Here is a 116,836-nt window from a genome sequence, read left to right as displayed (position 1 = left end):
GCCATTATGCTATCTAACCCTGCCTGGCTTAGCTGATTTCTAAAGTTATTTTCTTCCAAAAGACTGCAGTGCATACATCAACCATATTGAAGGTAGCCACTGGTCTGACTTAATAATTGTAGGAAATATTCACTAGTCCTATATACTAATTCCTTGATTTTATGGAAATTAAAAAAGGTGTAACTCTTCATGCCAGCCATGAGATCTTTGCACAGATTCCTAGTTTTTTTTTTTTTTTTTAGTTATCTTTATTTATTGGATAGAGACAGTCAGAAATTGAGAGGGAAGGGGGTGGGAGAGAGAGGGAGAGAGAGATACCTGCAACCCAGCTTCAGCACTCTCATAGCTTTCCCCCATCTTTGAGCATTGTAACATGTATGCTCAACCAGGTGCACAACCACCCAGCCCTACCAGATGCCTAGTTGTTAAGTGAATATTATTTATACAAATCCAAAGTAAGAAAATAGTTATTGACTCTAATCTTAAAAGTTAATCAGTTCTTCTAGAGAGCAGTCTGGAGAACCTTCACAAGGCTAGAAGTAATTCCTCATCTGTGGATATATCCTAAGGAACCAAACACACCTTTCCCAAAAGATCTTAGTATACCTATGTTCATAATTTGTAATAGCCAAACCTGGATGCAACCTGGGTGTTCAACAACAGATAAATGGCTAAGAAAGTTGTGATATACATACACAATGGGCTACTACTCAGCTATTAGAAATGGTGAATTCATTTTTTTTTACCTCATTTTGGATGGAGCTTAAAGAAATAATGTCCAGTGAGATAAGCTCAAAAGAGAAGGATGAATATGGGATGATTTCACTCATGGACAGAACAAAAGATACAAGAACAGAAAGGGGAAACACAAAGTAAAAGTTAGACTGGTTTGGTTATTGTACTGAAGCAAAGGACTCTGGAGAAGAAGAGCAGGGTAAATAGGCTTTCAGATCCTGGCACAGGATGGTGGAAAAGGTCCAAAGCTGAGGGTGATAGTGTTTTGAAGTCCCCTATCATGGTGTGATATGAAATTATACCTATGAGCCAACAACTGTAGTGCAAACTGTTAAGACCCCTCCCCAAAGGAATAAATAATTAAATAAAAAAATAAGTGGAGCAGTCCAGAAAATGGTTCAGTGGTATAATCTGAAATTAACATGCATGTAATAGTAAGTTCAGGCATCCTGATTGGATGTGCCTGAGTGTCACTCTGTTGTGTTCTCCCTCTCCCCTCCCCCCTCCCCTCCCCCTCCCTCTTCTCTCTTCCCTCTCCCTCTTCCCTCTCCCTCTCTCTCTCTCTCTCTCTCTCTCTCTCTCTCTATTTCTTATGAAATAAAAATGACTTTTTTTTTTGCCTCCAGGGTTATTGCTGGGGCTCAGTGCCTGCACTATGAATCCACTGCTCCTGGAGGTTATTTTTTCCCTTTTGTTGTCCTTGCTGTCATTATTGCTGTCATTGACTTTGGATAGGATAGACAGAAATCAAGAGAGAGGAGGGGAAGGGAGAGAGGGGGAGAGAAAGATAGACACCTACAGACCTACTTCACCACTTGTGAAGCGACCCTCTTGGAGGTGGGGAGCCAGGGCTTGAACTGGGATTCTTACGCTGGCCCTTGCATTTCTCGTCATGTGTACTTATCCTGTGGTGCTACCCCGGTCCCCGCTCCCCAAATAAAATTACTTCTAAAAGGTGCATCAGTGAAGCTGGCAAAGTAGCTCACCTGGAAAGGAGCCTGACTTGGTATGCCTAGGACCCAGTTAGAGCCCCACCTTCCACCCCTAAACTGGAGGTTTTGATGCTGTGGTATCTTTTCCTTTCTGTCTTTGTCTCTATCTACAAAAGTCAGCCTGTAGTCATGACGTCATGATGATCGCAAAAAAAAAAAAATTAAAAGTATCAGTGATCTAAAGAATGATTTTTTTAACTTGTAGGAAAATTAAACATAACCCAGCTACGCAGACAAAACAATTGGCAAAGAATACTGTTTTATTTAAATGGTGCTACAATTCACAAGTAGATTTTAAAATCATAAAAACATACCAGAACATACACATGCACTTGTATAGATGGTAGATGGACACACACACACACACACACACACACACACACACACACACATTTCTGCCACACAGTTCTGGGCATTCTCTGTATACCACTGATTTGGGTCATTGTCACATTGCTACAGGGCCAGTGCAATTTTCTTCTTAATTTTACAGATGTAAAGACTGGCCAACAGGGAATCTAAGTAATTTTCTCACACAATATATTGCATTTGAACCTATACCTACTCAGATTGATATGCGTGCTTTAAAAAAAATTTTAATATATTATTTATTTTCCCTTTTGTTGCCCTTTTTATTGTTGTTGTAGTTATTATTGTTGTTGTTATTGATGTCATCATTGGTAGATAGGACAGAGAGAAATGGGGAGAGGAAGGGGAGACAAAAAGGGGGAGAGAAAGATAGACACTTGCAGACCCGCTTCACTGCCTGTGAAGAAACTCCCCTGCAGGTGGGGAGCCAGGGGCTCCAAACGGGATCCTTAAGCCAGTCCTTGTGCTTTGCGCCACCTGCCCTTAACCAGCTGCACTACCACCCAACTCCCAATATATGTTCTTTTATGTATGTGAAAGATCATCAATGATTTGTGTGTAGGGTAATAGAAGTTTCAGTTCTCAAAGTACTGACTCCCGCCTGGGCGAAGAGGTTTCACTTGCTACTTAAAGAAATCACACATAATTCTAGTATGATGATTGAAATTTTTTTTCTACATTAGTCTATAAACAGACAATACACCATAAGAGTGGAGGGCTATAAACTAAGTCCTGGCTCAAGTGATTGTTTCATTTTTTTGTTTCTGGTTCTTGATTTTAAATCCTGATAGAAAGGAAAAAAAAAGGTAGACATAGCAGCATTAGAGCTTCCTGTAATACTGTGTCACCATCTCCATGGCACTTGAGCAACATAAATGACAAGGTACACACCTAACAGTCCTAGATTAGGGAGTTTACTGGGTAGAGTTGCAGCAATTGGATCTGAAATCACTGGTAATGTCTATTGGCAAGAAAGGGAGGAGTCACTTCTTTGAGAGACTTTCTGGACAATTTACACTGAAACCAGGAGATGATTCTAGGAACACAAGTGTGGAGTGCAGAAAGCATCTCAAACTGGCTCAATTCAGTGTCCTAATATATATACTAAAGTCCAGAGATACAAGTATAATTGTTAATTTGAACTGAGTAGGATGCATTCAGTACAGCCTGATTTCGTTTGATCATACCAATTTCTTGGATTTTTTATTAGTGTCTTTGTAAACAAATGCTGTAATTCACTGTACATTGATTTTTTAAAATATTTATTTATTGGATAGAGACAGACAGAAATAGAGATGGAAGGGGGATATAGAGAGGGATAGAGACAAAGAAACACCTGCAGCACTACTTCACCACTCATGAAGTTTTCCCCCTGCAGGTGGGGATTTTTTTTTTTTTAATCTTTGTATCTGTCAAGGTGAGTGGAGTGTCAGTACAAATAACACCTTGATCTGTCAGGGTAATTGCAATAGACTTTCAGTAAAAAATGTGAGAAGTGAAAATTCCAAGAACCAACATAGAACACTATATGATGACTACTACTTTCTGTAAGTCCCTTGCAATATGCTGTCAAAGACACTTTCCTTGTTTCAGTACAAAAATAAGTTCCTGATTATGACAGTCATTTGAATGAGTCAACTTCCCAGTCTACTTTTGTTTCTTGTCTAACTAAAGTTTAGTTTTCTCACATGACTTTTACTCACATTGCATCAGATTCTGTTTCAGTTGCATATCATTTCATTCTACTTTTATTAGAGAAGTTTGCTCAGTGACTTTTGTTGAGTAAAATCTCTATGTTTGTAAATAATGGTCTAGTAGTTTTTAAGCGACCTGGATCAATTTCAGAATTTGCCAGTGACTCCAGAGCAACTCCATGATAACAGGCATACCACCTGGAGACAGAGGATACTTTCTTCACTGGGTATCAAGGGGAAAGAAATAAAAACAAAATATGGCACAGTCCATGAATACTCATTTCTTTAATTAAGGTGGAAAAGAACTGAGTTAAGGGAAGGCACATCTGTAAAAGTAGTGAAATATTTGGAAGAACGTGTACTTTTGTGTGCCAATATGCCAGTCCCACATTTGGGATTCATGTTATAATATGTGAACTCTACATCCTTCCTGTGATTTTTTTCTTTGTCATTAGGGTGCCTGCACCATGAATCTACAACTTCTGGTGGCCATTTTGCCTCTCCCCTTATTTTCTTTGATAGAGAGACATAAACTGAGAGAGGAGGGGGGGAATAGAGAAAGATAAACACCTGCAAACTTGCTTCTCTGCTCATGAAGCTTTCCCTTGTAGATGAGGATAGGGGCTTGAACCCAGGTCCTGAAGCACAACAGTGTATGTGCTCAACTGGTAGTGCCACCACCACCCAGCCCTCTAAATTATATTTCAATAAAATATTTTGTTAGTGTTTTTTTAAAGAAATTATTTATAAAGAGTAAACACTGACAAAAACCATAGGATAAGTCACAAGGACCAGAAATTGCTTCAATTGATGCCCAGAAGGAGATGGTAAGAAAAAAAGAGCCATTGATGAATTCAACGCTCAATTCTAGGGGGTCAGGCGGTAGTGTAGTGGGTGAAGCCCATGTGTAGCGAAGCCCAAGGACCAGAGTAAGGATCCGGGTTCGAGCTCTGGTTCCCCACCTGCAGGGGAGTTGCTTCACAGGCAGTGAAGTAGGTCTGCAGGTGTCTATCTTTCTCTCCTCCTCTCTGTCTTCCCCTCCTCTCTCCATTTTTCTCTGTCCTATAGAACAGTGGCAACATCAATAACAATTACAATAATAAAAACACAAGGTCAACAAAAGGAAAAATAAATAATAACAAAAATTAAAAAAATTTCACTCCAAAGCTCAATCTACACAAAGAGGATAAAAATGAAAAAAGGTAATACTCTACCAGTATATGTCATAAATTTAAAAGTATAATTATACAAAGAAGTGTTATCTTTCACTAGTGTCTACTAAACATTTAAATTTTTTATATTTAAATGTTTTAAGGTTGAGAAAAAATGTGGTCTGGGAGTTGGTGCAGTTGATAAGGCATTGGACTCTCAAGCATGAGGTTATGAAATTCAATCCCTAGAAGCACGTGTACCAAAGTAATATCTGGTTCTTTCTCTCCTACGAATTTCTCATTAATATATAAATAAATAATTTACAGAAAAAATATGATAAAACTAGTTATAAGGAGACCAGGTAGTGGTGAATTTATCTAGTTAATTTAAGCGCATTTAAGCACATGTTATAGTGTGCAAGGTCCTAGGTTCAAGCCCCTGGTCCTCTTTGCAGGGGGAAAGCCTCACAAGTGGTGAAGCAGGACTGCAGGTGTCTTTCTGTCTCTTTCCTTTTCTATTTCTCCCTCCTCTCAATTTCTCTCTGTCACTATCTAATTATAAATAAATAAAATATTAAAATTAAATAATATATTATTATAGAAATATATATGAGATACTGTATATCTTTTTTTTCTGTTTTCTTCTTTTTTTTTTATTTAAGAAAGTATTAATTAACAAAACCATAGGGTAGGAGGGGTACAATTCCACACAATTCCCACCACCCAATCTCCATATCCCACCCCCTCCCCTGATAGCTTTCCCATTCTCTATCCCTCTGGAAGCATGGACCCAGGGTCATTGTGGGTTGCAGAAGGTAGAAGGTCTGGCCTCTGTAATTGCTTCCCTGCTGATATCTTAACTAGCTTAACTGTTGTTTTCGATGGGTTATGTTGTTTTCGCCGGGCTGGCTTCACGGGCGGGTAACAGACGACCAGGGACTCATGGTTGAGCTGTAGGCAGTATCTTTTTATTCATGCAGGATGCAGCACAATCTAAGACGAGCTAAGCTAAACTCAAGGACCCTAAAATTCACAATGCTGTCTTTATATATACTTGCCAAGTAGGGTGGAAACAGGATGTGACATAGAGAGGGTGGAGAGAAAAGTGACTGGTGAAAATCAGAGTGTGACAAGGAGGGGGCAGAGCAGGCCAGAATCCTATCACTGAACCACCAATGCCCTGGAGTGCTTTATGTAAATGTAAAAGTGATTTATGTAAATAGACCAAAGCTTTGAATGGGATTAAATCTATCCCTATATAGGCATATGGTTAAGCAGAAGCCAGGGGGAGCTGGCATACTATCCAACACCTAACTACTATTACACAATCACAAATGACTGATCTAGAATTTAGACCTAGGTCAACTACTTAGTTAGTTATGCCATGATTTTCCCCCTACTTTTTCAGTCTCTTTTTAAAATTTTTATTCATTCATTATAGGATAGAAACAGAGAGAAATTGAGAAGAGAGGGGAAAGTAGAGAGGAAGAGATAAAGAGAAACACCTGCAGCCCTGCTTTAGTACTAATAAAGCTTTCCCCCTGCAGGTGGAGACCAGGGACTTGAACCTGTGTCCTTGGGTACTGTAATGTGCATGCTTAACCAGGTGCACCACCACCTGGCCCTATAGTTGTTTTTTTTTTTCCTTCAGGGTCATTGCTGGGGCTCAGTGCCTACACTACAAATCCACTGCTCCTGGAGGCCATTTTTCCCCTTTTGTTGCCCTTGTTGTTTAATGTTGTTGTGGTTATTATTGTTGTAGTTATTGATGTTGTTGTTAGATAGGACAGTGAGAATCGAGAAAGGAGGGGAAGACAGAGGGGGAGAGAAAGACACCTGTAGACCTGCTTCACTGCTTGTGAAGTGACTCCCCCCCCAACCCGTCTACCCCCCCAACTATATTCATCAAACATAAAAGTAAATTCCAAGTGGATCAAGGAATTGAATGTCAGATTTGAAACTATTACATATTTAGAGGAAAATATTGGCTTAATTCTTTTCTGTATGATTTAAAAAAATTTTATTTATAAAAAGGAAACACTGACAAATACAGTAGTAACTGTATTACAGATAATGAATTTTCAAAAGCAGCTACTATCACTAACACACACACACAGACACAGACACACAGACACAGACACACAGACACAGACACACAGACACACACACACACCTTAGAACTGTATGTGTTTATTTTTCTTGGGCACTTTCATTCTGTTTTGTTTTTTTTTTTAATCCCTTACCAGCTCTATCAGCTTCCTACCACCACCTAATGTGCTTGTGTTTTTATACAATCATGTAGACTCTCATTCAAACTTTTAGAAGAAGTTGAAAATCTGTAACATTTCAGGTCATTCGATTGCCATTCATTTGGACAGAGAAGACTTTTCTGAAGGAAATGTTGAGAAAAAAATGTTTCTAACATCTGAAGTGAAAAGTATAAATCATAGCAAATATCATTGGCTAGAAGGTAGATTTTTACCAGTTCAATTTTTTGTGATTTAAAGGTCACATAGGCTCCTGAGCTGAATATGGGACATGTTTGCTTTTTGCCTGAGCCTGAAATCTGATATGCAGGTGGATCCAAGTTATTGTCTGGGTAGATGATGTCATGGCTGGAAAAAGGGCTAGAGACCTGGATCAGGGAAGAGAGTAGCTCCCAAATATGGGAAAGGTGTTTAAATATTGTTGACAATAACCCCCATCGATTTGATGTGATCTGGCTCCCATATTCAGCTCAGGAGCCTTTGTGACCTCTGCATCCCTGTAGATCTGAGCTCACATTCTGTGGTCATGAGTGGAAAGGTTCCAAGCTGCCCCAATATCAGGACTCATCTTCCTCAGGTGTAGCATAGAGTATATTTTCCATCCTTCCTTTGGAGGATGGAATATTCTTTATCATTGCTGACCCAAGTTGAGGGTAAGGTCCTATGGGGGCTCACAAAGGGGTGAATTGTGTTGTTCCTAACAGAGATGACCGGAGAGAGGGATTTATTTGAGGTCTAGGCCCATCATATCTGTTTGGGAATCTCAGGACTCCCTGACTAGGGCCCCAGCTGATGGGGTGGCCTGGTAATGACTAAAGAGTCATCATTAGAGTATGCCAGCCTCTTGCCCTTATTCAGCTTTTGCAATCGTTGCTAAGTCCTTGATAAGGTTAGCTTTGGAGTGAGTGAGGGAATTGTAATAGGAAGTAGGCGAGGAGTGTATCTAAGTCTAAGTATGTAGGGAAACTGTGAGGATATGGTTGAGCTTGGTGGAACTTTTCGTTGAAAGATGGGTGCCTGCGGAACATGATCTTCCTGTCAGCGTCTCTCTATCAGAGATGGAGCACGGGAGAGAATGGCCTTCAGGTTCAGCTTCACCTGTCAGACTCTGCCTCACAGGTACTTTGCATTCCCAATACAATAGCTTACTTCCTTGTCTTTAAACCAAATGGTCTGCTTATTTAAAAGCTATCAGAAGTTATCATATTTGACCCATCTTCTCTCTGCCTTCAGGACATCTCTCTGTCTGCTAGCCATTGATAACCCTACTTCCTCATTCCCAAAACGGCTCTCCTGTTTACACAGATGCTATCAGAGGCCCCTTTTCTCACTTCTTCGTTCTTGCCCCTCTGAATAAGACTATAACCAAACCTCATCCTCCTGACATGCAAAGACCCCTACACCCATGCACATCAAAGCCTAGCTTCCTCATTCCTTAGATCACTCACCTGATAGTTTTCCTAACCCCTTACCTCTCTCTGCCCCTTTTTTTTCTTTAACCGTATATGGTATAAACAAGCTACTTCCTTCTGCAACCCCTTAAAAGCCTTGTCTCTCTGATCAATAAAAGGATCATTGCTATCAGCTTGGTCTCAGGGTCATCTCTTGTCACAGACACATAGCGAGTCCCGTAAGACTCAGCCCCTGTTGCCTCGGGTGACATTCTCCTAAACCCCTGCATCTGGTGCGCAACAGGGTGGGCACGCCAGGAATCTGTGCCCAAGAAGAAGCCTCCCAACAAGAAGAATGGCATAAGTAGACACTATTTCATTATGAACTTCATACTGACTCACTGCAGACTATTGAGTACTTTTGATTTCAGGTATATATTTTGCCCTAGTTCATGGATACATGTGAACATATGCCCTATCTCACGGGACCTGATCTATATCTAGGTTTGGGACTTGTTAGGAAGTGAACCACCTGGAATGGAATTAGAGAATCCTATGAAAGGAAAGGTCTCACCCAAGTAATGAGGCTGAAGGGTTGACATTCCATGCCTGACATCTCTGGACAGACACAGTCTGAAGTGGAGCATGCTGAGGTGGTACTAGTTGCGTTGATTAAGCTGGGTTTGGCGGACGCAATATCATTTGGTATGAATTAAGAGTAGCATGCGGGAAAGTGAGCCCCATTCTAGAGGCTCCAGGACTGGGGGAAATATAGGCTCTCTAGAGGAAGTGGGAGGTTCCTGCAGTCTTAGGGTTTAAGAAGGCAATAGATAGCTATTGCTCTAATCATATTGTTTGGAAACTGGGTTAACTTTGAAAAATCCCTTTGTTAGGATTTGCTGTATCATACACAACATCACCATAATTTATGTCCTTTGACATTTTTTATATATAGCTGTGCCACCAGTTGCTTCTGTTCTCCCTGGTCTAAGCTTTTAAGAAAGCCAACATATTGAAGACTCAGCCTATAGTCTGTGCATTAAAAAGTTTGAGATGTATTGCACCAAAGTAAAAGACTTTGGGGTGGGTAGGGGGGAGAATACAGGACCAAAAAGGATGATAGAGGACCTGTTGGGCTTGAATTGATATATGGAAAACTGAGAAATGTTATGCATGTACAAACTATTGTATTTATTGTCAAATATAAAACATTAACTCCCCAATAAATAAATTTTTTAAAAAAGAAAGAGAAAAAAAAAGAAATAATAGTCAACCCATATATGCAATCTTGGCTGAACTACTATGGCTCCCAATGGAGGGAATGGGTATACAGAACTCTGGTGGTGGAAACAGTGAAGTATTATATCTGTTACCTTATAATTTTGTAAATCAATATTAAATCACTAATAAAATTAAAAATTTGAGACATTCAATCCATTTTCTCTCTCATATTAATTAAATAAAGATTTATGTGATACTAATTAATAGGAGTGTACATAAACACCATTGCCACCACCAAAAGACTGTGTCTTATTCCCCCCCCCCTCCCCCCCCGCCCCATGAAGCCGAACATCCACCCTCACCCTCAACCCAGGGTCTTTACTTTGGTGCCCTACTCCAAAGTCCTGCTTTGAGTTTCCCTTTATGTTCTTCTTTCTCAAATTCTGTTTATGAGAGGCATCATTCCATATTTTTCTTTATATTTTTGACTTATGTCACTTAACATAATTTCTTCTAGCTCCATCCAATATGGGTAAGAGAAGGTGAGTTCAGTGTTCTTAATTGTTGTGTATGTGTAACATCTCTAAGTTTTCCATATAACACTCTAACCCCTACCTCTGTTCTCCTCCACCATTATGTCAGGATGTGAACCCCCTTCACACACACACACACACATACCCCAGAGTCCTTTACTTTGGTACAGTACACCAAATCTAATCCAAGTTCTGCTTTGAATTTGCTCTTATTTTCCCTTATGCTCTTATTTTTCAACTTCTGTCTGTGAGTGTGGCTATCGCATTGCATAATCTTTATCATCCTACGTAAGGTATGGCGACTTTTTAAGAACAGCAGGACATTTTAGTATTTTAGAGATATTCAGGGAATCTAGTAATTTAAAGAAATTTAAAGAAAATTATTTTCTTAAGCTATTAATGTAATTTTAGGCTACACAATCAATGGGAAAAAACGAATGTCTCTACCTTTAGAGCAACTTGAGATTTTTTTTTTTTTGCAGTTTAGTCTTATATATCCATCTCCATTCTTTATTTTAGGTATCTATACCTAGATACAATGTACCAAAACCTCAAAGGAAATCCAAAAATGGCGAAAACTGACATGCACTGCTGTCTGAAATCACACAGGATGTGTTGCTGAATAAAAATGGATAGACCTGTTAACTTCTGACTGTATGTTGCAATGTAAACTATTCTATTCTTTTTACCAGATACTTATTTTCCTTACTATATACAAGTCACTTGTTTATAATATATTAGAAGCATAATGGTGAATAAAATAGACATAATTTATATCCTCATGGCTATTACAATCTAGTAATAAAAAACAAAATATAAATAAACATAGTGTTTGACTACATAAGAACACACACATATCTCTATCTATCTATATGTATATTTATATTTTTTCACCATGGTTACATCTGGGGCTCTGTTTTCACAACTCAATTCATGGCAACCACCACCACCTATTTTTGTAGAGAGAGAGAAAGAGGACAATCTATCAGACTCCAGATAAAAAATATGGAAAATAGAAAAAAAATTATTCAGATTTCTTCTTTTATATTTTATTTATTTTTTATTTAATTGGTTAGAGACAGAAAAATTGAAAGAGGAGACCTGCAAAACAGTTTCATTGCTCAGGAAGCTTCCTCCCTTCAGGTGAGAATCAGGGCCCTTCAAATTGGGTCCTTGAGCATGATAATATGTCACTAAACCAAGGGAGCCTCTGCCAGGCCCCCTTCAAATTTCTTTCTTTTCTTTTCTATTTATTTATTTATTTATTTATTTATTAATGAGGGAGAGAAAGAACCAGACATCACTCTGGTATATGTGCTGCTGGGGATTGATCTCAGGACCTCATGCTTGAGAGTCCAGTGCCTTAGCCACTGCACCACTTCCCGGACCACTCAGATTTCTTTCAATTAAAAAAAAAGTTTCATCTTTTTCCCCACATGCAAGGGAGAGGAGTTTCATGAGCATTGGAACAGCGCTGCAGGTGTCTCTCCTCTTTCACTTTCCAGCTCTCTCTCTCCCTCTGAAAAAAAGGGGGGGGGATGGTGGTTGCCAAGAGCAGTAGAGTTGTATGCCTACAAATAAAATGTTTTAATTAATAGTGACAAAAGTAGTGGTATTGAAATTATGATTATTAGTAGTATTTATCTGAGCGCTGCTCAGCTCTGGCTTATGGTGTTGTAGGGGATTGAACCTGGAACCTCTGCAAAAGCCTTTTGCTATTTCCCTTGACCATGGTCAATATTTCAATTTTCTTGTTGAAGATCAGTTTATCTGCTATTTTATCATCCTGTTTTACAATATCAACATGACATATAACTTCACTTTGTCTCCTGATCCCACATTGTAGTGTAAGAAAAGTTTTTTTCTGGGAGGCTGGGCCCTGGTGCAGTGGGGTAAGGGTGAAGTAGGTCTGCAGGTATCTTTCTCTCCTCTTCTCTGCCTTCCCCCTCTCTCTCGATTTCTCTCTGTCCAATCCAACAGCAATGGCAACAATAACAACAACAAATAATAATAATAACAACAAGCACAACAAAAGGGAAACAATAGCCTCCAGGAGCTGTGGATTCATAATGTAGGCACTGAGTCCCAGTGATAACACTGGAGGGAAAAAAAAAGTTTATTCTGCTCTATCCTTACCCAAAGAAATCTGCTGGTGTTAAGGGAAAAAAATGGATCATTGAAATCATCTACTGCTTCCAGATCATAATTGCTGTGTGACCATTTCATCTTACAGGAAACACAGAGGTCTTTTTTTTTTTTTTCTCTTAGATAACTCTTCTTTTTGTAATCTTCAATTTTGTGACACCATCTTTCTCTAAAGTTACCCCATTCTTTCTGAATGCTTAATTTTTTACCATCCTCCCTTCAATATGTAATTAATGTTAAATTTCCTATAACCCTGATTTCTTCTTCTCACTCCTCTTTGTTTTCTAGACACTCCCATACATAGCCACAGCTGAAATTAGTACTTACTTTCAACAATTCCTAAAAATAACGGCTAAAACTCCTTTTGTATTAACATACTTACCTGATTTATTGGTATCTCAGTGGTTCATTCTGAACATTTCTAAAAACCCAAGGTATGACTGTCTCCCGCAGTTTCTAGGGGAAGTGACCTCCCCACCCATGGTGGCACTAGTCACTTTACCAACAGATGTAAAGCCCAACATGGGCCTGCTATTTGTTGTCATATAAATTCAAACACTGTCACACCAGCTTCTGCAAGGACAGAAAGACTCTGCAGTTTGGAGAAAAATGGAGGTAGGACTATTGCTCATTTGCCTCCTTGCTCTTTCATTATAGGAGTTTTTTTTTTTTTTTTTTTTTTTTTGGCCTCCAGGGTTATTGCTGGGACTGGTGCCTGTAGAACTCCTGGAGGTTATTTTTTTCCTTTTTGTTGCCCTTGTTGTTTATCATTGTTGTTGCTGGATAGGACAGAAAGAAATTGAGAGAGAATGGGAAGATAGAGAGGAAGAGAGAAAGATAGATACCTGCAGACCTGCTTCACCACCTGTGAAGCAACAATCCTGCAGGTGGGGAGCGGTGGGCTTGAACTGGGATCATTACTGCAGTCCTTGTGCTTTGCGCCACCTGCACTTAACTTGCTGAGCTACCAACTGGCCCCCTATTTTAGGAGATTTTTATACAGGTACAGAGAGAAGGTACAAAATCAAGATATGGGTTCTAAGACACAAAGGTTGGTGAAGTGAGTTATAGGTCCATGTCCTTTTATAAATAGATCATAGTCTCCTAATGATGGTGATTTATTTTCTATGCATTTCCCCCTCAAATGCATGAAAATACATCTTCTAACAGGCTTGAAGCTCTGCTATTCAACCTGAAAGAGCATACGGGACAGGACTGATGAGTAGGAGCTATGGTTCCTTGTCCTGCTCTTTGCATATTTAGTTTTAATAATTTAACTGTGCTTTGCAAAAACAGTTTCCCTGAACAGGGTTCTGAGAACTAATAATCTTTGGTTTAACCCAATTTACCAATTTCAGGTGACTTCCTCCCCTTAAAAGCCTGACCAAAAAGACCTATTAGTCATGGTGTCAAAAGTAAGGACCTTTTAACCTTTCTCTGATGTGTTTCACTCTGCATTGTCTGAGGAAGTGGTAAAGACTTGCCGTGAAGCAGATGTCACGTAACCAACAATACGAGCTCCCATCATTTGCTAAATTTGAGGCCTTGAAGGCCATTGAAGGTGAGGTACAAAGTATAACCTAGGAGGATATGTATTATACTTAAAAAGAACTACTTGGGTTTTCTAATCCATCTGAACAGAAATCCAGGATATATATTTGGGAATCAATTCTAGGGCATTGGATAATGGTGGTAAGTAAAATACAGGTAACATGGGCCAAAATTATTGATAAGAATGTATCAAGCAGAGATTCTGTGTTTAATTTTGTAATGTGGGGACATAGAAAATGATATTACAGGGCAAGCAAGACACAGCTCATTTGGCAGAGTAGGTACTCTTCCATGTGTGAGGCTCTGGCTTTGAGTCCAGGAACCACATGGGAGCTCCATGGACAACAACTGGAGAACATCCATGGTTGGTGGAGTGGTGTTGTGCTTATCCTCTTTGCCTGAATCTCCTTATCTTTGTCTCCTCTGTCAAAGAAGTAGAAGCCTAGAAAAAAATTGGTTTGGGGATGAGTAACTGGCTATCTCTAGGCTCTTCTCACAAAACTGGAATAAGAACTTCCATACATGAGAACTGGAAAATTAGCTAATTTGGGTAGTGCACCTGTTTTGCCAAGTGTGCAACCTAGGTTCAAGCCTGGGCCCTGTTGCCCTGAAGGAAGTTTCAATGTTGTGGTATCTTTTCCTCTCTCTGTTTCTCTCTCTTTCTATCTGAAAAAATCAACTACGAGTGGTGAATTCCTGTTAGGAGAAGAAATATGAATAAATGAATACAATGGATACATAAATAAACACACACACCCACAAATATATATGAAGGATAGGACAAAACAGTGAATAAACTATCCACTTAGCATGAATGGGCTCATTGAACAGGTAAGCTTGAATAGGAGATTAAAACAACTGACTCTCGTTAAGCTTTCTTCTTTCATTATTATTTTTTATTATTTATAAAAAGGAAACACTGACAAAAACCATTGGATAAGAGGGATACAACTCCACACAATTGCCACCACCAGAACTCCATATACCATACCCTCCCTTGATAGCGTTCCTATTCTTTAACCATCTGGGAGTATGGACCCAAGGAATGGGGCACAGAAGGTAGAAGGTCTGGCTTCTGTAATTGCTTCCCCGCTGAATATGGGCATTGACAGGTCAATCCATATTCCCAGCCTGCCTCTCTCTTTCCTTAGTGGAGAAGGGTTCTGGGGAAGCAGAGCTCCAGGACACATTGGTTGTCTGTCCAGGGAAGTCTGGTTGGCATCATGCTAGCATCGGTTGTAACCTGGTGGTTGAAAAGAGAGTTAACATACAAAGCCAAACAAATTGTTGACCAATCATGGACACAAAGGCTGCAATAGTGCAGATGAAGAGTTGGGGGGGGGGGTCTCTGTATTGTTTTTTATTTTGGTTCTCTACTCTCCTTTCATTATTATTGTTATGTAAAAGGTTTACTTGGGTCTGGAGGATACCTAGTTTTTCTTGCTCCATGGGCTTTTTGTGGTTGTAATTGTTGTTTTAATGTTTAGAGTGAAACAAGATGTGTAGCAAATTTATCTTCATGAGCAATTCCTTTGCCTGGATTTTTTTCTCTTTTTTACCAGAGAGCTGCTCAGCTCCTATTTAATGGTGACATTTCAGGCATGAAAGTGACTTGGTATTACCATTACATTATTTCTCCTACTCGTGCATGGATTTTTCTATCAGAGCTGTAGCTCCTCTGCTACCATTGACTGTGTCCTTCTGCTGTAATGGACATCAGATGATTCCATTGCTATAAGTGAAGTGGCTCTTCTCTTGAAGCTGAGTGAGTGAGGGATGAGAGGCAGCAGGTGAGATTCCCTTTATATGTGCTTTCTTTACTGTGTCCTTAAATAGACACGTTTGAATTACACAACCCTCTTATATGCCCCGTCTTCCTAGATAGCCTGATGCAGGGGCACCTCAGTGTATGTATGAAGTCCTAGATTCATTCCCTGATGCTGCATTTAAAAAATAATAATAATGCAAAGGTTATAACAATTTGAATGTTTGCCTTGCATGACTGAAGCCTGGGCCAAAAGCATATTTTGTGAACTTTTCAAATGATGATCTACTTTTGGTTTTAATGTTGAGGAAGGAATTCAAAGACTTAGGGAGGTGGGAGTTTTAACCTAGTTATTCATACTTGAAAGGTCTAGAAGATATCAATTTTACCCTATTTTCTAAAACTTTCTTCAGGAAAATAAATCAATGAAGTGAATACCAGAATCCTTGAAAAGTTCTGTGATTGCTCTTCTCTATAATTAAGGCCATGCAGTAGAAGGCCAAGTCACTGAATTGAGAGACTTTGATGTAATGGGAAGGATTAAATTTCTGGGTAGCCAGGGCAAAATCCAACAAAGGCAAGGCAGGCAGGACCAAAATAGACAGCAATGCAAATGTACAACTCAAAAGGACCTACGGTATGCAATAGTTGATTATGGCATACCTAGAAGTGGACTCGGTAGGAAGTTTATTAATTTTTTTATGTTGAAGTAGCAGAAAAGTTTGTGGTCAAGTTAATGAAAGTTTAAGTTGGATCATAATGGTAAATTGAAACCGCTCAATTAATTCCCAGACTTGAGGCAGTGTACAGGCTCCAAACTTCCTGGATGAAGGGAAGATTGAACCCTCTTGAAGAAGGAGCCCAGTATGCCACCAAACCGTGAATTATTCTCTCAGTCTTTCCCCAAAGTAACTTATGGCTTCTAACCTGCAGAACTGTGCAAAAGGAAAAGGGAAAAAAAAAACTCATCTTTGGGGAAAACTAGACACTAGCTCTGAACAGATACTAATTTCAAGAATTACAAAAATGTAACTGCAATCAGTTACAGTCCCTGCATCTTACCTGGGCTCTTTTCTTTTGTTTCAGAAAGCACAGTTGAAATAGCAGCTGGCAGAATCTGCAGACTGGTTCCATGACTTGTGAAGTTGTAGTTTTAAAATGATGACAGAAGTGCCAAATAGAAGTCACAAGAAATACTTCTCTCTTAGAAAATAGTAAAATGAAAGCAAAGGGAACTAAAAATCAGAGGTGGTCATCTCACCACACTCTTATTCAAATCTCCTATTTATTCTGTGCAGAAGATAGATGGATCTTGAACATGATGTTAAATTATGATGAGTTTGATCAGTGGTTCTTGAAATGGCCATTATAGGATGTGGTTTTACTGCTTGAACAAGTTAATATATGCTCTGATACTGCAGCCATTGATTTGACAATTGATTTATTGCCTTCATTCCCTTCAGTGTCCTTATCAGAACAAATGTGGAGCTATTTGTAAGAAGTCAACTACTTCTATTTAGTTTTCTTCTGGTGTGTGTGTTTGTGTGTGTGTGTGTGTGTGTGTGTGTGTATGTGTGTGTGTGTGTGAGAGAGAGAGAGACAGAGAGAGAGAGGGATAGGAGAGAGAGACAGATGTCATGTGTATGATTTATGGATGATAGGTAGAGAGATGATAGAATAGATGATAGAAAGATGACAGACAGAGAAGCTAGAATGAGAGAGGAAATAACAATTCTGACAGATACTGGTAGGAAAATTACATCCTGATATCAGAAGCATAATAGCATTATCATCTTACATATTAATGATAACTTTCAAGACATTCTAAATCTCTGTGTGTGTGTGTGTGTGTGTGTGTGTGTGCGCGCGCACGCGCGAAGGCATATTTATAAAAAGTTAGTGTTTGAGAAAACATTTTTTGCTCTTGTTTTGTAACCAGTTGATAGAAGTCTAATTGCATCACTTTCTTAGCACAAGATAATTTAGCCTTAAAAGTCCTGTTCTGACCAAGTTTCCAATGTATCCTGCAGAAAACTAGTAAACTAGTTATTTATTTCTCTTGGGGAGGTGAGAATAAGATTAGCCACTTCCTCAGATGTCTAGTATGTGGTTATTGTCTCAGGGTGCTAACAGGAGCAAAGAGGTTTCGCATATGACTCAAGACAATTACAAAGAGTTATAATGATTTAAAGGGGCCTAGGGATGGTTCATTTTACAATAATATAAGTAAATAATTCAAGTAACAGCTGGGGTAAGGGGGATTTAGGAACAAGGAAAAGAGTGGTGGCATCATGGTCCCAAATTGCAACATGTGGCTTCATTTGTGGGGAGGGGAACATTTTTTTCCAGGAAGAAACTCAGGAAGCAGATATCAAAATCCTGAGGTGGCTTCAGAGACCTTATGTGACTCCATTTGGCTTAATCAGAGCAACCTATGAAATTCGGAGTTCGGCTTCTCAGTACAGTGGGCTTTTAGCTGTCCTAGTCATTCCTGTCTGTCAATATCCTCATAAAGAAGTGGTTGCTTTCATTTTATATCATCGTGGTAGGGTCATTTCAAGTCTGCCCATCAATCAGGATCATTGTAATATCCCCATGTATTCATCTAGACAAAGATCTTCTGCTGAAAGAGTATGCATCTAGAATTTCATTTATTCCTTTTAAGATTTTTTTTTTTTTAGGATTTTTCTTGTAAATGTATAAAACATCCTCCCTCCCCATCTCTCTGAAAATTTGTTGCTCACACAGGAAAAAAAAGGGTGGGGTGGGGTGGGTGAATAATTGCATGAGTCAATCATAATCTAATAGCTACTTCCTTTTTTGAGTAATCCTCTTTTAAGTGTTTGCTTGTAGGAATAGAGACACTCTAGCAAGACCTGTGTTGTTAAAAACATCAATAGCAGTTTCACACTGAATTTAAATTCAGAAAAGTAAGATTTCAAAACTATGACAACACCTGAACACAGGCAGTTAACTTACTAGTCTGATTAAAAAAAAAAACAAAAACAAAACTCTGATAACAGCATCCTGAACAGAATTCCTGAAAAGAATCCAGAACAGATTCTCGGACAGATTCCTGAACAGAACCCTGAACAGATTCCGAAACAGATTCTTGAAAAGTATCCTGAACAGAATCCTGAGCAAATACTTGAACCACTTCTTGAACAGAATCCTCAACAGAATCAAGGTAAGGGCATCTTTAATTATTTGGTAGGGTGGGGGAGTTATTTGTTGAAATTCTGAATCATAAACTATTCAAGATTGTGACTATCTATGCTAAGTGATTTTATTAAATCAGCACTGAATATAATCCACATAATTATTCAGTGCCTGGATGTATACTTGATAAGATTGTGTGGTATCAATAAAGTGATCTTTATCACAGATGCATTACATCTCATGTAAACAACTGTGTTTCTTGATTTCCTTGGAGATGGGTAAGGAGGGAAAACTACTAAAAAGCAACTAGACACCCTCTCCCCCTTCAATAAAATGTTGAAAATAAAGAAAAAAATGGTTGCATTGATAGCAAAGAAAGTTTTTTTTAACTCTTTCTAGACAAAATAGAGAAATGAAAGGAGAAAATGAAGCTAAAATACATCATATGCACTAATCTGTGATTTAGGAATTATACTGCATTTTTAAATTATCATTTCATTTCAACCTATTATTGTATGTAACAGTGAAAAATTATCATACTACATTTAGAATGCATAGATACTTTACCCTTTTGTTTTGAACTATTCTGTAATACCATCTAAAGCATTTTAGACATTTGAGGACAATGACATCAAAAACATGAAAATGGGGGCAGCTTGGAAATGGCATATCCAGTTGCGTGTACACAGTACCAGACACAACCAGTTTCCATATTGTAGTGGTTATCACCTTTGCCTCACACTAGCATTCAATAGGCCCCAGTTCAAGCCTCCTGTCGCCACCTGCAGGAGAAAAGTTTCACACTCTGAAGCAGTGCTGCAGGTGCCTCTCTTTCTCTCTCTCTTCTCTATCTTCCCCTTTCCCTCAGTTTCTGTCAGCCTGTCTCCAATAAATAAAATAAAATAAAACATTTGTCTTTATTTTTAAACTTTTATTTTTTTAGTATGCAACAGGGTCTTACATTTTTGCAATGTCATTGTACTCAGGTAATTTTTTTTTAAATTTTAAATTGAGAGAAGAGAAATAGGCACCACTAAACCATCTATAGACTCTCCTCAGGTTCCATAGTTCCTGTGGTGTTGGCATCTGAACTCAGGGTCCCATATTTAGTAGAATGCACACTTTACCGGGTGAGCTATATTTGGCCCTTAAACTAAGGGGTCAATTCAAAAATATTTCTCACTATACACAAAACCAGATTAAAGGTCCAGTAAGATATTTCATCTGGGACTGTTTCACCTATTTTCCTGTGTGAATGTTGTGAATTTGAGTTCTGGTGCCTTAATATGTCTTTCTCTATGTCTCTTTCTATCTGGAAAAGTCAACCTAGAATGGTATATGTAACTCAGGCAGGGAAACAAAACAAACAAAAAGACAGTGGTAATTTCTACTTCAGACATCCATCAACTGTATGAATATATGTTTTATGTGTAAATAAATTTAACATATTATATATAAAATATTACTTAATGTTAATAATACGTGTAATGTTATGGATAGCATATATACATATGAAACTCAAATTATAAATACCGTATAATAGTAGTAACTCAGAGTGTGATATGATCCATTTTTATATTTTGCATTAAAATGTCATTATTTTTGCTTTTTGGCATTTTTAAGGCTGCTAGGTAGGAAAATTATTATTTTATGTGTGTTTAAATTAGTTGGAACTTTCCTATTAACTCTTCTTGGAGAAGATCAGACTAAGAAACTGAGAAAAAAAAGTTGAATTAGTGGAACTTTTCTACAGGAAAAGTAATATGAGTTCTTTGTTGTTTAGCTTCTAACAAGAATGAATGCAGAATTATCTTAATGACTAAATGACCTTATTTAAATTTATTTTTGTGACTAAAAAGGTGTTAAAATTTAAGTTGCTTAAGTTGACAATTATTAAAGTTAATGTAATTTGTGTCAATAGTTTACATTAACTCATATTGCTTAAGTGTACTTTGTCAAGCTTTCCTGGGATAGCCTTTTATTTCTTTCTGTTTTTAAATATTTCTCTTTAAAACACATCATAAAGTCTAAGAAACTTCTTATCAGATGGATAATGGGAGAACAGCATTTACTACTGTGCTTTTTATTTTATAGTGTGTACAGTATTCAAGCAAAGATGACTAAATAAAAATAAGTAGAAATAAGAAAGGGATATAGAACAGGAATTATTGATCCTGAGTGTACAAAATTAGGTTTTAGGTTTTAGAAAATTGAATAGCTTAAGTAAAAAAATGTGGCTGGTTTAAATATGTATCTTCAGATCCAGAACTGCTATAAATGTCTAGTGAAATTAATTGTTACATCAAGGCACCATCCCACTGTCCTGAAATATGGTATTTGTCATCTCTTATTTGATGTTATTGAAAGTGGGTTTCACTTGGGAGTCACATGAAGTTTCCTATACTTTTATAAGACACTGGTGCATCAGAAGGGCTTCAGGTATCACTTTTACTTAGAAGATATATATTCTAACTCTAGTGACCCCATTTGTTCTAGTGCTCCTATTTCTATGCCAAAAATATAGCCAAAAAAGTCACCGTCTGCCACACTCCCGTTGCATGCATCTTTATTGAAGCTGGTTCCACCTGCATGCAGGTCTACATATACATAAACCCCCAAGCCAGGTGATATATTATCTTGCCAGCCTGCTTATTATCACGTGTAAATTACCCTTTCTTTCCAATTGTCAATATATGTGTTCTTTCTTCTTCCTGTTACTTAGAGGAGTTTTTCTCTTCTTTTTTTAAAAATTTCTTTATTGGGGAATTAATGTTTTACATTTTACAGTAAATACAGTAGTTTATACATGCATAACATTTCCCAGTTTTCCATATAACAGTACAATCCCACTAGGTCCTTTATCATCCTTCTTGGATCTGTATTTTCCCCATCCACCCACCCCAGAGTCTTTTACTTTGGTGCAATACGCCAATTCCATTTCAGGTTCTATTTGTGTTTTCTTTTCTGATCTTGTTTTTCAACTTCTGCCTGAGAGTGAGATCATCCCATATTCATCCTTCTGTTTCTGACTTATTACACTTACCATCAATGTTTCAAGGTCCATCCAAGATCAGCTGACAACACTGAAGTCACCATTTTTTATAGCTGAGTAGTATTCCATTGTGTATATATACCACCACTTGCTCAGCCACTCATCTGTTGTGGGACACCTGGGTTGCTTCCAGGTTTTAGCTATTACAAATTGTGCTGCCAAGAACATATGTGTACACAGATCTTTTTCAATGGGTGTGTTGGGTTCCTTAGGATATATCCCCAGGAGAGGAATTGCAGGATCATAGGGTAGGTCCATTTTTAGCCTTCTGAGAGTTCTCCAGACTGTTCTCCACAGAGGCTGGAACAACTGACATTCCCACCAGCAGTGCAGAAGGGCTCCTTTGACCCCACAACCTCTCCAGCATTTGCTGCTGTTACCTTTTCTGATGTATGACACTCTCACAGGAGTGAAGTGATATCTCATTGTTGTCTTTATTTGCATTTCTCTGACAATCAGAGACTTGGAGCATTTTTTCATGTGTTTCTCTGCCCTTTGGATCTCTTCTGTGGTGAATATTCTGTCCATGTCCTCTCCCCATTTTTGGATGGGGTTATTTGTTTTCTTGTTGGTGAGTTTGGCAAGCTCTTTATTTATTCTGGTTATTAGCCTCTTGTCTGGCAAACGCTAGAAGAAGAAGAAGCCTCTTGTCCGATGTATTGCATGTAAAGATCTTCTCCCATTCTCAGAGGGCCATCTTGGTTTGGATAGTGGTTTCTTTAGCTGTGCAGAAGCATTTTAATTTGATGTAGTCCCATAGGTTTATGCTTGCCTTAGTCTTCTTTGTAATTGGATTTGTTTCATTGAAAATGTATAGCTCATCTTCAAGATGCATAGCTCATCTATGAATAGCTCAATTATTTCAGCTTTCAGCTCTCTAATAACCTTGAGATAATTAGTGTTTTCTTCCAGGGTCTCATTTGTTGTTTATGCATTTCTGATAACAATTCTTTCAAACTCTTTACTCACTCCTGTGATTATTTCCTTAGCTAGTGTTTGGATGTTGACCTCATTATTTTGTGCTTCACCCTTTGGGAGGCTTTTAGCTGGACTCTTGTCCTGGTTCATTTCTCCAATATTTTTTCTTGTTGGTTTAACCATTTTATATATTACGTTATGAGGTCCCTCTCCCAGTACTTTTCAAATTACTGATCACTCTTGCCTGGTTTGACTTGTGTCTAAGTAAGGTAAGTAAAGGGTTCACAGTTGTTGAAATTGACAGTTTTTTCAATAGTATTTCAATCCCTGGGTTGGAGCACAGTAGCATAAAAGCCTCTTTTGTTCTATTTCTTCCCTCTAGGTTATGGGAGCCTGAGGGATTTTAAACTACCAATAGGCTTCTTAACTTCATCACTGACTCCTGACCAAGAGATAAAGCATGGTAGGGCAGGGATAATGCAGTGGTTATGCAAAGAGACTTTCACAGCCCCACCAATATATTGGCCACCTAGGTGTAGATATTCTCTTGAGTTTCCTGGTTAGTTTTCTTTCCCCTGGTGTCAGCACAAGGCCTCCCTGCGGCTGCTCCAGATTCTGAGGACAGTAGTAATAGGGTCTCACAATTGCATTTGGTGAGTCTCAGGGGAGTTCTCTCCTCCCTTCAGCTGTCCTTTTGTTGGTGGAACAGACTGGAGGTGGTGTCTCAACTGGTAAACTCTGGACTGTTTCTGGCCACTTAATCTCTCCCTAGACTCTTCTCTGTCCAAGAGCCACACGTGTTTGCACTCACCAGTAATTTGGTGGGTTCCTGTAGGCATTCTAGTCCTGTCTTGTTTTGGTCCCAGGTGGTCTCTTTGGTATTCGTAGTTAATCGGGAGAGGAGAGGAGAGAAACACACCTGCTCCTGCTCTGTAGCCTTGGCGCCAGAAGTCCAGCTTGAGGATTTTTAAACTATAAGTAGGCTTTATAGCTTACTCCCTCACTCCTGACCAAGAGATAAAGCAGGGTTGGGCAGAGATAATCCAGTGGTTATGCAAAGGGAGTCTCACAGGCCCACTGGTAGACCACTTAGGTATAGATCTTTTCCTGAGTTTCCTTGTTAGTTCTCTTTCCCCTTTTGTCAGCACAGGGCCTTTCCCTTGCCACTGTTCCAGTTTCTGAGATCAGCAGCAATGGAGACTTACAGTTGCATTTGGTGAGTCTTTTTTTTTTAATATTTTATTTATTTTATTAATGAGAAAGATAGGAGGAGAGAAAAAAAGGGCCAGACATCACTCTGGTACATGTGCTGCCAGGGATTGAATTTAGGACCTCATGCTTGAGAGTCTAGTTCCTTAACTACTGCACCACTTCCCGGACCACTGGTGAGTCTTAGGGGGGGGGGTCCTCTCCTCTCTTCAGCCTGTCTTTTTATTGGTGATACAGACTGGAGGTGGTGTCTCAACTGGAAAGCTGCCAGACTGTTACCAGCCACTTAATCTTTCCCTAGGCTCCTTTCTGTCCATGAGCCACACATGTTTGCACTCACTGGTGATTTGTTGGGTTCCTGAAGTCATTCTAGTCCTGTTTTGTTGCAGTCCCAGGTGATTTCCTTTGGTATTCCTAGTTTACCTGGGAGAGGAGAGGAGAGAAACACAGCTGCTGCTCCCACAGTTTTTTTCTTTTTAAATGACTTCATGATTCTTAGTGTCATCTCTTTCATAGTATTTATTTATTTATTTTGCATAGGAACAGAGTGAAATTGAGTGGAAAGGGAATTAATGTAGAGGAGAGAGAGAGAAAGAGAGAGAGAGAGAGAGAGAGAGAAACAGAGAGACCTGCAGCATTCCCCCTGCTGGTGTCAGGGGCCTAATACAAGGGCCTTGTGCACAGTATTGTGTGTGCTCAACAAAGTGCACCAATCACTCAGCCCCCAGATTAATATCTTTTTTTTCTTTTAATTTTTTTTATTTAAGAAAGGATTAATTAACAAAACCATAGGGTAGGAGGGGTACAACTCCACACAATTCCCACCACCCAATCTCCATATCCCACCCTCTCCCCTGATAGCTTTCCCATTCTCTATCCCTCTGGGAGCATGGACCCAGGGTCATTGAGGGTTGCAGAAGGTAGAAGGTCTGGCTTCTATAATTGCTTCCCCGCTGAACATGGGTGTTGACTGGTCGGTCCATACTCCCAGTCTGCCTCTCTCTTTCCCTAGTAGGGTGTGTCTCTGGGGAAACTGAGCTCCAGGACACATTGGTGGGGTCTTCAATCCAAGGAAGCCTGGCTAGCATCCTGATGGCATCTGGAACCTGGTGATTGAAAAGAGAGTTAACATACAAAGCCAAACAAATTGTTGAGCAATCATGGACTCAAAGCTTGGAATAGTGGAGAGGAAGTGTTAGGGAAACTGCAAACTGTAGTGTACTTCTGCTTTCAGGTATATATTTTGTTTATGGATATGTGTGAACATAAGCTCTCTCTCACAGAAACTGGTCTATATCTAGGTTTTGGGACTTTGTTAGAAAGTGAACCACCTGAGATGAAATTAGAGTGTACTATAAAAGGAAAGGTCTCACCCGAGTAATGAAGCTGAAGGGTTGTCATTCCACACGTGAAGTCTCTGGACACAGTCTGAGGTGAAGCATGTTGAGGTGGCAATCGTTGCATTGGTTAGTTGTGATCGGCGGATGCAATATTATTTGATATGAATTGGGAGAGGCATACGGGAAAGTGGGCCCTATCCAAGGGTTCCAGGACTGGAGGAAGTAGAGGCTCTATAGTGGAGATGTGAGGTTCCTGCTGTCTTAGGGTTCAAAAAGACAATCGATAGTTAATGTTATCATCACATTATTTGGTAATTGGGTTAACTTTGAAAAGTCCTTTTGTTAGGGTTTGCTGTACAGTACCCAGTATCTTGTATATAGCTGTGCTATTGGATGCTTCTAATCTACTTGGTCTAGGCTTTTGAGAGAGTCTGCATATCAAATACACAGCCTATATATTTAAAAAATTCAGTTTGTGTTTTGAAAAACTTTGAGACATACAATTGATTTTCCCCCTCATATTAATTAACTAGTGATTTATATGTCTACATTTTGCTAGGAGTGTACATAAACACCATTCCCACCACCAAAAGACTGTGACCTATCCCTCCCACCCACTCCCACCCCCCACTGGCCCAGGAAGCTGCATGTCTACCCCTCACCACAGGGTTTTTACTTTGGTGCCCTACTTACAATTTGGTCAGGTCCTGCTTTTAGTTTCCCTTTCAGATCTTCTAAGTCAGCTTCTGTTGATGAGTGGGATCATCCCATACTCATCTTTATCTTTCTGACTTAGTTCACTTAACATAATTCATTCTAGCTCTGTCCAAGAGGGGTCAGAGAAGGTGGGTTCATTGTTCTTGATAGCTGCATAGTATTCCATTGTGTATATATACCACAGCTTTCTCAGCCACTCATCTGGTGTTGGGCACCTGGGTTGCTTCCAGGTTTTAGCTATTATGAATTGTGCTGCTATGAACATAGAAGTACACACCTCTTTTTGGTTGAGTGTTATGGAGTCCTTGGGGTATAACCCCAGGAGAGGAATTACTGGATCATATGGAAGGTCCATGTCTAGCCTTGTGAGAGTTTTCCAGACTGCTCTCCACATAGGCTGGACCAATTTACATTCCCACCAGCAATGTAAAAGGGTTCCTCTGTCCCCACATCCTCTCCAGCATTTGTTGCTGCTGTCCTTTTTGATGTTTGCCATTCTCACAGGATTGAGGTGGTATCTTAGTGTTGTCTTAATTTGCATTTCTCTGACAATCAGTGACCTAGAGCAGTTTTTCATATGTTTGTTAGCCTTTTGGATCTCCTCTGTAGTGAATGTTTTGTTCATATCCTCTGCCCATTTTTGGATGGGGTCATTTGCTTTTTTGGTGCTAAGTTTGCTGAGCTCTTTATACATTTTGGTGATTAGTTTCTTGTCTGATGTCTGGCATGTGAAGACCTTCTCCCATTCTGTGAGGCATCTCTCTGTTTGTTTAATAGTTTCTTTGGCTGTGCAGAAGCTTTTAAATTTTATGTAGTCCCATTGGTTTGTTTCTGCTTTAGTCTTCCTTGCAATTGTGTTTGATTCATCAAAGATGTCCTTGAGGTGTAGGTGGGAAAGTGTTTTACCAATGTTTTCCTCTAAGTATTTGATTGTTTCTGGTCTGACATCTAGGTCTTTGATCCATTTGGAGTTGATTTTTGCTTCTGGTGAGATAAAGTGGTTCAATTTCATTATTCTGCATGTTTCAACCCAGTTTTCCCAGCACCATTTATTGAAGAGAGCCTCCTTCTTCCATTTAATCCTTTGGGCCCCCTTATCAAAGATTAGATGTCCTTAGGTGTGGAGATTTATTTCTGGGCTTTGAATTCTGTTCCACTAGTCTGTGTGCCTATTTTTTATTCCAGTACCATGCTGTTTTGAAGATGATGGCTTTATAATATGGCTTTATAAGTGTGATGCCTCCATTTCTGTTTCTTTTTTCAAGATGGTTTTGGCAATTCTAGGTGTTTTCAGGTTCCAGATAAATGACTGTAGTGTTTTTTCTATTCTCTTAAAGAAGCTTGGTGGAACTTTGATGGGTATTGCATTAAATTTGTATATGGCTCTGGGGAGAATGTTCATTTTGATGATATTTATTCTAGAATAATATCTTTTATAAGCTAGATGTTTTTTGTTTGTGTGGTTTCAGAATGTTTCACCTATATCAAGTAACTTTGGGTTTTCTTCCTTTATTACTCTCTCTTTTTTTGACTTTTTGACATAAAATTTGGCAAAAATGGTCAACTTATTAACGAATCTAAAAAGTAATGATAATTAAATGTTCTATTCTGGAAATTATTTAAATTTACCTTTCCCTCCATCTTCTCTCTCTTTTGTATTATTTTGTAGATTTATAGTGGGTTACAAGGTCATAGGATTACAGGATATAGTTCCATACCAAACCAGGATCATATTCTGTGCCTTCAGCCTCTCAAGGATAACCATGATAGTTCCATTCTTGTTCTTGAAATTCTTCTTGTTGTTGTTCTTATCCTTCTCCTCCTCATACTCCTTCTCCTTCTCCTTCTCTTCCTCCAACTTCTTCTTCACCTTATTTTTATCCTTCTTTTTTTTGCACATTTATGAGTTTTAATTCTGTAGTTCCACATATAGGTTTTCTTTCTGGAAGAGAAAGTACTCAAATAGCTAGACTGTCTTTAGAGAATAAAGAATAAGAAATCTATAAAATACAATTCCACCTGTATATTAGTAAATAATCTTCTGCTCCACCCCACAGCAATAAAATATGCAAAGAAGATAAAGATGATTGAAAAGATAAAACAAGACTGAAAACAGAAAGTTCATCCTATTTCATCCACGCTGTAAACTAGATCTTAAAACAGCACAATGTGTATAACCTTTAAATTTTTCAAGAAAGTGCTATTTAGTAAGTAAAGATACATTAACTCACATTGCATGAAATGATCTCTGTGCTGTAAAATTTAAATCCATAGTAATTTAGCAATAATTCCACTTTATGCACTATGGATTTGATAGGAAATAGAAGAGTTTTACGACACATTGACTTGACTAAGAACATAGAAAAAAGAGAACAAGTATCTGCTTTCTTTTTTAAAATTATCTGTATTTATTTATTGGACAAAGACAGCCATAAATCAAGAGGGGAGAGGATGATTGAAGGAGAGACAGAGAGGCACCTGCAGCCCTGCTTCACCACTCATATAGCTTTCCCCCTGCAGGTGGGGACAGGGAGCTTGAACCTGGGTCCTTGTGCATTGTAACTTGTGTACTCAACCAGTTGCCCCACAACCTGGCCCCAATTATTTGCTTTCTTAACTCTTAGTTTTTAAATAAAATTATAGGGTAAATAATTTGACAATATGACTGAAAACCTCAATAGGAAAACAAAAGTTCTGGGTTGAATCATATATACATCACCAAAAATGATGACAAGACAGATTGTTTTGTTTTTCTTCTTTTTTCCCTGTGCTACACTGGAGGTAGAATCATTGTTCTTACTGATGAACAATTCCTTGTTGTGAAAATATCTACAGAAATAGATGTATAAGAAAGAGTGAGCTTATTTGCTTGAAAAACAACTCTGCATGAGAAGCTTTAACAAGAGGAAGTAGAGTTGTTTTTATGCATTTCAGTTAGGGTGAAACAACAGTCTGTACAAATTTAAGAGTGTTCTAGGAAAACTTATGCATAATTTTGAAGAGAAGAGACCAGAATACTTAATAGGGGGACATACAGGGATGACATAAAACATAGAAAATGTCTTACAGGTCTAGAAGGGCTTAATGGCTCAGTTTTCTTTGATCAACCCTGTCTGGAGTAAGGTCTATGGTCCTTATCAGCAATGGTCTGCCAGTCAAAGTCAAATGAGTACAATAGTAAGACTACATTTATTTATTTTTAAGGTTATTGTTATTATTATTACTTTTATTTTGGATAGAGACAGAGTGAAGTTGAGAGGGGAAAGAGAAATAGAAGGGGGAAATGCAGAGAGAGAGAGAGAGAGAGAGAGAGAGAGAAAGAGAGAGATAGCTGTAGCATTGCTTCATCACTTGTGAAGCTTCCATCCTGCAGATAGGTACCAGGGGCTTGAATCAAGGTCATTGATAGTGTAGTGGGTGCTCAACAGGTGCTCCACCCTAGTATGGCCCCAATATTATTACTTCTATGGAGGAGTCTATATACTTTTCATACCATAAATCTACTTTGATATCTCCCTAGCCTCAGAGATTCCATTTCAGTTTTATTGGCAAAAAGAAGTAGTGCAACACTGGAACATTTTGACTATTTGATTACATTTTCCATATATACTTCAGACCACAATTCTTCTTTTTTTTTGTTTTTTTTTTTAAAGATTTTACTTATTTATTAGGAAGATTGGAGGAGAGAGAGGAAGAACTAAACATCGCTCTGGAACATGTCCAGCTGGGGATTGAACTCAAGACCTCACGCTTGAGAGTCCAATGCTTTATACATTGCACCGCCTCCCTGACCACTAGACCACAATTCTTCTAATTATCTGAGTAATCTGTTTATCTACCAGTTACAGAGAACTTATAAAAAAATGCAGATCTGAGAAAACCAAATATCTACCAAAAACACTCAGTGGCTACCCATTAGACTAAGAAGAAAATCAGGGTCTTTCCTAGGATCTTTAAATATTGTATCATTTTCCTGCTAGCATAATATTTTTCTTTAATTTTATTTTTTAATATTTTTATATTACAGAATTACATGTCAACAAGGATTTGAATCTAAACCACTAGAGTTCTGAATCTTCACTCTCCCCACTGTAACCCACCACAGTTCCCCTAAAGTTTTAGACATGGTCCAACCATCTTCTCTACAACTATCTGTCCACATTTATATATAGTTGGCCCTTCTTTTTCTAATTCAGTCCTCTCTTTCCCTCTAAGCCACTCATAACTACCTCCAGATGTCCCTTTCCTTTTCCTTCTCTCTCTCTGGGTGCTGATGGAGCTGGAGTGCAGTCCTTTTATCTTCAGCCTATCACTTCTCCCCTGCTGGAAGTATGGATCAAGGTTGTTTATGAGGAGTAGAAAGTAGGAATTCTGGCTTCTGTAGCTGCTTCTCTGCTGAGTATGGGCATTGACAGGCCAGTCATACCCCAGTCTTTTTCTATATTTCCCTAGTGGTCCAGAGATGTGGAGATTTGAGGGTCTAGGACACACTGATGAGGTCATCTGCCCAGAGAAGTCAGGGTGGAGTCATGGTAGCATCTGTAGCTTGGTGTCTGGAAGGTGGCATGGCCTAAGCTGAGACAAAGTGGTTAATGAACAGGAACCAGAAAGTAGGATCAGAGAAGATGAGATTAGGGATTTGGTGGTAGAAGAAAGCTAAGAGAACCATTTTAGGCATATTCCTGGGGGCATACAACTATAATAGTTTTTCTTGAGTTTGGTAGCTAGCCTGAGGTTGGATGAGAATATTATCTGAGAGAATAATGTCAGAGTGGAGAAAAGGGCTAGAAAGTTGGATTAGGGAAGGAAGTAGATCTTATTCCTATAAAAAACAATTCTGTGGCTAAAAGTAACTATTTTCCTCCATCCACCTGCTCCAGGGCCCATATGTAAAAGCACATTTATATTTAGCACCAGAGCCTGTGTAATCTCTAAGTCCCAATTGGTCTGAGCTTATAGCTCATGGTCACATCTGGGGAACGTTGGAGGCTACACTCATTTCAGGACCAGTCTTTTTCAAGTAGCAGGGTAGGATATCCCCAGCCTCCCATCGGAGACTAGGGGTATCCCTACCGTCATTATAGCCACATTTTTTAAAAATCTTTTAAAATTTTATTTCTTTTATTATTTTTATTCTTTCCCTTTTGTTGCCCTTGTTGTTTTATTGTTGTTGTTACTCATGTCGTCGTTGTTGGACAGGACAGAGAGAAATGGAGAGAGGGGGGGAAGACAGAGAGAGGGAGAGAAAGACAGACACCTGCAGACCTGCTTCACCGCCTGGGAAGCGACTCCCCTGCAGGTGGGGAGCCGGGGGCTCGAACCGGGATCCTCACGCCTGTCCTTGTGCTTTGCGCAGCGTGCGCTTAACCTGCTGCGCTACCGCCCGACTCCCTATAGCCACATTTTTTTCCCCTTTACCTTGCCACATTCTTTCTTTTTTTTTATTTATTTTTATTTATTTATTTTTTTAATTTAAGAAAGGATTAGTGAACAAAAGCATAAGGTAGGAGGGGTACAACTCCACACAATTCCCACCACCCAATCCCCATAACCCACCCCCTCCCATGGTAGCTTTCCCATTCTCTATCCCTCTGGGAGCATGGACCCAGGGTCGTTGAGGGTTGCAGAAGGTAGAAGGTCTGGCTTCTGTAATTGCTTCCCCGCTGAACATGGGCGTTGACTGGTCGGTCCATACCCCCAGTCTGCCTCTCTCTTTCCCTAGTAGGGTGTGTCTCTGGGGAAGCTGAGCTCCAGGACACATTGGTGGGGTCTTCAATCCAGGGAAGCCTGGCCAGCATCCTGGTGGCATCTGGAACCTGGTGATTGAAAAGAGAGTTAACATATGAAGCCAAACAATTTGTTGAGCAATCATGGATCCCAAGCTTGGAATAGTGGAGAGGAAGTGTTAGGGAGGTACTCACTGGAAACTCTAGTGTAATCCTGTTTTCAGGTATATATTTTGCAGTAGTTTATGGATACGTGTGCACATAAGCTCTCTCTCACAGAAACTGGTGTATATCTAGGTTATGGGACTTTGTTAGAAAGTGAACTACCTGAGATGAAATTAGAGTGTACTATTAAAGGAAAGGTCTCACCCCAGTAATGAAGCTGAAGGGTTGTCATTCCACACGTGAAGTCTCTGGATACAGTCTGAGGTGAAGCATGTTGAGGTGGCAATCGTTGCTTTGGTTAGGTTGTGATCAGCAGATGCAATATTATTTGGTTTGTATTGGGAGATGCATACGGGAAAGTGGGCCCTATCCAAGGGTTCCAGGACTGGGGGATGTAGGGGGTCTATAGCGGAGATGTGAGGTTCCTGCTGTCTTAGGGTTCAAAAAGACAATCAATATTTAATATTATCATCACATTATTTGTTAATTGGGTTAACTTTGAAAAGTCCCTTTGTTATGGTTTGCTGTACAGTACCCAGTATCTTGTATATAGCTGTGCTATTGGAAGCTTCTAATCTACTTGGTCTAGGCTTTTGAGAGAGTCCGCATATCAAATACATAGCCTATATATTAAAAAGATTCAGTTTGTCTTTAGAGAAACTTTGAGACATACAATTGATTTCCCCCTCTCATATTAATTAACTTGTGATTTATATGTCTATATTTTGCTAGGAGTGTACATAAACACCATTCCCACCACCAAAAGACTGTGACCCATCCCTCCCACCCACTCCCACCCCCCACTGGCCCAGGAAGCTGCATGTCTACCCCTCACCACAGGGTTTTTACTTTGGTGCCCTACTTACAATTTGGTCAGGTCCTGCTTTTAGTTTCCCTTTCAGATCTTCTAAGTCAGCTTCTGTTGATGAGTGGGATCATCCCATACTCATCTTTATCTTTCTGACTTAGTTCACTTAACATAATTCCTTCTAGCTCTGTCCAAGATGGGTCAGAGAAGGTGGGTTGATTGATCTTGATAGCTGCATAGTATTCCATTGTGTATATATACCACAGCTTTCTCAGCCACTCATCTGGTGTTGGGCACCTGGGTTGCTTCCAGGTTTTAGCTATTATGAATTGTGCTGCTATGAACATAGGAGTACACACCTCTTTTTGGTTGGGTGTTATGGAGTCCTTGGGGTATAACCCCAGGAGAGGAATTACTGGATCATATGGAAGGTCCATGTCTAGCCTTGTGAGAGTTTTCCAGACTGCTCTCCACATAGGCTGGACCAATTTACATTCCCACCAGCAATGTAAAAGGGTTCCTCTGTCCCCACATCCTCTCCAGCATTTGTTGCTGCTGTCCTTTTTGATGTTTGCCATTCTCACAGGATTGAGGTGGTATCTTAGTGTTGTCTTAATTTGCATTTCTCTGACAATCAGTGACCTAGAGCAGTTTTTCATATGTTTGTTAGCCTTTTGGATCTCCTCTGTAGTGAATGTTTTGTTCATATCCTCTGCCCATTTTTGGATGGGGTCATTTGCTTTTTTGGTGCTAAGTTTGCTGAGCTCTTTATATATTTTGGTGATTAGTTTCTTGTCTGATGTCTGGCATGTGAAGATCTTCTCCCATTCTGTGAGGGGTCTCTCTGTTTGTTTAATAGTTTCTTTGGTTGTGCAGAAGCTTTTAAATTTTATGTAGTCCCATTGGTTTGTTTCTGCTTTAGTCTTCCTTGCAATTGGGTTTGATTCATCAAAGATGTCCTTGAGGTGTATGTGGGAAAGTGTTTTACCAATGTTTTCCTCTAAGTATTTGATTGTTTCTGGTCTGACATCTAGATCTTTGATCCATTTGGAGTTGATTTTTGTTTCTGGTGAGATAAAGTGGTTCAATTTCATTCTTCTGCATGTTTCAACCCAGTTTTCCCAGCACCATTTATTGAAGAGAGCCTCCTTTTTCCATTTAATCCTTTGGGCCCCCATATCAAAGATTAGATGCCCATAGGTGTTGGGATTTACTTCTGGGCTTTCAATTCTGTTCCACTGGTCTGTGTGCCTATTTTTGTTCCAGTACCATGCTGTTTTGATGATGATGGCTTTATAATATAGTTTAAGGTCTGGGAGTGTGATGCCTCCATTTCTGTTTCTTTTCCTTAAGATGGTTTTGGCAATTCTAGGTGTTTTCAGGTTCCAGATAAATGATTGTAGTGTTTGTTCTTTCTCTTAAAGAAGCCTGGTGGAACTTTGATGGGTATTGCATTAAATTTGTATATGGCTCTGGGGAGAATATTCATTTTGATGATATTTATTCTTCCAATCCATGAGCATGGGATATCTTTCCATTTCTTGGTATCAGTTTCTATCTCCTTGAGTAGCGACTCATAGTTTTCAGTATACAAGTCTTTCACTTCTTTGGTCAACTTTATTCCTAGGTATTTGATTGATTTTGCTGAAACAGTAAATGGGAGTGATTTCTGGATGTCTTCTTCTTCAGATTTAGTGTTTGCATAAAGAAATGCCACTGATTTTTGTTCATTGATTTTGTAGCCTGATACCTTGCTATATTGCCTAACAACTTCCAGTAATTTTCTACTGGATTCTTTAGGTCTTTCTATGTATACTATCATATCATCTGCAAATAGTGAGAGCTTGACTTCTTCCCTTCCAATCTGTATCCCTTTGATTTCTTTCTCTTGCCTGATTGCTATGGCAAGAACTTCCAATACTATGTTGAAGAGTAACGGTGACAGTGTACAGCCCTGTCTAGTCCCCGATCTGAGGGGGAATGCTTTCAGCTTCTGTCCATTGAGTATGATGTTGGCTGTAGGTTTGCTATATATAGACTCCACTATCTTGAGGAATTTCCCATCTATTCCCATTTTTTGTAGAGTTTTGAGCATGAATGGGTGTTGGATTTTGTCAAAGGCTTTCTCTGCATCTATTGAGATAATCATGTGGTTTTTGGCTTTGCTTTTATTGATGTGATGAATGACATTGATTGATTTACAGATGTTGAACCAGCCTTGAATTCCTGGGATGAATCCCACTTGGTCATGATGAACAATCTTTTTGATGTGTTGCTGTATCCGGTTGGCCAAGATCTTGTTTAATATTTTGACATCTATGTTCATCAGAGATATTGGTCTGTAGTTTTCCTTTTTTGTTCTGTCCCTATCAGCTTTTGGTATCAGGGTGATGTTGGCTTCATAAAAGGTGGAAAGGAGTATTCCTGTTTCTTCAATCTTATGGAATAGCTTAAGAAGTATGGGTATTAACTGTTTCCTGAAAGTTTTGTAGAATTCGTTTGTGAAGCCATCTGGTCCAGGACTTTTGTTGTTGGGGAGATTCTTAATAACGGTTTCAATTTCTTAGTCTGTTATTGGTGCATTTAGATTTTGTAGTTCTTCTTGGTTCAGTTTTGAAAGTGCATAGGTTTCTAGGAATTGTTCCATTTCTTCCAGATTCTCTAGCTTAGTGGCATATAGTTCTTTATAGAAGTTTTGCAGAATTCTCTGGATTTCTGTGGTGTCAGTTGTGATATCTCCTGCATCGTTTACAATTAATTTACGTTATTAATTTGAGTCTTCTCTCTTTTTTGTTTGGTGAGTCTGGCTAGGGGTTTGTCAATTTTGTTTAATCTTTCAAAGAACCAACATTTGGCTTCATTGATCTTTTGTATGGTTCTTTTATTTTCGATGTTGTTTATTTCTGCTCTAACTTTAGTGATTTCTGTCCTTCTGGTTGCTTTAGGGTTCCTTTGTTCCTCTTCCTCTAAGTCCTTGAGGTGTGTATTAAGGTTGTTCATTTGGGCTTCTTCTTGGTGTTTAATATGTGATTGTATGGCTATAAGTTTCCCTCTCAGTACTGCTTTCGCTGTGTCCCAAATATTTTGATAGGTTGTGTCTTCATTTTCATTAGTTTCCAGGAACATTTGAATTTCCTGTTTGAGTGAGTCTCTGACCCAGTGGTTCTTAAGGAGCATATTGTTTAGTTTCCAAATTCTATGTCTTTTAATAATTTTCCGTTTGTTGTTAAAAGTTAGTTTTACTCCACTGTGGTCTGAGAAAATACTTGGGATGATTTCAATGCTCTTGAATTTATTGATGCTGTCTTTGTGGCCTAACATGTGGTCTATCCTTGAGTATGTGTTATGTGGATTTGAAAAGAAGGTGTATTCCAGTTTTTTGGGGTGGAGGACTCTGAAAATGTCCAAGAGGTCTAGTCTGTCAATCTCTTCATTCAATTCTTTTGTATCTTTATTGGTTCTCTGCTTTGTTGATATGTCTAAGTGTGAGAGTGGGGTATTGACGTCTCCCACTATTATTGTATTACTATTGATGTATTTTTGAAATTCTTTCAGTAGATGCTTAATGTATTTAGATGGTCCCTCGTTGGGTGCATAGATGTTAATAATTGTTAAGTCTTCTTGGCTGATTGATCCTCTAATCATTATGTAATGTCCTTGCCTATCTTTTATTACTTTATTTAATTTAAAATCTATCGTGTCTGAGATGAGAATGGCTGTTCCTGCCCTTTTTTGTGGACCGTTAGCCTGTATGATAGTTTTCCATCCTTTCACTTTAAGTCTGTGTTTATCTTGTTGTGACAGATGGGATTCTTGCAAGCAGCATATGATTGGGTTATGTTTTCTGATCCATCCCCCCACCCTGTGCCTTTTGATGGGTGAGTTTAAGCCATTGACATTTATTGATATTATGGATTTAATGTATTGTAGTGCCATTGTTCTAAAAAACAATTTGTTTACTCTGATATATTTCAAGTATTATAGTGATGTTCTTGTTTATAAGAGGTCTTTTAGTACCTCTTTCAGGGCCAGCTTGGTGATAGTTGCCTCCTTTAACTGTTGTTTGTCTAAGATGGTTTTGATCCCTCCATTTAGCTTGAAGGAAAGTCTAGCAGCATATATTATCCTTGGTTGAAACCCTTTTTCATTCAGGGCTCGATAGATATCTTGCCACTCCCTTCTGGCTTTTAGAGTTTGAGTTGAGAAATCTGCAGATAGTCTTATGGGTTTTCCCCTGTATGTGACTTTTTGTTTCTCTCTTGCAGCCTTTAGGATCCTTTCTTTATCCTTACTTCTTCTCATTGTGACTATGATGTGTCTTGGTGTCTTCAGGTCTGGGTTGATTCTGTTTGGTACTCTCTGGGCCTCTTGAACCTTGGTATCCTTTCTGTTATTCAGGTCTGGCAAGTTTTCTTGTATTATTTCCTCTAGAATGTTTTCTTCCCCTTCCTCTCTTTCTTCCTCTGGCAGGTCAATTATACGAATGTTACTTCTTTTGAGATCATCCCATATGTCTCTGTTTTTGTTTTCAGTGTCTCTCAATCTCTTTTTAAGCTCTTTCACCTCTTTCTTAGTTTTCTCTAACTCATCCTCTGTCTGACTAATTCTGTTTTCTGCTTCTGTTAGTCTGCTTTCCCTTGCCTCAGCTTCTTTCTTCATTACAGCTATTTCAGCTTTCAGTTCTCTAATTGTCTCAAGATAATCAGTATTTTCCTAATGTTGTTTTCATTTCTGTGATTAATAAGTTTATTATTGCTTGCATACTTTTCTTATCTATGGTTACTTCTGACTGATTTGTGGTTTCTTCTGGGCTCTTGTCTTCATTCATTGGGGTAGCAGTTTTATTTGTTTTTAATCTACCAATTTTTTTTAAATTTATGTGTTTCTCTCTTTTTCTTTTTGCTCTGTTGTTCCTCAGTTGTTGTGTTTTGAGCACAAGTAACACTTTACTAAATACCTTTATGACAATTGTACTCACCAACCTCCGGAATTACAGTAGCAACTGAAGTAAGTATTGAAGGAGTTTAATCGTTACCAGTTAGCCAAAGAATTTCTCCAGTCCGTGAAAAAATAGTAACCAAATCCCAGTGAAGAAAGAGAAAAGAAAGAGAGGATAGCAAGAATAGACAATTATGCAAATCTACTATCCACTGTATATTCTAGGGGTAACAAGAGTGTAAAGGGAACTAGAGCAGAGATACACACATAGAGAGTCCACTCTGGGTCAGATTTCTTCCCCAAAGTAATTCACAAATTCAGAAAGGCAAAGAAGAAAGAAGTGTATGACAAGATTAAAAAAAAAAAGAGATAGAGAGAGATAAGAGAGAGAAAAGGGAGAAGATAAGAAGAAGAGTTGTGATTAAAGAGCAGTGCGAGGAACTTCCCAAATGTGTATCAGTGAATTAAAACAAAACAAAACAAAACAAAAACACCCTGTTTGGTGGTATGGGGTATCCTGCTAGTAGCTGGTCCCAGGCACTGCTTATGGGGGGGGTGGTGGCGGGAAGGATGTATGCTTGAAAATTAAAAGGAAGAAAAAAGAATTTTTTTCCCCTACTCTAATTCTTAACCCAAATTAAGTTATAGACACCTCCTTGGTGTCACCGCTATGGCCCCTTATCGGCTGGCCTGCTAAAGGCAGAAAATCCTATTGTTTACACGAGATGTGTCCGGAGCTCAAAGGCTAGCCGCTTCTCAGTCTGCCATCTTCCGGGAAACCCCCCCCTCCAGACTTTTTTAAAGGATTTCTCAAAAATGAAAACTAGCTCCAAGTCCTTTGATCCAATGAGAGCTATACTCAAGAAGTCTTTGGATCCGCCCTCAGGGTCGCGGTGGACCTTGGAGACTCCCAAGAGGAAGCCCCCGAGCTAAAGTGCTCTCTCCGGGTCCTCTGCCCCCAGCGCTCTGCAACCGGCGGAGGAGCCGCCTTCCTGGGCGAGCGGAGGACAATGCCCGGCGCACTCGCCTTGCCCGGCGCCGCCTGGGAATTCTGGAGCCCCGCTAGTCCGTGTCACCTTTACTCTAATTCTTAACCCAAATTAAATTGTAATCACTTCTTTGGTGTCTCCCCTTATTGACTGGCCTGCTAAAGGCAGAAAATCCTACCGTTGCCGATGATGCGATCAGAGCACTCACTGTTAGCGACTTCTCAGTCCGCCATCTTCCTAACTCCGCCACATTCTTTCTTAAAGATTTTTTTCCAGAGCACTTCTCAGTTTTGGCTTATGGTGGTGTGGGGAATTGAACCTGGGTCAATAGAACCTCAGATTAGGAGTCTCTTTCTATAACCATTATGCTGTCTATCCCAGGTTATATTATTTTCTGCTATGAGACAATATAACTATTGACTATATAACTATATTGACAATATAACTATTATTTTCTGCTATGAGACAATATAACTAACTTGCTATTGGTTCTGCCTTCGTGTGTGTGTGTGTGTGTGTGTGTGTGTGTATTTAAATAGGTGGCTACAATTAGTATTTTACTGTTTTTGTTTGAATGTCTTTCTCACAATGTGACATTCATAACTGTCCTTTTTGGTCTCTTCTCTTTCTTCAGCCAGAACCTCTGCTATTTGGGAAATTTGCAGTCACAAATAATTTAAAATTATATTATATTCATTTGTCATTACTCTTTATTTATAAAATGTAAATTCTAGGAGAATGTAAATTATGTCCCTCTCCTTATCATTTCTCCTCCTTTTGCCTCATTCTTCTTCATTTATTACTATATATACAGACACTAGTATAGTAAGCGATTAGTTAATATTTTCTAAGTGAAAAAATTGCTAAGTGAAGGAATAAGTAAACACCACTTTAAATGTAAATTATTGCAGACAGCACAATTCATATTGCTGTATAGATGTAAAAGAGCCAGATGAAATGTACAATGGTAAGACTTTTCAGAAATTTGTTAGAAATAAATGATGTTAGCAAGAACTCCATAATATTTCTCAGATAGTTGAAATAATGGTTTGGTGGCTCAAGAACAATGCTGATATTCTCTTTGCTGTATTCTCCCTCCCTTACTATGGCAGTCTACAAAAAATTCTTTAAGAAGTTTTACAGATACCATATTACAAAAGATAATATAGTGTAATACATTTATACAAATATTTCACTAACAGGCCAAATGAATTTATTTTAAAATATTTTTCTTTTTAAATTTTATTTATAAAATGGAAATATTGACAAGACTACAGAATAAGAGGGATATAATTCCACACAGTTCCCACTACCAGAACTACATATCCAATCCCCTCCCTTGATAGCTTTCCTATTATTTATCCCTCTGTATGGACCCAAGATGATTATGGAGTGCAGAAGGTGGGAAGTCTGGCTTCTGTAATTGCTTCCCAGCCGAACATGAGCATTTACAGGTAGATCCATATTGCTAGCCTATCTCTCTCTTTCCCTAGTGGGTAGGGGTCTGGGGAGGTGGGGCTCCAGGGCACACATAGGTGGGGTTGTCTGCCCAGTGAAGTCAGGTTGGCATCATGATAGCATCTGGAACCTGGTGGCTGAAAAAGAGTTAAGATATAAAGCAGAACAAATAGTTGACTCATCATGAACCAAAAAACAAGAATATTGAAGATTAAGATTTTGGGTCTCCGCTTTGGAAAAAGCTAGTAGGTCTATTTTAGGGGCTTACTAGTTTTTGTCTGAGCTTGACATCTAACATGCAGGTGACCTAAGTTATTGTCTGGGGAGATGATCTTGTAGCTGGAAAAAGGACTAGAAATACATTCTAAAAATGACTTATTTTTGAAATATTATATCTTCTAAAAGCTTAGGCCAGGAAGAACAGAATCAACTGGTGGTGTTTTTATAAGATATAGCTATATGTAAATAGCATAAAAGGACATAAATTATGGTGATGTCTTATATGCTACAGCAAATACTAACAGTAGAATTCTCAAAGTTAACCCAATTGCCAAATGATTTGGTTATAGCAATAACTATCTATTGCCTTCTTAAACCCTAGGATAGCAGGAACCTTCCATTTTTCTCTATAAAGCCCATATTTCTCCAATTTCTAAAACCTCTAGGGTGTGCTTCACTTTCCTGCATGCTTCTCCTAGTTCATACTAACTGATAGTGCATCTGTTGATACCAACCCACCCAATGCAACCAGTACCACCGCGGACTGCATCCAGAGACGGCAGGCTTGGTATGTCAGCTCTACAGTTTCATTACTCTGGTGAGACCTTTTCTAGCTCATAGGACTCCTTAATTCCATTTCAGGTGGTACACTTCTTAACAAACCTCAAAACCTAAATACAGACCAGGGCCCATGAGATAGCACATGTGTACATGTATCCATAAGTTAGGGGAAAACATATACCTTAATGCAAAAGTGCACATTAGTTTACAAGTGAGTCAATAAATGTAGCAAGCAAGTAGAAAGACCTAAAAAGACACCTTAAAGTACCTAATGAAACAGTTTCTACTTAGACATAGATACCCTCCTCACCTACCTCCTATTACACATTCCTCAATCACTCCAAAGCTAACCTTGTCAGACAAAGTAAGGACTAAAAAAGCTGAAAAAGGGCAAGAGACTGGCATACTTTAATGGTGACTCTTTAGTCACTACCAGGCCACCCTATCACCTGGGCTATCATCAGGGAGGCCTGGGATTCCTATACAGACGTGATAGGCCTAGACCTCTAACAGATTCCTCTCACCACTGTCACTAATAATCTTCATCAGAAACAACATAATGAACCCCTCTATTGGCCCCTATCAGACCTGGTCCTCAATGTGGATCAACAGTGATAGGGAATGTTCCATTCTCCAAAGGAAGATTGGATAACGTACTTTACCTATCACCCGAGGAAGATGGGTCCTGAAATTAGTGCAGCCTGGTATGTAGCTGTGACCACAGAATGCCAGCTCAGACCTACAGGGATGCAGAGGTTACATAGGCTCCTGTGCTGACTATGGGCCACAGATCAAATCAATGAGGTTTACAGTTAACAGTATTTATATACTTTCCCCATATTTGGGAGCTATTCTCTTCCATGATCCTAACAACTTCTTATGTTTTTATGTGATCCAGTGATGGCGGTTTAGGGCAGGCATGTGGTGGCTTACCTGGTTGAGAAACATGTTAACCATCCTTAAGGTCCAAAATTTAAGCCCCTGACATCACCTACAAAGAGGAAGCTTCACAAACAGTGGGAACGTGCTGGAAATATCTACCATCTATCATTCTTTCTTTCTTCCTCCCTTTCTTTCTTTCTTTCTTTCTTTCTTTCTTTCTTTCTTTCTTTCTATCTCTTTCTGTCTCTCACCTGTCAAAATATGGTCACTGTATTGGAGTTATATATGCACTGAGCTCCAGTGATAACTCTGTTTAAAAAAAAATTCAGGGAGTCGGGCTTTAGTACAGCGGGCTAAGCGCAGATGGCGCAAAGCACAAAGACCGGCATAAGGATCCCGGTTCAAACCCCGGCTCCCCACCTGCAGGGGAGTCGCTTCACAGGCGGTGAAGCAGGTCTTGCAGGTGTTTATCTTTCTCTCCTCTTCTCTGTCTTCCCCTCCCTCTCTCCATTTCTCTCTGTCCTATCCAACAACAACAACAATAATAATAACTACAACAATAAAACAACAAGGGCAACAAAAGGGAAAAAATAAATAAAAATAAATATTAAAAAAAGAGACTAAAAAAAATTCAATGGTTATGGCTCATAACTTCATGTTATGGCAACTGGTTTACTTGGACACAAATGAACTGAGAATTTATAATTTCACTGAACACAAATTTCTGTTTTGGTCATTGAATTCAACTGTTTATTCTTTTAAGTAGGATATACTACACTATAGACTGAATATTACCTTTTATTGTCAGGGAGAAAGAAAAGGGCAGGTACCACCGCACTGGCATGCACCCAGCAGCCCCCCACTGCTATGGTATATCCCATCTCAAGTCTAGACCTCCTGCGTGACAAAACACCAGCTCTAACCTCTCAGATATTGCCAGCTCATGGCAAAAGTGTTAATCTCCAATCTTTTGGCCTTTTAAATCTGTGACTTTTCAAGTCTTATGTCTATCTTTGAAATAGCTTCCATTAGTTAGATTTTCTTAGAAACATTCAAGGATTACTAGGGTGTGCTAACATTTCACCAAAGAAGATGCTGAAGGCAGAGTATGGCACTAGGTAGGCCTGAGGGAATTCTACTCAAAGGGACCACATCTATTTGATCTCTACACTATGATTGTGTAGTCCATGCTAACACTTGGAATGGGTATAAGAATGTCAAGAAATGTCAACTAGTGGATAGCAACGGACTTTGGGGCATATGACAAACAGAAAAAGTTTGTGTTCCATCAGCCTTGTAGGACATATCAGTGTAAATGGCCTAAAGTTATTTGTTAAGTACAGTTACAAATACAAATGTGTTTTTTGTTTGCCTGTGCACTAATCTATAATATAATCACAAATATATCTTAATTTTTCAGAAATTTGTCGTTGTCAATGGCTGCCTAACAAATGGTGTTGTGGAGTACTAAGTATTTTTTTAATTCTGTTTTTTGTGCTATTTCTCATATGTAAGTAAAATGCATCCTTTATTTCTTCACTTTTTACTTTCAATCATGACTTCCTATTGTGATTATTTTCCTTCATGATCTTTGCAAAATATTTAATTATTGGGTAGAAACAGGAATGAATATGGAAGGAGGGGAGAATGAATAAGGAAGAGAGAAAGATAGACACTGGCAGACCTGCTTTACTGCCTGTGAAGTGACTCCCCTGCAGGTGGGAGCTGGGGGCTCGAACTGGGTTCCTTAGGCAGGTCCTTGCACTTTGCGCCATGTGCGCTTAACCCGCTGCACTACCACCCGACTCCCCATCTTTTATTTCTTAATCATTGTTTTTTCCTCATTATCCTTCTTCCTTCCCATTATTCATGATACACTGAGTGTATGTCACTGAATGAATTATCAAGAATAGCATTCCCTATGTGAGGTATTGGGAGTGGCAACAATGATTAAGATAAATTTATTCACCTGATATTATCACATTATGATTATCATCCCATTAGCACTTACTACTTTGAATTCTGTCACTTTAGTGACACTACAGTCTTTCTACTTAAAATATTGTTATGTGGGGTGCTGAGGCTCACACGGGGTGACTCTCAGCAAGGAAGGTAAACTACCGGTTCTCCTTCGCTAGTTCAAGGGACTCAACATATAGGCAAGAGACACCAGGGAGAATTGGAACACTCTTGTTTATTTGGGGGTGGGCTTGGTTGTATATAGGGATGCAGACAAAGAACATTTTTCAAATACGTCAGAAATTACAGGTTTATAAAAGGTCAGCTTGCCCCTATGGTAGGGGACTGGTATGACAAGAATTAATGCAGATACATTAAGGTCAAGATAATTAGTCACTGATGCAGGCATTTAATTACCCAAAGGTGTTTGAGAGGAGAATAGGGGTTAAACCAGTTAAGGTGAGATAGAGAGAAGATAAGAAGGTTTGATGCAAATTAAGGCCATCAAAGGGCACTGTTAGGAGTGTGTGATGAGGTGTGTTCTCCATTGTGATCAGAAGGTGAGGTGAACTTTGAATAAGTGAACCTTAAAGCAGGCAGCCATGTGGCCTGCAGTTAGCGGGGAGAAACAGTGAGATCTCTGTGGGCTTGAGAGTCTGATAAGGGGAAACTGAGTCTGAGAGACATTTTTCCCCTTTGTTCATCTCTTGTGAGAGAGGCTAACAAGGGGGTGTCTTTCCCAGACCTCCATCCAGGGGTGGGGGGAGTTTTCCCTAAGCTCTACCAAGTTTATACATAGTCCCACAGTGGGGGAAATAGCAAAACAGTTATGCAAACAGATTCTGATGCCTTAAATTCAGAGGTCCCAAGTTCAATCATCCACACCACCATAAGCGAGAGTTGAACAGTGTTCTGGTAAAAAAGAAATAACAACTTAATTTTATTCCACATGTGTTTGTATAATTCTCCCATGTCACAAAATGAAGTTAAAATCTACAACTTATTAAATAAAGGTGTTAGAAAAGCTATGTTCATGTTCAAAATCATGTAACAAATGAGGTAGGTTTTGTTAGATTATATTGATAATCTCTGTTAACAAATACTGGCTCTATATATGTTGTGTAAAACAACATCAGAACATATATAAGGAATTGATAAAGAAATAAAGTTGAACAAGGCCAGGCAGCAGTGCGTCCTGTTAGGTGCACACATTACAGTATACAAGGACCCGGGGTCAAGCCTCTGGTCCCCACCTGCAGGGGGAAAGCTTCATGAGTGGTGAAACAGGGCTGCAGTTGTCTCTCTGTCTCTTTCCCTGTCTCCCCTAGCCCTCTGAGTTTCTCTCTGTCTCTATCCAATAATAAATAAATAAATAAATAAAATATTTTAAAAATAAAATAGTTTAACACACAATTTGGTAATTATGTAATTTTCGGTGTCAGAAAATATTAGTTTAGTTATTTTGATTTTTAAATTGTTTTTATTATTTTAAAAATAGGCTATTTTATTCTCTAATAGGTGGCATCCTGCTACAGATTGAAGATCTTTGATTGAGTATATTTCATGTTAAAATTTAAGTAATTTTTTGTTTGGATAAATAATGTTACCTGCACAAATTAAATTAATTCATATTAATATCTCTTAAGTTATAGATGTTTTTTTACTAAGTCTTTAAAGAGGGAAGCAAAACAATTTCTCATGGGTAACTAAACTAAATTTCTCATGGATAACTAAATAAGACTGTCACAACATTTCATGCTAATGTACTTGTCCCTACACCAATAGATAGATTTAGTCTTTGGATGACGATTGTAATTTTTTATTGTCATAGGTATTTTGATTGTTTTTTAGTAGATGACTTATTTGTCTTATTGATGTAGCACCAAAGTATAACATTTTGTGTTTCAGGTGTGCATCATTGAACATCAGTGTTTGCATACCACAGTTGCTCACTAACAATTTAATAAACTCTTACATTACAAACTTATCTTTCCTCAATTATCTCAAAATACAATGGTATGTTATTTTATGTTTTTTTAGGTCACTTTAGAAAAATTACCTGCTATACTTGCCCAGATAATTGGATTAGTTTCCAAAATAAATGCTACCTTTTCTCTGAAAATGAGAGCAGTTGGAATGCAAGCATATCTGATTGTCTTACCCAACAAGCTGACTTAACAACGATTGACACTGACCAAGAAATGGTAAATAATTTGATTTGCATTTTTTATTATATTAAATAGTAGCACTGCAAATATTCAAATACTGTTATTTTTTAAACTTTTCTCATGTGACTCATTGGACTATTAGAGATGTTCAAAGCATGTTATATGATACACAGGGTCTTTTTATTTTTTTTATTTGTATTATAGTCACATGGCCTAAGGCTCAGAGGTTTAATTTTTTAATTTCTTTATTGGGGGATTGATGGTTTATAGTCAACAGTAAAATACAATAGTTTGTACATGCATAACATTTCCCAGTTTTACACATAACAATACAACCCCCACTAGGTCCTCCTCTGCCATCATGTTCCAGGACCTGATCCTCCCACCCCACCCCAGAGTCTTTTTTATTTGGGTGCAATACACCAACTCTAGTCCAAGTGCTGCTTAGTGTTTTCCCTTCTGATCTTGTTTTTCAACTTTTGCCTATGAGTGTGATTATCTCATACTCCTCTTTCTGACTTATCTCACTTGATTCCTTCAAGGTCCATCCAAGATGTAGTGAAGAAAGGTGAAATCACCATTTTAAATAGCTGAGTAGTATTCCATTACATATAAAGACAACAACTTGCTCAGCCACTCATCTGTTTGACACCTGGGTTGCTTCTAGGTTTTGAGCTATTACAAATTGTGCTGCTAAGAACATATATGTGCACAGATCTTTTTGGATGGGTATGTTGGATTCCTTAGGATATACACCCAGAAGAGGAATTACAGGATCATAGGATAAGTCCATTTCTAGCCTTCTGAGAGTTCTCCAGAATGTTCTTCCACAGAGGCTGGAACAATTGACATTCCCACCAGCAGTGCAGGAGGGTTCCTTTGTCCCCACAACCTCTCTAGCATTTGTTGCTGGTACTTTTTCTGGTGTATGACATTCTCACAGGAGGAGTGATGTGGTATCTCATTGTTGTCTTTATTTGCATTTCTCTGACAATCAAAGACTTGGAGCATTTTTTCATATGGTTCTTGGCCTTTTGGATCTCTTCTGTGGTGAATATTCTATTCATATCTTCTCCCCATTTTTGGATGGGTCATTTCTTGTTGTTGAGTTTGGCGAGCTCTTTTTATATTTTGGTTATTGAAGCTCAGAGGTTTCAGTCCTTAATACCACCATAAGCAGAGCTGAGCAGTGCTCTTGTTAAAAATAATGTTCAGAATGTAAAGCATAATAGCACAACTGTAAACAGTATTAAAGTAATTTTCTTCTGTGATGAACAGTGATGTGTGAAATTTGCTTGAAGATTGGTTTAAATTTAAATGGATATGAACCAGGCTAGGACAATTCTGAGATTACTACAAGAATACTAAATTATTTTAGAATCAATAAAAGGTACAAAAATATTAACAAAATGTGAAAGATGAAATATGAACTTTCACAACAAATAAGAAAGGTGCATACTCAGTGTAACAAAAAGGAGTTGTATGGTCAATAATTTCCTTCATAAAAATGTCAAGACTTCTGAAATAAATATCCTTATAAATATTTTAAGTATCCTTTACATTTTCCCCTTGGGAAAAGAAAAAAAAAAGCTAAATTAGCAGTAGGATGGAAATAATACTGGCTATCAATAGCAATCTTGGGTGTTAAAAGTAGTAACAAAGCAAAAAATGCTTAAAGTTTTCATTTATGAGAATCCTAGTAAAGAGGAAGCAGATAACATGAACAGGCCCATCACAGCTAATGAAATTGAAACAGTTATCAAAACACAAGCATAAACCTATGGGACTACATAAGATTAAGAAGCTTCTGTAGAGCTAAAGAAACTACTACCCAAACTAAGAGACCCCTCACAGAATGGGAGAAGATCTTTACATGCCATACATCAGACAAGAGGCTAATAACCACAATATATAAAGAATTTGCAAATCTCAACAACAAGAAAACAACCCCATCCAAAAATGGGGAGAGGACGAGGACAGAATATTCACCACAGAAGAGATCCAAAAGGCCCAGAAACACATGAAAAAATGCTCCAAGTCTCTGTCAGAGAAATGCAAATAAAGACAACAAAGAGATACCAGTTCACTCCTGTGAGAATGTCATACATCAGAAAAGGTAACAGCAGCAAATGCTGGAGAGGTTATGAGGTCAAAGGAACCCTCCTGCACTGCCAGTGTCAATGGTTTCAACCTCTGTGGAGAACAGTCTGGAGAACACTCAGAAGGCGAGAAATGGACCTACCCTATGATCCTGCAAGTCCTCTCCTGGGGATATATCCTAAGGAACCCAACACACTCATTGAAAAAGATCTGTGTACACATATGTTCTTGGCGGCATAATTTATAATAGCCAAAACCTGGAAGCAACTCAGGTGTCCAACAACAGATGAGTGGCTGAGCAAGTGGTGGTCTATATATACAATGGAATGCTACTCAGCTATAAAAAATGGTGACTTCACCGTTTTCAGCCGATCTTGGATGGACCTTGAAAAATTGATGTTAAGTGTAATAAGTCAGAAACAGAAGTATGAATATGGGATGATCTCACTCTCAGGCAGAACTTGAAAAACAAGATCAGAAGAGAAAACAAGTAGAACCAGAACTGTAATTGGTGTATTGCACCAAAGTAAAAGACTCTGGGGTGGGTGGATGGGGAGAATACAGATCCAAGAAGGATGATAGAGGCCCTAGTGGGGGTTGTATTGTTATATGGAAAACTGGGAAATGTTATGCATGTACAAACTATTGTATTTACTGTTGAATGTAAAACAATTCCCCAATAAAGAAATAAAAAAAAGAATCCTATTAGCAATCACTGAAAACAGTCCTTGAATATCTTGGGATATAATAGAGGTATAAAAAGTGATCAGTCTTAAGTTTAAGAAAATATTTTTAAACAAATCACATAATCACGATTAGATAGGCTGAATTATTATAAAATAAAGCTTATCATATATTATCTTGTTATATTTTGATGATTTTAATAGTGTACTATATAATCTGGGAAGATTCATATTATATTAACATTTCTAAAATACCAGTAAAATTGATGCATAGATGATTTTAAAGAGTGATTTATTTTATGTACTTTATTTGAGAGAACAGAGAACTGAGAGAGGAAGAGGAGATAGAGAGGGAGAGAGAGAGACACTTGCAGCATTGCTTCATCATGTATGAAGCTCCCCTGTGAAAGTCGTGGTTGGAGGCTTGAACCCAAGTTCTTGTGCATTATAATGTGTTCACTGTCTTAGATAAACTAGACCATGTGATATAATTTCATTATTCTCATATATTTACCATGAAATTGAAACATAATGTTAACTTTATGATTTCCAGCCTTGCAGTAAGACTGTGCTTTTGACATGTCGTGATATGTATATAATATGTATAATATATAGATTCTGTATAGTATATATTCATATACCTTCATTGTAAATAAAGTGCTGTAAGGTGTCATAAAATTGACTTAATAGAGGATTACTGCGAGGAAAAGTAGTTTTGTTCCTAACTGATACCTGTAGAAATGAAATGGGAGACGGGGCTGGAGAAACAAAGTAATGGTTATGTAAAAGACTTCCACACCAGAAGCTCTGAGATCTCAAGTTCAATCCCCAGCACCACTGAAAGTCATGGCGGTCTCTGTCTGAATCCTCCCTTCATTAAAATAAATTAATAAAATGTGTTTTAAAATAAAATTTTGGAAATAAAATGTAATATTACATTATAAAGGAAATGAACATGTTGGGGAATGTGTGTGCAAATGTGCACACAAGGAAAGATGTATGAAATAACTTTGGAAGCAAAAATGAGTAACACAACTTGGAATTACTATGTTGATATTTACTGCAAAGTGGGCATAGTTAATATAGCATTATTAGAAGGCTCAGTTGCAAATGTTAACATTCCAGAAATTTATACTTTGTAAAACCTGGAGGAATAGATTTTAAGAATGAATATATATCAATTTGAAATACAAATATTTTTTAAAGAAAATCAAAGTTCATATCTTTGTTTCAATGTTAAGCAAATTGAATGTAAAAGAGTAAAAAACTAAACTTCATAGATATTTTTGATGAAGTTAGTAGCTGAATATTTCTCTCCTGGCTCTTGACACAGTCTGCAAAGCAAAGGAACAAAAATAGGCAAAGTAAAATTATGAAATTTGTTTTGTCTCTAAAGAATTTTCTTAAGCGACACAAAGGCAGTTATGATCACTGGATTAGGCTGGGAACGACAAATTTTTCAGCAAGATGTCCCATAAATAAAACTACGTTTCACAGTAGGTGAGTTTTTTTTAATGGGATTATTTAAATTTAAATAGTGCAAATTTCTCTAGATCCTGTGTATTAACTACATTTTTCTATTTTTTAAAACAGTATGGAAGTTTCCTTTTAAAAATATTTTATTCTTTTTCTTTTTTCTTTTTTTTTTTTTAACTTTTATTTATAAAAAGGAAACACTGACAAAAACCATAGGATAAGAGGGGTACAACTCCAAACAAGTCCCACCACCAGAACTCCGTATCCCAGCTCCTCCCCTGATAGCTTTCCTATTCTATTATTATTATTTATTGGATAGAGCCAGCCAAAAATCAAGAGGGTAGGGGATGAGAAGGAGAAAGACAGGGGGCTGAGTGGTAGCGGATCAGGTTAAGCGCACATAGTGCGAAGCACAAGGGCTAGTGCAAGGTGGTTCCAGCCTGGCTCCCCCACCTGCAGGGGCTCGCCTCCCAAGCAGTGAAGCAGGTCTGCAGGTGTCTATCTTTCCCTCCCCCTCTGTCTTCCTCTCCATTCTCAATTTCTCTCTGTGCTATCCAATAACAACAATAGAAAAAAGGTGACCTCCAGGAGCAGTGGATTCTGAGTGCAGGCACCCAGCCCTGCAAAGACATTGGAGAAAAAAAAAAAAAAAAAAAAAGAGAAAGAGATGCAACACTGATTCACCACTCTTAAAGCTTTCCCACTGCAAGTGAGAACCGGGGACTTGAACCTTGGTCCTTGAGCATTGTAACATGTGCACTCAACCAGGTGTGTCACCACCCAGCCCCTTAACTACATTTTTTCTAAACCCCAAGATTTGTGTGCATGTTAGAGTGGAAGACGGATGAGTTATCTCATGTATTGAGATTAGTCATGGAATAAGTTAGATATATAGGATTTCAAGATCAGAAATAAAGATATTAGGGTAAAAATATTATTAGTTATTTTGAAAATAAAGACCTGGTATTTTTTTTTGAAAAATTAAACTTCTGTCCAATTTTAACCTGATTTCACATAACCTATAATTTTCATTCCTCAGCTTCATGCTACCCTTTTGCAGAAGTGCTTTATAGTTCAAGTTATTATTTGTTGTTGCTCATTTTGATCTGATATTTGTAATGGTATCACAATTCTTTCTGTGTTGCATAATTTTGATTTTATAATGTAGAAAACTGGATCTGAAGGCCCAAGTTCACTGAACACAGTGTCAGTGTAACTACCATTTTACAGTCAATCAGTTGAATTTGAATTACTAAATAGCAATAATAATGACATTTTGGGTTGAATATTCTTTGTTGTGATTTAAGGACACAGCATTCCTGGTCTCTCTACCTCAGAAACTAGAAATTCCTTTCCTCCTCTTTTAGTTGTGAAACCAAAATTTGCTAAGTATTCCTAGAAGGGCTGTAGGGTGGAGGGGATAGAGAGAACACACAATTGCTTCTGGTCAACAAGTATTAACTTAACTGAACTGGTAGTGCCACTAATAACATGTAACCAATTCAAGATCAGTTTAAAATTTAATAATCCATGTCCTTGGAAGAGAATTTATATGACTTAATTTGATACAGATACCTTTTTTTATATGTTTCTTATTTATTTATTATTGGCCAGAGACAAAGAGAAATTGAGAGGGGAGGGCAGGTTGAGAGGAAGAGAGACAGAGAGGCACCTGCAGTACTGCTTCACCAATTATGAAACTTCCCCCTTGCAGATAGGGGTGGGGTCTTGAACCTGGGCCCTTATACACTATAGTGCATGCACTTAACCAGGTGCACCACTGCCTAGCCTCTGACACAGATATCTTAACACTAGCAAGAGAAGAATGTGTCATAGCGCAGTTTTTCAGGAATGTGGGTGTATACTAGAGACAGTTGGGCAAGGAAGAAATCACAACACTGTCTAATCTATAGTATTTAACCCCTCTATCTTAGGGTTAATGTGAGTGGGACGGAAGAATGTACCTACCTCACAGATGATGTTGATTGTGTGGCAATAGCCAGATGCTACACAGATAGAAGATGGATTTGTAGGAAAACACTTACTATGTAAGTATTTCTGATATTTGACTTATTGTTAAGTTGGTTTTAATATCTGTCACCTTTTCAGTTTCCCCCTGTAGAAATTGATGTTTACCATTTCACTGTGTTTATAATATAACCCGGTAGTACACACTAACAATTGCTGAAGTTATTTTATTCCAATTATTTATTTATTAATTTTGTTAACACCAGGTTTACTGCTGGGGCTCTATGCTGGCACTACAAATCCACCACTCCTAGTGGTCTTATTCCTCTACTCTATTTTTATGTTAATTTTTATTTATTTATAAAATGAAAACATTGACAAGACCATAGGATAAGAGGGGTAGAAGTCTACACAGTTTCCACCACTAGAGCTTACTGTCCCAATCCCTCCATTGAAAGCTTCTATTTTTTCTCTTCTTTCTTTTTATTTTTCTTTTTTTAGATACGAGAAAGAAATTAAGAGGGGTGAGGGGGCTGGAATGGGAAAGAGAAAGATAGACACCTGCAGACCTGCTTCACCACTTGTAGAGTACTGCTCTGCAGCATCCGAATAAGGGGAAGGGAATGAGACCCTTAGGCAATGAACCTTGAAACTATTCGGGAAGTGGAACCCAGTGCACATTTACTGGAGTATTTTTATATGGAAATTTTTGGCCCACTTTTACATGAATCTGGAAGTGGGGAATACTTGTCTTTTCAGTTGACGTCAGACTCTAATCCAATATGGGAGACAGTCAGGCATGGCTCATGATGGTCTTTCAGCAAGTCCTACTCTGAGGTTTCCCTCACAATACTGAGTGGTTTTCCACTGTTTCTCTCCCTTGGTCAGCATGACCTGGTCTCCTACAATCACTTGTGAAGCTTCCCCCCACAAGGTATGGAACAAGAGCTCAAAGGCAGGTCTTTTATTATGGTGATATTAATTGGGTGTGCCATCACCTGGTTCCCTCTTCAGTTCATGTCTATACTTTAAAGAAACAACCTATATCTTTGTTTTACTGTTGAATTTTTGAAGAATCATGTCATTTTACAAAATATACAGTCAATTTGGGGGAATGCTTATTTGAATATTATTTTCTTATTTATAATTTGTATTTTATATTCCCATTATTATTTTTTAGGTCATCATTGTTGCTTCACCAATTCATGCTAAGTTTTTCAGACAGAGACAGATATATAGAGAGGCAGAGAGAGACACCACAGTTATAAAGCTTCCCTCAGTGCTACTGACTGGGCTCAAGCTTGAGTTTTGCCTGTGACAAAACAAGCAGAATCTCCGAGTGAGCTTTCTTGCCAGTTTGATATTAACTTTGTACTGTATAATAACCTACACTTTTCTGTATTTTTTACATAGTGTTTATTTCTAGTTGATGCAGCTGATATTTTTATTATTACTGCAATTATATAAATCATTATATTTTAAGTAGCTTTTTCTACATAGAAAGGTATATTCTTTATTATCCATTTTGAAAGCTAATAATTTCTAATAATTCATGTATTAAATTATTGAATGGGAAGAAGGAGATAGATAAGGGAAAAGAGAGAGAGGTACCTGAAGCCCTGCTTCACCACTCATGAAGCTTTCCCCCTGCAGGTGGGGACCAGAGGCTTGAACCTGGGTCCTTGAGCACTGTAATTTGAGTGCTTAAACAAGTGAACCACCACCTGGCCCGAGGATTATCTTAAATACTTCAATACACAAAATCAACTAATCACAGTTTTATTTTATCTTTTCTTATAACTGGTACTTCTTATCTAATTAAAATATGTAAGAGCACCCCCAGAACATGATCGATGGTGAAACTTTTCTTTTCACCTGCTTCACATTTCACAGAAAAATTATATAACATTTCAGCATTAAGAGTGTTTTATCTAGGAAGCAGTTGGAGATGTACTTGGTAGAGTGCACACATCATGATGCACAAGGACCTGAGTTTAAATCCCTCATCCCCAATTACAGATAGGAAGTGTTTCATGAATGGTGAAGCATTACTGCCAGTGTCCTGTGTCTCTTTTATGCCCCCCCTCTCTTTATTGTGGGGGATTATTAGTTTACAGTAGATACAACTGTAAGTAAATATGTAAAATTCCTCAGTTTTCTGCAAAACATTCTCACCCACAGTCTGATCTATTTCCCCCTCCACTATCATGCATCAAGGCCTGAAATCTCCTTGCTCTACCAGAGTCCTTTACTTTAGTGGTCACTTTGGTGGTAAAGAGGCTGTTGGAAATGCTGGAGTCACATAGGCACCCAACCCTAATGTAACCCCAGTAGAAAAGAAAGATAAGTTATCTAGTGTTTATATGCCTTTTATAAGGCAAGGTCCATTGATTTTTTTCCCCTATTTGTTAAGAGGTCGCTTGCTTTATAGGACGAGATAATGAATCTTTTTCTTCTTTGTTGTTGCTGTTATCTTTACCCATCTTCAGCACTCTCAGCCAATTTTCTTTCATGTAGAAATAGACAAAGACAGAAAGAATATTTAAATAATGATGACAAAATGTTCTTTTATCTCATTATGTCTCATACTCCAATAACAAGAATGTTAAAGCTTTACTATCAAATTGGGAGTTCAAATTAGAACATCTTTGCAAGGAAAATTAGAGAATGATATGATTTCTGCTGAGAGGGGGGGGGGAGATGAACATAACCCCAAATGGCTGTACAAAAATCTGTATCAACAAACCAAGATTTAGTATCTAAATTAATTAATTTCAGTTCTTTCCAAGAATTTAATATTCTTTTCTATCTTTTTTGCTTGCTTGTTTTACTAGGACCTCTCACTAATTTTTCTTATATGCTTTAGTTTCCTGCACCTTTCATGTTTTAGTGTTTTCTCCCCCTTTACTTTCTTTTCTATATTTTATTTTTTGATAGGACAGAGAGAAATTTAGAAAGATAGATAGATAGATAGATAGATAGATAGAGAGAGAGAGAGAGAGAGAGAGATACCTGAATACCTGCTTCATTGCTTGTCAAGTGCCCACCCTGCAGGTGGGTAGCAGAGGCTCAAACCCTAGACTTGGCCCATGGTAACATGTGCACTCAACTAGGTGTACATTCATCTGACCTCTTTCATCTCTTTTAATAAGGCAAATGACACACATTTTCAAGTGTGAAAAACTTTCCGTTCCTTGATGAAAGTCATGTTAGTCATGATGTGACATCATATTCATTCCAGATAGATGCATCTTGGCATACATTTTAATATTCTGACATCTACATTCATAGAATCTTTAAATTGTCCCTAGAAAGTCAAAGATAGTGAATAAAGATTATAATGAATATATGAGTGGAAGATGTGTTAACTTACCTTTGTGCTCTAAAACTGTGAATGAAAGACTTAATATTAATGGCAAATTAATTGCTTTTAACATTTTAAAGAATATGGTGAGTAAGATGTGCATCTTTAATCATTTGTGAGTCACTGAAGCAACCTTAAAGAGAGCTGATGAAGAAGAGTATTAATAACAACTTTGAAAAAGCTCTCCTACTCTCCCTCTACTTTTATGGAACCATATTGCTGGAAAATGCAATTAGCCCTCAAACAAAAGAGAACATAGGGGAACTGAGTCATGTGCATTGAATAATCTTTGCTCATCTTCTTAAAATTCGCAGAAATTAACTGCCAATATCCTGATGTTGCCTGGAAATTTTGCTAGTAGAAACTGCTGAACTACCACAGAAAAGACACTGGCCTGAAGCACAATGCCACTAAACAATTTAGCTCAGGACCTCTTACAATGAAGAAATGATCAAGCAATGCCTCATGTTCTAAAAGACCAGATGAACTGTTGAACTCAAGCACCCATTTGTTTAACCTTAAACTGACTTTCCCTGTTCTTCAAGTATGTCTTGCATATGACTGGTGCACTGTCTCACCAGCTCCAACTCCTCTTTAGCAAAAAATAGACAATAGAGAATTTAGCAGCCCTCATTTCTCTATACATATATATTTCTGGAAACAAGGAGAGAAGAGCTCGGTCCAAGCTCTCCATTGTGCTCCAGACTGCAATAACAGACTTTCCCTCTTGCAAAAGGTATGAGACTAGACTTTCTGTGGCAACAGGCAGAAGGCTGACTTTGGGTTCAAGTAGAGTCACTGGTAGGGCTTTTTTAAAAATAACATTTTTATTTATTTATTATTGAGTAGAGAAAGAGTGAAATTGAGAAAGGAAGGGGAGATGGAGAGAGAGACAGAGAGATACTTGCAGCCCTGCTTTATCACTCTTGAAGCTTTCCCCCTGCAGGTGAGGGCTAGGGGCTTTAACCCTGGTCCTTGCTCAGTGTAGTGTGTGCACTCAAGCAGGTGTGCCACCGCCTGGCCCACACTAGTGGGGCTTTTAATTATCCTACTGATCTACTTACAGAAACTCTACCACGTTCAGTAGAGTCCTCTGGCTAGAACCTTGTACTCACTGGACATCTTGTCTAGAGATGTGCCCCAACTGCTCCCTACCTGTCATAGTGACTATTGATGCTTGATGTATTTTTCATTCTTTTGTAAAGGGGGGGCTACTTAAATATGAAATCTTCTATGGGGAGAATAATCCCAAAATAATATACATTTTCTTCTATCTCTCTTGGAATAGCTCATCACTGATTCCAGTTTCTGACTGAATATCACTAAGTCCCTTAAAATCTTATAAAGACTCTTAGGGAGGTTTATATAGGCTAGCATCCTACTCTGGTTCCCTTCTGATCTTGAATTTGAGCAAAATCCAAAACCCAAAAGTGAATTTTCTTGCCAATTGCATGATAGTAAGATCTGTAATTATCACTTGAACATTTGTTGTCCTCAACAGAAGCTATTGCTTACTCTAAGTCTCTAATTTTCAGATAAATTCATGGGGAATAAAGTGGATTAATAATGCAGAAACCTAGGTTTATCTTGCAACTAAGAAACTACAGACCTTATGGGGAAATATGAGCTTTTAAAATGACTAATTAAAGGTCAAATTTTTTGCATAGTGCTAAATGGACTATTGAGGGCAAATATAATTTAAATATTTCTTTTGTTTAAAATAGCACATTTTGAATTTGTTGGAAAAATCATAGCTTCTTTTTTCTGAGCTAGTTAACCTGCAGCTACCATGATTTCACCAAGACTTTGACTGAAATGTCAAAGACCAATCTGCTTTGGGAATTAAAATTGATTTTATTAAGCCAACAAAGAAGAAAGTAGCCTGACACCTTACTTAGAAGGCTCCACAGGGTTTTGGCAAGACCAGGAATCTCAGAAAATTTGGTAATCACAAGAAGTTAAGAATGAATCCTCCAGTTCAAACGACATTTGATGGTAAGATCAGATGCTGCTCATGATCATATGTGCTCAACCTAGATTCTAGCAAAGAAAACTTATAGTTAGCTCTGTTTGTTTTGTTCTTAGGCCAAGTTTATTCTTCAATAATTTGTTATTCAATAATTATTTAAAAATATATGCTACATATATCCCCACCTGCAGGAGGAAAGCTTCATGAGTGGTGAAGCAGGGCTGCAGGTGTCTATATCTTTCCCTTTCTATCTCCCACTCCCATCTCAATTTCTCTTTGTCTCTATCCAGTAAAAATATATATGCTATATACATAAATGTAGAAATGTTAAATTAATGTTTTTCAATAGGTTTAGTTTGCAAATGAATTGATTTTTACTGTCATTATTTGGAAGAGTTAGGGTGAAGCTAGAGAAAAACTATTTTCGTAATATATCTTTTGGTAACAGATTCTAATATCCATTGTCAATTTTTGAGGTTTTTTTTTTTCACTGTGTGCTGGAATGTATCTTAGATATTTCAGATATCTGTGACTATCCAGATTAATATTTCCACTTTCTTCCGATCTTTCGATTTTAATTGATCATGAATGCGGACTGTAATTTTTCTGTTAAGGTTTTGTTGTATCTTGGGATCTTTGACTGTAGAATATTATAACTCAATGCTTTTTCAGAAATCAAGCTGAAAATGCTACTATGATGCCAACCTGACTTCCCTGGGTAGATGACCTCACCAATGTACCCTGGGACTCCATCTCTCCAGAGCCCTGCCCCACTAGGGAAAGATACATGAGAGTATGTATCAACCTGCTAATACCCATGTTCAGTGGAGAAGCAATTACAAAAGTTAGACCTTCCACCTTCTTCACCCCATAATGATCCTGGGTCCATGCTGCCAGAAAGGTAAAGAGGTATCAAGGGAGGAGATTGGATGCAGAGTTCTGGTGGTGGGAATTGTGTAGAACTGTACCCCTCTTATCCCATGGTCTTGTCATTGTTTCTACTAATTGACAATAATGTGTTCCCCTATTGATGATATTCTCTCAGGATAGTGATTGTCACTTAGGGAGTGTAGTCATCATGCTGGGGAGCTGCAAGAAGCAAAGGTTCCTCATGTTCATGACCTGGAGGAAGGGCAGGGCTATAGGATGTGGGGGGAAACTAACTACATCTGTGTTTGCTAAATGGCTTTACCCAATTGTCTCAACTGCCTTAGTTTTCCCTAATAGGGGTAATTTTACATCTTAAATCAAGACACCAGTTAGGCGTTTCTCTTCTCTTGAAGAACACTGGGAATCTCACAATCTTTCATGCGGATGGGCTTCTAGGTCCCTGAGAAGGACTTTTCTGAGTTGTTAAAAATGTCAAGAGACATTTAAATGACTTAAGTCTCTTAGGGACAGGGGAAAAATCAACTAATTTTTAAATGTAAATGGTCTTAAAGAGAGAGAGAGAGAAAAAAAGAAGGTGGGATATATATTCTGTAACATTTAGTGCAGTGGATGAAAATGTTAATGCCATCTTGATCACTCCCCATAAATAATAATTAGAATGAGAATTAATTACTTAGTTGTGAAGTCTGGTAGATATTTGTATTAATCATGTGAACAAAGGTACTGTATCCAGAATAGAACAAAGAAAAGTGTGTACCAGCTGAAGTTTCATTAAAGAGAAGAATGAAGTTTCATTGCATTGCTCTTGCTATTACTGCCAAAGAGAAACAACTTAAATATCACTATGAGAAGCAACTAGGCAGCTCAAATTGAAAGGTGTCTTACAGGATACTGAGCCTGATATATTCAGAAATATCAAGGTATAATGAATGCCAGAAAGCAGTAAACGATGGCTTTGAAAGGTAACTAAAGTGAGAGAAACCCAATGCAAGGTTCTGAGCTGGATTTTTTTTCTCTAAAGGGTTCTTCTGACAACTAGCAAATCTTGAAGGGAATTTGAGAATGAGATGGTATTATTTATCAATGTTAATTTACTAGTATTTATAATTTTGTTGTGACTGAGCAGGTAACTTTTTGGGGAGGATATATATATATATATATATATATATATACACATACATACATACAATGATACATTATCCAATGATAATATAAATTATCCAACAATACATGAAATTTTGTTTTGAAATATATTATTTGTCAACTGATTCTCTAGGTAATTAAGAAAAATTTAAGCTATTATTCCTGTATTTACAATAATCTTAAAAATTTTATATCATTTCTAAATTTAGAAAAAAATGGAAAACAACTAAAGACAAAAAACCATATATTTACTAATTTAGTACTTTTTGCCTAGAATCTATATATCAAAATTTATATTGTAGAAATGGAAAATGTTAGTCTTTAAATAAATGTACAAACACTTGGAAACAGTGCTAATACTTACAGCTATATAAAATTTACACAGGGCATTGCTAAGAAATCATAAAAAATCCAAGTACAGAAGCTATAATTGTATCACACCTCCCGCAAAATGTGAAGAGGAATAAACATCATGTTTATAAATGTAATGGTCTATTCTGGATTGTTGTATCATATGAAAAATGGGGACAGTGCTTCAAATTATAAAATTCTGAAGCTATGCCCAATGTAGAAGATGAGTGGGAAATAGAAAAGAGGTTTATATACCTCTTTTCCATTTATATACCTCTTTTCCATGAGTGTTTATATACTTTCTTTTTTATTTTTAAAAATCAGGTAACAAGATTAAAGGTGTACATGTTACAATTCCATGCCATACTCACCACCAAAGTTCTGTGTGCATACATAATTCTGCAAACTCCATAGTCCTGCAGATTAATGAACCTAATAGTCACCAAACTTTTATCAGCAAATGGTCACTATTGCTTTTATTCTAATATTGGCAAATCCATTTGAAAACGCCACTGCAAGTTTCAGAGTACATTTTGTTTTCCTTGATAACAACACAGCTGTTTTCTTGAGCTGGTCCTTTTACAGGGAATCTGGAAAAGTGAGGTAAAGTTTATCATTGATCATAGTTGCTGAATTCATTTGTATTTTTTTTTATTCTATTTTTTGCCACCAGGGTTATTGTTTGGGCTGGGTGCCTGAACAATGAATCCATAGCACATGGAGGCTGTTTTTTTTTTTTTTTTTCCTTTTATTTGCTAGGACCAAGAGAAATTGAGAACAGAAGAAGAGAGGGAGAGGGAGAGACAAAGAAATACATCTGTAGATTTGCCTCATCTTCCATGAAGCTTCTCTCTGGAGGTGGAGACCAGGGGCTTGAATCTGGGTCCCTGTGCATTCACCATTTACAAAGCTTTCCCCCAGCAGGTGGGGACAAACAGCTTAAGCCTGGGAGATTGTGCATTATAACATGTACACTCAACACCTGCCCCTCCTTTTTTTAAAATTAATGACTTAATAGTGGTTCAGAAAATGAAAAGATTTCAGGATATATTGATAGCCGAACACTACTCCTCTATGTATAAGTCACTGCAGTCACAAATAAATTTTCATTACACCTTCCTTCTCCCTATAACCATTATAATTCTCCCAAGACTAAAAGGTATTTTTCTATTTAATTTTTGTGCAAGATTTTTTTAAACAGTAACTGGACAACATTTATGTTTTGAAATCCTTTTACTTCTGTTGGGGGCAGGGGCAAATGTCCTTTATTGCTCCAGAGAACACTAAGTTAATTTTCATCCTTTAAAAATCTTTAGTACAAAGAACAATTTCATAGCTGATTTTTCTAGGAGGTAATAAATGAGTTGATAGTTTAGGAAAGACTCACATCTTTTCATCTAATTGAGAACCATCTACCCAGGTCCATGTTCCCTTCTGGGTGGTAAAGTTAAGTCCAATCCACACATAGTTTGATTGTTTTAGGTATTTCTGTAAAAAATTCTAAAACGTATGTGATGGTTAGCTAAAATAATAGGATAGTTTGATAAATCAGACATACTAAGATTTTGAATTTTTGAGGCACTGATCACCTTAAGCCAGAACTGATCAGTGCTTTAGTCTCTCTCTCTCTCTCTCTCTCTCTCACTAAAATACATATATAAAATTCTGAAAAATAAAAATTTAAAATTTTTTGAATTTTAATGGACAATTGAGTAGCTTTACATGAGGAGTCCTAGAAAGTCACACTTCATTTATACACAGTATGTACTGTTTTACTTATTGATTACGTACAAGTAGCCATGAACATTATTTGCAAATTGAATAGAAAAATTTTAATTGCTTCTTTATATCAATTTATTTATTATATTACAGAATTACATGCCAACAGGGGTTTAATCCACACTATTCCTACTACCAGAGTTCTGAATCTTCAGTCTCCCCACTACAATTCACCACAGTTACCCTAAGGTTGTAGACATGGGTCAACCATCATTTCTAAAACTATATGTCCACATTTATACATAGTTGCTCTCCCTTTTTTAATTCCATCCTCTCTTCCCCTGCAAGCCACGTATGAAAACATAACTACCTCAGCTCCCAGCAGGGGAGAAGTGATAGGATGAAGATTAAGAGGGCCCTGAACTCCAGCTCCATCAGCACCCAAAGAGAGAGGATGAATAGAAATATTTGTGTAAGACTAGTAGAACAGGAGCAACTGGTGGTGTTACTTTATAAGATACAGCTATATGTAAATAGCATAATAGGACATAAATTATGGTGAGGTCTTGTACGATACAGCAAATCCTAACAATGGGATTTTCAAAATTAACCCAATCGTCAAATAATTTGGTTATAGCAATAACTATCTATTGCCTTCATAAACCCTAGAACAGCAGGAAACTTACCCTTTCTCTATAAAAGCCCATATTTCTCCCAGTTCTGGCACCTCTAGTGTGGAGCTCACTTTCCTGCATGCTTCCTTCAATTTATACCAACTGATATAGCACCTGCTGATCTCAACCCAATCAATGCAACCAGTACCACCTCAGCATGTTATACTTCGGATCATGTCCAGAGACTTCAGGCATGGAATGTCAACCCTCCAGCTTCATTACTCTGGTGAGACCTATCCTAGCTCACAGGACTCCTTAATTCCAGTTCGGGTGGTACACCTCTTAACAAATCTCAAAACCTAAATATAGACCAGGGCCCATGAGATAGGGCATATGTACATGTATCCATAAGTTAGGGGGAAATATATACCTTAAAACAAAGGTGCACAATAGTTTGCAGTGAGTCAATAAATGCAGCAAGCAAGTAGAAAGACCTAAGAAGATACCACAAGGTACCTAATCAAATAGTTTCTACTTAGACCTAGCTACCCTCCTGAGCTACCTATTACATATTCCTCAATCACTCCAAAGCTAAGCTTGTCAGACAAAGTAAGGATTACAAAAGTAGGGAGTCGGGCTGTAGCGCAGCGGGTTAAGCGCAGGTGGCGCAAAGCACAAGGACCGGCACAAGGACCGGCATAAGGATCCCGGTTCGAACCCCGGCTCCCCACCTGCAGGGGAGTCGCTTCACAGGCGGTGAAGCAGGTCTGCAGGTGTCTATCTTTCTCTCCTCCTCTCTGTCTTCCCCTCCTCTCTCCATTTCTCTCTGTCCTATCCAACAACGACAACAACAATAATAACTACAACAATAAAACAACAAGGGCAACAAAAGGGAATAAATAAATAAAATAAATATTCAAAAAAACAAAAGCTGAATTAGGGCAAGAAACTGGCATAGTTTAATGACTCCTTAGTCACAACCAGACCACCTTATTACCTGGGGCCCTATTCAGGGAGTCCTTGGATTCCAACAGAGACATGATGGGCCTAGAACTCTTAACAGATCCCTTTGCCACTGTCCCTGGTCATCTCCATCAGGAACAACTTAATGGACTTTTTTGTGGGTCCCTATAGGATCTTGCCCTCAATGTGGATCAGTAATGATAGGGAATGTTCCTTTCTCTGAAGGGAGATTGTACAACATATTCTACCTATCACCTGAGGAAGATGGGTCCTGTAATTAGTACAGCTTGGATGTTCCTAGCCATGACCACAGAATGCGAGCTCAGACCTACAGGGATGCAGAGGACACACAGGCTCTTGTGCTGTGCTGAATATGGGCCCCAAATCAAATTGATGCGGTTTACTGTTAACAATATTTATATACTTTCCCCATATTTGGGAGCTACTCTCTTCCGTGATCCAGCCTTCTAGTCCACTTAACAACTATGACACCACTTCCCCAGATAATAACTTGGGTCCATTTGCATATTAGATTTCAGGCTCAGGCAAAAACTAGTAAAGCCACGCCCCCTTGGAATATACCTAAAATAGACCTACTAGGTTTTTCCAAAATGGAGACCCCAAATCTTCAATATCTGCAATATTCTTGACTTTAGGTTCATAATTAGTCAACAGTTTATTATGCTTTCTATCTTAACTCTTTTTCAGCCACTAGGTTCCAGATGCTACCATGATGCCAACTGGACTTCCCAGGGCAGACAAAAACCACCAGTGTGTCCTGGATCCTCGCCTCCCCAGATCTCTACCCCACTAGGGAAAGACAGAGAGACAGGCTGGGAGTATGGATCGACCATGTTCATCAGGGAAGCAGTAACAGAAGCCAGACCTTCCACGTTTTGCACCCAATAATAATCTTGTGTGCAATCTTTATCCAGAGGGATAAAGAATAGGAAAGCTATCAAGGGAGGGGATTGGATGCGGAGTTCTGGTGGTAGGAATTGTATGGAACTATACCCCTCATATCCTATGTTTTTGTCAACATTTCTCATTTTATAAATAAAAATTAAAAAAACAACTAAAGACTAGTATGAACCAAGTAAAACATATTTCTAGGATAGGATAAAAGATGTCCAAAACTCAGTATTCAAGATAAATAATTTAGTGGAAAGTTGGGAAGAAATTTGAGAAACTCATTATTAATTACAGATAGTAAAATGTCATAGCCATAATTTTAACTACTCACCACCTCAAGTTGGTCCTGTAAAATTAGTAAATGAGATTTTCTTTCCAAACAATACTTGTAACTATCAGTAAAACTTTTTTTCTCACTGGAAGACCAATAACATTTCTCTTTATAGTTGAACCATTCTGATGGACACAGTCCTGTCGAGAAAATTGTGGAACCAATAAACATCAAATTGTAGATGACTCTCTGAAAAGATAGTCAAAATGATTATTGTATGGATAAAAGTACTGGGTATAGCATTTCTTTTTTGTGATGAGACTATTTCATATAAATAGGTATATTGTTGTGTATTCGAGTATTCTAGACCCCAGTGAATTTAATTTGACATGATTAATTTCATGCTTATGAACATTACCTCAAATAATAAGAAAAAATAGTTAGAAGCTCATAGATCTTAGTTTGATATAATAGTGGACTGTCAGAATAGTACTAGTATTTTTCTGTTTTTCTATGCAAAAATGTGTATGATTTTTTCTAACAACTTAATATTTACACTGGCTTTAATAAATATTTAAAGATACAGTGTTTACCAAAGTTTCATTACCTTTGCAAAGATGTCATAATATCTAGTATAATGAATAGTTAGCTAGTCAGGGTGTAAAATATGTGATAAAATTTACAGTATTTCAGCAGGTCTGGAATTTGAATATTAAAAATTAAAATAATGTGAATAATAAGACCATAAAAAGATGCCACTTTCATATATGATAAAAGATACAACACAAAGTAGTGTTCTAGAATGAAGCATTTTGATAATTGCTATAACACTTTTATGATATTACATACTATCAAATCAATGTCAAAGATCTAATTGTTCGGGGGCTGGCCGGTAGCACAGCGGGTTAAGCACACATGGTGCAAAGTGCAAAGACCTGCATAAGGATCCTGATTCCAGCCCCTGGGTCCCCACCTGTGGGGGGTTGCTTCACAAGTGGTGAAGCAAGTCTGCAGGTGATAAAAAATAAATAAATAATTTTTTTTAAAAAAGATATGATTGTTCAAGAAGAAAGTATTAAGTTACAAAAAAAACTTTGAAAGAAAGGGTACTTTCCAAAATTTTGCATTATCATAATTTCTAAACTTAGAATTATAGTGCATAATTTGCTCATTATTAAAGTCTAAAAGTACACAAGATCCTGTAGGGAATACCCCTCAACACTTCATCTGCACTATTCCAGTCTTTAGGTCCATGGGTGTTCAACTATTTGTTTGGCTATGTATGTTAACTCTTTTCAGCCACCAGGTTCTGGATGCCAGCATGATGCCGACCAGACTTCCCTGGACAGACGACCCCACCAATGTGTCCTGGAGCTCCACTTCCCCAGAGACCCACCCTATTAGGGAAAGAGAGAGGCAGACTGGGAGTATCCATGACCAGTCAATGCCCATGCACAACGGGGAAGCAATTATAGAAGCCAGACCTTCCACCTTCTGCAACCCACAAGGACCCTGGGTCCATACTCCCAGAGGGATAGAGAATGGGAAAGCTATCAGGGGAGGGGATGGGATATGGAGATCGGGTGGTGGGAATTGTTTGGAACTGTACCCCTCTTATCCTATGGTTTTGTTAATGTCTACTTTCTTAAATAAAAAAAAGTCTAAAAGTCAAACTATTAAGATAAGCCTTGAGTAATACCTGTGTGCTTTGTAGCTTCTGAAATGCACTGGCATGTGTCCATGTTTCTTCTCATACCATTATTTACACTCAGGTTTCCAACATCATTATCCTGGGTGATATTTATATCTGTTCTTCGGCATTTTACCAATACTCCCTGAGAAACTTCAAAATAGGGTTACTCTGGGATTGACTAAGTACCTTCTCTCTGCACTTTCTCAGAGATAAAGTCTGTGGTCTGATCCTGAGGATTAGATCAAGAAGTACGCGAAAGTATACTAGAAAGTATCTTTCAATTTTCATGGCTGTTAGTGGAAATAGTATCAATTATTACACATATTTAATTATTTTATATAAAATGTATTTATTGATTTTCTAATTTGTATCAGATAGTGCCCTAAGAAGTGATGATAGGAAAATAAAATAACTTTCATACTCTGGAGAGTTTAGATTTTCTTTCCATGCTTTCTCATTGGTTTGCTGAAAACTGTCAATGGTTTGCTGATACTATTTCTAGTCTATTCTACCTCCGTTTTCTATTTCAAACCTGTATTTTCCACTAAACTGATATATCTCACCATGACTATCTTTTTATAAAAAATCAGAAATTTGTAGCAATTTTTGGGCTATAGCAATTGCTCAATACATCTTTGGAGGACAAAAGTAAAAGTAAAAGTAAAATACTTTCTTAGGTAGAATACATACATACTTTTAAGAAAAACAGTGGAATTCTGTCTAATAATAAGTAATTAAGAAAGCCAAAAACATGTATTTCCAAATATATATTATAGAAATGATACACACACACACACACACACACACACACACATTTTTCTCCTCTTAGGCTGCATGTCACATAAGGATAAAATATCTATCTGATTTGATTTCATATTAAATGGTTAGTATATTATAATAAACTATACATAGTAATTCCCATTAAATGTTTGATAATGTAATAGAGACTAAAGAAAACATTTTATTATAGTGTTTAATTATGCTTGATCTTTTAACTTACCCAACAGAGTCAGAGAGACCAAAGTCAAAATCATAATGATATTTATTATTCCAGATATTCTCAGTAAAATTTTGTACCAGTGCAGCATCGTAGAACAATCTGAGATATTAATAATGGGAATTAACTTTAAAAATATAGGAAATGATATCAATTATGAGGTTATATATAATATTGACTTCTGAATCTTCAAGAATATTAATCAATCAGAGTTATACAATTTAAGTAAGTAGAAAATACATATTTATTTTATTATGCTCTGGATGATCAGAAACAATGGTAATTCCATAATATAGTTTTAAAAGGCTAATACTTGACATTATTAACTAGTGAATGAAAGAGCTCTCATTTATATACTTCATAATACTCTGAACATACTCATAAGCTTTCTGTCAGCAAAGAAAATAAACATATAACTAAGAAATTAAAACAAACTTTATTGATACCATACAAAAACTTAGAAAATACAACTAGTACTAAAATATAGAGTAATCATATTGGAATACTCTAGGAATTCAGAGGTTATTTCACAGCAAGAAAGTGGTTAATATAACAATAATATCGCTAGGGTAAATTTATTTATCAAAGTCTCAATAGCTGTAAAAATTCACTTGGTAAAATCCAACTATTCTATGCGAATAATAATAATAATAATAATAATAGTATGCAGGAATTATGGCTACTTTGAACTAACATAACATTTAATTGAGGAACATGCCAGGCTTCTATGAACAACTATATGCCACCAAGCTAGAGAGCCTGGAAGAAATGGATTATTTCCTACATACCTACCAACATCCAAAACTAAGTAATGATGAAGTAGATAACATGAACAGGCCCATCACAGTTAATGAAATTGAAACAGTTATCAAAAATCTTTCCAAAAATTAAAGTCCTGGACCAGATGCTTTTACAAATGAATTCTACAAAACCTTCAAAGAAGAACTAATACCTCTACTTTTAAAAGTCTTTCAGAAGATTGAAGACACTGGAGTACTCCCTTCCAGTTTCTATGAAGCCAACATCACTTTGATACCAAACCAGACAGGGACACTACCAAAAGAGAAAACTACAGACCAGTATCTCTGATGAACATAGATGCTAATATATTGGACAAAATACTAGCCAACAGGATACAGCAGTCTATTAAAAAGATTGTTCATCATGACCAAGTGGGGTTTATCCCAAGCATGTATGGTTCGTTTAATATACATAAATAAATCAATGTGATCCACCACATCAATAAAAGTGAGATCAAAAAACAAATGGTCATATCAATAGATGAAGAGAAAGCCTTTGACAAAATACAACATCCTTTTAGGATCAAAACTCTACAAAAATGGAAATAGATGAAAAATTCCTGAACATAATGGAGTCTATTTATAGCAAACCTATAGCCAACATCATACTAAACATATTATTGGAAGTTCTTGTAGTAGCAATCAGGCAGGAGCAAGGAATTAAAGGCATACAGATTAGAAGAGAAGAAATCAAACTCTCCCTATTTGCAGATGACATGATGGTATACATAGAAAAACCTAAGGAAGTCAGCAATTATCTTTTGGATATCATCAGGCAATACAGTTAGGGGTTAGGCTACAAAATTAACTTTCAAAAGTCAGTGACATTCCTCTATGCAAACACTAAGTTAGAAGAAATTGAAATGCAGAAATCAATTCCCTTTACTATAGCAACAAAAACAATAAAATATCTAGGAGTAAACCTAACCAAAGAAGTGAAAGACTTGTATACTGAAAATTATGAGTCACTATTCAAAGAAATTGAAAAAGACATAAAGAAGTGGAAAGATATTCCATGTTTGTGGGTTGGGAGAATTAACATCATCCAAATGAATGTACTACCCAGAGCCACCTACAAATTTACTGCTATTCCCATCAAGATCCTAAACACATTTTTAGGAGCAAATGCTACAAATGCTTATCTGGAATCAGAAAACACAATTGTTTTTGACATTGCCAAAACAATCTTGAGAAGAAAGAACAGAATTGGAGGCATCACACTCCCAGATCTCAAATTGTTTTATAGGGCCATTGTCATCAAAACTGCGTGGTACTGGAACATGAATAGACACACTGACCAGTGGAATAGAATTGATAGCCCAGAAATAACCCCCACACCCATGGACATCTAGTGTTTGACAAAGGTGCCCAGACTATTAAACAGGGAAAGCAGAGTCTCTTCAATAAATGGTGTTGTAAAAATGGGTTGAAACATGCAGAAGAATGAAACTGAACCACTATATTTCACCAAATACAAAAGTAAATTCCAAGTGGACCAAGGACTTGGATGTTAGAACATAAACTATCAGATACTTAGAGGAAAATATTGGCAGAACTCTTTTCCGCATAAATTTTAAAGACATCTTCAATGAAACAAATCCAATCACAAAGAAGACTAAGGCAAGCATAAACCTATGGGACTACATCAAATTAAAAAGCTTCTGTAGAGCTAAAGAAACTACTACCCCAACCAAGAGACCCCTCACAATGGGAGAAGATCTTTATATGCAATACATCAGCCAAGAGGCTAATAACCAGAATATATAAAGAGTTTGCCAAACTCAATCACAAGAAAACAAATAACCCCATCCAAAAATGGGGAGAGGACATGGACAGAATATTCACCACAGAAGAGATCCAAAAGGCCGTGAATCACATGAAAAATGCTCCAAGTCTCTGATTGTCAGAGAAATGCAAATAAAAACAATGAGATATCATTTTACTCTTGTGAGAATGTCATTCATCAGAAAAGGTAAGAGCAGCATTTTCTGGAGAGGTTATGGGGTCAAAGGAACCCTCCTGCACTGCTGGTAGGAATATCAGTTGTTCCAACCTCTGTGGAGCACAATCTGGAGAACTCTCAGAAGGCTAGAATTGGACCTACCCTCTGATCCTGCAAGTCCTCTCCTGGGGATATATCCTAAGGAACCCAACACACCCATCTAAAAAGATCTGTGTACACATATGTTTTTAGCAGCACAATTTGTAATAGCCAAAACCTGGAAGCAACCCAGGTGTCCAACAACAGATGTGTGGCTGAACAAGTTGTTGTCTTTATACATAGTGGAATACTAATCAGCTATTAAAAAGAGTGACCTCACTGTTTTCAGCCGATCTTGGATGCAGCTTGAAAAAATCATGTTAAGTGAAATAAATCAGAAACAGAAGCATAAATATGGGATGATCTCACTCTCAGGCAGAAGTTGAAAAACAATATCAGAAGAGAAAACACAAATAGAACCTGAAATGGAATTGGCGTATTGCACCAAAGTAAAAGACTCTGGGGTTGGTGGGGGTAGAATACAGGTCCAAAAAGGATGACAGAGGACCTAGTGGGGGTTTTATTGTTACATGGAAAACTGGGAAATGTTATGTATGTACCAATTATTGTATTTAATGTCGAATGTAAAACATTAATTTCCCAATAAAGAAATTTAAAAAATGCTATATTTTATGAATAATAGTAAGGTGAATGACTGCAGCCAAATATGTGTTTCCCAAATTCTTTATTTTTATTGACTGTATATATTTCCAGAAACTTATATTTCCCCAAGAAATTATATACAAAATATATTGTTTTAAGGTAAATGACTGTTAGCACCACATTGACAACTGAGAGTCAGAGATAAGCAGGAACCACCAAAAATTGAAATTGTACCAGTGCAGAAAAGAATATTAAAATTATAATACTTAATGACTTCGGTACTATTAATAGTTTACATTATTCCATCCTCAATTAATTCATACCAATTGAAAAAAAACTGAATTCCATACCTTTAAATTTAAGTTGGGATGCTTGGACAGAATTCCGTTTTGATTGTACATTCAAAGTCATGTATATTTCTTCTTGCATCTTCAAGCCTGAGTTGAATAAGTTTAATATGAGTGTTTTACTTTTTGAGTATGATTTATAATTAAAAAAGAATAATAAGCCTGCTACTAATTAAAGACTGTTTTCAAATTGTCCACTCTGTACACATATAAGGGTTCACAGTTTCATCTAGCAGTGCAAACCTCAAAGGAAATGTTTATGTGAAAACTCGATTCTTTTGACCTAGATGACACTTAGTTTCTCAGGTACCCATCACATACTGAATTTAACATTATGCTTGGTTCTTTAAAGAACAAAACAAAAACTCTGACAGACCCATAAAGTTAGGGGAATGGGAACGTTACACTTGTGTTTTGTTTTAACCTAAATATGTAAGTGTTATTATACTCCTTAATATATTGATATTTGACTTTATATAAAACCTTGCCATTACTCATAGTCATTTCCTAATCTCAAGACATTGATTGTAAGTTATTCTTATACCTTAATAATACATTTTAAAGAAAAATACTGACAAGTTTTTGGTATGGAAAAGCTTCATACTAAATATAATTCGTGGTGGTTGAGAAAGTACTCAAGTGGTAGAGCACTGTGAACTATCATGCCTGATGGTCTTGGTTTGATCCCCAATAATGAATGTACAAGAATAGTACTTTATCCTATTTCTCTATGTCCATGTGAAACTCTCTCACATATAATAAATTAACTAAATCTTTAATAAAGCATAGCAGAATGTAGGGGAAGAAAATCACATTTTCCAACTTCCTTTTCAAGTTTCTCTTCAGTAAGGAGAATATCCAAAAGTTATGAGGCAGGGCAAAAAAATTGTGTTTTTCACATATAGAGAAGTCTAATCTAAGTACCATGGATTTCACCTATCTTATGTATATGACTAAATGATTTCCAGTATATGGATAAATATTTACAGCAGTCACTGAAATCCAGTTTTAGAATTCCTCTTTCTCTAAAAACTTCCTTTGCAACTAAGCTAAAATGAGAAATGATAAATCTATTATAAACTAATTATGAAAATGCTAATATTATAAGTTGAGATAAAGTAGTTTAACTCTGTGTCAATCAAATGCCAAATCTTTGACAATTTCAGCTAATATAAAATGAAAACCCAAAGTGGCCTTCTTCTCCTTCTCCTTCTCCTTCTCCTTCTTCTTCTTCTCTTCTTTCTCCTCCTCCTCCTCCTTCTACTTCTTAAAGCTAGAGCACTCAACTCTGGCTTATTATGGTGGTGTGGGGGATTGAATCTGGGACTTTGGAGCCTCTGACATGAGAGTTTCTTTGCATAATCAGTGCTATCTCCCTCTCCCGCCCCCCCCCCCCACATTTTTTGTCATGAGTTGGATGAACATGGCAGAAGACTAAGGAAAGAGGCTGTATTGTGCAGGAATCCATGAAGGACTCATAAACAGAGTTTGAACTACTTTACATTCTCACCAGCAGTGCTGGAGGGTTCCTTTGTCCTCCCAACCTCTCCAGCATTTGTTGCTATTGTGGTTTTTGATGTATGGCATTCTCACAGGGGTGAGGTGGCATCTCATTGTTGTTTTTATTTGCATTTCTCTGACAATCAGTGACCTGGAACAATTTTTCATGTTTGTTGACTTTTGGGATTTCTTCTATGGTACAGGCCAGGTCTTTTGTAGAGAAGGCCTGGGCCTTTAGTACAGTTTCCTGTCTCTTTCATCTCTCCTGTGGATTCTCAGTGGCTAAAGGTTAGTAGAAGTCACAGAGCAAAGTTGTTCTCTGTCAGTTAATTCCCTTGACTGAACAGAGGTTTGCAGAACTGTAGGTTTTAAAACAAATTATATCTAAAACAATAACCTTCTAAAATTTAGCAATGACTAATGATTATTGTATTTGATAGTACCGCAGTTATTGTGGCATTATTTTGGTTACTGGGTTCTTGTTTTATATTTGCCTACTGTGAGTATTAAACTTTTTGATGAGGTTGTCGATAAAAGAGATTGACCTATCCTGTGAATGTTAGTTATCTAATTTCCCCAAATCAAATCACACTGAAAATGTTAAATAGCACCCTGTGAGGTTATCCAGACAGTAAGGATGGAAGCTTGATCACTGACTAATACTTTTAGTGTTTCCTCACTCCAGTAATTTTACTGCAACTTCTAAATATTGACCACTGAAGTGGAAAAGTCAAAGTAGAGTACATATAAGCCTTTTCCATCAAGGACTAGGCAGTGCAATGTTTTCACAGGAATAATTACATATTTTGGAACCTATTAGACTTCTCTGCCTGCAGTGCTTTTACTAGTATTACTGTTTCTGAAGCCCCAGAATATTTTATCTGTCTTAACAGTTGGGAAACCCTGCATTGGACATTTTACAGAAAAGAAGGTCTGTTGATCAGTCCATGAAGATGAAAGTTATCTTACTTAACCTCCAAAAGGAACTGGATGGGAGGATGATGATCTAACTTTCTGAAAGGCACACTAGTGACATCATCTGGTGGCAGAGATGCTGCACAGGTTGCAAACTAAGTCTACCACCACCACCTCCCAACTCACACCCATACATATACCATTACACCAAATAATTCACATGAGGCAAACTGTTATCTTTCTTTAAGATACTATTTTTATTAAGGTTTGAGTTTCTATTGCCCAAGAGAAAACTATCCTAATAAATAACTTGACCATGGTTCTGGTAAATTGGAAGTTGAGACTTTCTTTTTGCATTTCTGACTTTGGAATATTGAAATGAAAGGAGAGAAGAGGTTCAGTATCAGGTTGCATCTGGATTACTGTTATGCAAGCTGGTGAGGAGAAGTTACAGGACTAATGCTTAGTAACATCTACCCCAATTACTGGGGTAAATGTAATTGAGCCAACCCAATAAAAGTTAAATAGAGGAGACAGGGCAGCAGTTCACCTATCTGAGTGCATACTCATGAGCAAGGACCTGGTTCCCTCCTGCGGGGCTGGGGGGTACACTTCTGTAGTGAATGTCTAATGACTAAAAAAGAAAAAAACCTTTAAAGAAAGAAGCAGAGAATTCCATCTTTGTCTAAGAATCATTTTGGGTTTAGGTAGCTTTCAAATCCCATCTTCCTGCTGTCAAATCTTCCCTGAGACACTAAGATAACAAGAAACAGAGATATAGACAAATGGACAGAAAAATGGAGGTAGAAAACAGAGGGACACAGAAAGATAAATAAAAATCTAGAAGGCGGGAATTATGTGGAGTTGTACCCCTTCTACCCTATGGTTTTGTTAATTTATCCTTTCTTAAATAAAAAGTAAATTAAAAAAAATCTAGAAGGATCATGAACTGCAGGTAGGTTAAGTAAGATGAAAATATGAAAGGATTCATTGATATTGCAAAATGAAGGTCATCACTGAACTTGACAGGAGCAGTTTACTGTGAAATGATAACTACAAAAGTCCATTTAGAATTGTATACACTGATCTAAAGAAACATTTCACTGTGACTTTATGTTATCCCTCAGCTATAGAGATCTTCTCAAGTGCAAATATAGTGAAGACAGAGTAGAGTCAGTTGCTAATTTGTATTTAGTCAATAGGGGTGACAAGAGACACCAATTCCACTATTGTAATTATGACAATGCAAAGGTGATTCTGTTGTTAATAAAATACTTTACCATTGGTGAGTCAGGTGGTGGTGTAGTGGATTAAGCACAGGTGGCACAAAGTGTAAGGAAAGGTGGAAGGATCCCTGCTGGAGCCCCAGGCTCCCCACCTGCAGGGGAGTCTCTTCACAGGAGGTGAAGCAAGTGTGCAGGTATCTATCTTTCTCTCCCCCTCTCTGTCTTCCCCTTCTCTCTCCATTTCTCTCTGTCCTATCCAACAATGACATCAATAGCAACAACAATAATAACTACAACAATAAAACAACAAGGGCAACAAAAGGGAATAAATAAATGAATATTTTAAAATATCCATTTATTTATTTAATATTAAATTATTTATAAATTATTAATATTAATATTAAATATTTAAATATTTAAAAGTATTTACCATCCCAGGCCACTTAAAGCTCCTACAGACTTAGAATTTTAAGAAAAATGATTTCTACCTCATTGAATTTGAAGAGGCATTGGGTTCTCTATTGCACACCAAGTCAATGCATTTTATATTCTTTTATAATAATTGAGTTATTTTGTAATTTAACATGTATTTTATCAATTTTCTCTTCCTACTTATTAGAGTAACATACTATGGTCTGAATTAAGCAATTCTTTTATATTTTCTTTCATGTTATTCTATTGCATTGCCACCAGAATTATCATGGGTGTGCAGTGCCAGCACAACTCTCCCATGCTATGGAGGCCTCTTTATTTATTTCCTTTAGATAGAAATTGAAAGAGAAGGAAATGAGAGTGAAAGAGAGAGAGAGAAGGAGATACAGCACAGCATTGTTCCACAACTTGTGCTATCTTTCCCCAGAGGGGGTCTCTCAAGTTAGGAGAAGGGTCTCTATTTGGTGAGCTATCTTCTGATCAGTGTACTAAGTAATTCTTTTTCTTAAAACCTGAGTGAAATTGGAAACTTCAGTACCTCTAAAAATACCCTTGAAAATTCTAACTTCTTGTTTCTAAGAAGTTAAATTGACTTCCTATAAACTACACACTAGATGTTTGTGGTGAAATCAAGAGTGATGTGGTGTAAAGGAAGCGGATGCATAAGAGTGACGTCTTTCTTTAGTTTCCCGATCTCATCTGCTATATTCTTACCTTTTGATTCCTGATTATTAAATAATTTATTCTGCTTTGTATCATAATGCTTTTTAGCCACCAAATTGCATATGTTACCATGATGCCAACCTGACTTATCTGGGCAGACAATCTCCCCAGAGTCCTACCCCACTAGAGAAAGATAGAAACAGGCTGGGGGTAAGGATTGACCTGCCAATGCCCATGTCCAGGAAAGAATCAATTACTGGAGGAGATGTTTTACAATTATGTTTTTTACAGGTAAAATTATTTATTTATGAATCTTATTTCAAGTATTAGACTGTACATATTCAGGGAAAGGGCCATAGAATTCACCTTTCATGGCTCTTACTTTTCAGTATTCATTGAGAAATCTAGCACTATTACTTTGTGGTTGAAACCAATAAAGATGTTATCGATTTTACTCACCTATTTACTACTGGATTTGCTTTGTCATACCTCTAGTCTTAGACACTCATTAGTTTTTCCATTCAATAACATTCAAACTAGCACTGTTAGTATTCAATAAGTCACTTGTTTATGATAAAAATATATGTTAACCTCAACTATAATACTCATAACTTTATTTTGACAGATCAAAATCTTCCTTCCTTACTTCTATGGAATAATAATCTCCTCACATAGCATTGTCCTGAGGAGTTGTCAGCCAGAGCATAACATTCTCTGGTTAAAGTGATTATTTTTTAAAGTGATTATTTTTTAAAGAGACAGAAAATTCCATTGATTATATTAAATATTATCTCTCATTAAGTGGTATCATGTTTTTTTGTTTAAATCATTTTACGATTTATAAAAATGATTAAGTGTCATGCAAAAGATGCATTTATATGTGTTTAGAGTAAAATATTCAGATTACTAATCATTCTCCCAAAATATTGAATTTAAGCAGTTGGAGAAGCAGTCACTTTTATGAAGATGGAGGTTGCAGAGGACTCTTTAATTACTCATTCCTTTGTAGTATTACTCCTAGGGAATAAAGGTTACACTGTAATTAAAAAAATAGATTAAGAACAAACTCCAATATAGACCCTCAATATGTCACAATTCTTCAGACTGCATGGCAGGCGAGGCTCACGACAGAGCAAACTCTCAAATGGAGGTGTGTGTTTAGAATGCTAACTGGAGCAGTATCTCTTAGTCAACACCCACAAATGAGAAAAGGAAATATAGAAATGTGATTCATTCTCAACCAAACCTATAGTTGATACCATAATAGAAAGTTCTGCATATGAATGGTTCTTTAAATCTGTCTTGATGGAATCAAGGAACAGTAGATAAACACACACACACACACACACACACACACACACACACACACTTCTTGGCTTCTTCTCAAAATAGATAAATAAAATGGCATCAGAAGGATTAGAAAAGGAATATGAATTCAACAGTGTTTGAAGCATAGCTACAATACAAGACCTAATGTCAGCAAAAAGAAAGGGTGTAAATCCCTAGTTGAGTGACCTGAGTTGCTGGTGAGAGAAAAAGAAGAATTTTCACACCACAAAATGGTAATGATCTCACTGTTACTCTGAAACAAGAGATGAGATTCTTAGAGAAGGTGTATCTATAAATACATACTTAGATGGCATTGTTCCTGTTTATGTTCTTCTGGGCCAGAGAATGGAGCATGACTGATTCTTTGATTAGATAATAAGCAAAAGATTAGGGAGTGAGTGACATTATTTTCTTTTATGAGAAGGGCAAATTAACTAAGGCTAGGACAAGATATTATCCTCAGCCTCCTGCGTCTTCACTGGGCTTATTTCTGACACAATCTATATGTCATCTCAGGATGTTTTAAAGAGAAAAATGTAAACAAACAAATAAAACAAAACAAAACAAAAAACCCTAAGGGTGGTTTGATTTGACAACTGTAATAGAAGACAGATTTTTATTTTTAACCTGAGACCTTGTGTATGCAGTTCCAGAATGCTACTTCTGTGTTTTCTCTTCAACCAGTCAGAGTTTTATAATATCACATAAAACAATCATTTGATGCATTTGGTACTGAGAAACAGTGTGAATATAAGAAGATAGTATTTAGACTAACTGTAACACATAAGAACTCATCTGGAAACCTTCAAATGCCTGATGAAATGATTCTTTAAAGTGTAGACACACTACTACATCTATGGCAGCTAGAAAGTATTTTCAATACAAATATATAAAGAAAATAGATAGATAAAAATATTTTCTTGACCACATCATTCTTAGGAGCTAGGACAATATAGACAAATTTCTGAACTTTTTAATCTCTCAAATTAGAGAAATTAAGCTCAGAATTTTGATTTGCTTCTGTATACAATCTTTACCTTATGGAAGTATCCTTGATTCAAAACAAGATAAATCTCCTTGTTCTTGCCTCTTTCTTGTGTATGTCTCATCTCTCTTTTTCTCTCTTTCAGGAAATAATACTTTCATTATTATTCTTCATGAATTACCTCATCCAATCTACCATAGGACTACATTTACCAATAATGTATTCAATTCACTACTTACTTTCTTTCATCTCTCCTAGTCACCACACTAGTCTCAAATACAATCATCTCTCAATGTTAACAGTTCAATTTTTCCCATCCTGTTCTATTCAACCTGTGTGACATTCCTAAAAATGAATATCTGATCCCAGTTAGTCTTCAGTCCATAACATTACTGATATCCCTCACTGAACTTCAAATCTAAATTCTTACACCTTTTACTTAGTCTTTCATATTCTGCTTTTGTTCCTTGCTTCAGTTCAAGTTTTATATAAGTGTACTAATTTTTCTTTCACTTTATCTAATGTGTAATTTACCCTTATTTATAAGACATGTACAATTTGTCTGTGTGAAGATTTTTTTAAAATTTATTTTGATAAGAAAAAAAAAGGTTCAGAAGACCATTCTTCTCTGGTATATCTAGTGACAGGAATAGAACTTGGGGCTTTAGGCTTGTAATTCCTGTGCTTCAACATTTATTTACTTTCCTATTTTAACAAGTCTTCTTCCTTACTCATCTGGGTGACTTCTACTTATCTTCACTTCTGCTTCTTACACAATACTATTCTGACACTTGAGGAAATTCTACAGTATATGTTTCTATACCTCCCTTTATTTTCTCATGAAAATGATAACAATAGAGTCAGCAGAATAACTCAATTGGTTAATATACAGCTTTACCATGTGAAAGACCCAGGTTGGGTCCTTCTTCTTCGGCATTGAAGTAAGTTTCATGCCATAGCTTCCTTTTGTCTGCTTCTCTATTCTTCTTTCTATCTGAAAAAGTCAACCTGGAGGGACAAAGTCCCCAAAATTATCAAAATAATTATTGACAATAGTTTACCATACATATACTTAAATTATCTGGTTTTACATAACCAGGATTGCTGGAATTAAGATTTACAGAAAGCTAGAGCCTTATAGTAAATCAAAACAAGACAATAAATAAATAAAAACACTATTGTCAAAGTCTCTTTTAAAAATTATTTATTAAATAGAGACAGAGAGAAATTGAGAGGGGAGGAGGAGATAGAGAGGGAAAGAAACAGAGAGACACCTGCAGCCTTGTCTCACCACTTGTGAAGCTTCTCCCCCTGCAGGTGGGGCCAGGGGTTTGGACCCAGATCCTTGCACACTGTAATATGTGTGCTTAGCCAGATGCACCACCATCTGGCCCTCGTCAAACTCTCCATTTCAGAATGCTGAAAATTAATGGAAGACTTGCACAATTCTATAAGAACCAGTCAGGAAGACAGTAAAATTTCCTTATGAACAATGATATTTTGGAGTTTTGAGTTGTGTTATTCATTTCTATTACATTTTTCTGGGCTTCACTGTAAAGCTGAAAGCCAGCAGTTCTCCAACTACAGTGACTGTGGAAATCGGCCTAACAGGAAATCAAGGGGCAGAATGAACTTGAAAGTCCTCAAAAGATGATTTTCAGAATAGTCATTTGAACCATCTGTCATTTCCCTGGAAATACCCACCTGTAAGCATGTCTTATTTTACCTGAAATAGTTCATGAGACCTTTTTCAGTATGAATAGCCTTCTCCCAGTGCCTATTATCATAAACAAGTAGTAGCAGTTGTTTGTAAGTATCTATGATAGTAACAGTTGGAGCAATGCAAAAACTGACAAAATTATTGAGGAATGAGATATAGGCAAATTGGGAAGACCTGACACAGTGCCAAGAATATAGAATGGTAAGTGCATGTATTAGGCTGTGTATATGTCCAAGAAAGTCCTGTGAAGGCTCCAAATTCTCCCTTCTGTCTGCACATAAGTAGAGATTAAGGTAAACATTGTTATACTACTCTAGGTATGCAATCTATTGTCTCTCTCTTTTGCATGTATTTGTTTATTTTTATTGCCACCAGCGTTACTTGTTGGAGTTAGTGTCTGCACAACTAATCTATTGCTCCTGGTAGCCATTTTTTTCCCCTTTAATAGTGACAGAAATTGAGAGGGAATTAGACAGTAAGAGGGACTGGGTGGTAGTGCACCTGGTTGAGCACACATGCTACAATGTAGAAGGACCAGGATTCAACTTCTCAGGGGGGGAAGCTTTGCAAGTGTCTCTCTGCCTCTCTCCCTCTCTGTCTCTCCCTTCCTTTTGATTTCTGGCTGCCTCTATCCAATCAAAAAATAAAAAAAATAAGATTAAAAGTTTCAATTTCTTTCTATGTCTATCCAAAGAGAGTGTGAGGGGGAGTGCCTATCCAAAGAAAGAGAAAAAGGCAAAGGAGGGAGGGAAGAAAAGAGATTTCATTTCCAAGGGTTTCTTCTGTGTGTTCAAGACATTTTCAAACATGAGCACACAGTCCTCGTGCAGGATTCCATCACTCCTGGGTACACTTTTAAAGAAGATAGCAATAATAAAAAATAACATATTAAAAATGAGTAAGAGAGAGAGAGATATGCAGCACTGTTTCACCTCTTATGAATTTCTCTCTAACCTCTAATCCCCATGAACCTGGGACCTTGAGCATGGTACTGTGGACACTCTACTGGGTGTACTACTGCCTTATCCCTTCTAGTGACTTTCTATTTTTATATGTTGTGAAATGATTACCACAATAAGCTAAGAAATATATATATATATACACATAGGTATATATATATAATCACAGATAGTGAGCTTTCACTTTGTTGTGTGTATGATAAGGAATTCAAACATTCAACTCATTCTGGGTATTCAATTTTGGGTATGATATATAATAATAGTTCTGTTTAATTCATTTGTATATTAATGTACAATTTTAACATCAAAACTTATTGAAGGTATTGCTTTCTCCATTGTATATTCTAAGTTCCCTTTTCAAAAATTAATAAACCACATATGATTAGGCTTATTTCTGGACTCTGTTTCATTGATATAAATGTCTGGTTTTCATGCCTAAACTAGCTATTTCGGTGGCACTAGTGGGTGAGAAATTTGGAATTAGTAAGCATAAATCCAACTGCTTTGCTGTTCCTTAAGTCTTTTTTGACTATCCAGAGTATTTTGTGGTTTCATAGAAATTTGAAGAGTTTTCTATTTCCATGTTAAATGTTATTCATTGTACTTTGATAAAGATTACACTCTGTAAATTACATTGATTATTACTGCCATATTTGTTCTTATGCTATAGTACACAAATGTTTAATAAAGAACATTTTTACATAAGAAGAAAGAACACATAATGGTCAAAATATGGGTGACAAAATAGATTTGATTTCTCCAGATTTTTATATCATCTGGGAACTTAAAGTATGTAGAGAAAAGACTTAAGAAAATAAATTTAAGCTGTAGAACACAAAAAGATAAAAGGTAAAACAAAAATATGTAAAGTTTTTGTCACTCAAACTCATAAAAAAGGCATCACCAGAAGACTAATAAACTATATTTGTATTTCCTAGAGCAATGACTTAAAAACAAAGGCCCTTTGGAATATAACTAAAATAGGCCTACTAACTATCTACAAAATAGACCCCCCCCAACTCTTCATCTGCACTATTCCAGCTTTTAGGTTCATGATTAGTCACCAATTTGTTTGGCTTTATATGTTAACTCTTCTTTCAGCCACCAGTTTCCAGATGCTAACATGATACCAACTGGTCTTCCCTGAGTAGACAGCCCCACCAATGTGTACTGGAGCCCAGCTTCCCCAGAGCCCCACCCTACTAGGGAAAGAGAGGCTGGGAGTATGGATCAACCTGCCAGCACCCATATTCATCAGGGAAGCAATTACAGAAGCCAGACCTTCCACCTTCTGCACCCCATAATGACCCTGGGTCCATATTTCCATAGGGATAAAGAATAGGGAAGCTATCAGGGGAAGGGATGGGATGCAGAGTTCTGATGCGGGGAATTGTGTGGTGTTGTACCCTTCTTATCCTATGGTTTTTTCAGAGTTTCCTTTTTATAAATAAAAATTAAAAAAAAAACCCAACAAAGTCAAACATTCAAAAGTGAGATCAGTAAATCAAGAGTCAATTCTAAAATTATTTAAGTATTCCACAGGGAGGTAATACAAGAAAACAAAGACACATGAAACCTAAAGAACAAACAAATATAAAAAACAGAGGCAAAGTTAAACCTTAATGTAGCAATAATCACAGCAAATAAAATGGCCAGCAATATTTTAAAATGGAAATTAATATACCACTATATCAAAGCCAGGTAAAATATCAAAATATGGATCCAATTATACATTAAAATCAATTATTATTATTATTTATTTATTTATAAAAAGGAAACACTGACAAAACCATAGGATAAGAGGGGTACAACTCCACACAATTCCAACCACCAGAACTCCGTATCGCATCCCTTCCCCTGATTTTTAACTATAAAGTTATGCATGGATAAATGTATGGAAAGAGATACGTCATATCTCTATGTGGTGTGATATGTTGTTATTATCTCTTTAGTAAAAGGATAGCAGGATGGCTTTATCAATCATAGATAAATCAGATTTAGAAGTAAAAAACAAAAAACATTCTCAAGGACAGAGAGGGTAGTTATTTGTTAAATTTGTAGCAATCCAAAATAAGAATGCACCAAATAAAACAGAAATGTGAAATATGTCAGACAAGAAAACTTAAAAAAATATGAAATTCTAGCAAAAAGTGTTAACCTTTCTCCCTCAAGTATTGACAGAATCCGCACCTACAGGGGACATTTTCAGGAAGCAATGCTATGGGTGGCTCTCTTTCTCCCTGCCACTCCCTCTTAACTTCTCCTCATCCAACGGGGGAAAAATTAATAGGATGACTAGGCATAAAGTAAACAATATTGAAAATATCACCAATACCCTCAACCAAAAAGATATAGCACATAATTACATAATAATCAACCTAATAATATGACTACACACTTCCAAGTGCCTTATGACAAATTAGGAAACAACAAAAATAAGATTTCCAAGTATTTGTAGATAAAAAAAAATTTCAAAAGCATCTCTGATTACATAATCATACAGAAAATATAAAGTCTCAAGTAAAATGAAAACACAGCATAGCTGCATCTGTGGATACCACTAAGTCAAAAGTGAGAGGGCAATTTCTAACATTCAGTGTTTTTAATGTGAGAGAGGAAGAGTCTGAAATCAATGATCTATACTTTTGCCTTAATAAAATAAAAAAGGGGCCAGGTTGTGATGCATCTGGTTGAGAGCACATACTAAAATGTGCAAGGACCTAGATTCAAGCCCCTGGCCCCCAGGGGCTTCATGAATGGTGAAGCAGTGCTGCAGGTATCTCTCTTTGACTCTCCTCTTTCTCTCCCTTCTAACTCAATTTCTCTATTTCTATACTAAATAAATAAAAAATTAAAGATAATAGCAAAGAACAAGATAAACCTAGAACAAGGAGAATGAAATATTAGTTGAAGCCACTAAATTAAAAACAGAAAAACAGAAGACGACTAATAAAATGAGAAATTGGTCCCATATATAGACCAATAAATTAATGAATCTCTAGTAGCACTGACAAAGAGAAAAGGGTAGAATACAAAAACAACATAATTATGATGGGAAAATAATATAGATTAATAAGATAAGATAGTACAGATCTATACCCATCAAAATCATAATAACAGAATAGCTCCAACAACTGTATGTGTATATATATATATGTGTGTGTGTATATATATATATATATATATATATATATATATATATATATACATATATATGTATATATATGTATATGACTTAATAAGGTGGAACAATGTAGAATAATGGACCTCAATAAGTAAAAAATACTCACTAAGAAATAATGTGATATCTCTACAAGCATTTTAAATATTGAATTTATAATGAATACCAGGCCAAAATTAATTTTCTGAAGTAGACAGTTTCACTGGGGAATTCAGTAAGAAGTGTCAAAAAGAATCAGCAATACTTTCTTCTACAAAAAAGTAAGAAGTGCTTCTCTATTCTTTTTATGATGCTAGTATTTTGTTCCCATTATATCAAAACAAAGTATCAAAAAGAGATTTCTTTACACACACACAACTATTCAATAAAATGAAAATTTACCAATTAAGTTGCATTAATAGTTAAAACATTTAATTTCTATAAGCTTCCTTGTAGAGTAAGAAAAGGCAATTGTCAGACTGGAAGGAAACATTTGTAAATACTTACTGAAAAAAAAAAAGATGGTTTGCAAACAGTATTAAAACCACACGTAGTCCAACTAGGTTTGCCAAAAAGTACAGCTAATTTCCTGCGAGGTCAGGCAGCTGGTAATTCAGCAGATGAAGAGACGTTCATCATCTTTAGCCATTAAGGAAATACACATGAAAACCACAGTAAGATGTCAAGCACATCATCTGATTCTAATGTGGAGCTGTTGGTGGGTCTCCCATATTATCAACAAACAATTTTCAAATATCTGCATGACAAATCAATTCAGCTGAACTTTCACAGTTTCCCCAGAGATAGTGAAAGTTTCTACAGGAAAAGGACTGAGTCCTATAAGACTGTCCCTACCACATTTACCCTCTTCACAGCCAATTGCAGGCAGAGGCTGGTACCTGTGCTTCTGACCAACTACCTATAAATGAGAGTTCTCCTAGACTGCTTCTTCAGGTTCATTTAATTTACTAGAGCAACTCAAAATTCAGGAAGCCTGTTTACTTACTAGGTCTTTGATTTATTATGGAAGGATCCAATTCAGAAATAGCTAGTTGGAGGGGATACATAAGGCAAGGGTAGATGCAAGGCATGGAGTTTGCAAGTTCTTTCTGGGACCCAGTTTAAGGTCCCTACATTTTCACAACCTAGAAACTCTACTGACATCAAGTTCCCCCTTTGTGTGGAGACTTCATATACTCCTGGTTGATTAACTCTTGGGTCACTGGTGATTGATTTGACTTCTAGTACCTCTCACCTTGTTAAAAGTCATATGTTGGGTGGGGTTAGTGAAGTGGTTTTCACCTTGTAAACCATTGGGTGGTGTTCCTGGCAACTAGTCTTCTATTTAGATTCTTTGATTAGTTACTTCATTAACACAATAAAGACACCTTTCTCACACAGGAAATTCTAAGTGTCTTGGAAACTATAAGTCAGGAACTATGAAAAAAATATACATGATACTTTGATCAATTCAATGACCAAATATATACATATACACATATATGTATATATTTAATATTTTGTTTTATTTTATTTTAATGAGAGAGGTACACAGAGAAAGGGAGAGACAGACAGACAAGAACACTACTCAGCTTTGCCTTGTGGTAGTGCTGGGAATTGAACCTGAGACTGTGAAACCTTAAAAATGAAAGTCCTTTACATAACTATTATATGTATTTCTTATAATTTACAATATCCAGTCCCAGCCTCAGATATGTATTTCTTATAATTTACAATATCCACTTGCCACTGGGGTAAATCAGTAAGTGCTAGGATCCTTTACTACTGTGATCTCTTTCATAGCAAATAAATTTCACATGATATGCTTTATAGATGTCATTTTATCTATTTTAAGGGGGTTTATGTGACTTTGCATATCTTAGATTTCTCAAAACTATCTTATTTGTTAAAATTATCTTCAGATTTAATTATATGTCAAATTGTGTTACTGGATACTGAATTCTGCATTCCTTTAATAAACTCCATATTGTACCTATTGCTGAGTTCCATTTCCTTAATCTTACATTTTAAGAAAATTTTTTTGCATTATCTTTATTTATTTATTGGATAGAGACAGCCAGAAATCGAGATGGGAGGGAATGATAGAGAGGGAGAGAGACAGAGAGACACCTGCAACACTACTTTACCACTTGCAAAGCTTCTCCCCTGCAGGTGGGGGCCGGGGGCTTGAACCTGGGTCCTTGAGCACTGTACCATGTGAGCTCAACCAGGTGCAACACCACCCATCCCCCTTAATATTACTTTTTAACAGTACATTTATTTCCTTAAGACTCGTTGGACAGGTATTGAACCCAGTATTTCTGTAACTTCAGTTTATTTAATGTCTATTGAGCAAATCAACATTAAAAAAAAATTCTTCAACCTCATTACTCAGGTGAGACCTTTCCTAGCTCATAGGACTCCTTAACTCCCTTTTGGGTGGTTCACTTCCTAAAAAAAGATCCAAAACCTAGATATAGACCAGGTCCCATGAGATAAGGCATATGCACACATGTATCCATAAATTAGGGCAAAATATATACCTTAAAACAAAAGTGCACAATAGTTTGCAGTGAGCCAAAAAATGAAGCAAGCAAGTAGAAAGACCCAAAACAACACCATAAAGTACCTAATGAAATAGTTTCTACTTAGACCTAGATAACTTCCTCACCTACTTTCCTCAGTCACTAACCTTGCCAAGTAAGGACTGCAAAAGCTGAATAAGGGCAAGAGACTAGCATACTTTGATGATGACTCTTTAGTCACTATCAGGCCACCCCATCAACTAGACTCTCCCTGTTGGAGAGTCCTGAGATTCCCAAACAGACATGGTGGTCCTAGACCTCAAATAGATCCCTCTCTCCACTGTCACTGGTCTTCTCCATTAGGAACAACATAATGGACCCCCTTGCAGGCCCCCATAGGATCCTGCCCTCAATGTGGATCAACAATGATAGATACTGTTCCATACTACAAAGGGAGGTTGGATAACATACTCTAACTATGACCTGAGAAAGATGAGTCCTGAAATTGGTACAACCTTGAACATTCCTACTCATGGCCACGGAATGTGAGCTCAACCTACCTAAGGGATGCAGAGGTTACACAGGTTCCTAAATTGAATGTAGGCCCCAGATCAAACCAATGGGGTTTACAGTAAAAAATATTTATACACTGTTCCCATATTTGGGAGTTACTCTCTTCCCTGATCCAGCTTTCTAGCCCTTTTTCCAGACATGACATCATCTCCCTAGACAATTACTTGTGGCCGACTGCATATCAGATGTCAGGCTCAGGCAAAAACTAATAGGGTCATCCCCATACCTATGGACATCTAATCTTTGATAAGGGGGCCCAGAGTATTAAATGGAAGAAGGAGGCTCTCTTTAATAAATGGTGCTGGGAAAACTGGGTTGTAACATGCAGAAGAATGAAATTGAACCACTTTATCTCACCAGAAACAAAAATCAACTCCAAATGGATCAAAGACCTGGATGTTAGACAAGAAACAATCAAATACTTAGAGGAAAACATTGGTAAAACACTTTCCCACCTACACCTCAAGGTCATCTTTGATGAAATAAACCCAGTTGCAAGAAGGACTAAAGCAGAAACAAACCAATAGGACTATATCAAATTGAAAAGCTTCTGCTCAGCCAAAGAAACTATCACACAAACAAAGAGACCCCTCAGAGAATGGGCGAAGATCTTCACATGCCATACATCAGACAAGAAACTAATCACAAAAATATATAAAGAGCTCAGCAAACTTAGGACCAAAAAGCAAATGACCCCATCCAGAAATGGGCAGAGGATATGAACAAAACATTCACCTCAGAGGAGATCCAAAAGTCTAACATATGAAAAACTGCTCTAGGTCACTGATTGTCAGAGAAATGCCAATTAAGACAACATTGAGATACCACCTCACTCCTGTGAGAATGGCATACATCAAAAAGGACAGCAGCAACAAATGTTGGAGAGGCTGTGGAGACAGAGGAACCTTTCTGCACTGCTGGTGGGAATGTAAATTGGTCTAGCCTCTGTGGAGAGCAGTCTGGAAAACTCTCACAAGTCTAGACATGGACCTTCCATATGATCCAGTAATTCCTCTCCTGAGGTTATACCCCAAGGACTCCATAACACCCAACCAAAAAGAGGTGTGTACTCCTATGTTCATAGCAGCACAATTCATAATAGCGAAAACCTGGAAGCAACCCAGGTGCCCAACAACAGATGAGTGCCTGAGAAAACTGTGGTATATAAACACAATGGGATACTATGCAGCTATCAAGAACAATGAACCCACCTTCTCTGACCTATCTTGGACAGAGCTAGAAGGAATTATGTTAAGTGAGCTAAGTCAGAAAGATAAAGATGAGTATGGGATGATCCCACTCATCAACAGAAGTTGAGAAAGAAGAGCTGAAAGGGAAACTAAAAGCAGGATCTGACTAAATTGAAAATAGGGCACCAAAGTAAAAACCCTGTGGTGAGGGGTAGACATGCTGCTTCCTGGGCCAGTAGGGGGTGGGGGTGGGTGGGTGGGATGGGACATAGTCTTTTGGTGGTGGGAATGGTGTTTATATACACTCCTAGTAAAGTGTAGTCATATAAATCACTAGTTAATTAGTATGAGGGGGGAAAATTAATTGTATGTCTCAAGGTTTTTAAAACACAGACTAAGTCTTCTTAATTATAGGCTATGTATTTGATATGCGGACTCTCTCAAAAGCCTAGACCAAGTAGATCAGAGATAACCAGTGGCACAGCTATTTACAAGATACTGGGTACTATACAGAAAACCCTAACAAAAGAACTTTTCGAAGTCAACCCAACTACCAAATAATGTGATGATAACATTAACTATCCATTGTCTTTTTAAACCCTAAGACAGAGAGGAACCTCACATCTCCACTATAGAGCCTATATTTCTCCCAACCCTGGAACCTTAGGATAGGGCCCACTTTCCCGCATGCCTCTCCCAATCCATATCAAATGATATTGCATCTGCCGATCGCAACCTAATCAACGCGACAATTGCCACCTCAACATGTTTCAGCTCAGACTGTGTCCAGAGACTTTAGGTGTGGAATGACAACCCTTCAGCTTCATTACTCAGGTGAGACCTTTCCTTTCATAGCATTCTCTAATTCCATCCCAGGTGGTTCACTTTCTAACAAAGTCCCCAAACCTAGATATACACCAGGTTCTGTGAGAGAGAGCATATGTCCACACGTATCCATAAACAAGTACAAAATATATACCTGAAAGCAGAAGTACACTAGAGTTTGCAGTGAGTACCCCCCCAACACTTCCTCTCCACTATTCCAGCCTTTGGGTCCATGATTGCCCAACAATTTGTTTGTCTTTGTATGTTAACTCTCTTTTCAGCCACCAGGTTCCAGATGCCATCAGGATGCCAGCCAGGCTTCTCTGGACTGAAGACCCCACCAATGTGTCCTGGGGCTCTGCCTCCCCAGAGACCCACCCTACTAGGGAAAGAGAGAGGCAGACTGGGAGTACGGACAGACCAGTCAATGTCCATGTTCAGCGGGGAAGCAATTATAGAAGCCAGACCTTCCACCGTCTGCAACCCACAAGGACCCTGGGTCCATGCTCCCAGAGGGATAAAGAATGGGAAAGCTATCAGGGGATGGGATGGGATATGGAGATTGGGTGGTGGAAATTGTGTGGAGTTGTACCCCTTCTACCTTATGGTTTTTTAATGTATTCTTTATTAAATAAAAAATAAATTTTAAAAAATCTAATAGGGTCATGGGCCTCTTGGAATATATCTAAAATAGACCTACTAGGTAATTCCAAAACAGAGACCCCAAATTTTCATCTACAATATTCAAGCCTTTAGGTTAATGACTAGTCAATAATTTGTTCTGTTTTTATATCTCAACTATTTTTCATATACCAGGTTCCAGATGATACCATGATGCCAGCTGTATCCCCACATCCCCCAGAGCTCTGAGCAACTAGAGAGAGAGACAGGCTGGGAGTATGTATTGACCTGTCAACGGCCATGTTCAGTAGGGAAGCAATTACAGAAGCCAGATCTTCCAATTTCTGCACACCATAATGACCCTGGGTCTATACTCACAGAGGGATAAAGAATAGGAAAGCTATCAGGGGAGTGGATGGGATGCAGAGTTCTGGTGGTGGGAATTGTGTGGTACTGTACCTATCTTATCCTATGGACTTGTCAGTGTTTCCATTTTATAAATTAAAAAAAAATTTTAATCAGTTTTGGAATTGCTGTTTATGACCTGGTTCTTTACTTACAAGTGCGTTCATTTTACTGAAATTGCCAAATATGGCAATTAAAATGATTTCTAAAAGCTACCATCCTTTTTCATGCCTTCCTTGGTTTTGCCAACTTAAAAAAAAGATTTTATCTTCAACAAATGGTGTTGGAAACAGTGGGTTGAAACATGCAGAAGAATGAAACTGAATCACTGTATTTCACCAAATACAAAAGTAAATTCCAAATGGATCAAGGACTTGGATGTTAGACTACAAACTATCAGATACTTAGAGGAAAATATTGGCAGAACTCTTTTCCGCATAAATTTTAAAGACATTTTCAATGAAACGAATCCAATTACAAAGACGACTACGGCAAGCATAAACCTATGGGACTACATCAAATTAAAAAGCTTCTTCACAGCAAAAGAAATCACTACCCAAACCAAGAGACCCCTCACAGAATGGGAGAAGATCTTTACATGGCATACATCAGATAAGAGTTTAATAACCAACATATATAAAGAGCTTGCCAGACTCAACAACAAGACAACAAATACCCCATCCAAAAGTGGGGGGAGGACTTGGACAGAATATTCACCACAGAAGAGATCCAAAAGGCTGAGAAACACATGAAAAAGTGCTCCAAGTCTCTGATTGTCAGAGAAATGCAAATCAAGACAACAATGAGATATCACTTCACTCCTGTGAGAATGTCATACATCAGAAAAGGTAACAGCAGCAAATGCTGGAGAGGGTGTGGGGTCAAAGGAACCCTCCTGCACTGCTGGTGGGAATGTAAATTGGTCCAGCCTCTGTGGAGAACAGTCTGGAGAACTCTCAGAAGGCTAGAAATGGACCTACCCTATGACCCTGCAATTCCCCTCCTGGGGATATATCCTAAGGAACCCAACACATCCATCCAAAAAGATCTGTGTACACATATGTTCTTGGCAGCACAATTTGTAATAGCCAAATCCTGGAAGCAACCCAGGTGTCCAACAACAGATGAGTGGCTGAGCAAGTTGTGGTATATATACACAATGGAATACTACTCAGCTGTAAAAAATGATGACTTCACCGTTTTCAGCCAATCTTGGATGGACCTTGAAAAAATCATGTTGAGTGAAATAAGTCAGAAACAGAAGGATGAATATGGGATGATCTCACTCTCAGGCAGAAGTTGAAAAACAAGATCAGAAAAGAAAACACAAGTAGAACCTGAAATGGAATTGGCGTATTGCACCAAAGTAAAAGACTCTGGGGTGGGTGGGTGGAGAGAATACGGGTCCATGAAGGATGATAAATGACATAGTGGGGGTTGTATTGTTAAATGGGAAACTGGGGAATGTTATGCATGTACAAACTATTGTATTTACTGTTGAATGTAAAACATTAATTCCCCAATAAAGAAATAAATTAAAAAGAAAAAAAAGATTTTATTTACTTGTTTTGTATAGAGACATAGGGAAGTTAAGAGACAAGAGGGAGATTGAAATATATATTTAAAAACCCAGAGATACCTACAATGCTGCTTCACCACTCAGGAATCTTCACCCCTGCAGGTTTGGGACAGGGCTGAGCCAGGTCCTTGTACACTGTAGCATGTGTACATAAGATATGTCACCACCTGGCCCTTGGTCTCACTTACATTTTTGGTGAATTCCTTCTTTAGGGTTTCTTTTCAAAATCTTTCCATTACAAATGTCAACCTAATCCATTAGAAATATTTTAGTACAGGGAGTTGGGCAGTAGCGCAGCGGGTTAAGAGCACGTAGTGCAAAGTGCAAGGACTGGCTTAAGCAACCCGGTTCAAGCCCCTGGCTCCCCACCTGCAGGGGCATCGCTTCACAGGCGGTGAAGCAGGTCTGCAGGTGTCTATCTTTCACTCCCCCTCTGTCTTCCCCTCCTCTCTCCATTTCTCTCTGTCCTATCTCATACAGATATCAATAACAACAACAATAACTACAACAACAATGAAAAAACAAGGGCAACAAAAGAGAAAGTAAATAAATACTAATTTTTAATAGAAATATTTTAATACAGTGAATTTCAAATTGGCTAGATTAAAAAAAAGGTAAAGATTCCTGAAGTCCTTTATCTGGAGACTTTTTCATCACTGTATAAGTGCAAAAATATCCAAACAAGACTCAAATACAAATGGATTATTTTAATGTGTGCACTCCACCAGGTGCCATCATTCAACCACACAAATGAATATACTTGTAAATACCTGGTAGCCTAGACTATGGCCTACCTATAACTTTCCGTGTTACATTGGTGGTTTCCACATCAATATCTTTGAGAATATTCTCCAAGATGTTTCCTACATGAAAGGAAGCTAAATTAATTTAGGTAAAGTAGCAATGTGTGGCTAAGATTTATATTTCACCTTTGATATGATATGATTCTTAAACTATTTTTTACATTCAAAACTAGTAAAAATGTATCATAATCCAAGTTTATATTAACACCCTACCTGAAATATACCAGCTCAGACTTTCCAAACCAGTTCACTTCTATGTCTCAGGAACTGTTCTATCAAGGAGGAAAATGAGAAAATTCAGAGTCAATTCAAAGAGTGGAGAAAACTGGAAAGTGCTTTGAGGTGGAAATTCCCCACTTGCTTTTTCTGACCCTTTTCTGTAACCAAGTACAAAAACACAGTAGTGATTTAAAAATAAGAATTAACCATGTGTATTACTGTGTTAATGAACTAGACAATGGGGCATTAGAAATTAAAGTTTTTCTTCACAGAAGATTATAAATCATTCAGAATTTGACTTCAACCATTGAAAGAAAAAAAAAAAAGACTAAAAAAGAAACAGTGAATAAATTGTCCCCGGAAATTGTCTGAGATCGGAAGTTTGTGGTCCCCGTGAACATGAGCTACCTGAGCATCCTGCTGAGCTGCTGTCTGATAAGGATTGTACATCCTGTGGTCTCCTCATTGCTTTGCATCTAGCTCTCATTACCTCATTTCCTTTGTGGAACCTTTCCCGGATTTGCCATAAAAGGTCATACATGAGAGAGTTTCCTTGAACGGGGTCTTCACTATCCTCTTCCAGCTTCATCAGCTTCATCCAGGTGCTCATTGCTATATTTTTCAGTTTCTTCAGCTAAATTATGAACTGCCTAGGTGATAAGCTCTGCCCTGTGAATATTCCTGAGTTTTTAATATTTTTCTGAAAATCTCTCTAAAAGTTCTATATGTATAAGGTGTTGTGTAGAATTTAACTGTGGTAGTTCTGTTCTGATAGTTTTCATTATGTCTGTCTTTGCTTTAGAGAATTGAATTCCTGAGGGCTGACCACAGGGGAACTTTGCTTCTGTATTTAGATGTAGTTAGACCATCTGTAAAACCTTCTGACCCAAAAACCTCTTGCACCACTTCGTGATCCTCTCCACCTTGCTTCGACCTATTTACTATACTGTCAAATGTAAAGGTAACTGGCTTTCACTGAACACATACTGATTAGAAATATGAACATCTCACTTATATACTGGAAGATGCTCTTTAAGTGGATGGCATGCTTTTAAAAATCACATATGACAACAGGTGTCAACTAGAATCATTTCAGTTAACCCTTGAATGCTTTCTCAAATCTAAGATTTCTCAGATTCTAAAGAAATGACTGTATAAAGGATAGGAGGATTGTTGAATGAACAACTTTACTGCAACAAAATCCATGCTATTATAGTGGATTTGGATAGCATGAAGTCCAGTGGCAACCTATGAAGACCAATAATAGTATTTGTTCTTGATATCTGATTGTTTCTGTTAGCAACAGTCACGGTTCCCACCCCAAAGTGCTCATTTCAACTATATACTTTGACTATTCACATAAAGACAAGTAGAGAAAAGTGGTTTCAGAACAAAGGCAACAGATTCTTATCAATGTTAAAAGGTGTGTGTTTTCTTAAACTAAGATCCCTGGGTATCATATCCCATAAAATATCCAGAAACATGTGTAATACATGTATGGCTCATTAAATATATAAGTGTAACATGTATGTATAGGTGTAGAAATACATATGATTATGATTAAGTAGCAAGACATTTTCAGAACATAAATAATTATCTTAGTGTCATATAAGCTGTCAGAGAAGTTGTAGGAGAGTGCAACTTCCTCTTTCTGTTCTTTATCCTAGAGACAGGAGCCATGTTGCATCACAGAAGCAATTGTGTTGTGACATCTCTTAGTGTCTTACATCAAATAAAGAACTTTTTATCATGATTTCCAATTTTTCTTTTAAAAAAAGCACCCTTATGTATTTTGTGCCAATATTTTGACTATTACAGGTAACATACCAAAGCTCAGTGGAGTTGTGCACATACTCCATAGCTCAACTAATAAATATTTGAGTTTACATTCACATATATGTTTTTTGGATTCTTATGTCCTAGGCCCTATTACAGGTACAAGAGATTCATTGTTGAACAAGATAATCGTCTCCCTGCTCTTGAAGACCTTAATTTCTAGAAAGAGAAATAAATAATGAAAAAGATCATACTGATGGTGAAGGTTTTAAAAATCATATAGAAGTATATATAAAATAAGAGCTAAAAAAATTTAGATAGCAATATGGCTTAGAAACTCTAAGAAGGGAAAGAGGCAATTGTGACATGATAGGCAATTTATGCACAGGTCTTAGGAAGGTCTTGTTGAAGACATAACATGAGAGAATATAAATGAGAAGAGTTAGTCATTAAAAAAATTGAAGAAGCAAGGATAAGAGCAAGAGCATACCCTATAAATTAAAAACATGTAACTTTTTCAGGGAACAAAGTACAGGTCTATACATTAGGCCTGCAGAGAGTAAGAGGGAAAAGTGGGAGATGAGTATGTCTATAAAAGCTCCACAATGGGGAGTCAGGCAGTAGTGCAGAGGGTTAAGAGCAGGTGGCACAAAGCGCAAGGACTGGAGTAAGGATCCCAGTTCCACTCCCTGGCTCCCCACCTGTAGGGGAGTCTCTTCACAGGCAGTGAAGTAGGTCTGCAGGTGTCTATCTTTCTCTCCCCCTCTCTGTTTTCCCCTCCTCTCTCCATTTCTCTCTGTCCTAACAACGACAACATTATCAACAACAATAATAAATACAAAAACAATGAAAAAACAAAGGCAAAAATAGGGAAAGTAAATAAGTAAAAAAAATTTAAAAGAACTTCACATTCTTTCACAATGTTAATCTGCCCAAGTAGTCTGAATTATTTAGACCTTAAAGACCTTACAGATAGTTGGGCCATAGAGGGAGTCTATATAGGTAGAGCACATGTTTTCTAGGTATGAGACCTTGGATTTGATCCCCAGCATCAAACAACTAAAGGACAGCTGATGTCCAGCTAAGAAACTTAGGTATTCATATAGGTTTCTATATTAGTCATCAGAGGAGAATGATAGATCTATTTCTACATATTTCAATTAAAAAAAAAAACTTATGAGGAAGAAAAAAAAAAACTAACTGTGCTAGGATTTCATGTTAGTCCAATCAACTGTTTCAAAGTTCTGCTTTGGAAGACTTCTGTGCATATGAAAGTATTTTCTTTTTATTCCATATTTTTCAGACTCGGAAGAGGTTGAATAATGTTGCAGATTTATAACTATCTTATCTCATGCAGTCTTCGTAATATAGTGTAGATGATTTGTCTCACAGAGTAGATGTTGACCAGATCTCCCAATTCTAGATAAAAAGAAAACACTGAAATGATTTACAAAAATTTGACCCAAAGAATTTTGTAAATCAGCTGCTCTTTAGGTGCCAAGGTGAAGTCCTCATTCATCACCAATATTCAAGCAGTACTGGCAACCCAACGTCAGTCTAAAGTCATATTATTATTTTTTCACTGATCTGAATCACTTTTTCATTCATACTGAGAGAGAAAGGAGGGGAGAGAGAGGGAGAGGCACCACAACAGTGGAGTTTCCCTGATTGCTATAGCACAGCCCATGCACTACCAGAGTTCAATTCTGGGCCAAGTGCATGGCAAGGCAATCATCCTACCATGAGAGTTATTCCTTGGGTCACCATATTACTTCTGAACCCAATAAGCATCAGAACCTCCCTGAGTAACACTTTAGATTTAGGGGCTTTTATTTTTATACATACTCTTTCACTAGCCCATATTTATGTAGACATTCTTTCAACAAATTACTGTGTCAGGTATTTGAGATATAGAAATGACAAATCAGAAAAAGAAGTCCTTGTCCCCAAGCAGCTTAGGGTCTCTTAAGGAAAGCAGAAGATCAACAATGACATAATGTCAAACATTGGCAAGTGATGAAGAGTAAGATGCAGGTAAGTGAAGGCATGGGATGTGAGTTTCTATTTTACAGACAGAAAGCAAGTGAAAGCCTCTCTGGAACAATGCAGTTATTAAGTTCACTTAATTGATATAGAGAACATTCAAGGAGATGTTAGGAGGAAGACCCTTTTAGAAAAAAAATGCAAAGAGCCTTGCTTGACAGTTTGTGTAACAGATTATTTACTACTTTGTGTAGCTAAACGGTTATTGTCCTAGAGGGTAGTGACTAATAGGGAAAATAGGGGGCTGAGCGGTGGCACACTCAGTTAAGTATTAAGTGCAAGGACCTACACAAGGATCTAGGTTCAAACCCCCTGAACCCCACCTGCAGCAGGGACACTTCACAAGCAGCAAACCAGCAAAGCAGGTTTGCAGGTGTCTTATCTATCTTTCTTCTTCTCTTTCTCCCTCTCCTCTCTCAATTTCTCTTTGTTCTATCCAATAAAATGAGGAGGGGAGGAAAAGAGAAATAGGAATGGCAGAGAAATTACACTGTGAATGGAGGCTTATCAATTAGAAAGCCTTTAGATTTTATGATAAATTTTATAAGAAGCCTTTGAGGAAGGAAGAGCTATCATTTCAGCAAAAGTATGTGACTTATATATAAAACAACTTCTCTAGTTGTTATTTGAAAAATATACTAGGGGATTAAAGTAGAAGTGAGGGCAAAAAGAACCCAAAGTCCCAGTATATAACTCTTTAAGTCTTTCATAAATAAATAAATATGATGACCTAAACAATCTGTAGTAGATGACAATATTTGACTCAGCTTTTAGCAGACTATATTCTGAAAATGATATTTGCTCTAAAAGGACGATTTACTAAAACCCCTTCACTCTCATAGAGCAATATTACTGATTTTTTTAAATAAGAGAGTTTGAACCTTGCCTTAAGTCATCATATATAGACACTCTGCATTTATTTTGAGATAATCTTAGCAACTTACCTGGATGATATTGATACCATGGAAATAATGTTTTTGGCAATAATGTTCTGTTTGAAAACATAGAGGTCTATGAAAAACATGATTAGCAGCTGTGGAAAAATAAGGGACTACAGCATTATTAAGGAGGTATAAGATTTGTTGAAATGAACATAAAATATAACAAGAAAATTAATGGGAGATAAGTGAAACAGATAATTTAGGAGAACAATTTTAGAACACAGAAAGGAAGTTCCAGACCACAGTTTCTATTTCCTGCATTAAGGCAGTTACTGTTACCTAAGACAGCCTCCCAAGGGACGAAGTAAATAGCATTTTTTTCTGAAAAACCAGTACTCAGATTCTTAACTAAATCTAAAACTCTTCTAGAAGAGAGACCCAGGAGGATAGAGATCCCAAAATTCTTAATCAACAATAAATCCCCTAGCCCGAACAATCTCAATTTCACCGAAACAGAGGATCAGCAAGTACTTGTAAGTTGTATGAACAAATGAATGAATGCATTTCCAGGGTAACCTTACTCTCCAAATTATTTCCACCAGCATTTATTTATCAGAATCCCCTGTCTGAGTTGTTTACTGTGAGGCAAACTATTTGTGAGGCATATATATTTGTGTTTTCTATAGATTTAACAAAAGCTGTCTCCAAATCTGGGGAAATCCCATTTGTGTCTTCATCCTACACCTATAGTTGTGAGAAAGCACATTTTCGGACAGTTGGGAAAACCCACAGCTCACCGCCACAACAGTGTCTAGACCACTGAAGCATAAATTACAGTGAATAGGAGGGGCTTCCCTATATGGAGGTAAGAGGAAGGGGGTGGAGCCTGTATAACTGAATATAAGCACTGAGCTATTTTGGAGACTTCAAGTCTGAACAAGAGCACCAACAAAGATTTTCACTACAGATTGAGCTGACCTTGGATAAACTTGAGGATATTGAGTAGAATGAAGATGAGTGCTGAAGAATGTTCTATAATAGAGAACAGCTCCTTGCATCTGGAGAGAGGACAACCAGGTAAGTCAGATTATTTTTTTTTTAATAAAAAGGAAACATTGACAAAACCATAGGGTAAGAGGGGTACAGCTCCACACAATTGTCTCCATCAGAACTCCGTATCCTATCACCTCCCCTGATAGCTTTCCTAGTCTCTATCCCTCTGGGAGTATGGACGCAGGGTCATTATGGGGTACAGAAAGTCTGGCTTCTGTAATTGCTTCCTCTCTGAAGTCAGATTTTGTTGTCAAATGGTAACATCTGTTTATCTCCCATATGAGATTTAGCAGTTCCTAGGGGAAAAAATGAATCTTTGCTATTTGAAGAAGTTGGCTAACCACTGTCAGGATTAAGGAGGAAATGGGAAGAAATAAATATCATTTCCCTAAGTTAGGATACCTGAGGGTTGTGGGAAAACCACTAGGTGAATTTCAGATGTTTGGATATTTGTTTCTTTGTTTTTCTTTAATTTTCCAGATTTAATTGCATAAGTCATAGCCAGGTGCATGTGCCATCAATTTTCCATATCCATTTCTACATACTTCAGGAAACATTACCTATTATAAATATTCTGTTTCCAAACAAATAATTACATTCTTGCCTCCACCTTATCTTTCTGTGTACTTTGTAAGGGCTCATCATATGAATATTCTCTTGACAGCCTCCTCCAGTTGCTAGAAGTAAAGGTTTCCACTGTTTGAGGGAATAGTCAGAAAAGTGTCTGGTAATTTCCAATGGTAATTTGTTAGGCTAACATCATGAAAGAATTCGAAATTAATACCTCCTGTTCTGTCCTCGTAAAACCCTTTCCCTCCATTTCAACCTTTTGTATAACTCTCTGAGTCACTAGTATCAGATTCTGCATGAAACATTTTATTTTTCTTCTTGTTTTCCCATCCTTATGTGATCATCACAGGTAAATATTTCCCCTCTCTTCTATTTACCAGAATAGTTTCATTTTTCATCCTATAACGTGTTTCTGTGAAGATTTTTTTCACTTACTCATTATTTTTTTTAATTTGATACCTTATAACACTAGAATATAACAATCCAAATCTGCTTTTTAAAATTATTTATTTATTTATTGAGTGTAGACAGAAAGAATTTGAGAAGGGAGGGGGAGACAGACAGGGAGAGAGACAGAGAGACATTTGCAGCACTACTTCACCTCTTTTGGAGCTTTGCCCCCTGCAGGTGGGGACCAGGGACTTGAACCTGAGTCCTTGAGCACTATAATGTATGCTCTTAACCAGGTGCACCACCACCTGGCCCCCCAAGTCTATTTTTAAATAAAGCTATTCTCTAATAAATTCAGTATATTTTAAGATAAGTAAACAAAAATTCAGTAATAATGCAATACAGAGCCTAAATTATCTAGAGGAAGGGTCTATTTTCTACATATATATCTATTAGACTAATGTACTTTAGATAAGCCAATTACATTTGACAAATCCCTCTGACATAGAGCAAAATCTAATGTAGATACCAACACTGGTCACCCCAAATCTTTGGTAACCAGGCAACCATAACTTCAAACTCCAATTGAGTTCCCCCCTACCAAAAGAAAATTGTGATAATAAATCGACTCAGTAGAGATCAACACTGAAAGAAGAACCCAAGGCAGAAAATTTTAAGTTTTCCTATGTTCTTAGATTCTGACAGTTTTCTGTTGATTGTCCACACTGCACTTGTACATGCTTGGTTAGCATGAATTATTAGGCATCACACATAGGTGATCAAATATGTAAAAATAGATGTATTTCAAATTTTCTGTTAATGGACATGACCTCTACTGAGAGCGGAAATATGTTGTTGGGGGAGTTGTTGCCTAGGTGATAAGGCAACTTAGTGTAACAATAACATTATCTAATGGGTATAAACTACAATCTGAGAGTAATTTCAGTATAGTTTTCTTACTGGCTAACTCAATGGGCCAAACCAGGTTCCAGAGTACCTGAGTTACTTAGATGAATAAATACTTGCTGAAAATTCAGTGTTGCTCACTGAGTCTACACAGCATAATTGACCCACATGTTAAGAACCAAAAGTAGACAAAGAGGCCTAAACTTGCTCCCCTATTTGCCAGAGCAGCTTCCTGTGATCATTGTACATGGGCAAAAAGGGGAAGATTCGCAGTGCTGAGAAAAAATAGAACTAGGTAAGAGTGAAGAGAGCTTCTCTTGTAAAGTCAGAATGCAGGTCTATGATGGGAAAAACAGTCCCCAGAAGGAAAAAGTTGATGTTGACATTCAGGACATGGTAAATTCTAATGAAAGAAAGTAACGTCCTTTGTCTCAGCCATCATCTTTTCACTCATAAAGTTTCACATTAGATCAATGTTTTATGGAAGAAAAGTTCTATAAATTTTAATATATCATATATATGTATTCTTACATTTAAAATTAAGCAATCACACTGAAAAACATAATGTTTACATTTTAAGAATATTTTCCTATTTTTCTATTAATAACATTTAAGGAAACTAATTCATATTTCAGCTTTTAGAGATCATAGGGAACTATATATGTTTCTATATATGTTATGGGGTCAAAATTTAAAGCTCTGACAGCTCAGATTACAAAAAGAAAAAAAATCAAAGTCTAACTCTTCATCCTTTATTTATTTTCAAAACCAGATATCATCCTAATGATTTTTAGAACTAAGAATAATCATTCATCTCATGTCCGTATTCATACCACAAAAATATTTTTTAGATGGACCATAGATAGTTTATATACCTATGTAAAAATCTATTTTCTGAAGTATTTTCCATCTTCTCCCAATTTCAATTGTTTCACATTTGCATTTCACCAAAAAATAGTATCATTTTTAGACTAGTTGTATATATTTATGTCTGCTCAAGACTTCTATGTTATCAACCTATACCATCATTTAAATAATTTATCTTAAATAATAACTACAGAGAGTTTAATGATGTGCTTAGAACATTCTTTTTGCATGTCTTCTAATATAATCAAGTATTTTATTATTTTTAATAACTAAAAAAGTAAAATTATAATATGCCTAGAATTTTCATAGCTACTGGTAGATATATTCAGGAAATGTGTATCATGTAGTTACTTTACATGTTTCATTTCTAGTAAAAAAAAGAAACTTCAAATTCATTCAGAATTTGAGGATATTAACTTACAGATTTTATGTAACAAGATTAAGATATAAATAGTGAATTTTTAAATCTAAAAATCTCTAAATAATATCAGCATCCTATCCCTTTTCAACAGTCTGCTTGAATTCACCTGCAACTTTCTCTCTGCAGATAATTCTACCAGCCCTCATTCTGCAAGACATCGTGAAGGATACCTTCAGGTTGCTGTTCCATGTGCTGTGGTGAATGTGGTCATCATCACTGTTTTAATCATGACTCTCATTGCCTTAACAGGTGAGTCTGTAAAAATCCATTAAGTTTCTAGGGCCAATTGATGGTGCTCCTAGTAGAGCACACATGTTACCATGTATAAAGATCTGGATTCAAGCCTCCAGTCTCCACTTGCAGAGGGGAAGCTTCATGAGTAGGGGGGCAGTGCTGCAAGTGTCTCTTTTTCACTCTCCCTCTCCATCTTTTCCACCCCTTTCAACATCTTTCTTCTTCTGTTGTAAAAACAAAAATCATTCAGTTTTTTTTTAAGTTTTCTTTTTTTCAAGAAAGACTTAAATACATTTTATGTTTGTTCTTTTATTTTTAATATTCTATTTATTTACTTATTAATTGGATAGAGAGAAATCAAGATAGATGGGGAAGACTATGAGGAAGAGAGAGAGAGAGACATCACTGCTACACCACTTGTGAAGCTTTCTCCCTGTAGGTGGGGGCTGGGGGCTTGAACCTTGGTCCCTGAGTATGTATGAACATGTGTGTTCAACCAGGTGCACCACCACCCAGGTCCTGTTCTTTTTATTTTTATTTACTGAATAAAGACAGAGTGAAACCAAATGGAGATAGGGAAAGAGAAAGATACTGGAAGCACTGCTTAGGCAGTCTTCAAGCTTCCTCCCTGAGATGGGGACTGAAGACTTGCTCCTGGGTCCTCATATATTACATTTGCACTCAACCAGCTATGCCATCACCTACCTCCCCTGCAAGCTTTCTTACTTAGCTCAAATCAATGGGAATTACTTTAGTTAATTTATCAGAACTTCGGATCAATTTAGAATCATCCCATACATGCTATGCACTCTCAAATGACATATACTAATACCAACGGTAGGAAATATCTTTTAACTCCAAAATGCTGTTTAATTACAGTAATAAAAATAAAGTCATCATACTTAAATCTGGGGTTAATTATTTAAAAAATCTTTTAAATTTGTTATTGTATATACAAAGTATAATTCCACATTCCTTGGGCACAGTATTTGAGTTTTCTAGAGTTTTTTTTTAATATACAAATTAAAACTGCCTATGATTTGTTATTTACTGTAGGGCAAAATTATACTAGGGAAGGTCTTTGAATAAGGAATAAAAGAGCATTTAGATTTCAAATAAGTAAATATCTTGAAAAAAAAAGTGGGCTTCACATTCATTGTTAATGGGAAAAAAATACTACCTAATCCATTGTCCATACTTATCTCAAAGCTGAGGGAGTATTATTCTTAAATAATTAAGAAAATATCCAGAAGCTTCCAGAGTTCTATTATAGTGTAAAAATATGAGGATATATATTTATACTTTTCTGTCTCTTTCAGACATGAAACCTCATGATATTATGAAATATCACCACCCTTTGATCTTTCTGTGTTCTGAATTACTTATCTGCAAATCACTCCCTCTGTCATCTGCCAATACAGTGTTTTGTCTAATACATCTCTAAATTCTAACACCTCTGCATTCAGATTCAAAATGCTGCCTGGGATTTAGGATGCACTGCACCCTTTCTAACCTGAAAATAATTTTCTTGCCACTTTCTAATATTATAGCCAAAGAGAGATACCTTATTTCTTATGCCCTGGTCAGTAGGCCCAGTGAGAGGTCTGATAAAGTGAGAATCTGACTTCATCTCAAGTTAGTCTTTTAGTTTTTGACCTTCAATTATATCAAACAGCACAATACCCCCTGGTTTAGTTTTGCATGGTGTAGGTGGATATTTTGACACTTTCATTTACTGTTTTATTTTTTTTTTAACTAAAAGAAACCTTTTTTTTTTCATCTGTTCACAGTGGGTCAATACAATTGTACAAGGCACCATACATCCTTAGAATCATCAAAGAGTCATGTCTCTACATGCACAGATGATTGGATTGGCTATCAGAGGAAATGTTACTTTTTCTCCACTAAAAAAAGGAGTTGGAGCTTGGCTCAAAATGAATGTTCTGCTCATGGTGCTACTCTTGCTCTCATTCATTCTGAAAAAGACCTGGTAAGGCAGTATTCAAAATATTTTAATAAAATATTGCTGTTATAGTATCTGTAGTTAAACTGTGGTTTCCTCTATTTTTTTTTTAATTTTTTATTTAAGAAAGGATTAGTGAACAAAAGCATAAGGTAGGAGGGGTACAACTCCACACAATTCCCAACACCCAATCCCCATAACCCACCCCCTCCCCTGATAGCTTTCCCATTCTCTATCCCTCTGGGAGCATGGACCCAGGGTCGTTGAGGGATGCAGAAGGTAGAAGGTCTGGCTTCTGTAATTGCTTCCCCGCTGAACATGGGCGTTGACTGGTCAGTCCATACCCCCAGTCTGCCTCTCTCTTTCCCTAGTAGGGTGTGACTCTGGGGAAGCTGAGCTCCAGGACACATTGGTGGGGTCTTCAATCCAGGGAAGCCTAGCCAGCATCCTGGTGGCATCTGGAACCTGGTTTAAGTTAAGATATTGTACTTATCTCCAGCATAAGAAAATTGAGTTATACAAAGTCCTGAGCGAGAATTCAGTTCAGTTATGTAAATTTGGTCTGATTGCTTAGTTCCAAAAGAAGAAATAACTTGGTTATTGTGTTTTAATTAGTTCTAAAAAATAAGGCTTATATACTTAGAATGACTGACACGGACCTTCTTTGTGCCTTCTTCAAGATATTTTTAAAACGGTATGTGGGTGGAGATAAACACTGGATTGGACTGAAAAATGAAACTGATCAGATGTGGAAATGGTCAGATGGCAGAAAGTTTGACAGCTGGTAAGTTACAGGAAGTCTCTTTATCCTTCTCAGGAAAACTCATTTTCTTTTTCTCTTTTCAAGGCACTCTTTTTGATATATGTTCTTTTTTAATTTTTAATTTTGAATTACATTTCTTAATTTTTAAAAATAATTAATTTGTTTATTCCCTTTTGTTGCCGTTGTTTTATTGTTGTAGTTGTTATTGATGTTGTTGTTGTTGAATAGGGCAGAGAAAAATGGAGAGAAGGGGAAGGCAGAGACAGGGAGAGAAATATAGACACCTGCAGACCTGCTTCACCGCTTGTGAAGTGACTCCCCTGTAAGTGGGGGGCCAGGGGCTCAAATCCAGATCCTTAAGCTGGCCCTTGAGGTTTGCACCATCTGCACTTAACCAGCTGCGCTACCACCCAACTCCCTTGGAAATAGTGTTCTAATAGTCTCCTACATGGTCGTACTCTGGGTTTCTTTAAAGAAAAGATTTCATGTTATCTTGTTTGCTTCACTTTATCTACCTGAGATAATCCAATAAATATCCCTAATAATTTTATCTAAGCAAATACTAGTGTGAGTGATAAACTCAGAAATATTCTACCGTAATTTTGATGATGCAAAAGATAATCTGACATTTCCAGTGTCACATTTATATTTTAAGCACATGCTAGATGTTGGAAAGCAACTCCTTACACACTCCCAGTTCTCATCGCCACAAGCATAAAAACTAATTTTTTAAAAATAATCAGCCCCAGATTCAAACATGCTGATTTTATTTTCATTACCAGTAATTAAACTGCATTTTGAAGTTAAAATATATTTCCTACTATTAGTACTAATACTTGCAATTTGAAAGCTATAGTTGAATACATTTCTAATTATCTGTTCTATGATAAGTATTAATATAGTAAATAAGTTAAAATCTCTAGATTTATTAAATATGTTATTATTTTATTACTAAGAGAGAGCAAAGAGAGAGAAGTAGAGAGAGAGAGACAAGTAGAGAGAGAGAGAGACAGAGAGAGACAGAGACAGACAGAGAGCACTGTCTCAGGATCCCTTCAGTTCACTTTAGTCTTATATGGCACTTTGTATATAACCAGGGAATGCGTGTGCTCTACTACTGATAAACCTCTTGATCCTAAATCTTTATTAAAATGACTTTGAATTTAATATGTGTTCTTTATGGCCTCAGATCCATAGAGGGGTTTCAGGGTCATTAACTCCCTAAACTTACATGCACTAATATGCATGACTGCTGACCAGGTATACTTCCTGGGAAGTGCTACTCAAAGGACATGTATATTAGGAAATGATCAAGAGCTACTTTTCAACCTACTCTTAGCTTTGTATCTTCTTTTTACAGATTATTCTTTCCATTCTTGTTTGCAGTCTTTATTTATTTGTGCTAAGTAAAAGCAAACATAAACAATCACCCTTACAGAGCTTATTTTCATATAACTGAATAGAACTGATCTGAAATGGACATAACTCTAAGTTTTTTGATTGTCAGGTTCAACATTACAGGAGCTGGGAAGTGTACATTTCTGACTAGCAGTGAAGTCAGCAGTACAGACTGTGAGAAGAGTATGCACTGGATTTGCAGCAAGCACTCCAGCTAATGAGGAAACATATTTGCATATAAAATTATATCTTGGAATGCAAGATAATTTGTATTGATAGATGCTGCTCAGTAGTTAGAATTTTCTACAAGGTCTTTGTGGAAAGAAAAAAAAACTTTCTCTGGTTTTGGAAAAGTCCCAACAAATATGACTGTGGACAAAAAGGAGAACAATTCAGAATTATCTGCATTTTGTGGTATTCTCATTGTGGAATATTCTAGCCTTCAGCTGAAAATGTCATAGGTTGACTGATCAATATGTCCAGGAATGAAAAGAATGGCTTTAAACCTTAAGGATGCACTTTATATCTTTAGAAATCCAGAAACAATAGAGTAACTGGATTTAGGGTTATTATTTATTATGATTGACTATAAACAATAAGTGTTCTTCATGTGTTTGGACTATTAGAAGGAATTAGCCAGTGGTTTTACAAACTGAATGTAAGCAAAGGAAATTTCAACTGGTGGCAACTATTCGGTCTAAATTCACTTTTAAGCTCAGAGAACTATATATAGAAGTTGGCAGATGCTTATGAAGCCAAATCTTGCAATATTTTTAATTTATTTCTTTTTAGAGAAGTTTACCAAGGTACTTGGACATTTTTCCTCTAGTCTGTTATTTATATGTTTGTTTAACCTTTTCAGTGTAGTCTGGTCTTTTTCAATGGTATATACAGTTTGTTACTATTAAAACCTAATATACAGTGTCTTACAGAGATAAAGACAAAAGCAAAGGATATGAATAATGTTTGTAAAGTGTTGGAAATGTGCCATATGTGATGTAAAAATTCCTTATTTAGAAGAAGTCTCTTGTTCAGATCTTGAGTAATTCTAATTGCTCTGATTATAAGTGTGTGCCTTTCCTAATCAATTATATCTTGTGCAACACTTCCATGAAGAATTTTATCAGTGCAATAAATTGTGTTTTCCTTTTGTATTGGTGAAATTATAAGCTGTTCATCTGTAAGTTAAAATAAAAGTAGAATAAAAGGGTTTCCAAGAAGTTTTCATTCCTTTCAAACACACCACAATGTAAAATAAATATACTAGAGAGTAGAAAAATAATACTATAACACTTTTTTCAAATAGTTTATAGTAAACATTAACAATGGGTTTATACTTTTGAAATTGTTGTCATATCTATTTCACAAAAGGCTATATCCTTTTCTATATAAATAGATGCCCAGAGGCCAGATAGTGGAACACCTCATTGAGTGTCCATGTTACAGTATGCAAGGACCTGGGTTTGAGCCAGCAGTCCCTACCTGCAGAGGGAAAGTTTTGCGAGTGGTGAATAGGGCTGCAGATGTCTCTCTGTCTCTCTCCCTCTCTATCACCCACTTCCCCCTCAATTACTGGCTGTCTCTAGCCAATAAATAAATAAAGATAATTTTAAAAAACATTTATTTATAAAAAGGAAACACTGACTAAACCATAGGATAAGAGGGGTACAACTTTGCACAGTTCCCACCACCAGAACTCTGTATCCCCTCTGCTCCCCTGATAGCTTTCCTGTTCTTTAGTATGGACCCAAGGTCATTGTGGGATGCAGAATGCTGAAGTTCTGGCTTAGGTAGTTGCTTCCCCACTGAACATGGGCATTGACAGGTCTATCCATATTCCCATCCTGTCACACTCTTTCTCTAGTGGGGAAGGGATCTGGGGAAGCAGAACTCCAGGACACATTGGTGGGGTTGTCTGCCCAGGGAAGGGCATCATGCTAGCATCTGGAACATGGTGGTTGACAAGAGAGTTAACATACAAAGCTAAACAAATTGTTGATCAGTCATCTTCCTAAGGGCTGGAACAGTGCAGATGAAGAGTTGGGGGGGGTCCTCCATTTTGTAGATAGCTAGTAGGCATATTTTAGTTAAATTCCAAAGGGCCTGTGGTTATACTAGTTTTTTTTGTTGTTGTTGTTGTTTTTTTTTTCCTTTTTTATTTTGCCCCTGAGCCTGAAATCTGATATGCCAGTGGATCCAAGTTACTGTCTGAGGAGATGATGTCATAGCTGGAAAAGGACCAGAAAGCTGGATCAGGGAAGAGAGTAGCTCCCTAATATGGGGAAGGGGTATAAATATTGTTGACTGTAAACCCCATTGATTTGATGTGATCTGAGGCCCATAATCAGCTTAGGAACCTATGTGACCTCTGCATCCCTCTAGATCTGAGCTCACATTCTGTGGTCATGAGCAGGAACATTCCATGCTACCCCAATATAGACCCATCTTCCTCAGGTGTAGCATAAAGTATGTTGTCCATCCTCCCTTTAGAGGATGGACAACATCTCTGCCATTGTTGATCCAAGTTGAGGGCAAGGTCCTATTGGGGCAAGATAATTAATTTAAAAAAAGTTACATAGAAAAATATTACATTTGATTTGAAAGGAATATTTCCCTTTATGTATATAGTATCTTTCAGCTACTCTTACTATTTAGCATTTTGAGAAGAAATGTGAATATCAAAAAGTTATCTTCATCTTAATCAGCTGTCTACACACGTAGTGAAATCTTTGTTCCCCTTTTATCTACAGCTGCAAATGGAACAAATACTCCCCAAGTTCTACTATGCTGTGCTTAATAACAATGTTTTTCTGTATAAGTACTGCACGCTAACCGACTCTGCCACTGGAGCTTCATAACAATGTTTTTCTAAGTTTTGTTATGATTTGTATACTGTGAGTATAAATAGAAAATACTGTTGTTAAGAGATAGATCATGGAAGGAGTAGGTCAATCTTTGTCATTAAGTTAGTTAAAATTTCAAGTTTACATTAACTGGAAATTAGATTAGTTGATGCATCAAAATGTACTTCAAACTGTTCCCAATTCAGGTGACCTTCAGAGGTACAGAATGCTACTGTTGGTCATTATGAATGCAAACACTATTTTATCAGCTAGCCCTTATTTCCTAATCTGGTATTTCCGTACAGCATATTTGCTTTTACATAATAGATCTTACCTCTATTTCCTTGTTGAGAGACATTTTTGTCAGTGTTTCATTTTTATAAATAAAATAAAATAAAATTTAAAACATGCACTCAATGAGTAACTAAGCAGCTAGTACACTGTAGAGAGAACAAAGCTATAACACTGAACAAATTCAACTTGACAACTGATGTTGTGGAATTTATTGCCTTTTTCTAAGTACAATGACAAACAACTTGGTCTTTGCAGTCTTATAAAAATATACTCTACTTACCACATGCAAAGACCCAGGTTCAAGCTCCTATCCCCATTTGCACGAAGGAGTTTTTTCTAAGTGGTAAAGCAGGGCCACAGGCTTTCTGCCTCTGTATCCCTCTTCCCTCTCAATTTCTCTTTTTCCTACAAAATCAAATAAATAAAGTTAAGAAATTTCAAAAAAAACCCCACTCTATTGCAATATTCAAACTTTTAGGCAATTTTTAAACATTAAATTGGTAGACAAAAATTTTGCCCCATAAGTGTATAAAATATGCTGATAATTGTTCATTATTTGAGTAATAGTTTGCTTTCCATAGATAATTTCAATATTAGTACCAATTACAAATAATGAAAATGTTTGGTCCAAGAATCTCACCACAAGCTCTGGCGTCATCTAGTGGTTGAATAAAGTCACTGCCCTTTTGCTTTCTTTGGGGAGGAGGGTCAAAGGTATCTTTCAACTGAAGATAATTTTAGTTTATTTTAAAACTCAGTGTTTGCAGTAATTGATCAAGGCTCTTTATTTTATTGTAATGGAATTGCAATTGATTTCTGCCCCCACAGAACAGACCTAGGAAGTGACATGTATTATTTTTCCCTTAATTTATTGAAGTATTATTAATCTACAAAATCATGCAAATAGTTACATGGGTACCTGATTCATTGTACTTGACAATGTTACTAGCACTACAATTCAGGTAATAAAACCTGTGAAATGTCCTTGTGTTCTTTTTCAGTAGCTATTTCTTGATGGGGAGATTGCATTAACTTCCCTCAATGTGGTATGTGGTGGGAGTTGGGCTAGGACTTGGGCCTAGTACATGCAGAATTAGCATACTACCCAGCTGAGCTATTTCTCTGACTCTTGTTCATTTTCTTTTTCCTTCTTTTTTTTTTTCCTTTTGGGCTAGGATAGCAGTGGTCATAGTAAGAAAACAACGTGCACTCTAAGATTCTAATGATTCATTAAAATCTATCTCTGATTAAATTGAGAGTAGGGCAACAAAGTAGGAACTAGGCAGGAAGGAAGTAAGAGAGTTTGCACTTGAGGAAGAAGGGTCTGAGAATAAAGAAAGCACTACAGAATGTAATATGATAAAGAGGATATGATTTAAAAAAAAAAAAAGGCAAGAGTAGGGCACCAAAGTAAAAACCCTGTGGTGAGGGGGAGGGTGGACATTCAGCTTCCTGGGATGGCGGGGGGTGGGGGGTGGGGGGGAGTGGGTGGGTTGGGACACAGTCTTTTGGTGGTGGGAATGGTGTTTATGTACACTCCTATTAAAGTGTAGTCATATAAACCACTATTTAATTAATATGAGAGGGGGAAAAATTGATCATATGTCTCAAACTTTTTAAAACACAGACTGAGTCTTTTTAATACATAGGCTGAGTCTTTGATATTTTGACTCTCTCAAAAGCCTAGACCAGGGAGAACAGAAACAACCAGTAGCACAGCTATATACAAGATGCTGGGTATTATATAGCAAACCCTAACAAAGGGACTTTTCAAAGTTAACCCAAATACCAAATAATGTGATGATAACAATAACTATCTATTGTCTTCTTGAACCCAAAGACAGCAGGAACCTCATATTTCCACTATAGAGCCTATATTTCCCCAGTCCTGGAACCTTAGGGTGGGGCCCACTTTCCTGCATGCCTCTCTCAATTCATATCAAATAATATTGCATCCGCTGATCACAACCTAATCAATGCCATGAGTGCCACCCCAGCATGCTTCACTTCAGACTACGTCCAGAGACTTCAGGTGTGGAATCACAACCCTTCAGCTTCATCACTCTGGTGAGACCTTTCCTTTCATAGTATTCTCTAATTCCATTCCAGGTGTTCCACTCCCCAATAAAGTCCCCAAACCTAGATATAGACCAGGTCCCCTGAGATACAGCATATGTTTACACGTGTCCATAAACCAGGGAAAAATATATACCTGAAAGCAGAAGTACACGAATCTGCATAGAGTATCTCTCCCCCCAACACTTCATCTGCACTATTCCAGCCTTTAGGTCCATGATTCTTCAACAATTTGTTTGACTTTGTGTATTAACTCTCTGTTCAGCCACCAGGTTCCAGATGCCAGCACAATGCCGGCCAGGCTTCCCTGGACTGAAGACCCCACCAATGTGTCCTGGAGCTCTGCTTCCCCAGAGCCCCACCCTACTAGGGAAAGAGAGAGGCAGACTGGGAGTATGGATCGACCAGTCAACGCCCATGTTCAGTGGGGAAGCAATTACAGAAGCCAGACTTTCCACCTTCTGCAACCTACAACGACCCTGGGTCCATACTCCCAGAGGGATAGAGAATGGGAAGGCTATCAGGGAAGGAGATGGGATATGGAGTCCGGGTTGTGGAGTTGTACCCCTCCTATAATACGTTTTTGTTAATGGCTCCTTTCTTAAATACATAAATTAATTAATTTAAAAAAATCTATCTCTGGAAGCCAAGTTAACATTCTAAAGTTAGTTATAGTTTGACATTAACAAATTATGCAAAAATATATCTTGAATGCAAATTCACTGTCACCAATACACAATGATTTCCACCTATTCTGTTATATTTAGTTGTCTGTCTTTACATAATATTTTTAAGAGCAAGCAATATTGACAGATTTTCTTCCTTAAAATATTTGTAAAATTTGTATTTGTTAAGACTCATCATAATAATGATAAATAGATATGCTTATAGCTAGTGAGGATTTTGTTACTTCCTGTTGTTAAAGTTCGGAGGCTCCAGCAGGCCGGGCTAGCGTCGCGGTGATAGACAGAGACAGAGACTTGGGGACACATGGCTGGGCAGAGAAGCTGCAGTTTAATCTTTATTTACGAGTGGGCAAATCACCACACCATGTGCTTCCCCATCTTTCTCCCTCAGCAGCTGCTCCTGGAACCCTGCACGTCCTTAGCATAGGGGGCGGGGAGAAAGCTGCGAGAAACTAGCAAGGGCCAAACCAATTCTCTCAGAGGTCGGGGGTAAGGGGAGCAAACCAATATGAAACATACCAACAATTCCCCTTTCTGTTTTTAACTAAATGACCACAGTATCAGGGGTGTGGGGTGAACAGAAACCTATATCGTACAGACATTTTCAAAAAAGAAACTGGCACAAACATGGAGAAACATGTAAGCGAGTAACAAGAACCAGTGTGCTGCCAAGGGAAGGCCTGAGGGGGCCATTTTTTGCCTCTGTGGGCAAAACTTTATCAGCTTAAAAAAAACATTTCCTGCCTCTAGGGGGTGTACTTGCCTCAATGGGCATTTTCTAGAGAAAGGAATTTGAGACTTTTACATATCAACAACGTCTTTTTAACATTTTGTTATACCCATTCAAGATGGAGACACACCCTAGCAGTGCGCAGGTTTTTTTTTAGACCAACTTAGTTAAAATATATTGATTGTTAACTAATTTTTACCTCAGACTTTAAGTGTAAGTTAATTTTATCTTTATGAGAATTACGTTGAAAACCTTTTTCATTTAACTTTGTCTGGTAAGAATATAGCCTTAAAGTTACATTCTTAACCTTAAAGTTAATGTTACCAAACTTTAAACACACACATACACATGGTCTTCAATATACAAGGAGAGAAACTTTTGTTACGAAGACATGTCATTTCAAACACGAATTCAGACTTGTACTGTCTTAGCTGTTCGGGGAGTGCATTGTCCAGCTGCGGCCTCTTGGGCAACTTCAGCTTTAGGAATTGTAGATTGTGATCTCTACACGAATCTCTGCATATTCTAGCTTGTCTGCCTTCAGACCTGAGCTGAGGATCTCGGCCAGGGGGCCCAGTTTCTGCAGGGAGCCCACGGTCTCCGGGGGGTTCAGGATCTGCCCAGACTTCATAGCAGGAGGGTGGGTGGGCCAGCTACGCAGAAGGTGCGGGCTGAGGTGCCACGGGGAGTGGTGGCCAGGATAGGCTGCAGTGTCCCTGCCCCATGGCCCTGCCATGTTGGCCGAGCAGCGTGGAGGGAGCCGGCGCCCAATGCCACGGGCCACGTGGTGGAATGCCGGCTCATGCAGGCTGGAATTGGGCTCCTGTGGGCTGGCGTTGGGCAGAAACCACAGAGTGGTCCAGAGATAAATGTTCCAGAAACAGCAAAACAGTCTCATGAAGAAAGGGCTGAGGCCCTTGGAGATCTCTTCACAAGCAGAAGAGAAGGCCATAGTACATAGGTAGCCAAGTTGTCTTCACTTATCTGAGAGATGCGCAGGTCAGGAACACATGGGCGCCATTTATTGTTAAAGTTCGGGGGCTCCAACAAGCCGGGCTAGCGTCGCGGCGGTAGACAGAGATAGAGACTCGAGGACACATGGCTGGGCTGAGAAGCTGCAGTTTAATCTTTATTCACGAACGGGCAAATCACCACACCATGTGCTTCCCTATTATTCTCCCTCTGCGGCTGCTGCTGGGACTCTGGACTTCATTAGCATAGGGGGCGGGGAGAAAGCAGAGCGAAACTAGCAAGGGCCAAACCAATTCTCTCAGAGGTCGGGAGGAAGGGGAGCAAACCAATATGAAACATACCAACAACTTCCAAATGGAAAATAAGAGTTTTCAGTATTTTTCCCTTAACATGACATTTGCCATACTTTTCTTACTTGTTTGGTTGTTTGTTCTTATAGAAAAGAATACATATTATCAGATTTAGACATTTTTATTGTATTTCCTCTGAGACCCTGGTTTAAGTTATCATAACTTGTGATATAACTCTAAATTTATATTTAATTATTTTGTGTAATGCTAAGTTTCAGATAAACTTCTAATACTACCTATGGATTATCACTTCCTTGAGTTCAATTTTTTATTGTGTTAAATATTTATCTCTCTCTCTCCTTTTTTTTTTTTTGCCTCCAAGGTTAACACTGGGGCTTGGTCCCTGCACCACAAATCCACTGCTCCTGTAGGCTATTTTTTCCCCCATTTTGTTGCCCTTGTTGTTGTTGGATAGGACAGAGAGAAATTGAGAGAGGAGGGGAAGACAGAGAGGGGAGAGAAAGATATCTGCAGACCTTCTTCACCACCTGCAGGTGGGGAGCCTGGGGCTCCAACCGGGATCCTTATTTGGGTTCTTAGGCTTCATGCTGCACTACCTGCTATACTACTGCCCAGCCCCATAAATATTTATGTTTTTATATTTTGAATTTAGCTATGCTATGTGCTTTAATTGTTCATGAGATGACAGACAATAAGATTTGAAAAATAACATGGACTAAAACCGTATTCTTATTTTCCCACTCTTACAACTCTCACATAATTAGTCCATTTTTCTGAAGATTATTTTAACTCAGTTTAAGTGAAAAAATGCATAACTAAACAAATATTAACCTTATTTACCTAGCATTTGAGTATACTAACTTTAATTTAAAGTCTGTGTCTGATAGATAATGCATCTTCTGGAGTTCTTAGAGGTATTTTATTTACTATCAGTTTTGTTCTATTATTCTGTTCTTCTTATTTTAAGTAGATAAAAATAATCAGAGAGGAGACTCCTTAGCATATGAAGTTTCTCCCCATTCACGGTACTCCCATGTGGTATCGTCATGTACACCACAAGACCTGTGCCCTGCCAATATAGTAAGCTATATTGTGACTATATAAACATATGTGGAGACTTTCATAATTACTATTAAGGTGAAAATTTCACAATTAGTTCACTTTTCTATTTCATTTATTTTATTTCATTTTTTAAAATTATTTTTAACTTCCACCATGGCTTTGTTTCCTTTTTCCCTTTTTTTATTTTTAATTTTTATATTTATTTATTTATTTTCCCTTTTGTTGCCCTTTTTTGTTGTTGTAGTAGTTATTATTGTTGCTATTGATGTCATCGTTAAATAGGACAGAGAGAAATGGAGAGAGGAGGGGAAGGCGGAGAGGGGGTGTTCTGAGCAAAGGAATTTGAGCAAAGGACTCACTCAGAGAGCATGTCAGGGTAAAACAATAATTTTTACTTATTTTAGATGCCAAAGAATGATCACACAATTCATACAACACACAGCCAATCCGACAGCCCCCTCCTTACTTAATATCTGTAAGCAGGCATGGCTCATGATGTGGTCAACACCAGCTGTGTTGCCTGGAAGGGCCTTTTGTTCTGCTGGTTCAACCAGATATGCCAGGGGCTCTGGCAGCTAGGAAGCTAAGTTACTGAGGCTAGCCGCGTGTGCTTTAACTTTAGCCACACTGACAGCATGCCATTCAGTAACGGTGGAAATTGCTTGCTTTAGCTGATTTCTGAGTTTCTATTTGTACTTAGCTTGTCTCTGGTTTCAGAGTTACATGTCCTTTGGCAATGTTTGGGTTGACGTCTTATCTAATGCACACATATGATTCTGTCTTATCACACTATGCAGCTGCACTATGGTTACTAAAGTTACACTTGGTTTACAAGTTCATGTTCATTACATTTATATATTCACTACAGTAGGGTTACATGTTCATTACATTCTATCCCCTGGGCACTGAAGTCTCCTAAGTGGAAGGTTCAGTGTCCATTGAATGACACAGCACGGGGCGGAGGGGTGGGGGGATAACAATGGCCATTGGTTGGATGTTCACAGGTGTGGGTTGCCCTGGCAGGGGTGAAGTATCTACACTAGGTCAAGGGGTGGGCTCCCCTCTAAAATATGCTGTTCTGTTATATGAGCCCTTGTCTAAATATGCTGCCAACAATGCTGCAATGCATGTTGTAGTGTTAGGAATAATACCAGGACCTGTGCTTTTGTCCTTCCTTAAGGGGTTGTGGTAGATTATGTGGTCAGATGTTGTTGTGGCGGTCTGGTGTCGGGCTGCACCGCGGAGAAGAGAGCGGACGTCCAGAGCAAAGGGGTACACAAATCTTTATTATAGGATGGGGGGGGGTTTGGTTCAGACCACGTGGAGCCAGCCGGCAATGGCCGACCATGGGGGGAGAGCAGGGAGCGAGACCTCAGAGAGGGAGAGTTGAGAGCCCAGAGAGAGGGGGGGGGTGAGGGGGCTTTTTATAGGGCGACAACCAGGGGTGACGTGTAGGGCCAGGATTGGTTGAAGGGGGCACTGCTAGGATTTCGCGGGGGTGTAGTAAAACCTGGGGGTGGAGACTGCATCAGAATAACTCCTCAGCAACATCTCCTCATATCCCTTTATATCTAAATGGACACAGTAAAGAAAAATGGAATGGAGCAGGCTTAAATGTTTTAGAGGAATGCCATGCTCAGGTGGGAAGATGTAGGACTTTCTGTGGAGGAGGGAAGGCTTAAATGGCTGTGAACCTTGTGAGATTTATGCGTCCTCCTGTGCTCAACCCCTCTTTAGAGAGAGAGACTTACCTGGAGAGACTCATCTCATAGGTTTAAGCGCAGCCTGCTCAACCATCTCTTCACAATATCTCTACATCTTTTCTATCTTTCTATCTAGTAATTGCATAAGATGTACAAAGTCTGTAAAAGACTATCATGGGGCAGAAACCTTTTGGGCATAAGCCTAAATGATATAACAAAATAGGAAGGGACAAGTAGGGGAGTAGTAAAAGCCAGTGTGGTGTGAAGGGAAGGATTGGTGT

At 37.5% G+C, this 116,836-nt stretch overlaps 3 protein-coding genes across 3 annotated transcripts; 2 read left to right on the top strand and 1 right to left on the bottom strand.

Moving 5' to 3' along the window:
• Window positions 1–18,805: 18,805 nt before the first annotated feature.
• LOC132539412 (C-type lectin domain family 2 member B-like) lies at window positions 18,806–59,200 on the top strand (the record flags this gene model as incomplete). The annotated part of the gene is made up of 5 exons (XM_060194372.1): window positions 18,806–18,998; window positions 45,952–46,115; window positions 50,259–50,362; window positions 52,273–52,386; window positions 55,985–59,200. Coding segments are annotated over 5 exons (582 nt in total), but the record flags the coding sequence as incomplete, so codon positions are not given.
• Window positions 59,201–60,472: 1,272 nt separating this feature from the next.
• Window positions 60,473–93,223, bottom strand: KLRF1 (killer cell lectin like receptor F1). Its single transcript, XM_007515797.2, has 8 exons — window positions 93,022–93,223; window positions 92,386–92,454; window positions 70,988–71,074; window positions 67,197–67,295; window positions 66,203–66,346; window positions 64,564–64,703; window positions 61,412–61,524; window positions 60,473–60,614 (listed from the first exon to the last, which is right to left on the bottom strand). The coding sequence occupies exons 1-8, from the start codon at window positions 93,221–93,223 to the stop codon at window positions 60,506–60,508; spliced, it is 963 nt and encodes a 320-aa protein (XP_007515859.1). The 3' UTR covers window positions 60,473–60,505.
• A 5,030-nt stretch (window positions 93,224–98,253) lies between these two features.
• Window positions 98,254–107,083, top strand: CD69 (CD69 molecule). Its single transcript, XM_007515796.2, has 5 exons — window positions 98,254–98,390; window positions 101,647–101,769; window positions 103,545–103,744; window positions 104,398–104,501; window positions 105,988–107,083. Exons 1-5 carry the CDS (start codon window positions 98,321–98,323, stop codon window positions 106,094–106,096), a joined length of 606 nt encoding a protein of 201 aa, XP_007515858.2. The 5' UTR covers window positions 98,254–98,320; the 3' UTR covers window positions 106,097–107,083.
• Window positions 107,084–116,836: the final 9,753 nt, after the last annotated feature.

Source organism: Erinaceus europaeus, chromosome 7 (assembly GCF_950295315.1).
Source record: "Erinaceus europaeus chromosome 7, mEriEur2.1, whole genome shotgun sequence".
Taxonomy (NCBI): Eukaryota; Metazoa; Chordata; class Mammalia; order Eulipotyphla; family Erinaceidae; genus Erinaceus; species Erinaceus europaeus.
This window is presented reverse-complemented; position numbering and strand designations above follow the sequence as displayed.

Bases quoted from the DNA above. Each gene is read 5' to 3' on its own strand.
- KLRF1 (XM_007515797.2), bottom strand. From the start codon at position 93,223: ATGAGCACCTGGATGAAGCTGATGAAGCTGGAAGAGGATAGTGAAGAC. The intron at 67,296-70,987 runs GTATGGAATTCA...TTAATATCTCAG, and splicing joins ATCCCAACTTAAATTTAAAG to ATTGTTCTACGATGCTGCAC. The intron at 66,347-67,196 runs GTAAGTTAAAAG...CCTATTTTGAAG, and splicing joins GGTCTCTCTGACTCTGTTGG to TTTCTCAGGGAGTATTGGTA.
- CD69 (XM_007515796.2), top strand. From the start codon at position 98,321: ATGAAGATGAGTGCTGAAGAATGTTCTATAATAGAGAACAGCTCCTTG. The intron at 98,391-101,646 runs GTAAGTCAGATT...TTCTCTCTGCAG, and splicing joins TCTGGAGAGAGGACAACCAG to ATAATTCTACCAGCCCTCAT. The intron at 104,502-105,987 runs GTAAGTTACAGG...TTTGATTGTCAG, and splicing joins GGCAGAAAGTTTGACAGCTG to GTTCAACATTACAGGAGCTG.